Source organism: Coloeus monedula (genome assembly GCF_965178545.1).
Source record: "Coloeus monedula genome assembly, chromosome: 2".
NCBI lineage: Eukaryota > Metazoa > Chordata > Aves > Passeriformes > Corvidae > Coloeus > Coloeus monedula.
The window spans coordinates 39,071,196-39,214,471 of record NC_138782.1 but is presented as its reverse complement, the minus strand read 5'-3'; the positions used below and the strand labels follow the sequence as shown (position 1 = coordinate 39,214,471).

General features: G+C 40.2%; 4 protein-coding genes across 8 annotated transcripts; 2 read left to right on the top strand and 2 right to left on the bottom strand.

Annotated features, from left to right (window-relative positions):
* Positions 1-50,164: 50,164 nt before the first annotated feature.
* On the bottom strand, positions 50,165-53,402 carry NANP (N-acetylneuraminic acid phosphatase). The gene is made up of 2 exons (XM_082302636.1): positions 53,285-53,402; positions 50,165-53,102 (listed from the first exon to the last, which is right to left on the bottom strand). Exons 1-2 carry the CDS (start codon positions 53,372-53,374, stop codon positions 52,407-52,409), a joined length of 786 nt encoding a protein of 261 aa, XP_082158762.1. The 5' UTR covers positions 53,375-53,402; the 3' UTR covers positions 50,165-52,406.
* A 2,497-nt stretch (positions 53,403-55,899) lies between these two features.
* Positions 55,900-75,864, top strand: EIF2AK2 (eukaryotic translation initiation factor 2 alpha kinase 2). 3 transcript variants are annotated; one of them, XM_082302722.1, is made up of 16 exons: positions 55,900-56,021; positions 57,053-57,179; positions 61,035-61,149; positions 62,252-62,421; positions 63,956-64,058; positions 65,764-65,849; positions 66,669-66,750; positions 67,196-67,230; positions 67,395-67,529; positions 67,967-68,086; positions 69,158-69,265; positions 70,893-71,085; positions 71,842-71,967; positions 72,536-72,631; positions 75,579-75,641; positions 75,739-75,864. In XM_082302722.1, the coding sequence occupies exons 2-16, from the start codon at positions 57,076-57,078 to the stop codon at positions 75,856-75,858; spliced, it is 1,656 nt and encodes a 551-aa protein (XP_082158848.1). In that variant the 5' UTR covers positions 55,900-56,021; positions 57,053-57,075; the 3' UTR covers positions 75,859-75,864. The 3 variants fall into 3 exon arrangements, with proteins under 3 accessions (XP_082158848.1, XP_082158847.1, XP_082158849.1); XM_082302721.1 differs by lacking the exon at positions 55,900-56,021 and adding an exon at positions 56,491-56,526; XM_082302723.1 differs by lacking the exons at positions 55,900-56,021; positions 67,395-67,529; positions 67,967-68,086 and adding an exon at positions 56,491-56,526.
* A 55-nt stretch (positions 75,865-75,919) lies between these two features.
* On the bottom strand, positions 75,920-84,390 carry GPATCH11 (G-patch domain containing 11). Of its 3 annotated transcripts, none has more exons than XM_082302725.1 (9): positions 84,005-84,390; positions 83,680-83,906; positions 82,801-82,842; positions 82,601-82,721; positions 81,818-81,908; positions 80,558-80,662; positions 79,661-79,742; positions 79,017-79,102; positions 75,920-76,045 (listed from the first exon to the last, which is right to left on the bottom strand). In XM_082302725.1, the coding sequence occupies exons 1-8, from the start codon at positions 84,049-84,051 to the stop codon at positions 79,047-79,049; spliced, it is 771 nt and encodes a 256-aa protein (XP_082158851.1). In that variant the 5' UTR covers positions 84,052-84,390; the 3' UTR covers positions 75,920-76,045; positions 79,017-79,046. The 3 variants fall into 3 exon arrangements, with proteins under 3 accessions (XP_082158851.1, XP_082158852.1, XP_082158850.1); XM_082302726.1 differs by having other exon boundaries at positions 75,940-76,018; XM_082302724.1 differs by lacking the exon at positions 75,920-76,045 and having other exon boundaries at positions 78,769-79,102.
* A 98-nt stretch (positions 84,391-84,488) lies between these two features.
* On the top strand, positions 84,489-140,421 carry HEATR5B (HEAT repeat containing 5B). The gene is made up of 36 exons (XM_082299911.1): positions 84,489-84,728; positions 87,224-87,392; positions 87,828-88,039; positions 89,629-89,737; positions 90,679-90,828; positions 91,310-91,481; positions 91,862-92,019; positions 92,982-93,231; positions 94,782-94,937; positions 96,352-96,602; positions 97,049-97,160; positions 98,335-98,487; positions 98,781-98,880; positions 99,260-99,369; positions 100,260-100,423; positions 102,485-102,660; positions 103,914-104,019; positions 104,990-105,180; positions 106,726-106,885; positions 109,638-109,827; positions 111,143-111,312; positions 113,432-113,576; positions 114,365-114,604; positions 116,441-116,692; positions 118,677-118,858; positions 119,937-120,005; positions 122,167-122,346; positions 123,061-123,298; positions 123,940-124,200; positions 125,151-125,278; positions 125,466-125,610; positions 130,051-130,320; positions 132,379-132,603; positions 134,555-134,706; positions 137,664-137,877; positions 139,466-140,421. The coding sequence occupies exons 2-36, from the start codon at positions 87,267-87,269 to the stop codon at positions 139,768-139,770; spliced, it is 6,222 nt and encodes a 2,073-aa protein (XP_082156037.1). The 5' UTR covers positions 84,489-84,728; positions 87,224-87,266; the 3' UTR covers positions 139,771-140,421.
* The last annotated feature ends 2,855 nt before the right edge of the window (positions 140,422-143,276 follow it).

Below are 143,276 nucleotides of genomic sequence, written 5' to 3'. Positions count from 1 at the left end.
GCCATTGGCTTGGGTTTCCAAAGCAGGTGGTTTATCTGAAGTCTGTCACAGTCAGCCCAGTCTTTTTTCCTCATGGCCTCAGACTAGTCAATCCCAGCTCCTGTTTAGTACAGTTGATACAACTTGCTTCTTGCTGGAGGAGCAAGAAACTTGTAAGCAGCTATTAGGGAGAGATTTGCTGCCAGAACTCCTGCTCTCAGTCTTTTTGACCACTACATGTGACAAAGTCAGTAGGGATCCAGATCTAGACCCATTCAACTCATCTACATTTCTTTATGAGAAAACCATCTCCTTCTGCCCTTACTTTCTTATTACACCTTCAGAAGTATGTGAATTGTTTCTAGTTTCAGATGAAGCATTTGGTTTTTGCATTATAAAACAATGTAAGAGACCTCTCCAACTCACTGACATTGCTCAAAGGGATGGAGTGACTCTTGGAGGAAAGATAAAGTAGCCTGAGCTGTGGAGAATCCAAGTATTTCAGTTTTTGTAATTTGTGCCTCTCCAAAAATTATGTGCATTGCCTGAATGCGACATTTGGGTCCACTTTCCTGCAAAAGTTTTTGAGATGAGGATTCCCACTTACAGCAAGTTTTATACCATGTAGTATGACCCATTCATAGCAGTCTTCAGTTCTTCAGTCATTTCATATCTGTAATATGGGAAATAAGATTTTGCAGTGAAAAGTATGAAACAAACAATGACATTTGAAATCTGAGTCTCTGCTTTCACTAGAACAAAGCTTGTATTCTCCTTGGGCCAGTGTAATCACTATTTCTTTTAGGAAATACATTTCTTAGATGTATTTGAAATGGTAATGTTGAAACCTAACAATAACTAAAGAAATGTGTTTGAAAGATAATGATTTGCACAACTCTGCAACATTCGCCGTCAGCAATGCTTTAGAAGAGGAGTAAAATTTCTAACTTGAAAGGAAAGGAGGCAGCACTGGATTTAGAAGCATTTTAAGGTGACTAAATGAATTACTCCTGTTTCATCTATTGACATGTGAGGTGGAAGCTGCTTTTGTTAGTGACTGACAGCACAGAGACAGAGTCACCCAGGAAAGCACCTGATAGTCTAATTTACTTATTGCCTTCCTCAACCTGACAACCGAGAAGTCTATAAGCAAACAATTTTCTAAGGATGCCTCAGGCTGATACATAAAAAAAGCTGGCTTTGTCTGGAACATGCTTGGTCCAGCCATTTGATCTCCATGTCTTCAGATATTCCTCACCAGCTATGATGCATCAGTCCTGTTCTGACTGCAGAGGTAGGAAAGTTTCCCTAGTTTCCCCTTCTAGCACATGAAGAGTAGAAAGAGGCTGCTCTTGCCTTCTTCAATGAATCCAAGCTTCCATAGAGAATGAAAAGATTGACACTTTTTCATTTGGGATGGCATAGGCAAAAGGGAAAGTGTAAAATTGGACAACAGGGTAAAGTACTTAGAGCAGTTAGATGTGTTGCTTTTATTACCTTTCTCACAACGCATGAGCAAGGGAGATGAAATATGAGCAAATTCCAAACGGATTAAAGGAAATGCATTTTATGTAACATACAGCTGGAGCTTGAGACTCATTGCCAAGAAATAACAGCTAGACTCAGGAATGAGCAAGACTGGGAAGAGGACTGGGTACTTCTGTGAGTAGCGGGAATTTCAGAAGTACTTTGAAAGGGCTCAAAAACAGGTTTAGAAGGAATGTAAAACCCAAGATACTTGTGGAATTTGCACGAGTCAACCCCCTCAGCTTTAAACATACAAAGTCAATGTTCTTCATAGTTTGATCTTTTGAGCCTGTAGGTAAACATCCCTGTCAAACCTCATTGGTGTTAATTTTCCCATGTACTGAGAGTGTGCATAGCTGCTATCGGGTGCTGCAGTTACACAGACAACACTTGTCAATGTCTAGTCTGGGTTTTTCCAGTCTTTGGGTTTTCACTGTGATCTCCAAGGGATAATTCAGCCTCTCCTTTCTCTTCAAGATTTTAGACAAGTGGGAGAGCCTGTTTCCCTGTAGGAAATGTTTGCCTGGGGGATTTATTTGAGCAAGCCCTGAATGCTCATAACATCAAGTAAGTTTTGAACAGAACAAGATTCTTGTGTCTGGTCATGATTGGTACACTAGTTGTTCCCCTCCAGATCTAAGTGTTCCTTCTTCAAAAAGGAGGATTCTTTTACTTGCTGGATCAGAGAATCACAGAGTATTCTGAATTGGATGGGACCCATTAGGATCATTAGTCCAACCCCTGGCCCTGCACAGGACAACCCTAAGAATCACACCGTATCGCCTCTGATAATTGCAGAAGAGGAGATTTATCAATATGTTATTTTGTTCCCATAAAGACATCAGCCTGCAAGTGTCCTCTCCCTCTGGGTGATCGCGTGGTCACTGTTTGCACATTTCCAGCAATTTTTATCTCCTCAGGGCATGTCTCTTTTGAATGCAGGGTGGTGTCAAGAGGTTAAGAAGGAATCTACAGGTAAGGTAAAGTTCTTGTAGGAGACAAAGGACCTGGCTGTTGTCCCCATGTCCTTCTGGTAAGACAAGAGGGAAGAGTCGAGCAATGTAGACTCACGGTTTTATCATCTGTGTCACCCACATTGTGAAAACCAGATCCACGAGCAAGGAAAGAAGAGGAAACCTTGCTTTGTCATGTGGGAAAAAAATGCTTAGCAAACCACAGTGAGGCATTTCAGACTATCTTCTTATTTATTCTTAAAACAGTTTTATTTCTTTTTAACATTAGCCATCAAACAAAATGTTTGAAGTTTTTAAGGAGCACAGTTACTTTTTGCTTTGTAAATAAGAGGCTAACTTATTCAACTGTAGCTGTCTTTGTGATCTGTTTTTTGATTCAATGGAAAAGTGATGACAGGTGTTGTCATGCAGTAATTAATTCTTTCAGCATAACTATCCAGGCTCTTGAATGATTTATTTCGTGTAAAGTATTTGGCAAAAATGGAATCAACTTAATCTGTTTAAACAACAAGAGAAAATTATTAAACTAAACCTTCCAGGCTGCCTGCCTGGATACTGTGGGTTGGAAGACAGCACCTCACCACTACAGTGAGAGGTGCAGAACCAATTAAACTGATACTGGAAAAGGTCTCATAATGAGCAATTTTCTCAGTGAGAAGAATGACAGCCCTTCTTTTAGGTCCACACCAAAACCGTAGAATCATGGAATTATAGAATAGTTTAGGTTGGAAAAGATCTCTAAAATTTTCAAGTTCAACCTTTAACCCAGCATTGCCAAGTTCACCACTAAACCATGTCTGTAAGTGCCACGCCTACACATCTTTTAAATACCTCCAGGGATGGTGACTCAACCACTTCCCTGGACAGCTCATTCCAGTGATTGACAGCCCTTTCTGAGAAGAAATTCTTCTCATATCCAATCTAAATCTCCCCTGGAGCAACTTGAGGCCATTTCCTCTTGTCCTATCTCTTGTTACTTGGGAGAAGAGATGAAGCCCCATCTCACTACTGCCTCCTTTCAGGCAGTTCTGGAGAGTGATAGGGTCTCCCATGAGCCTCCTTTTCTTCAGGCTAAGCACCCCCAGCTCCCTCAGCCACTCCTCACAGGACTTTTGCTCCAGACCCTTCCCCAGCTCAATTGCCCTTCTCTGGACACACTCCAGCACCTCAATGTCCTTCTTGTAGTGAGGGGTCCAGAGCTGGACGCAGCACTCAGGGTGTGGCCTCACCAGTGCCACGTACAGAGGGACAATCCCTGCTGTGGTCCTGCTGGCCACACTATTGCTGATACCGGCCAGGATGCCACTGGCCTTCTTGGCCACCTGAGCACATGCTGGGTTATGGTCAGTGGCTGTTGACCAGCACCCCCAGGTCCTTCTCCTCCAGGCAGCCCGGCACTTGGCCTAAGTGAACCTCTTACCATTGGTGTCACCCAATAGATCCAGCCTGTCCCAATCCCTCTGCAGAGCCTTCCTGACATCCGGCAGATCAACACTCCTGTCCAGCTTGGTGTTGACTGCAAACTGACTGAGGGTGCACTCCATCCTCTCGTCCAGGTTGTTGATAAGGATATTAAACAGGACTGGCTGCAGCACTGAGCCCTGGGGAGCACCACTTGTGACCAGCTTCCAGCTGGATGTGACTCCGTTCCCCACCACTCTCTGGGCCAGGGCATTCAGCCAGTTTTTTACCCAGCAAACAGTGTATTTGTCCAATTCAAGAGCAGATGCTTTCTCCAGGAGAGTGCTGCAGGAAATGGTATCTAATTCTTTACCACAGTCTAGGTAGACAACATCCTGTCCTGGTTTTGGCTGAGACAGAGTTAATTTTCTTCCTGATAGCTGGTACAGTGATGTGGTTTGGATTTGGGATGAGAATTATCTCGGTAACACACTGATGGTTTAGTTGTTACTATGGAGTGCTTACTCTAACTCAAGGAATTCTCAGTTTCCCATGCTCTGCAAATGAGGAGGTGCACAGGAAGCTGGGAGGGAGCATGGCCAGGACAGCTGACCTGACCTGTCAAAAGGGATATTCCATGCCAGAGAATGCCATGCCCCATATATAAACTGGGGGTGTTACCTGGAATTGGGTTGGTGGCTGGTTGGGGAATGGCTGAGCATCAGTCAGAAGCTGGTGAGCAATTGTATTGTGCATTGCTTGGTTTTTGAGTCTTACTCCTTTCTCTCTGTATGTTATCTCCCTTTTCATTACTGTTATTACTAGCATTAGGGTATTTTATTGTATTTCAATTATTAAACTGTTCTTAGCCTGTGAAGTTCTACTTTTGTTTCCTGATTCTGCTGCCCACCCCACTGGGGTGGGGAAAGTGAGCCAGTGTCTGTGTGCTACTTAGTTGCCAGCTGGGGTTAAACCATGACACATCCACAAGGTTTGTGGATCCATCATTGTTCTCGTTCTTATTGTTGGTTTTCACTGCATTAGAACAGACTGCAGCATTAAAAACAAAGGTCTTCATTCCCCATATCCATTACTTTGTTCTCATGAGAAGAAACCCGTGTCTGCCTGTTACAATAAACTGATGCACCACATTATGGTGAAGTTAATAGGAACTGACAGTATAATAGGAGCAACTGCAGCTTAAGTTGCAATAAATTTGTTTGTTTGTAGATGGGATTTTGCAACAAAGAAAGTGTTTTATAAATCAAAGAGATCTCCCACCAAATTTACCGTACTGAGGAGTAAAGCAACATCTAGTAACTAGAAAACAGAATTGTTCTGAGAAAGCCATTTATCTAATTTCTTTTTAAATAGCTGATAGATAGGCATTTTGTTTACTTGAGCCAATGCAGCACTGACAGTCTTTAATTCAGTCCCACAGGACCATATTTTTTCTACATCCTGATGACAGGTGAATGCCAGTTTTTTCACTTCCCTTTTGCTTTTAGCAAATTTCAGTATTTTTCTGGTTTCAGAAAATACCTGATACCCGGACTATCAAACCGGGAGTCAAATACACTTTTTAAATTCTATTGTGTATTTTAAAATATCAGAAAACTCAAATAATTTTTATGACTCAGGTCTGACTCATGTTTTTTCATTCTTGGGTTGACAGTTTTGTTATTGTTTATCAGTCCTGACAAGATAAATCCCATCAGGATGGGATCCATGCTGTCCTCTCTACATATGTCCCAGTCTTGATCTCTAATTTGAAACTTGATCATAGGAATCATACAGTAATTATTATCTTTTGGTCCCTGTTACTGGGCTAACCACCTTTGCATTCTTCTTAGCAAGGCTTTCGGGACATGAACAGTTTTGAATATACACTTAGAAAGCACTACCAGGAATTTTCTAATCAGTTTATTTGCTATTCCCAGAAAACGCATCTTTTTCTTTTTGATGGATGGACTATGAGTACAGGCTTCACACATAACTGTGTTTTACCCTGCTCTAAATCTACTGGTATTGGTTAATGAATGTTTTAAATTATTTTATCAACAAGAATTTCAAAATGTGTGCAGCAGAAAGCAATGCTTTTCTACCTGATTAAGACATATGGAGCTATATTGATGCAACATTAATGCAGAATGCTACAGCATTCTCCTTTCAGTGTAATAGACTATAGATCAGTAATATGCAGCTTGACCATGAGAAAGTTGCCATCTCTTGCCCGCTGCTTAGATTAAGTTGTTTGCTTTCACTGCTGCTACAGACGAGGCCGCCCCAGGGCATTCCCCTTCTGATAGTCAGCTTGGCTGGATCTTCTCCTGCCATGGCACTTGCCCCTGGATATGAAATCGCATCAATATAATAGCTCAGTTTTACTTTTGTCAGGATAGATTCCTTCAGTTTTCTCTTGCATCAGGGGTTCGCATTCTCTTACCATCTTTGTGGTCCTTCCCTACCTGTCCCAGATGAAATCCATCTTTCCTGAACACAAGAGCTTCGTACACCATTGTAGCTGAGATTTTACCTGTCTGACATTAGCAATAACTATTGTTGTTGGAAACTCCCTTACTTTTTCCCCGCAGGTAATACTGAGCAGTACCTCACATCCCATTCAGCATAATGCAGTGTAGCTGGCAGGATCCAGCATCATGTGTACCTATTTTACAGGTACAGTGTCATCGCCACAGAGAATCACTAGCAATAGCCCACCTAGTGTTTTTAAGGAATTTTAATTTGATGGATAAGATTTGTAATTAAGGACTGGATAAGCACTGTGACAACAGGCTCGGTAGCTGCCAGGCCAGATAGGTTGGGATAAGGAATGGACTGTGCCTCTCTGAAAATCAACAGCAGGTTTTCCTCAGAAGCTCACTCTCAGGCTTACCTCAGGTTAGCCCATTACATTTTTATTGCTGTGGTGTTTTGTGCTTTTTAAAAATCTCCATTGGAGGGAGCCTGTTAAAGCCTGCCAGCAGCTCTTTCTCTTTGGCAGCTTCTGAGCCTGGGGTGCTCTCGACTGGCTCCTCTGTACCTTCAGAGTGTATGCAACCTCTCCTGGCTTTGCTGTAAACCTGCCAGGAAATGGACACTTTCAAAAATACTTTAAAATATAATTTGAATTCTAAATACCTGCATGAAAAGCAAGGTTTTGTATAAAGAGCCTGCTGGCAGCAAAGTTTTATGGTCTTCAGGAACAAGACTTACTGTTGTGAAGTATCCCCAGATGTGGCTTGTGGCCCATCTGCACCAGGGAGTGCTGGCTGCAGCTTCCACCTCCTGCAAAATGTCCCTCTTTCCTCCTTCGAGGACTGTCTCAGTTAAAATTACTTAGTTTTGCTGTCACTAGTTGAGCTCATTGGGACTGAAAGGGACAGGAAGGCGCTCACAAGCCGGGAGGTGGCAGCCCAGACAAGGGAGGGAGGAGACATCTTGTTCCCACCAGCTACATCACTCCGGCATGTCTGTCTGCAGGCGAAAGTTGCCGCATGCCAACGCTGTTGGGAGTCTCTTATCTGCATTCATTCAGGGCCTGCCCTCTCTTCCTTGAAACCGTGAGGTTTGAAATTAAACATCATGTTCTCTATAAATAATCTTAATTGGCAGCAAGCTCACTGAATGTGGTCTTTCGCATACAAATTAAAACCTATTGTAGTGAATTTGAGGCTGTCCTGAAACAGTTTCACTGCTGCAAGGGGACTTCAATTTTGTGCCACTTCACATGAATTAGTTTAAAACTGGTCTACCAGGGCACTGCCTTTCTTCAGGGCAAGCCCCTCTCATGCTCTCTGTAAGGGTAGCTGTTCACAGCCAACACTGAATCTGTATTCTCTGCTCTACAGGGTAGTTGGCTGGAGCTCTTATAAGAATCATTTAACTGTTCCTGCAGCAAGAAACTCTGAAGAGCATGTCCTTTCATTAGCTGCCTCCAGGGTTTGTCCATGCTCTTACCTCCCCAGTTATGACAAAAGTATTATGTCTGTTGGCTGTGGAAGCTTAGTTATGTACCTTGCTGTAAGCACTTGCTTATATCCTTTGAGTGGGGTTTCATCCCATTCACTTCAGTGAGATCACTTCTGTGTGTCCATCCATCTGTACAGAAATATTTGCAAAAGTCTAATCCATACTTGGCTTCCCCTTTGGCTATTTTTCCTGTGTTATTTTCAGCAAACTGTACAGCAAGATCACCACCACAATTTCAACCACAGCAGAAATGGAATCACCTTAATAAAATCAGTGCAGTAGATGCTGGAACAAATGTTTTAAAGTGGGATATCTGCTGCATGGGAGTGAAGAGGACTGGGGGATTTGAACAATTAAGAAAGATAATGAAAGCTACAGTTCAATTTATTTTACAAATGTTTTAATCTTTTGAAAAAAACTTTATTCAATTTTATTTAATGTAGCAGAGAGATACCAATTTATCATTTGAACCTGTAGAAATGTGGGTTAATGCTAGAAGCAGTTGGCAACCCTTGAAGTTTCTCCAAATGGGACTTTAACTTAAATCTGGAAAGAGAGAGTATTCACACAAGACAATGAAGATCTTGCACAGCCCTCATAAATTCCTTATGTTGCCATTCCTCTTTCACCTCAGCGCCAAACCTGTTTGCAAGTGGCAGTGACTGCTCCAGCCTGGGTAGAGTGAGCACCCACATGCAATTTTTGAGTCTCTTATTTTGGTTTATTTTAAATATGGACTAAATGTAGATGTTAACTAAAGGTAAATGGAGGATACCAACTGGAAGAGTGAATCTTACATGGCTCCCTTTCTGCAGAGTTTTTTTTGCCCTACTATCTCTCTTTATGGCTAATTCCTTTATAAATACAGAGCAGGAAAAAACCTGCATCTACTGGCTAAGCATGAAGCACCTTTCCAGCTTAGAAAGCACAGAGTTATTGCAGTACAAGCTTAGTCAGATACAGAGAAAAAAGTAAATACTTGGGAAAAGAGGGGATCTAATTTTAAAACTTCTCGCTATATCAGTTGATTTCCAAAACAAAACCTTAAAAAGATCCAGTTGAAAACAACGTGAAAGAAAGTGCAAGAAATGTTATTAATGAGATTGTATCTGCTAAAATTGGCTGAGTACTTACACAGATTGCTGAAAGAAATTTGATGCTTGATTCTTTCAGGCTATTTGGATGTTGCCAGAGGTGGTGTTCCACCTGCCCACAGGACAGTATCTTCAACTTCACATCTTAAAAAAAAAGTTTTAAAATTTATATTAATCATCTCAATTATAAGCTACTGGTGCTATACATGTTGCTGCAGATTAAATGACTCATTGGCCGGGTTTCAAATAGTAGAAAACAAGGCTCTGCTCCCACATCTCCCCTTTCTGTCATGCTGATTAGACTGCTATTTGCATTATTTTTATCCCATCTGGAGCCCTCAGCAGAAGGGACTGTTTAACTCTGGAAGATTAAAATTGGTCTGATGACAATCCGAGGGAAATTGATCTTGTTTTCATGCTGGCATTTTAGAATGCACTAGGTTTCCATTAGGGCTGTGTGGGCACCCACATCACTGGGGTAGTTCAGCTAGCTGGAAAGGATGCGTCATGGCCAGTCTCTGATCCGCTGCTGAATTGCGCAGGCTTGCTGGGAGGGTTAAGTCCTTTGCATTTCCTATGGTACTACAGGGTAAGACCATTTGACCACTGAGTAGTTCTACTTCAGCCTGGCTCTGGTATCTCCTTCCTTTGATGACCTCCTAAGGGAGGAAAGAAGCTTCTGGAGTAAAGAAACTGAAGAGGTGTGTCCAGGAGCGAGACAGGTTCTCCATCACTTCATGTACTGTGTGCAGCTCCATGTTTGCAAATTGGGACATTCCCAGGGCAGAGGGGTTGGTATGTGAGCAGGGTCCCTTCTCACCCTTGGGGCAGAGTTTACAGTGACCAAATTGTTTCAGGCATCCTCTCCTGTCTCCTGTTGCTTACTGAAAAATCTAGACTACCACCTGCTGAAGGAATTGTCTCTTCATATTGTGATGACTTTCATTGCCTGATTATGAGCTGGCCTCTGGGCCAGGGGGGTATTGTTCTGCAGAATCTCTGCCTGTTAGGTGCTCTAGGAATTTGCTAATCCATTCTTGAATCATTAATTTCTCATACATGTTGGTTTGAGAAAGCTGTGCAAGACACACAAAATTACATAGAATCTACATGAAACATGTAAACTTCTGGGTGGCACCTGGGAGAAAAGAGATCCAGAACATGGTTTAGATGCCTCCAAACATCCATGTTTAAGCCACTGCATTGAGATCTAGGCTGTCTGCCCCACAAAAACACCCTATAATAGAGTAATTAATCTATGAAGGGCACAGGAGGGCTAATAATTACCCATAAATGCTGCTTTTGTTTATCTTACAGAGAATAAATCAGGTTTCTGACAGCAGTTGTTGTTCTTCCTGATAATCTTACTTGCTTTACATTTTTTTTGCATTTGTGTAAGTCTTTGTATCACTAAGCACATATCTGCAGCTTGAGGTCAGTGCTTTGTAGGGCTAGAACCAGGCAGTGTTTGTGTGCCTTTGCAGATGGAGATGGCAGCGTGCGAGGCTATGCCAGGCTCCTTGAAGCAAAGCTGCCTTTATTGCATCTCCATCTGGGACCTTCCAGGAAACACAGAGAAAGGGCATCTTACAGATTAGTTTCTTCCCAAATAATCAGGATGAGTGAACAGGTTACTGACGACCTGTCATTAAACTGTTGCTGAAAGCACTAAATTTTTAAGCTTGTGCTGCAGGACACTTACCATGATGCTGTGAATTATCAGTCTGAGATGTATCAGTTTAAATAACCAAAAGAAATATTGGAATCTTAGTTGCCTAAAGCATTACCGTCTGCTTTTATTGCAAGTCTTATGAAGGGGCTACCTGTGAAGACTTTTTAAGAGAGGAGACCAAGACCTGATTAGAACATTTAGGTTAAATTTTCTCTCCTTCTAGATATCTGCACTGATGTCAGTTTGAAAATACCCTGTACCACAAATTATAGGAAAGGTGACATCTTCTGAGGACATCCACAGTAAAAGCTTTGTGTTTCATGAGTGGTTTTTGTGTGCTACTTCAGGATCATAAAACACACACAAATCTTCAATCTCCTATGCAAATACCGTTTTTATATATATATATATATATATATATATATATATATATATATATCTTTGCAGAAGTCTTTTGAAAAGCATTGGCTACTATTTGCATTTGTTGCTCATTGCCCAGGACTGGCTATTTAACCTCTGTTCCTCACCTCACTTTTTCTGTGGTCCAACAATGCATTTTACTTGTCTGTTCTGAATTATATCAGGTTTGCATCAGGAAAAATATTGTGTTTAACCCACAGAAACACTCTTCTCTGAGACAGGAAAAGGATTTTACTGTGGTTGAAATTTCCTTTTTAAATGTGAGCTATTCTATTTTATGGAACAATGAAAGGAAAACCACTGACTCCATACAAGCATACAAGTAGTAAAAATAAAAACTGACAGGAAAACACAAATAAGTAGCACTAAGCATGTGATGATTGTTGAGTTTAAAGGTAATCTTTTATAAGATTTGTTAGGGAGTACAAGAAGAGTAAAGGGAGAAACCTAGAAGTCAGCCTGCCTGGGAGAGCAGATCATTAATGCTGTTCCAGACAAACCTCTATGTGAAAGGGTGGTTATGAGAAGTACCAGCAGAAAAGATACTGCTTTTTTACTGTTTACTGTGTTTACTGCAAACTGTAAATAGCCAAGGCAGAATAAAAATAGCATGTTAGATAGATGTAAAGAAGGAAATGAGAGGAATTGTTATCAAACCCACAGATCCCATTACATCCAAACTCAAGGCTCTTCCTGGTTATGGAATATGATCTGAGTGATGCTTCTTAACAGTCTTTTCCCAGGTTTTGTTAATTTTGGTTGGGATCTATGGGAAGTTAGGGGAACCTGTTTAGGCAGTAGGTAGCTGTGAAAATCTGGGATGGAGACTTTTCCTCTCCTTACTCAAGTCATTTGATGCCTTATAAATGTTTTCTATTTCCTTTGAAAAGGAAGTTGTGCACATAAAGCGAGCCAACACACAGTGCTGGAGGAGGAAGGTTAATAGAGGGGTGAATAACCCTTACGTTCTCTATACAGCAGATGAAAATGAAGACAGCTGGAATACAAAATGTGATCAGAATACAGCTTTGTACCTCCAAGAGTGAAATCAGTCTCTCTCATCCTACTCTGTCCTTCCTAACCTTCACCATTGCCCTGCTCACCCTTGGGATGTTCAGATGATGGTAATCTTTGAGGATTTACTCCCCATTTGCACTGCTCCCATTCAGGCATTTTTCTGTAATCTCATCCCTATTTTTCTGCTGCTTTGGCGTTCCCACCAAAACTTTAGTCTGGATGTTGACTACACCACTCCTGAAATACTGCAATATCTTCTGCTTAGCCTCCATTTTCCACTTTCTTCCCCAAATCATATTTGTCCATTTGTCCTGCCTTGGGCAGACACCCCTCCAACCATGCACATGAACAAACCTTTTGGCTCACTCCTTGGGCCTCCCTTGCTTTTTCCATCCTAGTCAAAAGTTTTGGTTTTACCTTTTATGGTCCTGCAAACATTCTGTGGCATCTCTTCTTACTTCTTCATACTGCATCCATCTGCTATCAGTGTTTCACCAGTTCTCCTTTTCCACCCATGTCCTTCATGCAAAACTCAGAACACAACAGCAGCCAAAGAAAGATCTGAATAAGGGCTGTGGATATTACCCTCTTGTACCTTAAGTAGCAGAATGGTTCAGTCCAACAAATTCTGAATACAGACATGGGAGTTCTTAGAAAAGAAAACAGCATTACAACATCCCCTTTAAAGGGGTACTCATTAGTGCAATAAAGACCTAACATGTGGGCAAGTGCTGATGAACCTGCTTTATCCCTTTCAAGTGCATAAAACTGTAAGAAATTGTAATAAATACCCATTTACTCATTCAGGCCTAGCAGACTTGAAAAATTGTAAATCTCATTTCCGTGCAAGGCCATGCATAGCGTGTTTTATCTGAAGCAATAGACTATGCTATACCTCCTGTGTTAATTGAAGGTACAAAACCAGAGAGCTGATAAGGATTCCTATGATCCTGCAGCTCCACTAGTCACTATTATTTTTCAGGCATAGTTTCTGTTACACATTCCATCACTCATATAATAAAAAATAAAGCATTTATTCTTGGAAAATGCCCGTCAGTGTTGTAAATGACTGTGATCAACAGCTTGGATATCCTAATTGCAGCCTATTAGAAATAATGAGATCTGCATGGTAGAACCCAGAGAATTACATGGATAAAGGAAAAAATTCACAACATAAAGGTTAATATAAACATATACTGCCTGCAAGTGCAAACGACACATAAATTGGTGGCTCATTACTGCAGAATGACCCATGGGTAAGAATGTCACCCAGCTCAGAGGCTTTCCCAGGAAGTTGGGCTGCAAAAGTTACAAAAGATAAGGACATGCTTGTGGAATCCGCTAAACTAATGAGAGCTGAAAGTTGTTTGAAATATCCCAATGACCTCACAGATGGGATGCTTGTTAAGGTATCTGCATCAGTCTCTTTTTTGTCTAACAGATTGTTGTAAAGCTTTGCTGAGGCGTAGCCAACAGTCCGTGAAGGTGTCTCCATGCTTTCTGACATACTAAGGGCTGGGGTTTTTTTTTGGTTAAGGTTTTTTTTTTTTCCTGAATGAACTTAAAATGAAAACCAACATGCAGATGCAATTTTTGTTTGCGGGCATATTTGTGGAATAGCACATGCGAGGCAGTCAGTTGTGATTACTTCATCAACACGGGGTCTGCCCGCTACCTACGTGCCTATCTGCTCGAGTGCGCTGGTCAGGAGCCAACTGCAAATTTAGGTCTTGAAAGTCTGAAGAAAAGCGCTTTATGTGCGAGGGTCCCATGAAGGCTTCATAATGCAATTAAGCCCCATTTTAACAAAAGGCTTGCCATTTTGCTGAGGCATGACATGAGTAATTAAAATATCATTTTAAAAAAGACAAATGACTGTTCTTTTCTACTCTCTGATATTGTTTGAGATAGATGGGGGGAAAATATCATGATTTTTGTTTTTTCCAGGGTCCTTTAAGTGGAAATCACAGGCAATGCAGTAAACCTGCAGCAAAACATATCTATGCGAGCCCCTAATGGGATCCTATAAATGAAACAGTAGCAAAACCTATTTCCTTCTCTTCTGAAAAGAAATAAGTTTTCAAAGTACTTTTTTTTTAGTTTGTTGTAGATGAGTGTGTAGGTATAGAAGTGTTTTAGAAAAATCTAGGCATGAAGGAAAAGGAAATACAGAGTACAAATTGGTACATAGATTTTGCTTGTAGTGAAATGGTGCTGGAACGGCATGAGACTATGGTGGGCCAACCGAAAGAGTGAGAAATGACCCTAGGTTAAAAGAGGGGAGCTGCAGTTCTAGTGATTCCTAAAGATGAGAAGAGAAACATAAATTTGGGAGGAGAAATATTATGCAAGGTGTGTTGAAAGAAGCATATTTCAGTGACTTTATTTCAGCAGCTCTTTTGTTTGATTGTTTTTGCTAAATCACGGTGACATGTAACTGTTGCAGCGCTTTTGGCCAAATCGTGATGGATATCTCCAGTGAGGCAGAGGCGTGGTGGATATTCCATTCAGCTCCTTTCCCTGAATTGGGATGGAGTTCACTGTTGCTATGAAATCCATTGTGTTAAGAATATATTGTCATGTTGCAGTGAGATGCTCGCTACAACAAGGAATTCCATGATAGCACAAGTGTTGCCAAATCCTATTGCAATGTTTGATAACCTTACATTCAGACTTAAAAGCCTAATTTGTTGTTCTCAGATGGAAAAGACACAGAGAGAGAGAAATGGAAAATCTTGTTAGGAAAATAGCAAGTGAAAACAAATTAGAGACCCACTGAACACAGCACCAAGGTCTTTTTGAGGCCACACAAGTCAATAAATCTCTTCAGTACACATCCTCTGACCAGCTGGCAGTTTCCTTGGATCACTGTCAGAAAGGAGTGCAGCAGCAAGTCGCAGCAACAAACCCACCGTTTTGCTAAGTTGCTTCAGTGCCTCCCTTGGCCTTTCCCTACTGGTCTGTTCTTTTGCTGAAGTCCCACGGAAACCTCCATGGTTTCAGCTGCAGCGGGAGATACGAGTGACCCTAGTCCTCTCCCCACACCTTCTTCCTGCTGCAGGCTCTGTACTGAATTAAAACATCAAAGAAACTCGGGATCAGTGATAAAAGCAAAAATCAGGGAATATTCCTGTTATGGCTCTGCTTGCTCTGAACTGTGGAGGGTGGGTGAAGGAGCTGGTGAGCATCAGGCCTAGGGAGCACCATTTCCTACAAATATCTTTAGCAGTGTGAAAACCATTACAAAGCCTTACCCTGTCTGAGGTGGTGCTTTTGGGACAGTCTGTTTGTCAGCCAGTGATGGTGCATGAGTTTATGGGGGAGCTGGACCCTGTGCATTCTCCACAGCATTTCTCTCCTTCCCACTCTTCCAGCGTACCTGGTAGCGATTTTGGTTTAGGAGTGATGCTTCCATCCAAACATGGTGAGAACTTTGGGTTAAATGATGATTTTTCACGCCCTGAGGCATTAAAATCCAATTGGTTTTTACATACACTGAGAAGTACGTTCATTTTGTAGACCCTTTTATTCCTGAAAAAAACCTTTTAATATGTGCGCATGCATCATGCTATTGCCATGACATTTCCATTGTGCTAAAAAATAGGATTTAAAAGCATTTTAAAAATGGTGTTCTGTGTGGTTTGCAACTCCCATAATTATCAGAAAAAGAACAAGGTCATGGGTCTTCTGAGAAATTACTGAAGATAGCAAGGGAAGCACAGAAATACTCACACTTGAAAGTTGTCATTTTAAGCACCCCAGTAATTCTGCTGTAGGACACAAGACACTGTGTGTGTGTGTCAGGGGAGTAGTTGCTCCAAGGATTCGAGTCCAGCAATGGTTGTAATTCAGTTTTTATAACCCTGTGCTGGATCTGAACTTCTGAACTCAGTATTATCTTGGGTTTGTCCTCCTGCTGTTGTGCCCATGAGCAGCTGCGATACCATTACATTTCCATTTTCCCCAGTGTGCTGTCATGTGGTTGCACATTGAAATGAAATGGAAAATGATTTATTGTGTAGGATCAGGTTTTTGTCCTCCACAGTGTATTAATGTAAATCTAGGGCAATTTCCCATGCTCCTGGAACTAGGTTTCACTTGAAAAAATGTCTAGAATCAACAAATGGGAAAACCACTCCAGAACACTAGAAAAATAGGAGCATTTCTTTCTGCCTTCCTGTGTTGGTCCAACAGGGCTTTGCTGATGTTGCTAATGACTGTGAAATGTCTTACATGTAAATTCTCTAAACCCCTTCTCATAATTTCATTTCATAATTCTGTGGAACTGAATACCCAGATGATGTTAAAATAACAGTCATATGATACCTCTGAATCCTTAATGTGAAGCTATTGTGAGTTCAAGATAACTGCTACAAAGTGCTATTTTACAGAATAAAAGATTCCTGAGAAACAGGAATTAATAATGAAACATTACTCTATCAGTAGTACAGCAGAAAACCAGACAGTAGAGAAGATATCCAAGCACTGAAATAGATGGACTAGCCTGATGTTAATTGAGGCACAGATGAAGTATACATCATTTAAATTATTAAATGTATGGTAATAGACGTTGTTCTAAGCTCATTTTTTATTCTGTTACACTCAGGGGATGAATTTCTGTCAATCTTACCCACAGATCCAAGCAAATCTCTCTCCCACTGGGACTGTTTAATTTCATGATATGCGATATTCTTTGTCTGCAATAACATCAGAGTTGTTTGTCTTCTTATTTTAGACTGTAAACTTTCAGGATGTGTAGCCATATCTCATGTGTAGCCCGTATCATTCCAGGGCTTGTGTCTCCTCTGGGGCTTTCAGGACCTAGTGTAGCACAAATCATAGTAAAAAAATATTATTTCTTTCTCAGAAGAAAAGAAACATCAACAGCTGGATTTTCACTTTGTCTCACTCATCTAATGAGAACGTAGTCCATTCTTGACACAGGAAAGTTACTGAGAGGTGAGTGATGAAAAGAGTTTATCCTCAGTAGAGGATCACAGAAGATGTGGCCAGTGTACTAAGACTTGGATAGATTTTGTCTGTGATGTTGTAAGACACAATGCTCTTAAAGCCAAAAAGATATCCAAGGGCTCATGTGGGACTGATGAGGAAATAGGTTAAGTATATGGCATTTCTGGAGAGTTTCAAAAGCTTGGGAATGCATTGACTCCTACATATCCTGACCACAGATTTTTGCTTCCATAGTCTTTATTTCCAGTAAAAGCAGGAAAGGATGATAAGAGCTTTCTAAAATGTTACACTTTCCTTTCTGTTAGCCAAATAAATACTAAGAAATGGGACAAATGAAGGATGGTAATTTATTTGCTATTTTTCCAGCCAGTGCTATTTGTAAGTGTCCATCTGCACCAGTCACTCCAGGGGCTGATCAGGGGGTCTGGGAAAGGAGACGAGGACAGACTTTGCTCAAACAACCTGCTTCTTCCCACTTGGAACAAAAATGCAGTTTGATGGGTGAGACAGGATCCTGCAAAAAGGTGGGATGGCTGCATTGGCAGCAGTCAGTCTCCAGTCTGGCGGACAGCCGTGACTTTTGTATCTGAGCGTTGCACTCCTGTTGCTGTGGCTCCGAATGATTAATTTTGAGGATAATAACCTCCTTCGTGGTGCTGCAACCTGCAGCACAAGGGTGATGGGCACCCTTCAGACTGAATCACAGGACAATGGCTGAGCTGTTTTTTAATCTTAACGAGAGCTGTCATTAAAAGTTACTGAAGCCTGACTTTTCCTCACTCTTTGTCAGCCCCCCTCAGCCTGGGCTGCAGATCCCACGTCCTTTGAAGCAATCTGAGCTCTCTTTGTTTTTTTGGGTGCATAATGATGCATCTCTGCTGCTGAGGACGCGCAGCAAGACCCAGCGAAGCGTGACTGGCGGGAAGGCCAATACCAAAGTAAGCTGGGAAGCAATCCCCTACAGTATTTCTTGAGCTCTGCCTGCTGGGATTAAAGGTGCCTGTGAAAAACACAGTGCTTTTGCCATTCCTTTGCCAAGGGTAGAGTCCAGCTCTGTTTGGTGTCTTGCAGGGCACTGGATAAAGCAAGGGATTTAGGTCTTTATATTTAAGGTTATTGACATTATGTAGCTCAGTTAATGACACAATGCTTTCAGCTGTTGAAGGCAGTCTTGATCGCCAGGACATGTTGCATCAAAATCATAGAATATGTCATTTCTGAGGAGGCTGCCTGCTGTCAGAACCACTGCTTTCTTAGGTATTTACTTTCCCATTTTGCCACACTGCAAGTATTAATAGTTACTTCTATCACATATTATCAGAAAGAAGCTGACAACAGGATGAGTAATGAAGCCACTTCCTGTGAGCATTCAAATGGGCCTGTAATTGGTATTATACTCTAAACACTGCACATTGAGAATAATTTCTGTCTGTATAGAAAATGCCAGGGTCAAAGGGATTTTTATTGAAAATTTTAAAAAGTTAAAGAAATTTGGAGTGTGGGGCCACCTGTCACAGACCCTTCCCATGCAACATCTGCACTCTCCGTTTCTCTCTCTGCCAGCCCCCTGAAGGCTTTGCAGATCCACACTTGTTTGGAGGCTGGGATTGCCACTCATGGCTGTGCATTGTTACTGCTGGCTTTTCCTCTCACACAAGCAGGGCTGATGCCATTTGTTGAAGGGGAGAAAACAAATTAATTCTACAAATGACTAGTTCAAAGTTCATTCCTCTCAAGAGCCTTTGTATTTTGTAAAATCGGGGTACAGCAGAGATGGCCACATAGAGCAACCTCTCCCTGTAACTGTGAGCAGGAAAACAGCTGCCTAAGGTCAGTCCCTAAGGGCCTTTGGCAGGAAAACAGTCTCTAAGGCCTTTGGCAGTTTCACTTGTATTTTATGACCCATGCTGATGTGGAATCCTTACTTTCTGTGCTTCTAATATGCTTCCTACACTGGCCACCAGCTGGAAGAAAACAGGACTCAATAGGTTTTATCCAACACACTCAGTTCCCTATATCTTTTAAGTATTTGTGGCGTACAAATAATTCTGTGCTCCTCCCAACTTCTGCTCTTCCCTCCTCTGGACATCCCTCAAAAGGGTCAAGCTCTACAAACAATAATGACTCCAAGGTGCTCCTGCTGACACAATTTGAATTAAATTAAGCCAATAATTTACAAATTGGAAAAATCTCATGTTTTTAGTGGATGAAAGTATTGGCTATAAATTCCTGAGCCTTTCTGTTCTGTGCCCAATTAAATGTGGTAAGTAAAATCTTGTTCTTTTCCCAAATTTACAATTGCGCATGAAAATATTCAGAGTACATCTGTCTACAGATTTATTATCCAGTAAATTTCATCTGCATGGTTTGATGGTAATTAAAATAATAAACGCCATGGAGTCACCAGTTCACCGAATAATTTCTGAGAGACAAGGTGAACAGTCCAAAGTCTATCCAAGAAAAACAAGTACAGCCACGGAAGTCCCTCTTGCTGTTTCTTTAACTCCTTCTCATTTCTCTGCTTCAATTCTGCATCCAAGGCTCAGATTTCTTACTAGTCATGTCACTGGAATCATTCATTGTAAAAAGCTTTTCAACCTTACAAAGAACAAGTGCAGACACAGGGGGTGGATGAGGAAAGCAGTGTCTTTGCTCCTCAGCTCTCATCTGCACTGTCGGCAGGAGACCATGAAGTGATCGTCTCTTACCCATCCAGCCACAATCAATGACTTCAAGTATTACCCCTGGAAATTGTTAAGAGGACAAATATCATCATAATTAGTGTATTTGAATGAATTTGTTTGCAAAACTGTACTTGTATGACAAATTGCCAGACTAAGTCCATAGCTGCAGCATCAGGCATCAGTGAGGCTTTTCTAGTTAAGATGGACCAGCTGAGACTACTCATCTTGTGTAAGGTGTTACCAGGTTAAAAAAAGTTGCCATTACAGGAACAGGGTTGACAATCACCTGGTTGAGGCATAATAAGGTGTATATCCAGGAACCTACCACATTTAAACAGACTAAGTAGGACTATAAACTTGTAATCACTGCAGAATTTAACTGTTGCTGCCTTTCTGCCCAGGCTACAGCCCATGCTGTTAGCTCAGCAAAGCACAGGAATATCCATCTTCTGCTCCATTATGAGGTTCCCCCCACTGTGGCAGCTTGATTTGCAATTTCATATTCAACTTGCACCTCTACACCAGTCCTCATTTTTCACATCTCTTCCAGCATCACATATTCCCAGATTTCTTCCTTTCATGAACCATGTATATGAACAGAATTTTCCCAAAAGAAAGCCAATATTTTTCTTAGTAATGTCAATTAGGCATTAATCCCACAAATGTAAATATTTAAATTTGCATAGCAGAGTAAGCCTATTGATTTACTTTCTTCCCATTGCTTATCTCTGCTGCCATTGTACTGTTCCTCAGTTCTCACAGATGATTAGTACAGGTGTTAAAATTGCTTTCCAGTATCTTTCATGAAGATTGTAAGTTTAAAAAGAAGAAAGCATGTGATCGAATACTTGGTCCACTATGAGAAACACAATCAGATGATCTTGTGGATACATCTCTGACATTGCAGGCTGTTCAAAAGACAACACCTTTTTTGCTCCAATCATCTGTCAGGATATGAATATCATTTTGCCATACAGTTATGTATACTGGACCAAAACACTCACCTTCACAGTTGTATTACCCAGAAGCTGAAGAATGTGTGCTCTGGGTGAGAGGGGCAGAGATTTATGAAAGAGGTTTTATGGGTTTGAAAATGAAGAGGGGTGGTGCTTCAGGTCAGGAATTAAGATGGCAAGGAAGAGTTGTCTAATAAACTCTCCCAAATACGGCCATGAGCAACATGCCGGAAACAGGACTGGCTTGACTGGTCACCAGGAGGTGGTAAAATCATGTAGAGGCACTTCAGTCCAGAAATGCTGCTCTTTGCAAGACCTAGGGCAACTTGCAGTGCCTGTGAGGATTGACTTGGACTGCTGGAGCAACACTGCATCCAAAAGGTATAAGGACAGGTCAAAGCCATCTCTGTTCATCTTTTCCTCTTTTTGGGTACCTTATTTGGGGCTGTAGGACATATAGCAGATTTCCACAGTATGAGTATCTTAAAATATGTTCCATTCAAAGGCAGAACATCCTAAAACATTTAAACTATTTCAGACATTTTCAAGAGAAAAAAATGGCACAAAAATAACTCACAAAGACACTCATGCCAAGTCCTGAATGAACCCAGCAATAAAATAGTATTACTCGTTCATAACACACAGCTCTGTAGATGTTTAATGGACAAGAATGTATTTGCACAACTGCTGAACTGGCTGATAGCTTGTGTGTTGGAGGCTGCACGATGAAACTGAAATTCAAACACAGTTCCTCTCCTCTGGAAAGTGGCTGCAGACAAGAGGGCATGAGACCATCAGGTTTTTAGCTTCCCGCCTGATCTCTTTAGCCAAAAATTGACAAAATAAAGCAGGACTGCTCAAAATGTGATTGTCTGGGTTTTCATGACAACCCTTGCTGCTTGGACGGTTCTCTCAGGTTCACACTCACTAATGTTGCTCTAGTTTACAGGCTGGGATAAATACAAAATCTCCAAATGGCAAGTATAGCCAAAATGAGGCAGAAGATTTTATACCACAAAAAACCATTGAGTTTCAGATCTGTTCCACTTAAACTCATAAATTTCACCTCTGAACACATCTGCATGAAAAATAGCTATGTTTCCACAGCAGTCAGCTGAAAATTGCTGTTGCTGTCTCCTATAGCACATTAAATCAAAGAGGTGTTAGGCCAGGCCTGACTGACATGATCAACACTACACTTTGGTGGAAGATTTCTGCTCTAGGACAATCAGGCAAGCAATGAAAGAAATGAATTTACCATACATTACTGATCGTTTACGCATTATTATCTCTCTAGTTTTGTGCCCTTCTTGTGTTTTTGCATCCTCTAATTCTAGAATGCATGTCAGTTTTTATCTGAAAGATACTTTAAATAGTTTTCCTTCAATCTTAGGTTTTTTCTTCCTTCTATTACTGTATGCTCATGTAAGAGCAGCACTTTATTCTCTGGATGCCACCTCCTAACTGTGGCCAGTGCTTAGGGTCTGTAAATGAGGTGATGTTCCATTTTTTATGAGATCTGACACAGGACAAGCAGAGATACTACAGGTAATACCTCTGTGCCTGTTCTACAAAGCCTGGCCTGTGAAGAAAACCAGAAAGTCTGTGTTGAGTGAATAAATACTGATGGTGGTAGTTGACACACAGCCTGTGTACAGATGGTCATTAGGAAAGGTAAATGGTCTAAAAACCTAAGAAGCTTTCTTTTATACTGTAAGGTTATATTTTCACTAAATGAGAACTTCACATTTACTTCTGGGGAAAAAAACTGACCTGACTTTGACAAAATATACTGTGGCAATCCAATCAGTAACAAAAGCAGTATTGCTTAAAACAGAAAATTAAAAATTGAAGAACAGATTAACATGAGGAAAGAGAAAAAGTTAGCATGTAATGACTGAGATTAGAATTTATCTTTTCACTTAGAAGACATCTGTTTCCTATTTGTATTCGGCATATTCGGCATCTATAAAGATGCCACACAGTATATCAACAGGTTTCTTACAAGTTTTTACAAAATATTGAGCAAAACTTCACACCTATGAATTAATTTTTGTCAGATTATTGTTTCCCCTCAGTAGTTAAAAAAAAAAAATATTTACATCTTAGAGATATGTTCTTGGCAACCAAGATGGGATTTTATAGGGGTGCATGGAGCTGTAAATGTACTGAACGCCTCGTAACCGTGATTCACACGGGCTGTACTCATTCAGTGGATTTTCAGTTATAGCCTGTAGGCAGTATTACAGCATGGACAACAGGTACTGTGGAATCATCACCTTTCATACTTGTTTCCTCATTTACTGCTGGATGGTAGAAAAATTATTGGTGAAGCCTATAAGGTCAGCACGTTCTTTGGCTGAGCTGAGAACAGCAGATATCATAACAGTCATACACAAATCAGTGAAGCATGCAACATGTAGGCCAGCTAGTACTGGATATAAAGTTGACTAATTCTCAGTGTGAATAAAACCTGGTGAATTTATATATATGTAACTTCAAAGATTCACTACCTAAAAATGAAACTGTAGACTAAGAAGATGGTGTTTGGAAGAGCTCTTAGAGAAGATCTATGTAAAGTCCTTTCATCGAGAAAGGAGGAACTGCATTTAGGCATTGCCTAAAACGGTTTGTCCAGTGGGTTTCTGCAAACTTTCAACATGCCTAATGAGGCTATTCTGCTATTTCAGGGCTCCGGTCAAAAAGGTTGGGTTTTTCCAAATGTATAAATTAAATCTTCTTTGCTGCAAATTGATATAATTTCCTTTTATTTTCTCTGAGTAACTGTGAAGACAAGTTTATCACAGTCCTCTCTCAAATAACCTTTAGAGCAATCCATCAGAAGATTGCTATCTAATCACCCTCCCCAAACCTGCCTGTGCCTGGGGTAAGCGAGGACAATCTTCTCTCATAGTCAATGCTTCAACATCTCGTAATCCAGACACTCTCTCTTCAGTTTCTCCACGTCTTTTGTAACCAAACACAATGTGGCATTTGAGGTAGTTTCTGGGAAAGAGAAGAAAGCTGTCATTATCTCCTGTGAGATATGTATGATGCTGCCATTAGTACAGCTGAGATGAGTTAAATTATTACTTCATATTCTGCTTAGAATCAGCCTCAAACCCCAGCCTTCCTTTTTAACTAAGCACTTATTTGCATGCTTGATTTTTCTTTCTCAAGTATTGCACCATGCACTGTCATTTCTGAATGTCATTCTTGTTTGGTTTTTGATCTTTTTGATTCCTCATAGTTAGTTTGAATTCTAGTCCTTGATGGTTCACAAACCTTCCAGCATGGTGTCTCACATTTCAGCCCACTCTTCTCTGCCCTCTCAGCTGTTCACTAAAATGTTGATTACAACTTTGTTCAGGAAAGGCCCTTGCAGGAGCACATATAAAAATAGACACCAAATTCCTGAGGTGTGATCCTTCAAACTGTATTTCCAACCAGATGGGTGCATTATGTTTATACCAATGTCCATTAACTTGCTTTTGTGAGTATCATGTGGTGCTACTAAAAACCTTACTGAAGTCAAGAAATATCTGGATCTAATGCTTCCGACTTATCCACCAAGTCAGAGACTGCTCTTCAGATCACCATGCTGATTATTTTCAGTCTTGCTGAAGTCTTCTAAGTAATTACAAACTGATTTTATAGTTGCTTGTTCGAGAACTCTTGCTGATATTGAGTGTAGGATCACTGGTTTACTGTTCGCCAAGTCCTTGCCAAACACAGGCACCATATCTCATCTTCTGTCAACAGAATGGGCATTCTTGCTGCCTCCCTTCTTCAGTGGTGCCAGTGTTTCCCTCTTAAAGGGAAAATATCTACAGTACTAAATTCTCAAGTTATGAACAGAACCTTGTTTTTCAAAAGGAAAAATAAAGGAAAAAAAATTGTGGCTGACTGATCCCAATTTTCAAGGTGAGGGGAGGAAGGTGTGAGTGTACTTTTGGTGCGGGAGAAAAGACAGTCAGAAGACACATATCTTTACATTCACCACATTATTTCCACTGTTAATCCTTAACTTCTAACAGTCTTTTTCCACCTGAAAAGTCTCTTTTTCTCTCATTTTCTAGATCAGTTTAATTTCTTTAAGAGTCTCCTGTGAGTGACCCGCTTCAAACGCTCTCTACAAACCCAGCTATAGAATGACATCTGATTTGTTTGCACATTTGTTACCTTCAGATGAGTCTAGGAAGTTTGTGACATATGACTTCACTTTGCAGAAACCCTACAACTTTTCATTAATGTACTGTATTTATCCATATGCTTACTAGATGTGATCTTCAGAACGTTTCTGTTATTTTGTCTGGTATACATCATGTTTGCTTACCTGATTTTCCTATAAATTCTTCTTTTCTTTTTCCATCTGCAGTGAAACAACCGATTTTTGCATCTAACACCACCATTTAAATGGCACACCATTTATGCACTGGTTTTAGCCCAAGGAGGTGAAATTCATTGGTTTATAAGACTTTTACAGTAGATTCTATATATTTTCTAAAGTCCTCAAACACTGATTTAATGTTTTCACAGACATCATTCTGCAGAGTAAGGCCAGATCCTGAAGTGGCAGAGATTATCATGGCTCCAGTGTTTTCAGCATTGTGTTAAAGTTTATACAATTAACCCAGGGGTTTACTAGTTCCTTGTCTATGCAATTAGCACGATGGCTTTTTAATTTGGGTGTTGCAGCCCATCCACAAGACATTATATTTGATGAATGCCTCCTGCTGGAAATTGCCCTAGCCTGTCCTAATAGCCCAAAGTTATTCTCATTTTCTCTCCTTTGCTCTCCTCCAGCCTAGTGTCCCACTAGAAACATGCCAGTGCAGTGTCTTTTCACCAACACAGAGACCTCTGGTAATCTGCCTCCAGGATGCCTGGCTGAATGTGGTATCTGACCTCTTAATGTGTTTGTCAGTGCTTAAAAAGAGATGTGCAAGTGTTGTATTCATGGTGCAATGGTTCAGGTCTTAGAAAACACCTGCAGTAGAGAACGGGCAAATAAGAGAAAGGGAGTTGCAGTATGCAGTAAGTATTTTCCTCCATTTAACACCTTTCATTCACCAGGAGGGGATTATGGGAAGGAACGTAACTTCCTAGCTCAGGGATTTACCTTGCTTCTGAAGCAGCTCCTGAAAGCCAGCAGAGATGATTTGTTGAGGACCAACACTCCAGTATTTCCCATCATGTTATTGCATTATGGTAAAACCAGAGCCAGCATAGCGTGACTGACTCGCTAATCCCAAGGTGTAGCGTGCCAGGACAGTTGCCAAGTTTTTAGACTACGTCTTTGTTGTCTTTCAGGCTGCAGATTGCCAAGATATGTGGTTTTGGCTGAGTGGAAGCACTTTTTGTTTCAGTATGTCAACACAGCAGGCTGGTAGATCAAAACATTCTATTACTGAGTTCCAACATGCATGGGATACTGGCAAAGAAAGTGCTTTCTTTATCTCTTCAACAACCAGGCATTACAGGATGTGTTCCTGTCTGTGATGTTTGCTTTTGATTCATTATAGGTTTAGGAACACTGAAATGGTGGCAACTTGTATCTCAAATGTGAGGTCATGGCCAGAGGAGAAAGTTGTTCATTGAGGAAATGAGGATATAGACTGTAGGTCTTCAGGCCAGAAACCTGCGGAAATGTGATGTTTACATATTCATTCACCATTCACTGTCCACTTGCTCCCAAGACTGAGTGGCCTCTGTGTGCTGCAGAGAATTTCCGGTTTGGTTTTGCCTTCCTTTTTCTCCCTGTTATGGCACTGTCCACAAATACTCTCATGTTTGCTTTGTATTAACGCTTTATACTCTGCATCCTCTGTGCCCATGCTGTAGTACAACTGTGTGGTTAGCAAGCCTTCAGCAGAAGCAAAGGGAGCCTTCACCATCTGCCAATTCTGAAATTGCATGATGTTCCGCTCTATCTCCCAGGGAAGCTCCAGTTCACTTTCTTCTCTGGACCCCTAAAAGGTGTAGAGTGACTACATTGGCTAGAAAGTCAGTGCTCACCTTGGTCCTGTGAGTGAGTCTGGAAGATATCCAGTCCCCTGGCATAAGTTGAAACTGCAATTCTTCAGTGTTCACCACTGAATATACAGGATAATAAGAAGATTTAATGAACCCTAGTAATTTCTAGTCTGTCCCTTCCTTTAAGCAGCAAAAGCAATATAATCCATAAATATAAACATTTTCTTTTTGATTACTCTTTCTGATACTTTTGATTTGTTTTGTTCAACCCAGACTTCATTATGAGTTTCACTGCTTTTTTACTATGGCTGAGGCTTGTGTCTGACCATGAAAACAAAAAAAATGTGAACTTCACTAAAATAAGAAGCAAAACCATAGAACTGATCATATGAAGACTTGGTACAGTTTCTGGATATAAGAATATATCTATTTTCTATAGAAAATGGAATAAAGACTGCCTGCAAAGGCTGCTGTGGCTTCACTCTAAAGCACCACCCTGTTGGAGCCACCCCCAGGCTACCCAAAATTTCTTTGTAGAACGCACAGCAAGGACATCCATGAAGATGGTTCACCCAAGTACAGTGGAAACTTGCTGACCCCATGCACTCACATCTACACCATCTTCTGCTGAAGAACATTTCCTAGAAAAGACTGGATTCCAAGATTCAATCTCTGATTAAAAGGGGAAAAAATATTTTTGGGTAAAGAAAGAATGCTCTTAACCCCTGGGGGATTGACTCTGTTCCTGTTGCAGTCGCTGCCTAAAAGACAGTGGTCAAGAAGTCATCTGCTGATTCAAATGAAGGCCTGAAGGAATCAAAAAGTGTTAATGGGGAATTACCAATCCATGGGAGATTTTGGTAAAATATGTTTCATGGGGAATGAGTCACATGAAAAGCCTGTCTGGAATTCACCAGTGATTTGGAAGAAACAGAGGATTATGGCTGACTGAGGACACAATTGCAGATGGTACAAAAATCAGAGGAATAGGAATTAACAGCTAAGGGGCGCCAGAGGGAAAATAGCACACTCTGGCACCTTTGTTGTGATAGGAGCAATCAAGTAGTGAGAAAGCCTGGATCAAGGAGCCTGTATCACTTCTGTGGGTGCTCAGGAGGCTTGTACCAAAGGGCATCCATGTCAAAGGTGCCTTGCCCAAGGGGACATATTTAGGGGCCACAGAAAGCTGAGCACCAGGAGTGTGGGATGGGAGAGGAGGGCAGAGCCATGACAAATCCCCTTGCCATCTGTGCCTGCCGCTGGGCTGGGGCCAACTGCAAAGAGCTGGGAGAGAGCAGTGATTTGGGGAAGGGGAGGCTGATGGGCACAGTACATTTAACTAATTGCAGAGAAAGGGAAGAGGGAATCCAGAGTCTGAGTGCTTATGTGAAGGGGAGGGGAGGATACATGAAACTGTGGGCTTCTTTCATCTGACAGATAAAGGCGGGACAAGATATCGTTTCTCACATGTGAAGCTGGCCGGGTTTAGCACTGGGCACAATTAGCTGCTGAAATGGGAGGAGTTGAGAAAGTCTCCAGCACCAGGAGTCCCCAGGCCAAAGCTGGATGCTTCTGCCAGGGACAGACGATTACTGAAGCACAGATGGGAATCAAAGATCTCAGCTGCTGAACAAGAGTCCACAGCTCGTGTTGTTCCAGAAAGCCAGCTGTATCATGACCTAGTCTCTGCAGCTCTTCTGTCTGGATTTGTGATGGGCATTTGAAACCAGGATCAACTCTGTTGGCCAGTACTCCTTGGGACACTGTTTGCAGTCACAGCTGAAAGTTATTATCATCATGACAATCATCATCATTGTCCCTATGCCTGCTGTCACTGTTATTTGTACTACTGTAGATCAGGGTCACTTGGTACTGAGGGCAGTGGGGACACTGTGTAGCAACTAAAGCAACAGTGTTTCCTGACCCAAAGAAAAGTTCTGTGCCTGTTAATTAACAAATGCATAATAGAAATTGCCTATCAATCTTCCCTGCCCCCTCCCCTCTTCTCTGTTTTCATTAAATTCTTATGGATCTTATGGATTACAATAGTTTACTATCAAAAAAACCCCAAACCTATGTCAGAAAAGTAATTACTTTATTTGTCTGTTGTACTGAATAGTGGGAAACCTAATCTCTACTGCCCAACTGGGTGTGTTTGGCTGTTCCTCAAACTAAAACAAGACTCGGAAGATTAAAGTGCAGCTTGGCTCAAGATCAGGTGAATCAGCACATTTATAATGCCACAAAATAGCCTGCAGGATGGCCTTCTCATCTGTAATTACACAGGGATTTTATGCTGTACAGGCAAAGGAAGTAATTTGATTTATCTGTTCTAATTAAATATATGATGAGAGGAAACAGTGGTATGTCTGTTTAAAACATGCTTTGGGTTCTTTTGGTGAGAAAGTGAATGTGACTGTAAGTACTGTGCTTTAATGTGACTGTAACTTTCCCATTAGTGCTCACACTCTTAAATGTCATTTATGTAGCAAACTGTAATGGCAGGTTTGGACTGGCATTTGGGATGAAATTTCATGTGAAGAACAGTACTCAGAATGCATGAATTTCCAACTTTTTATACTACATGAGCTTATTTTCCAATCTCTTGCAAGTCACTTGGGGTAATTCCTCATATCCATGGAAATAAAATGAAATCCAGTTATTGCAGAACCAGGGCCAATGAAGATATTTGGGAAAATTAATTCCCACCAACTGTAGTGGAAGCCAGGTATGACCCACGTGTGGCCATGGGCTCTTTTAACTGGGAAACAGCAATGTTTCCTTAGGAGGAGTATTTGAACACTGACATTCAGTATTTTTTTCTTGTCTATTGGTGAATGCCTGATCACAAGAGTCCTGCCTTTGGTTTCAAAAGCCAAGGTCAGCCCTGAGTTTTTACAAGACAGTGTTAATAGGAAGAAGTAGAGAAGGGAAGGATTGTGATGAGTGAAAGGAAAGGATTTTAAAAGTCAATTTGTCCAATACCGATTAAAAATGTAACAAGAAAGTGAATCTAGTTCTCCCACTGTAACCGTCTTATCTAAGGCCAAGACAAGTTGAAGAACTGTTTGGGGACAGTCATTAAAAAAATAGTGTCAGTGTTTTAAGACCACTAAGAATGGGCCATCTTACCAAAACACTATGTGTTTTGCAGGTCCTTTCACATATTTCTGTGTTTGACTTTTTAAAAAGGACAGGGATCTTTAAACCTGCCCAATCAGTGAAGAGGGCAAATACTCTATGGGCCTGTTTGCTGGAACTGTTATTTAATTATGTGTCACTGGTTTGTAATGGTGTGAGTTTTGCAGAAGGACTTGATGTTCCAGCTGTTTAGGGAGGAGAAAATATGCTGTAAATTGGACAACAGCTTTTTTTTTTTTTTCCTGAGGATTAGAGGTTTGAGGGAGGGAATAGAATCTGAGCAAGTTTCGGTCCTGCTGACTAGTGTCATGCCCAGGGAGACATACCTGGCTAACAGCTTGTCCTGGGAACTTGAACATAAAAGAGAAAGGGTATTACCTGTACCATCCAGGAAGGCTTTGGCAACCTTAGCCTGGAAAACTACCAAGGGAAAATGATATTTCTGGAAGAAACTAATGACTTACTCAACTCCTAAAGTTGGTGGTGCTAATGACTCAGAGAGCAGGGCATCTTGTTTATGTAGTTGAAAGCTTTCTGCTGACTGTGAGTAATGGATTTGCCAGGGCAGAGCCCATCCAAAACTTGCCAGCAAGCCAGGAAAAGGGGGAGGCAAGTACATCTGCTTCTGACTTTCAGGAAAGCAGTGCACAAGCTGCCAGGGTGAAATACCCCTGTAGGTGTCTGCTGGTTGTAGGTTTGCTCCCCAGTGCTGTTCGAGAGGAGCCCCAACTCCTCCCAGTGCCCCCTGTACCTCTGCTTCCCCAGGATAAAAGGAAAGGCTCCCATCTTCAGCTTCACCCTGTACGCTGGGGTGGCTGACATACAGTTCATCCTCCACTGCCAAAAAACCTGTTGTTCTCTGGAAAGCGACTGCTGCTGCCCTAGATTCCCTTGTCCAGGTTGTTGATAAAGGTATTAAACTGGACTGGGCCCAACACAGAGCCCTGGGGAACACCACTTGTGACCGGCCACCAGCTGGATGGGACTCCATTCCCCATCACTCTCTGGGCGCAGCCTCAGCCTCTTTTACCCAGAGAAGAATGCACCCATCCAAGCATGAGCAGCCAGTTTCTCCAGGAGAATGTTGTGGGAGGCAGTGTCAAACACTTTACTAAAGTCCAGGTAAATACATCCACAGCCTTTCCCTCACCCGCTAAGTGGGTCACCCTGTAATAAAAGGAGATCAGGTTGGTCAGGCAGGACTTGCCTTCCATAAATCCATACTGGCTGAGCCTGATCTCCTGGTTGTCCTGTACATGCACTCAAGTTGTTCTGCTCCATAACGCCCCCAGGCACTGAGGTCAGACTGACAAACAGACGTGTCCTTATGACCCTTCTTGTCGATGGGCATCACATTTGCTAACTTCCAGTCAACTGTGACTTCCCTGGTAAGACAAGACTGCGGGTGAATGATGGAACGTGGCTTGGTGAGCAGTTCCGCCAGCTACCTAAGTACTCTTGTGTGGATCCCATCTGACCCCATAGACTTCTGCATTTCTGAGTGGTGTAACAGGTCACTGACCATTTCCCCTTGAATTATGGGGGCTTCATTCTGCTCCCCATCACTGTCTTCCAGTTCAAGGGGCTGGGTACCCTTTGGACAACGGGGTAGTCCTCACTATTAAAGACTGAGGCAAAGAAGTCATTAAGTACCTCAGCCCTTTTCTCATCCTTTTTCACTATGTTTCCCCCCCATCCAGTAAAGGATGGAGATTCTCCTTAGCCCTCCTTTTGTTGCTGATATATTTATAGAAATATGTTTTATTGTCTTTTATAGCAGTAGCCAGATTAAATTCTAGTTCAGCTTTGGTCCTTCTTATGCATAATCTTCCAATATCTTTGTAGTTCTCTGCAGTTGCCTGCCCCTTCTTCTACAGGGCATAAACTCTCTTTTTTCCCCTGAGTTCTAGCCAAATCTGGAGTCCTGTTCTGAGCGCTGATTTTAAACCCAACACCGTGCTTAACCCCTACATCGCTCTGCTCCCACATGAGAAACTTGCCCTTGTTTGCTTCAGACTTTGCTGCCTCACACAATGACATGCAAAAGGTGAGCTGTGTCCATCAGCAGGACACACACCTTGTAACTGGAGAGAGACAGAAGATGTAGTGTTAGGTAGCATGTTAGGACATAAAAGGTGTGTAAGAAGAAAGGCATCAGCTGCCATCAGAGAAGTAGGTGTTTTACATCCACTCTGAGATAATCCCTGAGGTGCTGCGGTGTGAGGTGCATGCCATGAAACACCTGCAAAAGAGCAGTGCCAAGGATTGCAGAGCTCCTCTGTGTATTGAGCAAAACCTGTTGGAAGCAGAGATTTTTCTCACATCTCCAATGCTAGTGATACAGAGACCTGGACACTGTCTTGTATGCCAGGTCTGAAATCCAAATGTGGAAAATTGCTTTCACATTCTCTCAACACAGGACACAGGGATTTCCCACACAGCCAAGAGAAAATCAGCTGTAATGGAAAGGCTGCAGGGAATTTTTAGTTCGGGGGGCTTCCTTGTTTCCTCCTCTCCCCAGTCTCAGCTGTGCTCACTGATACCAGAGAGGTCCTAGTCATTCCCTCTGCCCTGATAGCTGATCTGGATCAGTCACTTGCTTTCCTAGGCATCCTTGGCTCCCTCAGACACCGTGGTGTTCCCTTTACAGTGTCTGTGGCTGTGTGCACCCAAACAGGACACAGCTCAGTGGCACTCGTGCATGCTGCTGTGGGCAGTGCCTGCTCCTGGCTACTGGCTGCTTCCTCCTCTCTCTTCCAGCTTCTCTGGGCCTATCCTGCTAGGTCTGCAAAACATCCTGTTTAATCACTTTCAGCTAGTTTTAACCTACCTTGCCATATGTATGCTCAAACCTGCTCACCTACAGCTTTCAGTAAAACTCATGTGACATACCAAATACTCTCCTGAAATCCTTACTTGTTGTACAAAACCTGTTCACCCCACTCAGCTTAATTCTGTTCCCCAGATTATTCCTCCATTGCCCACCTCTGCTGACAGTGACAAAACATGGACTACTTCATTAGCTCCCTGTGTACACACAAGCAATTTGCTGGAGAGACTATGGCATTGCTGCTAGTACTGCAACCTCCTGCTTTAAATTACACTTTGCTAAATCCAAAACACTCCTTCCAACATTTATTCTCCTCTTTACTAATAGCACATCTGACAGAAGGCCTTCTCGTATCACCTCTAGGATGCAGCTTGGCCATAGCTGTGGTTTTATTTTTTCACTGTCCTGCAGTGCTTAATTTTTTTGCTTCCATCTTGTTGAGCAGAAGAGGCAGAAAATCTTAACATGTGGCAGACCAGGGTTTGTCATCCTCAGGAGCTTTGGTCAGTTCAGCTGGACCTCTGTTGTGGTCTTGGGAGCGCGAGCACAGTGTTTGAGCATGGCTGGGGGCAAGCTGATATTCACAAACCCGGAATTCTCATTGCCCCACAAGACCCATAGGGAACGATAGAGTGAGTAAAATTACAGGCACACATTTTATCCCAAAATGGTTTTGAACAATGACACTGTGAACTGCATGATCATTCATCAGTGATCAGAAACAAGCATGGCAGTAAATCAGGGAATGTAGTGCAGTGACTAAGGCTCATGACTCCTTGGAAGAGTTCTCCTACCCCTAATTTTAAGTTTCACCCAGTGGCATGGTCCCTTTGTGAAAAGAAGAAAAAGACCACTGTGAACACCCAGTGGTCTTGCAAAGACAAAGTGCTTTAAGAAAACCCAGCTTTGATGTAGGAAATCGTAAAAATAAGTTTTGTTTAACTATGGAATCTGACCGTATATATAGGTCATGTCTGTCTACAACACGTGTATATAGAGACAGATACATCTACGCCTTGCACAATTTACTGTTTCAGTTTTCCTGTTCAGCTAAGGTGCTGTTTCAGAAATTTTCCACCTCCTCCTTGACCTTCCTCCTTCATTATACTCTAATAAGCATTTCTTGCTGCCTGACGGCATCTAGTTCAAATAGCTAGCAAGATCAAACTCAGGAGAAAATAAATAGGAGCCACAAGGCCCTCTATAAAATAGCCTACACCTTTCATGGACTGAAATGGATGTTTGTCAGTAATGAGGCACTGTAATTAAATGAAATAAGCCTTGGCAGTACCTCTGCCGTATCTGCCTGTACAATGCTCCCTTAAGCAGCAACACTCCCATGGGAAATTAAATATACTGTCTGTGCATTAGCCAGCCTTATTGTTTGGGTGTTCCTGCAGCTAAGAAACCCTCACCGCTGTCTCCTAAACAAAGGCCTTGTGGAGGGAAGGTTTTGGGCTTCTCTGAAATTTGGGTGCAGCTCAGCAGCAGACACCACCTGGGTCAGTCTGACATGCCTGCCCTGGGGTGCAGGTGACCACGACAGGCAAGGAGATGAAGGAGAGACTTTGGCTCTTCTCTTTCATTGGCTCCCCTGCTGTGGGCTCTTACCCCTGCAGCACATCTAAGCATGGGTATAATGTGAATGAGACAATAGTAAATAATTGTAATCATCATCATCATGATAATGATGAAAACACTGAAAAATCATGCTGCTTTCCTGGGATGAAAAGGTTCAAACACAAGCTGTCCTTTTCTCAGGAGATTACCCAGTCTAAATCTTCCAGTGGCCATAGTGGTCTTTCATAATCCCTTGAGGTGGTAGTGAGCTTTCCTATTACTGGGAAAGTCATGAGAGCCTGAGGAGTGCAAAAAGCACTCTGGTGATAATGCTGACATGAAAACTCCTCTCTTTGTCAACACAGGTGTTTTGGGGGGAACTCAAGGATTCTTCTCAAGGATTTTTCTTCTTACTAAAGGGCCCTACAAAAATGCTGTGGGAGTGAAAGAGAGGAACTATTTCGTCAGCATGCTTTTATCTAAAAGCACTGTCTGGACACCACTTTCCATATCCTTCTGAATCGTCTGCAATCCATAGTGTAGGAATTACTAATTTGCTTGTTGTTGTCTTAATGTAGTTTTTCTCAAATTAAGTGCTTATTAGACTGGAGAAAAAAGACTAGAAATGTGTGAATTAATGCTTTCTAAATTCTTTCACTGGACAGGAAAAATGAAAGCACAGTTGCCTTCACAATGAATGCAAAGTGTTGGTTTGATGTCTCTTTAAAAATAATTTAGTCAAACTCAGCGTCAGAGTTTTCTTTGGAAAACAAATTTTCCAAACCGTTTCCCAGATATAATCAGCATTCCCCAATCTTTTCCAAACTGTTAGACTTGACATTGCATTTTTTTATGAACAAGAAGTTAAAAAAATTGCTGGTATCTAAAAGTGATGTAACACTTCAATAATTTCTAAGACCGAAACTATTAAACAGTTTTGTGCTATTAAATATGTACTCCGATGCAATTAAGTTCTTTCAATTTTCCCATGAAATTTAGCCACTTTAAAGTGTATTCTCAGAAAATACTAACTTGTTCAAGCCACATAAATTGCTCCAGAGTGTAACAGCCTCTGCATTACCCTCACTTTCATGTAATTTTTGGGGGATTTTTAAAAAATAGAACTAAAAAAAATCAAGCGAAAGAACTGGGATTAGGTAGTTCAATAAGGAGAATCTCAATTAGAGTATAAGATAAATGGGAAAAAAAGAAGAATTGTAGTAAGGGAATAAAGAGCCTTTCATAAGAAAGAAAAGTAGAGATGACAATATTGCTTAAGGTTTGAAGAGAAGGTGTATGCAAGGTGAAGTACTACAGATACATGCAGTCAAGTATGGCTTAGAGGTCAGTTTATCATCTTTATATAGTCAAGTATGGTTTAGAGATCAGTTCAGCATCTCTTCTTAGAAAATAAGGACATGAAGGTATTTTAAAATATTAATTTGATCATTACTTTCACAGTGCATATGTACAGGAAACACTAAAATGGATTTCAGTTTGGTAGAGAACTCTAAGAATAGAATTAACAGACAGAATTAGTAAAATCCAAAATCAAATCAGGTACTTACCTAATAAAAGTAAGGTTTCCAGAGAGCTGAAATAATCTATCTGTGTGTGAGGGGTCTGCATCCTCTCTCTTCGCTGTGTTCACAACTGAGCGCTCCTCAGCGTGGTGGGAACTGCTGAGCGTGCCTCCTTCCTTGCCCTCACCAACACCTGGTGTTGACAGCTGTCGGGAAAGGGGAGTGGACTTGGTACACTGTTCTTCTGATTTGCAGTGGCAATTCCTGCAGTGCCATCGCTGAAGTCAGAAAACACCCAAGTATCTGTTGTGTAGAGAGAAAGAAAGAGAGCAAGGAGGAAAGAAAGAGAGAAAAGAGGAAAGTGAGGAAACAAGGAAAAGAGAGATTAAAATAGAGAGAAGAAGAGAAAGAGAGAAATGGAGAAAGGGGGAGAAAGAGACAAAAAGAGAGAAAAGGAGGAAGAAAGAAAGAAGGAAAGAAAGAAAAGAAGGAAGGAAGGAAGGAAGAAAAAGAAATAAGGAATGAAGGAGAGACAAAAGGAAAAAGAGAGAAAAAGAACCTGAAGGTACATCCCTGCTACGGAAGCTTGGTCAGGTGCTCAGTTGATGTACACCAGCAGAGCTTCTTCCCTGTCTTATGTGGGCCTACTCCAGCTGACACCAACTCGGATCTTACCTATGATGTTTACACTTCCTAATCGAGTCAACGTTTAATGCTGCAGGGAAGGAGGAATGGTAAATGTGGCTTTCGGTTCCTTTGGAGGAACTGGGAGTCCTGTAAAGCTACATCTCACCTTGGGACATAACACTTGCGCCACCCTTGTCATGATGTGGGGTGAGACACAGGAGGAGGTGTGCTCCTTTCAGCCTGGTGAGAGCTGAGACTGAAGGATGCCTTTTAGGAGCTACCAATTAATATAGTTAGCTAACTAATATGCACTGTTGCTGGTTTTCAGAGAAAAAAGTTTGGGCTTTGTCACCAACGGAATGAGCTGGTTTTCCTAGTCTGAAGCCCAGCAGCAAATGAAAACATATGCAATGTGGGCACTTAGGTGACCAGAGCCCCAAAATAAAATAGGAGCTGCTTCACCTGTGACCTAGGCTATGGAGGGGTGATCCTGCTAGCCCCTGGCAGCTGTGCTGGTGAAGTCTCTGGACACAATAACTTTGCTAAATGAAACTCCTCAGCTACTTTCACTACAACTACCTGTATTCAACATTACTGTAGGATTTTTGTCCTATCTGCTGGATTCTTAAAATAATGAATAGTGTCTTGGTTTCAGTGCCAGTGGGTTATTTAAAGGAGTGTGCACCATAATTTGAGATTCATTTGTGGTTGAACTGGCAAGGGCAAAAATATTGTTCACCATATCAGATTACAATTTTCTTTAAAAACAGATTAGGTTTTCATGACCCAAGCATTAATTTTAATTAAAGTTCCTTATTAAAAAGATCTCTCTTTGGTTATGGGTGGATGTGTTCAGCTGATTTGAGGATACATTATCAACATGCTGTGAGAGAATAGGTAATTTAGTTAAAAATCTCAAAATATGATATTTGCTTGCATCTGAGATAAAGAAGTAATTTTTCTATTTTAGTAGAAGAATGTACCCATCAGAATAAGGTATCCTATCACCATTAGGGCAGTTCCTCACTTTGAACTATTCTTTTATGAATCATTGGAATTTTCCTTCTGCAATTAAGAAAGTTCATTTAGAACTCCTGCTCCTTTGGGTAGGAACTATATCTCCTTAGGGCCTGGTATAATTTAATGTGAACATGTCTTCCTTTTTTTTTTTCTGGTGTATAAAACAGAAATGCCTGTCAGCCTTTGAAAACAACAGTCTTTGCAGCTATGCTGTCATGGCACACTGGTTTCATTTAATATTTTATCCAGTCCTTTTTGTACACATTGCAGCTCCTTTATTTGTTACTCACTGAGGCTCATCGTGCTTATATTAACAGCACATTAAATTCCTGTCCAGCTGTGGTTTCAAAGAGCAAAGGGTGGCTCTCAGTGCAAACCTAGGCCCTGATGATCCCCAGCCCCAAGCAGGTGATCTGTGGAGTTCTTCTTTTGGTCTTTCCATGGGGATTCTGACTGCCCAAATCCTCTCCAAAAACAGGGGGTCCCTAACATAGGGAACACTTACCTTCAAAATTATGCTGTTTAATTTAAATTTAGTCAAATAATCTGAAGACCCTTTCTATTCATTTTTAAAAGTTATATACAGCAGTTGAAGGTGGTGATAAATTCAATTAACTAGGCTGCTATAAACCTTATTTAAATCAAATTAAGTGCATTTCTGCAGCAGTTAGCATCTATTTCATTAACTGTGATTAAAAACTGCTTGGGAGTTAAATTGGTGTGACTTTGAATATAGATAAAGCCAAGGGAAGACAGAACTGTCAGCTGAGCCTGAACCAGATTGGAAAGTCTGGAGTTCTTGTTTGTAACCAGAACACCAGAGCTTTGTTTCTTTTAATTAAAACTGGGATCCCGCAGAATGTAATGGATGTTGTTTAGAGAAGCTGCCCCCTTGTTTCTGATAATTGGATTTTTCTAGCCCAGATTAATATCCTACTATGCCATTTCACTGGGTCCAAGAGGAATCCTCCAAATAATTAAAAAACGAGTGCTGAAGACTATAACCACCTCATTAAGATAAACTTACAACAACATCTTGGGTTCAAATAAGGAGTTCCTTTCTTTTTTTCTGGAAAGAGGCCACAGTTTGTTTAGCTTGGCAGCAGCAAGAAACTGATTTTTATGTATGCAGAAAAGCTCTTTAAGCCATTACTGCTGAATCATTGTCTCTCAAGTAACATGAAATTGGACTAGTACACTTCTACAGGGGTCTGCAGAAACTAATTTTGAGATGGCTATGGCAAACAAGTAATGAAAAACAGAATATAAGTGAAAGTATTAATATTTTGAGAGAACTTCTGGCATGTAGTCTCACATCAAATAGACTGATAAACACACCTGCCAATACTTAATGCTAGAAATAATATCTACTCTGTTTATTCATCAAAATATGTTGTTTATGCTCAATATATTATGTAGCAATATATGTAGTAATGCTTATTAAGATGATGGCTTGCTATATCAGCTGATAATCTGATATTATAATGACAGATATAATTCACATGCCATTTTTTGTTAGTCTGCATTTTTTCCTAGAAAGAGATACAGAAAATTTTGGATATGGTTTAGCCCTAAAAAATATACAACCTAGGAAAGCTTGCTAGACAATCTAGGAAAAAGTTGTTGGAAAAACTTCAATAGAAAAGTACTTGCAGACACTGGAGGAGAATGGGAGGGGTAAAAAGGTCTGTGTGAATATTTAAAAAATAAATTTAAATTACAAGAGCTGTATCAATGAACACAGTCAGGGGGTCATCTGCATTTGGTGGCCAAGAAGGCCAGCGGTATTTCTGGGGTGCAGCAGGAAGAATATTGGCAGCAGCTCAAGGGAGGTGATCCTGCCCCTCTGCTCAGCCCCAGTGAGGCACATCTGGAGTGCTGTGTCCAGCTCTGGGCTCCTCAGGACAAGAGAGACCTGGAGCTCCTGGAGCAGCTCCAGTGGAGGGTAACAAAGATGGTTAAGGGACTGGAGCATCTCTCTTATGAGGAAAGGCTGAGGGAGCTGGGCCTGTTCAGCCTCAGGAAGAGACACTGAGAGGGGACCTCATCAATGTCTGTGAGTATCTGAAGGGAGGTGCCAGGAGGATGGAGCCAGGCTCTGCTCAGTGGTGCCCAGCAATAGGACAGGAGGCAATGGGCAGAAACTGATGCACAGAAGTTCCACCTGGACATGAGGAAGAACTTCTTTACTGTGCAGTTGACTGAGCACTGGAACAATTGACCAGACAGGTTGTGGAGTCTCCCTGACTGGAGATATTCCAGAACTGTCCAGATAAAATCCTGTGCCATGTGCTCTGGGGTGGCCCTGTTAGAGCAGGGAGGCTGGACCAGATGAGCCACTGAGGTCCCTTCTAACCCGACCCATTCTTAAAGCTGTGTGTGCTTGTGTTTATCACATAGGTGAATCACTGAGGCTCTGCTTGAAATGGGTACAAACCTAAGTTTAAATCTGAGAGCAGACTGAGAGTGCAAACCTGTTGAAATCTTAGTAGTCTCAGAGGGGCTTCCCTTGCTTTGTGAGAGCTGGTTTTCAACTGACACTTGTGCGGTGCATAGCTTTACTGAGAAATTGTTCCCAGTGAAAAGTTCACATCAAAAGTTGTTAAGTCCCATAATACCACATTTACAGAGGTGAGTTGTTAGTGTGTACTTATAGAAATATATTATTTTAAAGCAATATTTTAAAAAGTTCTTATTTCTAGCTCCAATCATCAGCAGTACCTTGTTTGCTACATATGTTGTCTGTCTAGACTACTGTAAGGTTTTGACGTGGTCATCCACGACATCCTTCTCTCTAAATTGGAGAGAGATGGGTTTGATGGGTGGGCTGGTTCGGTGGATGAGGAATTTATTGGATTGTTGCATTCCAGGGCAATGATCGATGGCTCAGTGTCCTGAAGGAGATTGGTGACAAAGTGGTGTTCTTCAGGGGTCCATACTGGGACCAGCATTGTTTAATATCTTCATCAATGACATAGACAATGGGATCAAGTGCACCCTCAGCAAGTTTGCAGATGACACCAGGCTGAGTGGTGTGGTTGACACTCCTGAAGAATGGGATGCCAGCCAGAGGAATATGGACAAGGTTGAAAAGTGACATAAGCTGTATCCAGACCATTCTGTTTGGCATATTCTTTGGATGTTCCCTTCACAAATTGGTTTATCCTTTCAGAAACCATTCATATTTTGGAAATCACAACCTGCTGTGGGAATTAATTCTTCATTTAACAGGTAAAATGTCCCTCTTCCTGATACTGATGTAATTCCCACCTGCCTTGAGCTCACCTGCAGAGATCCTGGGTCTCAGTGCTCAGGATTTCTCCACTTTCTTCCAAGCAGTGTTCAGGCTAAAGCACTCACTGTGCACCGTGCTCCTCTGCATGCCAGACTTCCACATGCTGACAAATACCTGCCAGCAGCTATGGGTTTTGTCCTGGGAAATTCCAGGTAAACATGATCCTTCAGCCTCTTGCAAGTAACAGCTGCTACTTTTGCTCAAAGGGAATTCCCACTGACTTTGATCTGCAGGGGAGGACATCACCCCTGGTTTGTTTCACTACAGTGAGGTAATACAGCTAAAATGTTTGTCAAGGACATGTGAGAGCAGTAACTTCACAAGTAGCAGGTCAGACTTTTCCACTGCTTACCTTGGTCATACACGCTTTACTCTTAACAAAGTTCTTCGCTATGGACTCCAGTGAGAGCACAACTGGAGTGTGAGCCAAAATACTACAAGTTAGGATAGGACAGATACCAGCTATTTCTCTGGTATGACCTGTGGAAATCTGCAAGAATGTTGGATTTTGGCCTTTCTACCTTCTAAATTTGCTGTCTTTAGTGTGAGGAAAAGCACTGAAGCTTTTAGGGGGTCTGCTTTTCATTGCACAATGAAGAAATAATACTTGTTAAAACAAAAGAATTATTAGCTGTGCTTACTTTAGGCATGGTACACTGGCCAACCTTCTGTGCTTATTTTAGGCACTAGAGAAATGTGTAGTAAGACTGGTCAACCAAGGGAGCTTAACAAACATATCCTGAAAAGTGGGTGAGATGAGAGGAGCTGGATGGGCAGGAAAAGCAAAAGGAGGATAACAAATACAGCATGAGGCCTGAAATTCCTAGTTAGTCATATGATACAGCTGCAGTGACCATTTATACTCCCTCTTCCAGACTTTAAGCATCAAAGTTTTGATATTTCATGTCATTCTGGCCTAAGTAAGGCATAAAGATCCATTAAGATCATTGTATTCCCCACAGCTAGTGTGTGTGTCCAACAGGCAGTCACTTAGACAAGGTGGCATCCTGCCTTCTGAGCACCAGGGAAAGATCCTGGGGATTGTGTAAGAGCATTTTCTCTGTGCAAACATCTGATAATATTACTTAACATTGAAAAATACCTCCTCTAATACTAGGTCTATTGAGAAAGCCCCAAAATATTCCAAGTGCTTTTAGGAGAAGACACACAGCCAGTGCAGAAAAAGTGGGCTTTCGAGTGTATACTCTAATTCACAAGTACTTGTCAGAGGTGCTTTCCTGTGGGAATACTTCTGTAGAGCCATGCTCTCAGGTGCGAGAAGAGCTGCTGAGTGCAAGTGAACATTTTGAGCTACTCCAATGCTGCACTGTTTATTCTCATTTTATGGATAGACCCTGCCATGCTGCTGTCCTTGGCCTTGGAGAGCTTCAGGGGAGGTTTTACCTCATATTCAATGGCCAAGGCCACTAACCAGGGCCAGACATATCTAGCTGTGAGCCGTGTCCCAGCCCCAAGCTTGCTGTGTGACTATTAGCCAGTCACTGTTTTGCTGAGTCTTGTTTCTGTCTCTGCTCAGATGGAGACAGCAGTATTTCTGTACCTTGCAGTGGGAACACCCTTTATTCTCTCAGCATGTTCTCTTTGTCATCTTAGAAATTCTGTCAGGACAAAACCTAGGGATTCTTATACATTTCACTGCTCTGGTTGACTGGAGCAGTAGCAGCAGGTCCAGGCATGCTGCTGGAAGTCTGGCAGCCCTGGAGCTGCAGATGGCTCACCAGCATGTTGGGCACCCTTCCTGTCTACACACTGCGCATCTATTGGGAGCCAATTCTGTGCTGTACAAGACCCACTACACCACGTGGCACAAATTTCTGAAATGCAGAAGCCCACTGCAGGTGTTGGCCAGTTTTTCTGTGCTCTTAGGGCCAGTGTGATGGCTGGGAAGGAGGCAGCCTGTGATGGGGCACTTGAGCTGGGCTGTTGCAGACCGTGGGCTGGATCTGCTGAGAAACTGGTCCCCAGCTGCCACCTGCTGAGCCTAGAGGAAAGACGCAGCAGAAATCCCGTCCTTATGCCAGGCTTCCTCAGGAGGGGACCTGACGCCATCACTGTGTGCCAAAATCCAAGACAGTAGCCGCAGGCAGATACTAAACACTGTGTCACTGGGCATGTGATGGAAAATCAGCCCTTCTTCAGGTCCCCGAATGGGAACAAGGGTGCTGACTGTAGAACCATGGCCTGAATTGCTGTGCTGGGGTTACAGTCAAGAAGTCCACAGAGTGAGAAAAATACAACACAGTAGAAGATAACAGCTTATAGTAATCCTGTACATGAAGTCATAGAAATAAAGTGCTACTCTGTTGTCTATTTATATGAAGAGGAGCTCATCAGGACCCTTTTGAAATCATAAAGATGCTACTGCAGCATTAGCTGCAGGAGAAAAACTTCCTTTTCCCTTAAATAAATCAAATACCTTCATGATTTAAATCAAATTCAGATCAAGCACAAGTGCACCACTTACTTCAGAAAGCTGGATTTTTTTTGGCATCATGATGTTATAATAAATTTGTTGCTCATCCTGACCGTGATGCTCATTTTCAACTGACAGTTGCGTAGTTTGCAAAATACACCACAGATCCTCACACTTAAAATAAAGATAATTAGCCACCTTTATCAAAACCTCTTCTAAGCAAGGCTATTTTGCCATGTATGTTTACAATGCCCAGCAAAACGGGATCTCATCATAATTTATGATGTCTGGAGAGTAGTGTGAATTGAAAAGAAGACTGCTCTGACCTAATTTATGCATACCAGGTATGTTTTGTTTTTAAAATAGTGCCTGAGGAAAAAAACCAAGGAAAATGGGAACAAACAACCAACCAACCAACCACCTCCCACAACGAAACAACTCTGCTTTTAGCTATATCTAACAAACCTCTAATGCCACCTGCTGGAGAAACACTGAAAATGAGAATGAAGTCTCCAGCAGACTACTAATAGCATTATCTTCGTTACTAATTTCTTCTAAAATTTATATTATATGATAAAAAAGCTGAAAAGATTTTAAGAAAGCTAGATGAGCAACTCTGAGCATAATCAGGGGGGTGTACTTTTAAATACCCAAATGATAGGACTTTCTTTTCAATTGTACTCCAGACACTGGCTGCTTGTAATCAAGAAATGGTCCTTTTCTCTTTCTTTATTCCTAAATTATCAATCAAAAAATTACCCTAAAGTACATTTGAATTTTTTTAAGTGCAAAGAATAGCTTATTAGCATTACTGACTCCTTAAGGACATCACTTTAGCACTCAGCAATACAGAAAAAAAAGCCATTTTTTTAAGCCAGCCCCATTATAGAACAAGTACATACAACCTCAAATGCAGCACTGGTCCTTCTTAAGAGAAAATAGGAATAGGAAACAGTGGGGCCTATTTTTGAATATCCTTAAAATGTTTTATGCCAGCATGAACCTGCTGATACCTGACAAGCTGTTCCTCATGTCCAGGTGGAACTTCTGTGCATCAGTTTCTGCCCATTGCCTCCTGTCCCATTGCTGGGCACCACTGAGCACAGCCTGGCTCCATCCTCTTGGCACCTCCCTTCAGATACTCACAGACATTGATGAGGTCCCCTCTCAGTGTCTCTTCCTGAGGCTGAACAGGCCCAGCTCCCTCAGCCTTTCCTCATAAGAGAGATGCTCCAGTCCCTTAACCATCTTTGTTACCCTCCACTGGAGCTGCTCCAGGAGCTCCAGGTCTCTCTTGTCCTGAGGAGCCCAGAGCTGGACACAGCACTCCAGATGTGCCTCACCGGGGCTGAGCAGAGGGGCAGGATCACCTCCCTTGACCTGCTGACAATGCTCTTCCTGCTGCACCCCAGGATTCCATTGGCCTTCTTGGCCACAGGGACTCACTGCTGGCTCATGGACAGCTTGTTGTCCACCAGAACCCCCAGGTCCCTCTCAGCAGAGCTGCTTTCCTGCTGGTCAGGCTCCAGCCTGTGCTGGTGCCTGGGGTTATTCCTCTCCCTGTGCAGAACCCTGCATTTCCTTTTGTGGAATTTCAGACAGTTCCTCCCTGTCCCTCTCTCCAGCCTGTTGAGGTCCTTCTGAAGGGCTGCACAGCCTCTGGGGCATTGGCCACTCCTCCCGGCTTTGTGTCATCAGTGAACTTGCTGAGGAGGCATCTGCTCCTTCATCCTGGTCATTGATGAACAAGTTAAACAATACTGGCCCCAGTATTGAACCTTGGGGGACACCACTGGTGACAGGCCTCCAACTAGACCCTGTGCCACCAATCACAACTGTTTGGGATCTGCCACTGAGCCAGTTCTCAATCCATTTCATCATCTACTCATCTAGTCCACACTTGCTGAGTTTGCCTATGAGTGTATTGTGAGAGAGAGTGTCAAATGGAGAATCCAGGCCAATTACAATTCTTCTTGGCAAAGTCTTAGAAAATCATTACACCATATTCAAAAGCATCTTGTTTGATCATCATTCACTGGTAACAGAACTTAAGCTGCAGAGAAGGCTGTTAAGTCAACCTAAAAACTGCCAAGGCTTGTAAAACATGGGAAATGCAAATCCTAAAGCCAAGGGGTTGTTTCTCTGTGTTTTGCCTACATCTCTTGCATGCTACTCACCCTACAAATCTGTACAAACACTGCTGCTCTACAGAAAAGAGAAAACCAACTGGAAAGTCATTTGTATGGACAGAGTACTGCTAAACAGGGACACAGTATTCAAAACAATACAAGCAGAAATTGTTAACTAGATAGATTCATCTCAGAGTAAAGTCTCTTTAAAGTAGGGGCTTGTTTTCATTTTGAGACACAGCCTAGAAATACAGTGTAAAACTATAATTATACAATAGTAAGATGCACCTCTGGCTGCAGCAGTAGCTTTTTTTAAACAGATGTATAATGTGTCACAAAATATCAGGACAAAAATAACAAATATATCAAAGTAACTTAGACATCAAGTTGTTACACACTTTTAAAGTACTTTCAGATGAGAGGGATGGAAGCAGGAAAGTATTTTTACCCAGTTACATTTACTGAAAGGAAAATAAACAAGCTGTTTGTGTCATTTATGCATTTTCTTCCTGAAAGGAAAAAAGAACTCAGAACATTCAGGACCCTTCTCATTTAAATGTCTGAAACAAAAAACAATGGAAGGCATCAACAGTTCAGAAAACAAAGGCTGACAGTCCATCCACTGCAGACTTCCTGATAAATCCTAGCCCCAGTGCAATTTAACAGGCCACATCATTAACAGCAAAGGCCACTCCAACAGCAGCACAAATTGAAACTGGTAAACCTGACTTTATCAAACACACAGACCTACAACACATCAGTGTACAGATGAAAACAGCACAGTAACTTTGAGGATACTCATTGGCCTAATTCATGAGAATAATAAAAGAGAAAAACTTACTGACATTCTTAATACTCACATAGCAGAAGAACTAATAAAACAGATATTTGAGTAGTTGATGTGTTTTGACATGTAATGGTTTCAGTTCCAGTTGGACCTTTCTGTTACACTGGTCACTGCCTCAGGAAACGGGTCTTTCCACATCTGCCTGAATGCAGCACCATTGAGCAGACTCAGCAACAATACAAGCAAATAAAAATTTGCTCATCTGATGCTCACTAGGATGGATTTTGACTGGAAACATAACAAATTGAATGCTTTCCACTTCATCTTCATGCCTTCCTTCTTCATTTCTGGGGGAAAAAGAGCACCATAAGTATTCTAAGTGACTCCCTAAAATCACTGAAAAGTAGAAAAAAACTTCTAAACTCCTTGATCTAAAGCATAGATCTTAGATCACCACAGTCGTATCAACTCAGATACAACTTTGTACCTCACTGATCCTGTACTTTATTGCATGAACTGGAGTCAATGTCCCTGGAGGTGTTTAAAGGAAAGGCTGGATGTGGCACTCGGTGCCAAGGTCTGGTTGACAGGGTGGTGTTCGGTCACAGGTTGAACCTGATGATCTCAGAGATCTTTTCCAACCTGAGTCTGCAGTTCTGTGATTTCTGCAATACTGATGGTGTAGCAACAGAAACATTTCCAGGGCAAAATATAAAACAGCATTTAACAAAAATGTGCACTCATGGATTAAACACTTTGAATAAAATGTGTGTTAAAATGAAGTTAACATTTCTGGTTTCTTCCATGTTGCCTAGTAATCTTATTCCCAAAATATAAATAAGTAGGATTTTCTCAGTGTGATGAAGTTGTTCGTGAATATATTTGACAGAAAAATTATGATGGCCAGTGACAGACTAAACAGACACTGGGAAACTGCTGAAATGATGAGTAGTGTTTTGTCTTCTTCCCAACACACATTTCTTAAGTCACATAACCATCAACACTGATTTTAAAACTTGAAAAAAAAGTATCTTAGATCTGGTATTTGAAACTTGTCTTATAAACCTTAATATCTGTAAGTGACCAACATATTTTGTTTGGAGGCTTTTTTTCTATTTTGTTTTTTCACCACGACATTTTTATTTTTTTTCTTTTTTTAATGAAATTTTGCCTAGTGTGTGTGATATGAATGTAAGTTTCTTTGGAGAAAAGACCATTTAAAACATGCACATGCTTGCAGCATACAGCTGCTGTGAGGTAGTTAAAATGACCTTGCAACAAAAGATGGTTTTCTTCCTGTGATTTTTATTGTGGTCCTCTGCCAACTTCATCCCAAATGCTAGATAGTGTGATTCAGAAAGACATGGAAATGCAGCTGACAAAACAGATGATGAAGATCAGTTAGCTAAGGGAGGAGAAGTGGGAAGGCAGAAGTCACTTGCAGATGATCTTACAGAAATGAGCATGCAAATTTTACTTAAACTTGTGAAGGTCCACTGATGTAAATGGCAACATTTTTCCTATATTATACCAAACCCTATGAGATATTATCATCTGGTCTTCGGTGAAGTATTGACTTGAGGAACATGGCTTTCTCTTTTGAAGAACTGCAATTTCATGTATTAGCACCATAGTTTAATTTTGTATTTTTTAAGTACATTTTTTTCCTGGCATTTGAGGGCTGTTCAGCAGAAGGCTCTCATGCAACCTTTTTTCCAGTAGATGAAATAAAAGGTCAAAATATGCTATATGGAGAAGGCAACATGATTCTCTGGTCTAGATCCCTTGCAACATAGGCAAAAAGTTGCAGTTTTAGCTTTAGGCACAGCTGACATCACCTCTGCATTGTTGTGTCTCTTGTATGTGCACAGTGTGATCTAGAAAGCAGGGTATAATGGAGACAATCCCGCTGCAAGGCTGATGGCAAAGCTGCGCACAAAAGAACAGTATATGCTACGTACAGCAGCGATACATTGCCTTTCTCTTTGTCGTACTTCTCAATGTGTTCAAACGATTTCCAGATGCTGAGTTTTGTTAGTGTAGAATTAAGGTAGGATTTTGAATTGTTTTCTAAAAGCCTCACAATAAATAATGTGGCACGTTTTAGAGCAGAAGTCGAAAAACAAATCACTACATTTGTGAAGAGGAGAAATTGCTGCAATGGGCCAGACTACTTCAGTTTAGTTCAAAGGCATAACACTGGTGTTGTCATGTAAGAGAAGCTTCAGAGGAAAACACAAACTGAACTGGTTGCGGTTAGCTGGGACTCAGCAAGTTGTCTGCTGTTTCTATTTCAGGAAATATGAAAACCTTAAGCTTCAGGGAGCAGGAAAACCTTAACCTTAATCCAAACATCCTACCTCTTTGCATTAATTTAGTACTCTAATGAAAGGTGCTTATTTCCTGTATAAAACACTCAAGTCACTTTCTAAGATCTCTAACTCTTTGCTGAAGATTTTCATGTGTGTAAGAAAACGCCCTCATTTCTGAGGCTGTCACTGTCCAGCTTAATGCCTTACATACACAAAGCTTTCACCACAAGAAGAAAAAGGCTGTGCTGTGCAGGTGTGTGAAGCTTCAGACAGCTTGCTGGCATGGCCAAGTGCCCACAATACAGGCTGAGCCCTCCTTTACTCAGTTTAATGTCCTACTCTCATCTGCAGTGACTTTAAGTACCTTTCTACCTCTTTCCATCTATCTCCACAGTCCAGAAGATGGACTATTTGTCCTATTACCCAACAGAAAACTGTAAGGGAGCAGCTTTTCTGCAGCCAAGAAAGACACAAGGTGAGCAACCTCCCACTCTCCCCTCTCCTAAGTCACATACAGGTCAATGTAGCAATGGCTCAGATATGGCTTAGTGCACTCATAACGTGCCAGAATGGGTTCCCTGGACTTCAGATTTCTGTTTTTACTAATCTTCTCTGCTTTGCAGTCTGTTCTTATGCTGTTGCAGCAGCCAATGACATGATGTCAGGACACGTAGGCTTATCTGAGCTGGCATTCATCTTGGCAAGTCAGGTTCAACTACCACTGAACTGCAGCTGGCAATTCAACATAGAGAGTCTGGCCTTGAATCTTCATAAATACATAATTATGTTCCAGCTTCTGTTTGAAATTACAGAAACGACACCAAGTCACCACATCTAAACATGAGGCCATGGATTCCAAATCCTAATTCTGTGCTGTTTTAAAAAACAAACAGAACTCTTGCCCTTTGTTATAAACCAGGTCTCAAATACATTTATCTACAGCAACAGAGTATTCAAACGTGTTTTATAAACAAAATACTTTTATTAGACTAGTACATGGGTTATTATAAATCAAGAATTAAAATACAGTTGGTATGAAACTACTGTTTCAGTTCATTTCACTAAAGTCGAAGTTACTGTAGATTAGCCTCAGGAGGTAATATTTATCCAGAAAAAAAAAGGTTTTTAAAAATATAGATGGAATTTCTTTTTCCACTTTTTATTTAGCATGTTTTGGCAATACAGCTTAAACTAGATAACTTAGCTAACAGAACATAACACTAAGCAAAACCAGAACTTAACGGGAGCTGTTAATAGACTGTTTTATTGATTTGTTCCTGCTTCTAAAGTGAAAATTATCCCATCACTACATTTATGTTTCCAATTTACAAGATGTAATTATTCTTCATTACTCTTTCTGCAAGAACTCCATCCAAGAAAAACATCTTGAGTATTTAGAGATACTCAAGATACCTCACCCATTTTATTGGGTAACTGCTTCTAAGAAGGGCCCTAGATAAAGAAAAGTCTTCTATCTTTTCTTCTTGTTTTATAGAAGCATCATATCAGTGTTTCCCTATCTGGACACCAGTAGCCACATCCAGCCTGGTAGAGTACTCAGAAAAGGAAAAATATACTTGGGTGTGGCCTCTACAGACCACACTGTCACCTGAGTGTGCAGTTACTGTGGTTTTTCATGGAGTCAGAGATGAAAAGAAATGGCTGGGGATGTGCAAAACAAAGAGCAGTCTCTTCTAAAACAAGAGACCCTTTCTACAATAAGCAGGCTCAGCATGCCACTTCAGAATGCTGCAGCAGCAAGAGAATATGAGCCTCAACTTAGATTAAAAAATGGTAACCTGGTCTAAAATATATATACATATATATATATATATATATGTATGTATGTATATATATCTCCTTCAAGCCCACAGAGAGACTTGCAAATTATTACTATTTGTTATTTTAAATATCAACTGTATCAGAAACCTCATTCTAACCTAATTTCTGCCACCCTGCTGCTGTGTAAACAAGGCAGAGTCAGTTACCCGGCAGCTCCTTTGGGATGCTGTTGTAAGCAAAGTTGTTGCTTTTGTATCAGATGGTATGGTTAGATTACTTCAGGGATCCCTCTAACCTCTGGAGGTTATTTCTATTTTACACAGTATCCCTGACAGGCTCAATGATCTTGATTATTCTCCTCTCAGTCATCAGTTACAAGAACTGTTACTAGCAATGCCTTGCTCATCAGCTAAACCAGTGACTGTTTTCATGCTCTTCAAATGCAAATCAAAATCTTACCTTAGGCCTCTTCCTTCAGAGGGTGTGACAAGTCAGCCCCACTGGCTCATGTTACTATACTACTGTAATTGGACTGTTTCCAGTACATACCCATTTCCTCAAAGGAATAGGTGGGATCTGTCTCTGTACTCTTCCTTGACCTGTACCTTGGCTAGGTAAGACAAGGAACGTGGACTGCTTTACCTTTTCTAATGGACAGTTGGGTGAAAGGGGTCCCAAATTTAATGACTATTTTTTTTCTTTCCCCCCCCCCTCAATGTAGGAGCAACATATTTTGATCCAACCTAAATTCCTTGTCAAATAATTTAACCCAGATGAGTAATAGCCTTCTCTAAACCAACTCTGTCATCCTATGCAAGACTTAACTGCATTAACTTAGGTTCCTTTGTTTAATTTGACATAAATGTTTCTCTGATGTAGAATTTCGTCTACACACCCTACATTTCATGGTAGGTTTCTGTACTTTTTATTGCTGCTCACATGCCAGACACTCTTCTGCCAGTAGTCTCATATCCCTGTTCTCAAAAGATCTGTCATGGAATTGTTCTAAAATATAAAATTTGATTTTTCATATATGGTCTGATACTCATCCCAGTGTATATATAGCAAATAGGGTTGAAAACCACAGACTTTCCAACAACTGTTTACATCTCCATTTAATATGAGAACACTTCCCCATTATATAGTAAGAATATGAGGCACAGGAAAAATAAATTAATATAATGACCTGGGAATGAGAAAACTTACTGTTTTAGAGAGTCATCTCCTACATGTAGTGGAAATATCACATATACCTTATAAAGTTGTATACCGTACTGTAATACATATGACATAATTTTCCAGTTTCCTGGAAGAGAGGCATGAAAGCCATTTACAGACAACTACCTTGTATTTTCTCCAAAATAAATCACATGAATTACACGTGGAAATTGGAGTAAGGAGGGATTATATAGAAGTGCCATTAAAAGTCAAAAAAGGCACTGATCCTACAGTTGAATCTGAGTAGTCATACACCTGAGCAAGACCAAGAACAGTTTCTCCAACGTCTCATCAAAATTCACTAATAAAATCAGACTGAACAATGATATTAGCTTCTGAAGAGCTTGACAGTACCATAACACCATTGAAAATATCCCTCTTTTATCCATTTCAACAAAAATCATAATCTGAATTACATGTATACTGCATATCTGCAGAAGCACCAAGATAATATAAAGTAAAACCTTATCCATCAACTCCCTCTGATAAATGGTCCCCGATAAAAAAAGGAAATTTTTGATGTACATATAAGTACTTCTGGCAAGAGATACATAAAAGAAAAGTCACTGCAAAGTCTGAAAAAAATTCTAAAACTTGTAAAAAAGATCAAAAGTGGAGCATTTCTAGTAGTCTGAGAAATAATGAAATTCACTCCAGTTCCTAAGATAATCTGCAGATGAATTGTGAAGATTTATCAGATTGTACCACACTCTCACCTTCTCTTACACACTGCACACAAGGTCAGAACGGAAGCTTCTGCTAAGCTTACAAGTCAGCAAAGCATGTGAAAGCTCAGAACATTCAAATTTTCTTTTCCACTATAAAAACAAGAGACTGGCAACTTAGATTAGAGACAGATAGACTTTTGCTACAGTCCATCAAAATAATTTCCAGAGAGGCAGTTGTTTTAAATTAACTGCACTTGCATCATTTAAATTAATACAATTCTCTATTTCTATCCTGTTTTCACTGACAGCTGTGCTCTTACTTATCCCTCTGCTGTTTAAAAGAGACCATAGATGAGTTCAAACTCCTAGGGCCAGATTTTTTAAAAGAGCGTGTGCCACCTAACAGCTCAGCAGGTCTCTGTATGCTGGAACCATCATCAGTGTGCTTCATTGCTACTAGCCATTTGGTCAGTTCCTAGCTTAGCATTAATGCTGTGCTCCATCTTCTGTAAAACTGCTGGAAGATCCAGCACAGAAGAAATAATATAATGAGGTATGGGGGCGGTATCTACTGGGACGGTCATTGCTTTGTTTAACCAGACCGTTGCTTTCAAGCCAGCATTCAGGCCTCCTTGAATATCTGTATCTAGAGAGTCACCGACCATCACACACTCTGCGGGCTGCACCCCCAGGAGATCGCAACAGTAATGAAATATGGATGGCGCCGGTTTCTCCTCTTTCTGCTCTCCCCCCACAACGACGGCATCGAAGTAGGGCTGGCAGGCGCACGCCTCGATCTTCTCCCTCTGCGTCTGCCTGTCGCCGTTGGTGAGGAGCAGCAGGCGGAGGCCTTTCCGCAGCTCGGTGAGCATGGCCCGCGTGTCCTCGGCCAGCGTCAGGTGCTGCAGCCGCGTCGTCTTCCACAGGTAATAGCACTCGGCCGCCAGCTCGCGGTTCGCCTCCCCCCCGATGGTCTCCTGGATCGCCTCCTCCCAGTGCGAAATCCGCAGGTCGGTGATGCACATCTTGGCGGGATCGTGGCACTCCTTGAGGAGCTTGGCCTGGACCTTATCGCAGATGGAGCAGGCCTCTTCCTCCCCGTAGTGGTGCTTGGACTGCAGGGCGCTTATCACCTGCATGGGACGCGGGGGCGCGCGTCAGGGCGCTGCGGGGCCGCGCGGCGCGCTCCCGGGAGCGGCCGCGTGTCAGCAGGGGAGGGAGCGGGAGGGAGCGGGACACGCGCGGAACCGCAGCCGCCGGGCCGGGAGGCGCGGTGGCCGCAGGGCCCTCGTCGGAAGGGGAAGAAGGGCAGTACCTCCTCGATGGCGCGCCGCCCGGCCGCCGCCGTGTCGATCAGCGTGTTGTCCAGGTCGAAAAACACCGCCTTGACGCCGTGCAGCCCCATGGCGCCGCCTCCCGCGAGAGCCGCCCCGCTCGAACGGCGGAGGGGAGCGCCCCTGACCGCCGGCAGAGCCACCCGTGCCGGGCACAGCGCGGCGGGGGTGCCCCGGCCCGCTCCGGACCCGCCCCTCCCGCCCGGCCCGCGGGGCGGGGCGTGGGCGGGGAAGGCGCTGCCCGGGGCGCGCTGGGCTGCGGGCGGAGGTCGGTACTCCCAGGTGCCCCCTCAGAAAAAGAGGGTTAAAATCGCGCTGCCCCCTGGAATGGGCTGTGAGGAGACTGTGCCCGAATTCCGAGTCCTCTTGCAGGGCTGGGGCAGGGAAGAAAGGCCGCGGGAGCTCCCTTGCCCCGGCTGCCGCTGGCAGCCGCGGTGCCCGGCGCACCCCTGACCGTGCCGGCCGTGGGCGGGGCGCGGAACGCGAGGGGAAAGGGAGCCGTGGCGGGGCGATGGCTGAGCCCGGGAGGAGGAGCGGCGGTACGGGAGCCCCGGGCGTGGCGTGGCTGGGGCCGCGCCGCGGGCTTGGGGTGTGTGTTTTGAGTTTTCGTGTTTTGCTTTGGTTTTTTTCTCCGTGTAGGAATGCTCTCTGGGTGAATCAACGGGACAGCTGGTTGGAAAATACCTGTTGAGATGTTGCCAGGGAACAGCTTTGCCGTGAAAGGATTCCCTTCGCAGCGCTTCCACCCGGAAAGGCCTGCCTGCTCCCGGGTGTTGTCAGCAGCTTGGCTGGCTGTGCCAGCCCCGGGGCCGCGGCTGCTGTCGCTGGGGAAGCCTGTCACCAGCCTTAGGGAACGGCACCAGCCAGGTCTCTGCACGGGGTCGCTGCGTGGCGCCCAAGGATGCCGAAGTCTGTAGGTTTGCGCTTCGAAGCATACCGTGCACAGGACCTGGTGAACAGGGACCTGCACGAGGGAGGAGGAGGAGGACACGCATGCAAAAGATTAGGTTCGGTTCGGCTTTCCCGGCTTCCCTGTTACCTTCTGGAGCGAGTCCTTTTGCAGTTACCTGCGGGCACAGCAGCCACAGCACGGGCATTGAATCATCCAACAGCAAGTGTTCCTAATAAAGCCAAAGTCAGTAACTCCACTATTTGGGGGAACCTGTACAGTGGATTATTTGAAACTCCAAAGGTCAATATTTTCTAGAGCAAGTGAATCACAAAGGCATTTGAATGAAGGCCTGAACAGCTTCATAGAACAAGATTTTCAGGTGTATATACCAAAGACTTTCAGAATTGGTCATTTTCCCCAAGGTGAAGTTTAACAGGCTCTTGTTCGTTGCTAACGTTTTGATAAACACAAGGTATTTTTTACCAGCCAGCAAGCAAATTTTGTTAACTTGATTAGTGTTTAATACTACTAATGTCGATTAGACATTAATAATTAACTGCAATTCACAAAGCTGGAGGATACTTTGTCTGTTACCAAAAAAACTGTAAGTTCACTCCAGGTCACTTTCTGTTCTAAAAACTGCAGTTTGACAGCAATCTTCTTGTCTGACAGAAGACATTGAGTCACATGTAAGGCCAAAGTAATTGTGCTCAAGAGCTTGGCATATGGCAAGTAAAACAACAGAAGATGAGCCTTGAAGGAGAGAGGGGGATTCTGAGAAGAAACAGAGATATCTCAGGGTCCTGTAGTTAAGGCAATAAGAGGAGTTTTAATAAAATTACCTGAGTAAGAGACAAGCTGAAACGTAAGATACACTGCACATTCTAGAAGTGATAATGTAAGAATGCCAGTTTGGTATCTTTAAATGAGGAATTGCTCTGGATATCTTTTAAAAAGGAAGAGCATCATAAACACTTTCAAAGAAAGCCTGTTGTCCATATATAAAGAAATAATAATTTGTGAATTATTTATATAGTTTCTCCTTTTTTTTTTTTTTTTTTTTTTTTTTTTTTTGCTACAAGATATGTTTAGGCGTTCAGCATTTAGAACTGTCATGGTTTTTTCCTGCATCCTTACTGGAGTCTCAATGGGTTCCTTTTTGGTTGTGTTAGCACTATGAGAGAGAGAGCAGGTGAGCTTCCTGGGTGCCCAAGCTGTTTCCTCATACTGAGGAAGACTTAAGGCTTGCTGCTGTTTTCCTTCTGTCTTCTACAGCTGTCTGGTTTCTGCTGGAGAGAGACCTTGCAGGGGTGGGAATCAAACCTGGGTGATCAGGAGTAGGTGGCCTGTGTGCACAGTGAAAGTCACCTGCTCCAACCTTTAGACCTAGCACCTGGAAACTAATCTTGGGAGATTTTTCTTTCCTGCTTCCACAGAATATATTATTAATTTGGTGGCTGATTTTTTTTCCTATATCCCAGTAAGAGAGGTATTAAGTGCATTCATGTTCAGTGATACCCATAACATATTTCAAGCTCAATGTGTTGAGGAATACTTATCATCCAGGTGGCTTGGCCTGCAATCTGCAGATTAAAATGCAGATGGGCTCCTCGTTGGAGCTCGAGACAAGAGGCCATAAAGTCCCAGCCTTTGGGATAACAAAGGACATGAAGACAGGTGACCGCAGCCAGCTGAATGGGCAACTGAGAGTTAGAGCAGGAGCCGGTGACTCCCGACCTTTTGTATAAGGTGACGCCAGTGCGCTGGATGAACACAGAGCGGGGAGGCAGGAGAAGACAAGAAGGAAGAGCGGGACTGACGCCCGGGTGAGACGATGCGGGTATAAAACCGCGGGGGTTCTCGGGCTTGGGGAGTTTGGATGTATTCGGGTGCGCACTGCTCTCCGCTGACCATGTTGCTGAGCTATAGAGTGTGGTCGCTGTAAGAGCAAAAGGCGTCAGCGAACCAGGGACAAAGCTGGGGGTCAGGTCTTTGCGAAGGTGCTCGCTTGCCTTGGAGCCCTCGTTCCCGTAAGCTCAGGAGCGCTGGGCAGAGCGGAGGCGGCGGAGGCGCCGCTCCGTGTGCCGGGCAGAGCGCGGCTGCCCGCGGCCTCGGTCCGGAGCCGCCCGGCTCCCTGCGCGGCTCTCCCGCCCGGCTCCCTGCGCGGCTCTCCCGCACTCGCCGCCGTTTCGCTTTCGTTTTCACGCAGGCCGCGCGGTGCTGCGGGAAACGAAACTGGGCGGAGTCCGCGCCGGGCCGGGCCGGGCCGGGCCGGGCTGGGCTGGCTGCTGGAGCGCCCGCGGGTCCCGGAGCGTCGGCAGCGGCTCGCAGGTAGCGGCGGGGCGGGGGCGCGGGAGGGAGGGAGGGCAGGGGTCCGCGGGCCCGCCGAGATGGGGTGCCCGCAGCCCGGCTGCAGCGGCCTGGCCCGCGGCGCTCGGTGACGGCAGCTGAGGTCATCTTTGGTCCGTGTGGCTACGCCTGAGGTCCCGGTCAAGTTCAGGTGTCGCCGGCTTTCCTCTATAGGAACAGATTCTAATTCTGGGGAAATGTTACTGATTATTTTCCTCCTACGGAATTCAGTGAATGATTCAGTCTTTTTCTGTCAAGAAATCTGCTGAGAAATCTTCTCTAATCACTAAATTCTCCATTCTGCTTTCAAAAACTGTTATTCCAAGCAATGACTTCAAAAACTTTTGCAGACTAATCATTTGAATTATAAATTCGAATTGGTTTCCCATTAACTTTGTTACTGGCACCAATTTTCTATTTTATATCATAGCAGTGATCTACCAGGATTAGGGGCTGTCTTTATTCTATGTCTAGAGCAACAGACAAATCTTTGAATGTTACTTTGCAGCATCTACTGAAGATTGTGTCAAAATGGATTTTGAGTGTATGACCAGGATCAACCGTTACTGTCAATTACATAAACTTACAGTGGTTTATGACACCATCAGTGTGACGGGCCCAGCTCATGATCCTGAGTAAGTTTACTCTGTGTGTCAATAACTAGCAGAGCTCTTCCTGCAATGAACAAACTGGGTAAAGCTTGCGGTCACAAATTTTAATCTGCTGAAAGCACATATGTAGTGGGAAAGCTGGTTGAAACCATGAATTGAATGGTAGGTGCATGGGGAGGACAGCATGGGATACAGTTCAAGGAGAAAACGTATTTCAAAGGTGATGGCTCTTTTCAGAAAGTACCAGCAATGCAGCTGTTACTTCCTAGTAACTCTATTTTATGTTATGCATCTCCTCTCAGGAGGTGGATTGGGTTACAGCAAGTATTTCAGTTTATGACTTAAGTGCTACAAATCAAAGTGTTTTCAAAGCATTGTGATTTCTAACCAGAAAGGTTGGGTGTATTAACTCATTGGATACTAACATGTTCAATGTGTAGTTTATTTTTTAACATCTCTTACAAGAAAAGAGTCTTTTCCTTAAGAAGTTTTGCTTTCCCTTTTAGAGACAATTACAGGTGATGGAATGTGTTTTACTTTTTAACATTGATATAGTGTATTTCTCCCTTGCCAAAGGATCTGTAATATGTCCTTGTGTGATATTTGAAAAATTTTTTGCTAGTTTGCATGAAGACAAGCCTTATGTTAATAATTAATATGTTTTTTGGATGTGTTGCATTTTTTCAGACAGCACTGTCTATGCAGACTTATTCTTAAATCTGACTACCATCCCAGAATAAATTAATAAATATTATCTGGATCTCAAATGTTAATCAGTTATCTTAATTTTTTCCCCATAAGGCTCATGTAATTAAAAAAAGTAACCCTTATTGCAGCAATGACTACAGCTCTGACATGCAGCAACATCTTAATGCTTCAAAGTGATGGCAAGGGTCTGACAGAACTTACATACATTCCAAATTATTTATCCCGTTTATTGTGCTTCTTTTTTGTTTTTCTGTGTGTTCTGCTACATTCACAAATGCAATTCAGCCCATTGTGTGACAGTGGTATCTAGGAAAATCCTGGGTAACTTGGGCTATTTCAAGGATACCGGGAAAAGTGTTTGGCTATAGTGATGTGTGCTATAAACCTCCTTCAGTGCCCTTGTGCTGCTCTTTCCCGATGTTCTGCCTGCTAACAGGATGCATTGACCACAATGTAAGAAGGTTGTGAGAGCCCAGGATGGCTCAGTCCTGAGCTTTCTTGGTCGGGGAACACAGTGAGTGGACAATTAGACCAGTCCTGCCTAAACCTGTCAAGTCTGGGAATTGCTTATTAACTTGGGGTTCATGGTGGATAAGTATGACTCTGCATTTGTGACCACCTCATGTAACACTCCTGCAGGTAACCCTCAACTTGGTCATGGAGACTCAGACTGCAGATTTCCTCAGAATGCTTAAATAAAATGGTGTCTTTGGATGCAATGTCATAGCTGAATGTGTGTAGTATTCAGTGCTTAGGTATGGGTTGACTGACAAACTCCATCGTGAAAAACAATCTTTCTTACAGGTTTTGCTTTTTCTTTCCTATGTGTAGAGTATATGGCCCACTATGGGTGTGCCTTGTTTGCCCCCTTGAGATTTCTTGTTAAGCCTTGCTTACACAATAAGAGGAACCACTGTTCTGCATCTTCATTGTTTTCCACCCAAACATTCTGTACTACTTTGAAAGCATACCAGTGGGAGATTCCAAGTCAGAACTACAATTTATCAGGAAAATTAAAATAAAGGCAATAGTACAGAAACACTGGCTTAAACTGAGAGAGTCAGAATATGACCTGATACCCTGCTGGTCAGGGCGGTGGTAGCAGTCTGATTAAATGGTGGCTGCAGTCCTACTGGAGTGATGGATGTGGTTCTGTCAAAGCTGTGATCCTCTAGAAAGATCAGGTCCTTCTCTGGAGGTCCAGTGGTGGTTATTTAGTTCTTGTTCTCTGGGAATCCAGTGGTAGTGCTCCCCTGGTGTTCTAGGCCTCAGATTATACACAGGAAAGAACGTTCAGTTCCTCCCCCTGCGCGGGGCATTTCACAATGGGCCGATGTAATTCTGTGAGTCATTCTGGGAGACCTTGATGACCTGTTAGCGTCTGAGATGGTCCCCTCAGGGTGGCAGCTCTTCCCCCAGAGGGACTTATCAGGGCTGAGTTATGGAGAATAAAAAGAACACTACCCCTTCTATCTTAACAGCCTACAGAGATGGTAATAGAATACATACTTTTGGTTACATCTTCCATTGTAACCCAAGACACATTTCGTTAAAGGGAAGTGGAGAAAGAAGTTGAAATAATGAAAAAAGTGAGTCCCTAAGGTCACTACACTATTTGAGACAAATTTTCCCACAGAGGAGCTCGTGGTGCTATACCTTGACTGTGTGAATCCATCTTGTTGGCTGTGAGCCTTTACATGCTCTGCCGAAATGTGAAGCACAGATGTGCCCTGAGGCTCTAATGGTCCCTTTAACATGGTGCAAGTGTGTGCTGCTGCCAAAGGCAGAAATCCAGTAGTTTTCTCCTCTGTTGCCTTTCATGCAAAGGCAGTATCAGAAACATTAGGGGATTTGGAGCTGCAGGACAAGCCAGATCTGTGTAAGGACTGATTTGTCTGAAAACCATTCATTATTAGGGCACAGTGGTAGGTTGATGCCAAGAGGCAGTGAAACCCCAAGCCAACTACTCACTTCCCCCGGTGGGACAGGAAGGGAATCACAAAGGTGAAAGGGAAAAAAACTTGTGGTTCAAGATAAAGATAGTTTAATAGGCAAAGCATAGCTGGATGTGTGACCAAAGCAAAATAAAGAAGTTGCTTACTCCTTCCCATCAGCAGGCAGATGTTTCCAGGAAAGTGAGGCTTCATGATACCGAATGTTTGCTTGGGAAGGTAAACACTATAGCCCTGGGTGTCTCCTCTTCCTTCTTCATCTCCCAGCTTTTATTGTTGAGAGTATGGCATGGAATATCCCTCTGACCACTTGCCTTGGTTGTGTCTCTTGCCAGCCTCTCACATATCCCCCCTCTGCTTGCTGGAAGGCCAGAGTGGGAAAAAGAAAAAAACTTTGGTGCTGTGCAAACACTGTTCAGCAATAGGTAAAACATCAACCCTGTGTAATCCCAAAGCCACAATTTAGCACCATTCTGTCTGCTCTGAAGAAAGTTAACCCCATCCCAGCCAGACCCAGTGCAGTCAGTCCTGAGCTGCATCAGATTCCCATTCTGGTTCATGGAGTTGCCATATGGGAAGCAGGACACGCACAATTGTGGAATGGAGGGACACAGAGGGAAGGGATCAGCAGTTGAGCACAGAAAGGCTCAACTGTGTTTGTTTGTTGGTAATTTTTTTTGGTTTTGGTGGGGCTTTTTGTGACTGCCTTTAAATTCATGTCTCACAACCACTGGATGAGGTCTTTGCACTTACTAAGCAGTGTATGTCACAGGGTATTAAAGGTGAGTGTAATGTCTCATCTAGTTTCATGAAATCAAGGTTAGCTCATCTTTCCTCTGTATAGTGTCAAACTGCTGAGATGTGTCCTGGTGTTAGGGCTTCACAACTTTGCTTGTAACAATGCTGACCTCATCCATTCTCTTGCTTTTAAAAATTAAATTGTTTTGATTTTAAGAAGCAGTTAAGCAGTTAAAAATACTATTGGAACTAATAAAGTACACGCATTTGTGACTAGAGAGGAAACTTAAAAAAATATTTATACTAAAGAATTACAATAATCATAGGTTTGATATAATAAAAACACATTAATGCTTCAGTACCTCCCGGTTATCCTATAGTGCTTTGTAGATAATAAACCCAAAGTTTAATCTGATAACATTATTAAAGTGTATATGTGGGAAAATGTAGCAATGTTTTAGACAAGTTTCCTTCATTGCAGGTTCACAGTTTTGGCCAAAATAAATGGTGAGGAATATGGTACGGGCACTGGTAAAAGTAAAAAAGAAGCAAAAGCAATGGCAGCAAAAAAAACGTGGGAAATGATTGAGAAACAGGTGAGTAACTAGGATTAAGTTTTGTGGGCTTTTTAGTAGTAAATGTTGAAGATGACTATCTAAAAGTAGACTTTCAATAAAATGTTGTTCACTTTGAAACAGTTTCTAATTACTTTTCTTCATTCTGTCTTACTCAGCACTTTTCTGCTTTTTGTCGCTGAATTGTTTTCCTTATTGTTCTCCTATAGGGTTGATATCTAATATTGTGAGTGTTTCCTCCTCTGCTGTTATAGGAGGATAAGGAAGTGTATTTGCCTTTTTTAAGCTGCCTTGGTGTATCCAGAGTGGACAGTGGTCCTTTTATATCTTCGTGACTGTTCAGTAATTCAATGTCTTCAAAACATTTGCAGGGCATTACTCAGTGTGTCTGTTGCCACTTTGCTAATGAAATGGCTTACTTTCGCTTGTTCTCCTTAATCTTTTTTTCCTTGTCATTATATTATTTACAGTATAGTTGGGTATATACTCTATCCTTCCTTGATTTAGTCTAGGTTTGTATTTTGCTCCTTAGCTTTCTGCCCAGTGTTCTGCCCTTCTTTGTTTGCCATTCTTTATTTTTCTTTTTGACTCTGAATGCTTCTTAGCACCTTCTGAGTGAAATCTTTCCTTACCTTTTTCTATATGGCTTTTATTGTGTCACTGTCATTACTTTAACACAATTGCTGTGTGTTTGCTGCTGTGTTACTACTGTTTACTAAACATGAGACAGCTGAAAAGTCCTGCTTTCCCCTCTTGTACACGCACAGGAGCATTTGCAGCCCTTGCCAAATGGCAGCATCAGCAGCATCCTGCTGCCATTCTTTCTTCACAGCTCATTCCCTATATTTTCCTAAAAGAGGTGGGATGAGGCATGGTGAGAGGTTGTTAGAGGCAGAAGTGTAGTACTTGGAAAGCTAGGTTTACATTTATTCAAAATGTAATAATTAGGCTTGGGATATCTGTCCTTTGCCACAAAGGACTCAGTAAATGGAAACTTGGGATTTCTCAAGAGTCTTTTGAAATGTGGACAAACCTTGCAGCTACATTAGTTCTTGTGCACTCTTTATCTTAATGTATTTTTTAAGCTTAGTTTTTCAGTTACCTGTTTTTGTTTGTTTTATAGTGTAAGAGTCCCTCTAATATGGCTGCTGCAGAGTTAACGACAACTCAAGCAACCTTATCACCTGCACTAGAGAAAGATTATGTCAGCCTATTAAATAATTTTTCACAAAGGACATTGCAAATAGTTGATTATCCTAACAGAACTCGTACTGGAGATGCCCATGCTCCCACGTAAGATATAATTTATCTTCCTACTTCCTTCTAATACTTTGTTGTGTTTACTAATGCTACCATTAGTTATCCTTGGTCATATTAGATGAATCTTTAGAAAGAGTCACACCATCTGCCTGAGTGCATTATCCAAAAGCTTCTGGAACTCTGTCAGGCTTGGTGCTGTGGCCACTTCCCTGGGGAGCCTGTTCCAGTACCCGACCACCCTCTGGGTGAAGAACCTGTTCCTGATATCTGACCTAAACTTATTCTGACTCAGCTTCATGCTGCCTCTTTGAGTCATGTCACTGGTCACCAGAGAGAAGAGATCAGTACCTGCCCCTCCTCTTCACCTCACAGGGAAGTTGTAGAGTGCAGTGAGGTCTCCCATCAGTCTCCTCCAGGCTGAACAGACCAAGTGCCTTCAGCTGCTCCTCATACGGCTTCCCCTCAAGGCCCTCCACCATTTTTGTTGCCATCCTTTGGACACTCCCCAATAGCTTAATGTCGTTTTTATATTATGGCACCCAAAACTGCCCCAGCACTCGAGGTGAGGCCACCCCAATACAGAGCAGAGTGGGACAATCCCCTCCCTTGCCTGGCTGGCAATGCTGTGCCTGATGCACCCCTGCTTGGCCCTCCTGGCTGCCAGGGCACTGCTGGCTCATGTTCAACTTGCCATCGACCAGGACCCCCAGGTCCCTTTCTGCGGTGCTGCTCTACAACCTCCTGTTCCCAAGTCTATACACGCAACCTGGGTTGTCCCATCCCAGCTGCAGAATTCAGCACTTGCCCTTGTTAAATTTTACATGGTTGGTGTTTGCCCATCTCTTAATTTTAGTGTGTTGTTCTCTCTGCAGGGCTTCCCTGCCCTTGAGGGAGGCAACAGCTCCTCCCAGTTTAGTCTTGTCAGCAAAATTACTTGGTATCCTTCAAGTCCTGTGTACAAGTTGTTAATGAAGAGCTTGGAGAGCACAGGGCCGAGGATGGAGCCCTCTGGAACCCCACTAGTGACAGGTCCCCAGTCTGATGTCACCCCATTCACTGTAACTGTTTGTGCCTGACCTGTGAGCCAGCTGCTCACCTGTCATGTAAGCATGGTTATCCAGCTGCGGGCTGGACATTTTGTCCAGAAGGACACTGTGAGAGATGGTACCAAAAGCTTTGCTGAAGTCCAGAAAGATTCATCATCTGGCTTCCCTTGATCAGCTAGGTGGGGTACCCTCTCAGAGAAGGAAATCAGGACTTCCCCTTCATGAAGCCATGCTGGCTGTGACCAATGACTGTGTTGTCCTGCAGGTGTTTATCAATACCTCCCAGAATAATCTTTTCCATGATTGTACTTTCAGGTGCTGAAAGTGGATTATCTTGAAAGCACAACCAATTAGTTACCTGTCATTACTAATTGGATTAAATATATATTGGAAACACTGTCTTGAAGATGCATACTTCAGATTTCCATTCTATAATGTCAGTTGATTGTAGTGTTTAAAAATCATTCAATTAACACTTGTCATATGGGATATAAGACCTGATTCCCTGTTGTGTTTTACAGGTATTCTGTTAGCTGTACAGTTAGTGGTATTTTGTATGGGAAGGGCACTGGATCTTCTCTAGCTGCTGCAAAACAAGCTGCTGCAAAAGAAGCATATGAGAAGGTAAATAAGAAAAGCTTTCTGACAGTATGTGCTATGTTTAGCTTTAACACTGAAGTTTAAATCTTTGAACCAATTTCCTCATTGTATTTAAAAGCATATTCCATGGATTCCATTAAAGAGGGAAAAAATCAGTATTTTAGTATGTTGGTTGGGCTACTGTTAGTAGAATTTATGTTGTGTTTCTATATTCAATTCTGGATTTAAAAAAAAAATCTTAACAGTTGATATCTCTGTGTTTCAGAATAGGTCTGATATGTTGTCATCCAAGGATGCACACATATTAAAAATTTCTAAACTCTGACTTGTATACCAATTGTCTTCTGTGTGAAGTGTTGTTGAGCTGGCAGGCTGTGAACGTACTTCTTTTACTGCCTTCTGTTGGATCAAAAATCTATTGTGTAATGTGAGAGGCAAAAGCAGGAGTCAGAATCAACTGGACTTGCCTTCTGTAGTGTTCCAAGGCAGAATCTGGTGAAACAATTACTGACACCATCCTCTGGAGAGCAGAGATGTTGTCTTCATGCTGGCAGCTGTTATTTCCACATGTGCAAAAAATTATCAGAATTCCAATAGTGATCTAAACCCACTTCAGAAATGCATAGAACTTATGAACTAGCTTAAATGGAGTGTAGTTTAAAGTAAAGGGTGGCAGTATGGGGGAAGGAAGAAACTTCTTTTACTTTTAAGTACTTTTAAAATTATTTGGCTGTTACTGTGAAATTTCAATGCTTTTTTAATCATCTTAAAGTCAACCATGTAATTGGCCTATTATGTCCAAATTAATGGCTCTAGGAGCCTTTCTTAATATTTTCCTATGTTGCAAACCCAGGGATCTTTTCATTTTCATCAAAATCTGCAGACTTGTTCAAGCAGAACTTGTATACCAATTAGTCTAAATTTAGGGTGGGTTGTTTTGGTTTGGTTTTAATTTTTATTCTCAGTGATGTCTGTGTAACAAACAAAATGTAACTGGCAAAAAGTAGCAAAGATCCAGTACTCCTGTATTTAAAAAAAAGGGGTTTATCTGTTGGCTCTCATTGAAACATAAACCCTGTGTTTTTGTTTCCATGATACCATGATGGAAAACCAGGAAACATTAAAAAATAAAGTTTGTTTACTTTTTATGAGGTGATGATCTATATCCATTGTAGGTGCTTTTAATGTTACTTTTATGCTCTTATGACATGGGTAGGAGGAGGAAGGGGAGGAACCTCTGCTGAGTATTTGGGATAAGGTTTTTTTATTCAACTCCAATTTAGTTATACAAGTTTTGCAGTGTTTTCATGCTGAAGACATTGAATGTCAATTTGTACTGACTTGGATTTTCAGTTCTGCAGGTTACATATATCAAAGCCTACGCAGATCTCATTTTCCACACAGCAATTGCACATGCAGCAAACAACGAAGATACTTGCTTTTTGTAACTCTTACTCTTATCCTGGTTTTGAATAGAATCCAGACTCTACTTTTGTGAATGTGTCTGTATAATATGCTCACTGTGACAGGCCCCTGCGTTTTTCCTTTCTCTGGGTGGAAATTGGGCAAATGCCTTTCTTCTGCAGGGCTTTGACTATGTAGTGCAGTTAACAACTTGCTCTTAGGACCCTGTAAATCTTCCCTCTCCCCTCTTTGGCTGGCATCCTTTGCATTAGGGATTTGTTTATGTGATTTTGTTAAACAGTCTTGGCTTTTGTTTTTTTTCCAGATTGAAACTGAAAGATCTAATGGCAACTTTACATCTAGCAAATACAATTCCTCTCAAGTGCCAAATGAGTCTGACTCAGACTCAGAGTAAGTTGGGTTCACTGCTAATGTGGTAACAGTATATTTACTAATCTTAGACGGTAATGTGCTCTAATTCTAAATAAAATTTATCATAGTTTGTTTTATTGCAGTATAAAAACCATTTAATTTTAACTTTTGTTCCTTAAACTTCTAAGCAAAGTTTGTTCTTCTTCTGCAGTTTTATGTGAGTCTGTATAGGATAGCTTATAGTAAGTATAGAGCTTTCTGGCTTATTCATATTTTGCCATAGGTAGTTCTTTCATAAGCATTTTTACTGTGATGTAAATGGATTAACTGCCTCATTCAATAGCATTATTTCATGCCATTTTAACACTCCTATTGTGACACTCTCATGAATTCAGTGTAATTCAATTTCAGTACTTTCCTGTGCTCTGTATTCTGCTTTCTTCTCTCCCCTTTTTCTTTATTTTTCGCCCTTTTTTCATTCTACATGAATCTTCATTTCCACCAAAGGGAAAAATATGCTTAGCAAAAGAAACTGAACATACATTAAGTTTGATATGTGATTTGAGAACCAGCAGTTTGACTATAGTGCCACTACCACTTTTACATTCTTCTGTCTTCTAGATACCACAGACTCATTTAATAATAGAAATAAAGGAGAATATTACAAAGTGTTGTTATTTTAGTAGCTTTCAAGCAGGACATTTTGTAGTTTAAATCAGTCATGATTGTTAATGCCTTTTCAGGTTTTGCTTTAAAAACTGTGTATTTTTTGGTACTGCTTCATTTCTTGTGACAATAATTTTATTTATTATTGTGTTACTTACCTAAAAATAGTCCATTATTTTTCAATAAAACCAGCATTCGCTTTGATGGTTCTGCTGCAAAGTTGGTAGAAAAAATGAAAGACATGGCAATATGTGAAATGCCTTCATCTTCTCAGGTATAGTATGAAAATGGTCTTCCTCATAATTACATTTTAGACACAGAATAGGGCATGCTTCTTGTCAGAGTGTAACATCAGTTTGTTCTTTTATCCACTAATCAATAGGAAATACATGCATTTTTCCTAAGAATATTCAGTACATTCTTACTGTTAACCATTAGTCATTTCCTTCTGTACTGTGGATCAAATTTATGCAGTGTTGAACAAATGGCAGTACTCCCAAGAAAACGGGTCAAACTAAGCTCATTTTTTGCAATGATAATGTTATGCATAGCATATGTGAAAAACACTGAGCTAAGATATGGCTTCATTCTTATTACATTGTTTACATAAGGTATGATTATAGGCAATTCCTAGATACATCATCAGACATATTTTAAACCAACTACCATGGAAATATTCAGGATACCTCAGTTAGGCTTTTTTTCTGTTTTCCATGTAGAGAAACGCACAAAGTTCTGCCCTGAAGCCCAAAAGGTATGTGGTTTTTTCTAGATTTCTGTTTCCTGTAACTATATTGCAAACCACTTTATTTTTTCCACCTCTAGTAAAGAAATGCTGCTACTGGGAAGTACATTTTTTTCCTCATCATGTGTTAGAAAAATGGCTCATTATAAACTTTGCTTTTATCCTTGTTAAAGAAAATTGGCAGCTAATTTTGCTAATGAAAGAAACAAAGAAGAAGAAGAAAAAAAGTCAGATTCAAATCAAGGTTTGCCAGATGTGGACACAAATACCGGAGAAGATAATGGAAGTCCACACACTGTAAATAAAACGTAAGAAGGATTTTTTAAAAAAATTAATATTTATAAGGCAATTACAGTATGTATGAATCTAGATTTGTTTCTTTATTTATGGTAGAAGGAGGGAAAATACTGCTGTAAAAAGAACTTTCAAAGAAAATTTGTATTAGATTTCTTTTCCTGGAAATTTCAAATATAGCATAGGAATAGGCATGCAGTGGTATTTAAAGCTCACAACCAAATGTTATTTATGTGAAGATGTGAGGGTAATTACCTGAAAGGCCTGCAAGGGTCAATTTCCCTTGTTTTAATCTCCAAGACTATGATTAAGACCTGTAGATTGTCAAGTGATCACTGTAGAATGATATTTCAGTAGATGTATTATATCTGTCAAGTTTATTTTAATATCCTTAAATTGAAAATAAAGTATAATTAAGTGTGGTTTTCTTTTTTTTTCTTGTTTTTTTAAGATTTCTTGAAAATTTTAAAGACATAGAGCCTATTGGTGAAGGTGGTTTTGGGAATGTTTTCAAGGCAACATCAAAGTGTGATAAGATAACCTATGCAATCAAACGAGTTGAATTCACAGAGTATGTACTGTATATTTACTTCTGCCTTCTAGGACAACCTTAATCAAGATTTTAGTACTTTGTTTTCTCTCTTCAGCAATTCTAGGAGTATTTAGGTGATTTTCATTATTAATTGTCTATCCTTTCTAGTAAACTTTTTTCTTTATTTCCAAGTGAAGCTGAAAATGGTGCTGAAACTTTGTTAATTTTTGCCTGTAATGGGTTAATTTCTGCTGGAGCTGTAAAAATGTAGGTGTGCTAAGTTCTCCTGAGCAGAGTAGTGCTCTGGTTGCTAATATTGCAAAATCTATTTGAAGAAAACTTGATGATTATTAAAACATTGAAAGCAGCCCTGTTACTTTTGACAAGCTACATGGAAAATTTCCATATAAGTAATCCATAATAAGTATAATTAGGGAAAGTAGAAAAAAATCCAAGTAATAAATTCTGTGGTTTGTAATTGAAAGATGCTTTATATATGACCCATGTAGTCATTACTCTCATGCTGTGTTACTTGTCTTTTGTAAATCTCAACAGAGAATGATGATCCTAATTTTTTTAAAAGTAATTTTCTGTAACCAGAAATACTGTGAAGTATTTTATCAGCAGTTGAAAAAACTAATTTCTTGTAGGTAATCTATTGAAAATGTTTTAAGTTGTTGGAGATATGTGTACATTACACAATCCCTTTGGATTCTTATGTTCTTTGCAAATACCTGTTATTTTCATTGGTATTGCAATCTTGAGAACTATACTAAAAACCTACTGATTCTTCAAGTAATGCTGCTTTGCTGATGGGTTTGCAGCTATCTGCTTTTTCAGCCTTTTTTGAGTGGGACTTTAATTTCTAGTATGGTTAAAACATTTGTTGCACTTTGAATAACTGAGCAGATGAAAGAAAACCCACCAAATTTGTAACTTCAGTTTTGACCTTTGAACTTATATGAAGGAGAATATTATGCTTGGTTTCTAAATTAATGTAAAACTATCTGTATCCTGCCACTTGATAGCATATCTTTCATTTAACTTTGTATTACACTGTAATAGGGAAATGCCTCTATTTTTTTTTTCCTCTTTACCCCCTCCTGATAGGAAAGTAGAGCGTGAAGCAGAAGGACTTGCAAGACTTACACATGAGAACATAGTGCGGTATCATAGCAGCTGGAAGGGGTATGACCATATAAAGTACTCAGACTCAAGGTAACTACAAAAGAGGAGTTTGCATTCACAAACATGTTTGCCATAGTGAACTTTATGCTGTGAAAAATAAAGGCTGATAATTGGTTATCAATTATTATACGAATATAAATGCACACATGTGCAAACATACTGCTAGGAGAAAAGGCACAGTACTTTCCAGCAGCAGGCTGTATGTAATAAGGTGTATTTATATCTTCTTTTCCTTGATTAATAAGATAAGTTATATAATTTTCTATTTCCCCTCTCTCTTAATATATGGACTTAGTGAATTTATACAGGAGAGTAAGAATGCAGAAAATCTGGGGCAAGAATTAACAACAGAAACTAAAAATTGGCTGACAATTTGCTATCAAATTCCTGACCAGAAGTTTCCTTTTTATAATAAGTACTGGTCAGCCAGTAGCTATCATAGATTTATTTATTTCCCTAAGTTAGTATTTTAACCATGATGCCCAAAACAGTTTTGATTGTTTAGAACAGAAAAACAAAATGAAATGCTCTTTAATTTAGAGGTAGCCTTTCAACACTAAGACTTCTGGGAAAACAGTGGTGAGAGTTTTACTTGTAAGTTAGACTATTAACTTTTCCAAGATTCTGTAGTAAGTTTTTTTCACTAGCTGTAAATCCATCCTATCTTCAGATAGGCTGCCATACTTACTTAGAGCCATAAAATATTAATGGATGCAAAATCATGGTTGGCATGATACCTCTCCATTACTGTGCTCATTAAATGAGGAGTAAAACGGGGGGGGGGAAAGTCTGTCAAAACGGAACCATTAATATGTTGGAGCCTCAATAACATGTATGTATTTTATGTTAAACAGTTATTAGGCCAAAGAGAGACAAAAAAGCCCTCAAAGCTGAGGACCCAGACTGGAATTTGTGTCCTGACCTCAAGGCTACAGAGAGTCCATTTAATGCTTGTTCTTTCAGTGCCTTGAGCAGCTTTATTCCAGGGCACTCATCACATGGTGTACATAGGAGAAAACAGTACATGCTTCTCTTTGTATTTTCCTTTCCCTCACCATCTCCAGCCTCAGCCTATCCTATGGGCTTCTCTGGAAAGTGGGAGGCTGCCAGGTAGATAAATATATTTTGTCTAGGTTTTCAGCTCTCAAAAGGGTTTCTGTGACTAGCAGACTGATGCCATAGATGGTCACTGCACTAACTTCTTGACAGGACAGAATTGGAAAGAACATGACCATTCTGGGCAGGATAGGAAGGCTGATGCTGTGTCTGTTGAGCAGAATAGAGAATACGTGCCAGGACTTGCAGCAGTTCCTGCAAGGCCAGATGGGACAGTGGTATTTCTTTCTGTACAGGACATGACTCTAGGTATGAGGGAAATGAAACCTGGGCACTCAGAAAATTTTCAGTGTGAAACTAGGAAGCAAGCAAAACCTTAGAAATATTCCAGGAGCATGTAGTAACTGAGCAGGGATTCTTTGGGTTGCAGTCCTATTTATTTAATTCAAATTGCTCTAGGATCTTTCTTAAAATTAAGGGACTTGCAGACTTTGTTTTGGGTAACTCAAAAAATAATTATTAGCAAAACTGGTTTTTGAAGATGACTTGGGAGGAATTGTATCTTGCCAATTTTAATATGGTATGTAATTTTCTTTTGAAGCCAGAATTCCGACAAAAAAATTTGCTGTCTTTTCATCCAAATGGAATTCTGTAAACAAGGGACATTGGAAAAGTGGATTGCAAAAAATAGAGAAGACCGAAAGTATTATGTAATGGCACGAAACAAATTTTTACAAATAGTGAAAGGAGTGGAATATATTCATTCTGAAAAGTTAATTCATCGAGACCTCAAGGTATGTAGGATAGGTAAATAAAAAAAAAGAAAAAGTTAAAGATAGTATACTTACTGGAATTTCAGAGACTGTTAAATTGTTATAGTCTTTGCTTACTCTGGTATGTCCCCTAGCAGTGTGCTTCTTTGGATATTGCTAGTGATTAATTTTCTTTCAGCAACTGGCTGAACCTCATCCTAAAATCAGAAGGTAAACAACTTGGAGGATGTCTGAATGCAATAGTTCAAAGAATCAGTAGTCATCAGCTAACAGGCATTTTCAGTGGGTCACAAGACTTATTCAAAGAAGAAAAGTTGAGTCTAGGAAGTTTGCTCTTGCCATATTGTAAAGGGATAGTTTATCTATCCTAATACATACTGTGTTTGATAACAACATGCTCTGGTTACTTTTGTCTCATGTTTTCATACAAATATTTGAATGCGACAGTTTTGGATAGAATTTCAGTCTCTAGATGTGTCCAGTCATCAGACAATTTTATTTCAATATAAAGATTATAAGGGACGATGCCTTCACAGCTTCAAGATGGAAGCTATAATGTGGCTTACACAGTTTTAAATTACTCACTTTGTGAAAAAAATCATTAATGTTGTGGCATTCCTAGGGTTAAGCTAACTTCCCTGCCTGACCACTCAGGAGCCACTCTGGCGGTCAAATTCCCACCACCATTTAATCTGCAAATCAGATTATGCTTGATGATAAACCTTGGTCATTTGGTGATTTTTTTTTTCTTCTTTTTATTTATATGTATGAAAATAGCCTCAGAATATATTCATATCACATGATGATAAAATAAAAATAGGTGACTTCGGTCTTGTGACTTCTGTGGCATTTGAGACTCTCACTGAGGACAGAGGAACAAAGTCATATATGGCACCAGAACAGGTAATTGTCCTGCTCTGTTAGCATCTCTGTAATTAGATTTGTGTTATAAACTCAGCATTGGATGTTCTCAACCCTAATGTCAATATTAAAGCATGTTGCCTAAAGTTCCCTGGTATGACTGCATGTGAGGATAACTATTTAGGAGAAAGCTTTACCACAAATGTAAAGATTTTTGCTCTTTGTGAACATACAGTCTGACACTGCGTGCTGTAAGGAATGCTCTTGCAAAACTAGGCTGCCAGATATATATTTAAATTTGAATTTAGGACCCCTGTTAATTGTGTAATTTGAGTTTCTCTATTTGTTTCATTATTTGTCACAGGGCAATATTGGCATGCTTTATCTATACAGGTCTGTAGAAGTCTTAACTTCAGGGTGTTCAATGAGACATAATAGTCACTATTTAACAAGTCTGAGGCAGAAAGGGTTAACAACAAAGACGAATATTGAGTAGGGCCAGTCCTGTAGCCTTGGGGTAGAAATTTCTGCTGACTTCAAATTTTGCTTTAAGAAGTGCTGCTCTCCAGATGGATTTGATGCCTGTATTGTTCTGTTCTAATCTTTCTAGTCTGGGGCCAGATATGGAAAGGAAGTAGATATTTATGCACTGGGATTAATTTGGTTTGAAATTCTTTCGACAATCACTCATCATGAGAAAACTAAGGTATGTAATCTTTAAATTCAAAAAAGAACTCCCACTGCTGTTTTCCTTTGCTGCTGGTATCACATGTTGATAGCACTCTAGAAGGAATCTGTTTATCTAGAGTACTATCTCTGTTTACATTTTTTTCCTTAATTAATTTCCATAAAGCCTGTAAGTCCTCACACCTCCGTTGAAATGTCATAACTGAAGAAATATTACAGTTTATTTCACTTATGTCCTACTACGTACACACTAAAGCCTGAGCATGCTAAAGGATAATGTCAAGCAAAAAAGGATGTCAAGTTTCTTATAAATCTTTTTCTTTGATCAGAAACTTAAAGGGAGTATTTTTCTAATTTTAGAAAATAAAAATTATGGATGGGTAAGTTTTGTCTGCCATACTCTTGTCTCCACTGCACAGTGGAGCAAGAAGAGTTTCCACCAAGTCAAAACCCTTGCAGTTTTCCAAGATGAAAACAAAAGTGATTTGGAACATGTTGCTTTAAGTGAAAAAGATATTATTTCAAAAAGAAACCCCATGTTGCTTAAGCTTTTTTAAAAAAGGTATCTTCTGTGTGTTCTGAGTTTTTATGTGCAAACCTACATATTGGTAGGACAGTGATGTAGCTGCTGGGTATCTTGTCTAAAGTAATTGTGGTTGGACTCAGACTTTGAACACTGTTAGCCAGATCCTTTTGCCAGTATGAGAAGATCATACCAGTGTGTCTGTTCAACTTGGCTCTGTCCAGCCACCTTTGTTCCTGCTCACAGCTGACTGCAAATGCATGCACAGTCCCGCGGTGTTTACAGTTGGAAAGATACCATTTCCTTAAACTATAAAAATCTTGTGCTCTGCAGGCAGGTGGTGAAGTTTTGTGGATGTAAAGTCCTAGGATGGTCTTCAGCTGCTCCAGCAGATCAGAAAGAATTTAACTTAATGGAACATGATAAACTCTAGTGCTGGCAAACTTTGCTGTAAGAACATAATGTAAAAGCAAAGTTAATTATTCTGTGCTGAGTAACTGGTCCAGCTGATGATCCCCAGCAGGTAGGGTCACAGGGCTAAAGCTACTGCTAAAGAGAAGGGAAAAAATTTCAAGTTCACAGGAGCTGTTGTTTTACTAGATAGTGGTTGCTATGCCAGGCTTACAGGGATCCGTAAGACTAGCTGATGATTCAGGATACACGGCTAAGAAACATGACTGTCATCTTCAGGCAGACATTACACTAGTTAACAGCAAGTGAATTAAGCAGACTGCTCTGTACACCCAGAAAGCCACTTGCAGAATCACAGAATGGGTGAAGATGGAAGGGGCCACTGGAGATAACATTTAGTCCAACCTACCTGCTCAGGCAGAGTTCCCTAGAGCACATTACTTGGGCTTGTGCCAGTATATCTCCAGTCAGGGAGACTCCACAACCTGTCTGGTCAATCTGTTCCAGTGCTCAGTCACCCACACAGTAAAGAAGTTCTTCCTCATGTTCAGGTGGAACTTCTGTGCATCAGTTTCTGCCCATTGCCTCCTGTCCCATTGCTGGGCACCACTGAGCACAGCCTGGCTCCATCCTCTTGGCACCTCCCTTCAGATACTCACAGACATTGATGAGGTCCACTCTCAGTGTCTCTTCCTGAGGCTGAACAGGCCCAGCTCCCTCAGCCTTTCCTCATAAGAGAGATGCTCCAGTCCCTTAACCATCTTTGTTACCCTCCACTGGAGCTGCTCCAGGAGCTCCAGGTCTCTCTTGTCCTGAGGAGCCCAGAGCTGGACACAGCACTCCAGATGTGCCTCACCGGGGCTGAGCAGAGGGGCAGGATCACCTCCCTTGACCTGCTGACAATGCTCTTCCTGCTGCACCCCAGGATTCCATTGGCCTTCTTGGCCACAAGGGCTCACTGCTGCCTCATGGACAGCTTGTTGTCCACCAGAACCCCCAGGTCCCTCTCAGCAGAGCTGCTTTCCTGCTGGTCAGGCTCCAGCCTGTGCTGGTGCCTGGGGTTATTCCTCTCCCTGTGCAGAGCCCTGCATTTCCCTTGGTTGGATTTCAGACAGTTCCTCCCTGTCCCTCTCTCCAGCCTGTCGAGGTCCTTCTGAAGGGCTGCACAGCCTCTGGGGCATTGGCCACTCCTCCCAGCTTTGTGTCATCAGTGAACTTGCTGAGGAGGCATCTGCTCCTTCATCCTGGTCATTGATGAACAAGTTAAACAATACTGGCCCCAGTATTGAACCTTGGGGAATACCACTGGTGACAGGCCTCCAACTAGACCCTGTGCCACTGAGTATGACCCTCTGGGACCTGCTGTTTAGCCAGTTCTCAATCCACCTTATCATTCATTTGTCCAGCTCACACTTCCTAAGCTTGCCTATGAGGATGTTGTGAGAAATGGTGTTATAAAGAAAAAAAAAAATTGTTACCCCAAAGCCTAAAGCATAGATAAACATTTCTCATTACATACCTAAAGCATGTAATGAGAAATGTTCTGTTAGTTGCTTTGAATTCCACGTAGCATTTTATGCAATGACATAGAAGTAAGTGTGTGGTACTGAATATGGTAAAAAGGAGGAAGCACACCTGATTGGCTTGCAAACAGAAATTCAGTTATCTTCCTTTTTTCTTTTCTTTTAATGTCATTAGACAATATAAATCCATTCATTTTAAATTCAGGAAAGAGAGATAATGGTTCTGAAATAGAGAGGCTACTGAAACAAACATGTCATTGTAGTGTGTGAAGCTTTTAAGCTCAGAAATGGATAATAGTTGATGAAAAGGCCATAAAATGAAACCAAAGCACAACTAAATGAAAAAACCCCAACCCTTTCAAACTGTTTACAGTTACTTTTTGAAGCCTTACATTTCCTGTAGATTTGTGTTTTCCTAGTTACTTCAGTTAACTCTGTGGGTCATAAGGTAGAGATGCAAAACATAACCAACAAAAGCATACCAAAACTATCTCTTTTATTCATTTCAGGTATGGCCTTCTGTTAGAAAAGGTGAGCTTCCAGAGCACTTCACCAACAAATTTCTGACAGAGGTATGGCATTTGAATACAGAGGTATGGGATTTGGTTACTGTATTTACTAAAAAAAAAAAAAAAAAAAAAATCTATTGACATTTAAATTTTTTTGCAGGCATCCATAATCCAAAAGATGCTTTCAACAGACCCTTCGGGAAGAATCTCTATATCTGACTTACTTGTTCTTCTTACGTCTGTTGATAAAGAGAAGTCATGCAAGAATTATTCTTGTTAAATGTCCTTCCAGACTGTGTTTAAATCCAGAGTTTGATGAATTTATTACAATTGATGAAATGACAACAGATGTCAGAAGCAACAGCAAGATTTGGGGTGTGTCTTTTCCTGGGCCACATTGCCATTCATATCCACCAGCTGCAGACCAGGACAGGGCACTTCTGCAAGAAATCACTTGAAATTTTTACCTGGAAACACAGGTTGTGGGTGAGCTGGGCTGTTTTGTACAAGAACCTAGTCCTTTTCCCCTAGATTATGTTGATGTGCTAAAAGTGCTAACTGGTTGTGGGAAATCCCTGAATGTGCTGCATCCATTATCCCTTAAGATTATCTATTGCTTTCCATTGAAGAAGTGCTTTGTGGTGGTGTGACTCAAACCTTTCTGATTTGCTCAGTGATACTGTTAATAATTACTGGAATGCTCCCATTAATACCAAGACTAGTTTTGGTAGAAAGGATACTAGGAATAGGTGCACGTTATTCTTCACTGAATTTCAGTACTTTAAGGGGAGCTTTTTTATCTCTTCACACCTGCTGGTGATCTAGCATCTTCAGTGCTATGGAATTTAAAAAGATAAACTTGTAAAATAAGGATTTCTTAAGAATTTAAATGTTAAACATTCTGCTTCTAGGAATTCTAATTTAGAACAAATCTCAATTTTTGAGAAACTTAGGTTTTGATGGTTGTCTTTTTTGGGAAGGAACACTTAAGGTGCTATTAATATAGTAAAATTCTCAGTTTTCTCAGTAGTAACCATTTGAAATCCTAGCCTGAGAGAGCACTTGAAACATTCTCATGCTTCTAGGTTTTAATCCCTCACTGTAATACTGAGGCAAGCCTAACCCTTAACAACTGTACTGAATACCTCTGGTGTGTCCACTGCCAGCCCCACAAAAGGGACCAGCAGGTTCTCTGCTACTCTTCTTTCATATCCTTCAGAGTTCAGCCTTGCCTGAACTCAAAGTACTGTGTGTGGTGTGGGGAGCAGGGTGAAAAGACAGGCACACTGGACCTTCAGGTGCTTGTCTTTGAGCTCTATCTTGTCAAACTGTTCATTGATGTGGGGCCAATGTAACTCCTTAAGGGCAAATGAGCAGAGATTTCTAAGTAAAAAAGAGGTAATATATATCCTCACAATACCGTATGCTTTTTCTGAAATGTTAAATGGGTTAAAAGTGGGTGAGAAGAAATAATACAGATGAATGTATTTATATTCTTAGGGAAATTATTGAGGTTCTGTGCAAATATTTGTTGCTAAATGGAAATATGATTGTACATCCTTTTGTCAGGCCTTATTACACGGTTCTCTTTTTTTTCTCTTTATCATGAATCACGTATATAGAATCATAGAATGGTTTGGGTTGGAAGCGACCTTAAAAATCATCCACTCTCAACGCCCCTGCCATGGGCAGGGACACCTTCCCATAGATGACATTACTCAAGGCCTTGTTCAACCTGGCTTTGAACACTTCCAGGGTTGGGATATCCACAGCTTCTCTGGGAAACCTCTTCCAGTGCTTCACCACCTTCACAGTAAAGAATTTCTTCCTAATACCCAATCTAAACCTTTCACTTTGAAGCCATTCCCCCTTGTCCTGTCACTACATGCCCCTGGAAAAAGTCCCCCTCCAGCTCTCTTGCCAGCCCCCTTTACGTACTGCAAGGCTGCTCTAAGTCTCCCTGGAGCCTGCTCTTCTTCAGGCTGAACAACCTCAACTCAAGGGGCTTAGCAACCTCATTTGCCAGTTCCCTCAGGACCAGTGGATGCGTATCATCAGGTCACATGGACTTGTGCACCTCTGGGTTCTATACGTTTTCTTGAATCTGATCTTCTTCTTGACATCCCTGGCCAGATTGAATTCTATCAGGGCTTTATGCTTTCCTAACCTTATCCTTGACTGGAGTACATAAAGTATTTCACTACTGTAGACTAATTAGTATTTCTTTCAGTGGTCAAGATCTATGAGAAATTATATACCCTCACAGACAAAATACTGCTATTTCTGCTTTCTCTTCTTTTTCATCCCTTGGGATAGAATTAGCATATAATTCAACTTGATGATCTTAAGGGTGTGTTCCAACCGAAACAATTCTATGAAACTATTCATAATATGAAAATTGGTATGTGACAATCTTTTGGCTGAATTTCCTTTACAGTTTTTGGACAGAGCACTGGTAGTATCATCACCTTCTTGCACTTAAGTAATACTGAGTTTGTCCTGGTAGTTTTTGATATATTTTCCCTGCATAGTATTTGTATACTTCAGCATTACCTTTTTATAAATGGCTAGTTACAAAAACAGCTGCTACTGCCTAAAAATAAAAGGTCTATTAAAATGTATTTTTATGTAAAAAAATGAAAACCCAACATCATGATCTAATTCTATTTAGTCATGCAAAATATGCACCTTTATATACAGAAGAATATTGGTTCAAATAATGTCACTATCATGTTTCATAAGCTTTTTTTTCCCCCACCAAGTTTAAGATAGTTGTGGGAACCGACAGGTAGTCCGAAGGCCTCGCAGACATTTCCCCTGATACAATGTTTGTACCCGTGAGAATTGCAGAAGCAAGAAGACAGACAACAGAAAGAAGTTGCAACAGCTTCAAAAGGGAGGATACTGGCTGATGTTTAGCAAAGAATGTGTGTACACTATAGACAACCAATAGTATTGTAACAAAACAACATGTATTGTAGCCAATGAACATATAGCTAAGAAACGGTATAAAAGAGGTTGTGTAAATAATAAATGTGCTTTTTGCCATTGCTCGGGGCAGAGAGTGTTTGTGTGTTGTGACCATCTCAACAGCAACAACAGTAAGCAAAATCAGTCTGATATTTAGGCATCTCTGTGAAGATGAAAAAATCCTGTTTAACACATTACACTATACAGTGACTAGCCAATATTTATTTTTTTACTCAGACTTGAATTTTATTATCATTTGGGCAGGGCATAAACAAAGATGTGAAAGACATAGCCTACCTCTCAATTACGTTAGTTCAATTACAAATACCAAGTTTTAAGTCCTGTTAAACTGTGCATCAGTACGAATTTAACCTGTCAACTTAAACTCTTCTTCTGCATATTTTGGTATGAATTCTTGAGTATGGCACAGCTCCAAGCCTTCTAAAAGATACTATGAATTATACATACTTATCTAAGGCTCCTTCTTTTAGACAGGCTTCAGTCATGATCTGCAGCACTGTCTCCAGGACAGTTTGAAGATAAATCTTCAGAGTCTACAGGATAAGCAGAGAAAAAGTGAGTAATTGCAGCTCAGGGGAGGAAAAAATGGTTGCTATAAGTATTTCTAGAATCTATGTAGAACAGATTAAGTAGAATTCAAAGTCTGCAAATTAGTAACTCTTAAATTTGTTTTAAAACAGTGTATACAAATTCTACTCTCTTTGCTACTGTGAAACTGGATGGTATTCTAATTGTTTCAGAAACACCTGCCACCTTTCGCAGCTTTTTATAGTATTGGTTTTAATATCTGAATTATATTTTCTCAAAACTAAATTAGTATTAATAGAAATTCAAATAAACGTCAGTATGGGTTGCTGTGTTTCGTTGTCTGTGGGCTTGTTTGGTTTTGGTTTTTCTGCATGTAAATGTAAAAACTGGCTAACAGTAACAGTATGTACAAAGCTTTGTGCAAAAACCAGCAGCCTGGAAGGTAAATTTGCCATGTAGATTAAGAAGACTCCAGTAAGAGAAACACAAAGGATCTACTCTACAGCTGGAGTCTAGCTGGATAAGCAAAGTAAAGCACCTACAAAAGCTTGGTTCACTCTCACCTTCATAGGTCGTCCCACACCAAATGCAATAGAAGTGCTCCTCTCTCAAATAGGCCGTCAGGATGTGTAGCTTTTCTGATACCTAGAGATATGTACAGGTATGCAATGATCTGGAGCTCACATGACATAAAACAATTTGAGCTACTGGTTTGCTAAAATAAAGTGTTTAACCTAATGCTATGGAAAAGCTACACAATACTGCAGGTCAGCAAGATGTGAAGTTTCCCACGTTTGTAGAATAGGGCACAGGAATTCATGATCTCTGGAAAATTAATGGCTGTTGTTTGCTCCTCCTTCTTTCCAGTTAAGAAACCTGCACTGAAGAGAGCTAGAAATATTACTTAGCTACCTGATTTCAAGTATATGATATCTTTTGTGGATTTTTTCACACCTAATCTCTGCCAAACAAACACATAAGGCTAACAACAGCTGTGTAATATAGTTCTTAAAAACGTGAATTTCTGATGTCCATCTTAGGATAATCTGTGAAACATTTTCAGAAATTTATTAGTGACTCTAAACTTCAACCTCAGACATGAGATGAGGCATCCAAAATTAAAACTCAAAAGCAAATAACTGTAATCTTGCATTATCTTGGCTAAGGCACAAAAATGTTTAGAATTTAATTTCTAGGCTACTTTTTTCAAAGATCAGCCTCAAAACAGATGAGCAATAAATCAGTGGTTTAATGTTTTATATTTTATCATGTAACTATATATTTACATTTTAATCATGTAAAAAATTCACTGTTCTAGGATTGCAAAGAGGCCTTTTACCACAGCATGGAAAACAACATGTATACATATATCCTTTATACATGTATGTATGGACACATACAGTTCCAAGGAGTATTAAATGAATTCTGAATCGAGCCATTAATTCAGTTGCAGAGCTTACACTTAAGTCTGAGCTTGTGCATTCATCTTCCTTGTCTTCCTCATCCTTTTTGTCTTCCTCTTCAGGTTCTATCCAAAACCAAGTCTCCTTGGGAACATCAATATCCTTAAATAATAAGGGATTTAAATGGAAGTTATCTGTCTTTGTAGGTTTTCTTCTAAGATGCTGGATAAAACCGATTTCTAGTAAGAGAGTTGTTAGGCTTTAAAACTTACATGTATAGCATAACCAAGAATTACTAAACCTGTAGGTAAGTATATTAGTCCACAAGAAGGATTATTCACTTTTTTCTTTTAAACAAGGGAATGCATGCTAATGCTAACACCTAGTTCTATTTCATCTGTTTGGTATGTGCACAGCTACATAGCAACATAATCTCAACCAAGCTTGTGAGCAGATACCCTTGTTTATCAGCATGTTTAATGTGCTGCCCCAAGATATTTTATCCAGAGATCACACGATGGTTCCTAATCCACCTCAGGTAAAGTTAAAAAAAGAAGAGTAAACAAAGATGATCTAAGCTTAATTCAGCTGACTTCATTTGAAGCAAACTAAGTGGTATTGAACAATATCAGCAGAACTTGTGAGGTGGTATAAACCTCTAACAGGTTAATAGAGGGAAAAAAAAAAAAACCCTTGAATTTTTCCAGTGGCAAAAATTTATAGTAGTTCACTGCTATTACCCATGTTATTCCTTGCACGTGGAAGGTACTTAGTTTTGTGGGGGGTTTTTTGTTTGATTGTTTAATGCTGGTTTGGTGAATCTGCTGATTCCCTCAATAATGATGCCATTCTTAAGAGATACTGAAGATCGGCCTGGTCCTAGACAAGCTCCTCAAGACTCTGCTTGAGGAGGAAGGCTGAATAAGATGACTTTCAGAGTCTATTCCCAATGTCAATCATTGTGTGATGATGTTGCTCCCTCACCTGAAGCAAACAGCACCATTATTTATGATGGCCTGACACTGGCTACTGTATGCAAACAGCGCAGAAGTAACCACAAGAATGCAGGAGCAAAAACACACGTCCTCATGTAAGTTACCATGAGGTTAGTGTGCACCTTCAACCATCTTAATGGTACAAACATATACTTTGAAATATTTTAAGAGGACTGAAGTGTTGCCAAACATCAAGACTTCAGGCTAGTTACCCCACAATGTCAAAGAACTTTCAGAAACTGAAACACTAGTTTGTTTGTGGCCTGCATCTCTAACCTCTAAGTCTTCCTTCCAACCCCCCAGAAAACCCCTCAGGTCTCACTTTTTGCATATCTAATTGCTGGCAGGCCCTCTGGCTTTTTCTCAGGTCCCCTTCCATCTTGCGTTCTTCTTGTTTGGTTTTGAATCTTATTCTGTTAAGAACAAGCAGAGATAAATAAGCAGGCAGACACGCAGTGACAGATGCATTCTAGTCCACAGCTTTTCAAAACCAGAAAATCTAAGACTCTATTCCTATTAATTTTCTCAGACCTGGACAAAATTGAAGGTAAGAAGTCATTCTGACATTATTTCTTGGCAGTTACACCTTCAAGATACCTTCTTTGACCGCACTACACTGTTTCTTCATCAGGTCTTCGTAAGACATAAAAAAGTGGTTTACAAAAAATCTGCAAAAGATACAGCCTTCCCTAAGCTTTCCTTCTCCATATATTACAAGCAAATCAGGAGAAACAGTAGAACCTTAAAAACTGTATCCTGATTTTTAAAACCATTGTACCAACACTTCTTGGGAATATCTGTGGATTTTATATTTTAAAAGATGATATGTTTCTCCAGTTTAAAAAGTTGCATATGACTTGAGAAAAGTTAGTATGTATATTGTTTTCATTATTAACAATTACAAAACTAAATGATGCAGCACATGCTTTTAGCATTACAATGTTCATCTACTTTTCCTTTAGAACTGAGAAACAATTACTCTGTAATGTAACCTTTCATTCAAAACATTCAAAAATAGTAGCACATTAAAAGAAAAACCAAACTTCAAGCATAAAAAAGAATTCTTGTTCAGATATTGCTTGGAATATCAGTTATATGACACTACCTGAACTGATCTGCAGCTTGTTCATTTGCTTGTTTTTTCATATGGAGTTTTTGTCTATAGTTTTCCAGTTTTTCTTCAGCTTTTCGCTTTTTTAATTCCTCGTGACCAAGCCCACTTCTGCCTATGGCAGTTCAAAAGATGAACGTAAGCAGTTGAGAAGCTCTGATATCCAACTAAATAAATCAGAAAGCACCACAAACCTGTTTTTATGTTCAGAGGAATAGGTTCAACAATGCCTTCTCCTGTGAGAGAAAAAATAAGTCAATTTAAGAAATCAAGTTTTTCTCAAAGAATGATTTGTTCAGTGTATTCAAGCAGCAAGCTGGTTTTGCCATTATTGTGATTTTTTTGCTTGGAAGTTGAAAATCCCCCAATCAATGTACATTTAGTGCACTACAAATGACACAGCTGTAGTGGAACTCCCTCTCTTTTTCCAGCTTGTCTGCTGGAATCCTATGTAATTTTTTCATGACAGGACCAAACTGAAAGAAAATGGTGTTGACATGACAGGTATTACATGCCTGTGATGAAGACTGTTACAGCCTTCTGGAATCTCACAACAATGATGAACAATAAAAAGAATCTGTCTGGGCCAGTTCATTTGTGATTGTCTGCTAGAGACGCTGAACTGGCACAGCAGTTATTGACTCCTTGTTTTACTGATTTTACTTCATCTATTAAGGCTTCATAAGGGTAGACCAGTGTGCACCATTTCTTTTTCAGAATCCAACTATAAATTTCAAGAGGGTTTGATGGTTTTGGAACACTATTAGCTTTGCAAAACCATCAAAACATCCTTAATGCAATTTCTGTAGACATGCATGTATGGAAGTGCATTTATTGAGCTGCAAGTGCTGCTCTTCCCTTGCACCCCTCAATAATCTGTACTATTTTTACTCCAGTTTTAGGAATTTGCTCTCATATTTTGTTCTGTTACAGCACCTTCACAGTTTCATAATGCTGTGGTTCTCTGAGAGGCACTTATTGACCTGTCAACAAATGAAGTGACAGCTGCAGTCTGTAAGATATTAAGGTATAGCTGAATATAGGCACATGCTTCCAGAGCTAGACAAACTTACCACTTTTGCCAAGGGCCTGGCCGCTCTTGTAGCCCATCTTCTGGAGCAAAGCAAAGCCTTTGTTCTCGTTGCCTAGTGCACTTTTCAGTACCAAGTCGCGTCTCTCTTTTTCTTCTTCTTTTATGCTTTTTTGTCTGTTTTTCTCATTGGCTTCTTTTTGCTTTTCTTCTTTCTGAAGAGCTTCCTTCACCCGCCTCACCATGGGCAAGCCTGGCCTTACATCCTGCCTGCGAGTTAATAATTCCAGCAAACATTAGCGCTTTTATTTCTGAACATGTTTACAATCACTTAAGAGGGGTGAAAAAAAAAAGAACTACATACTTACTTAATAAATAAATCAGACATATAGTCTTCCTCTTCATCTCCCTCCATGCTTAGCACGCCTCTTTGCCGACGCCTCGCCTATGGACACTATCCGTGCGTGTTACCGAGCATTTTATTTCTCTGCGCGGCCCCTGCGCGGCGGGGGACCAAGGGGCCGAGGGACGAAAACTCTTGAACCCGCCGGGCCGGGCCGCCCCCGCCAGCCCCGGGGCACCCGCGCCCGCCTCCGCGCCCACACTGCGTCTTTCCGGGCTCCGCTACCGGCGGCCGCGACGCCGCTCCGCGCCCGGGAGCCCGCGCCGAGCTGCAGCCAAGCGCCAGGAGCAGGCACAGCCCCGGGAACAGCGGCGGGAGCAGCCGCAGGAACCGCGCACCCACCGGGCCCGGCCCGGCCGCACCGCGGCGCCTGCGCGGGGCCGCCCCCGCCCGCCGGCGCCTGCGCCCCTGCCGCTTCCTGCTGCGCGGCCGCGGGTGCCTCCGCGCTGCCGGGCTGCGGCGGGGCCGGGCTTGGGGCAAAGCCGCTGGTGTCAGCTCTCCACGCCCGCCGGACCTGGGCACGGCGGGGGCTGAAGCGGCCGAACCCGCCGGTAATGGTGCCGCGGCCGGGGGCGAGCGAGGCGCAGCGCACCCACACCTGTCCGTGTCCGTGACCGGCCCCCGGGGCCGCGGTGTCGCGGCTGGTGCAGCCCGGAGCTGGCGGGACGCGACCGCCGCACGGGAGGAGCGTAAGTGACCGTAAGCGGCCCGGTGCGGCCCGGGGTCTGCGGCGGAGCGGGCCGCAGGGTCCGCGCTTCCCCTCGGCGTTGGCGGCGTGCGCGGGTCGGTGTGCGCCTGTGCGTGCGGGGCTGCGTGCTTGGAAGGCAGCGGGCACCGTGCGCTCGGTGTCGTCTCCTCAGCATCATTGCATGAACGTCGTGCCCTTACGGCTGGCGCTGCACCGCGGCATTACCTCCTGAGGGGTTTTCAGGACCAGGCATGATGCCCTGAGAGCTGCTACAGCGTATTAAAGTAGCCGATACAGGTAGGAGCACCCAGGCACGGAAACCTTTTCACCTGATGGAGTCCTTCCGAAGTGTGTCACTTCGCCTAAACTTGCCTGTTTCTCGGCTGTCACACTCCACTGAAGTGTACGCGTGATGAAGATGCAGATAGTTGATTTAGGCATGGGAAAACAGCTGGGGAATAGAAAGGAATTTTAGTTCATCTGAACGTTTTCTTATCTCTATAATGCTCCAACATACCTCACTGGCTGCTGGCTGACTTTGGTCCACTTTGGCTCTGCATCCTGTGGGCGATCACAGTGTATGCATTTCTTGTAAGATGCACAGCAAGACCCAGTCCTTACTTGCCAGAATCGGTAGAACTCGTTAGGCTTTTCACTGTTTTTTGGAGCAAACCTTTGGCCAGTGTAAGTGAGCTTTGGATTGTCTATGTAGGTAGCTCTGTGTTAGACTGAATCTTCAGTTAGCTGAAAATTTGTGTAATTGTTCTTGTGTCTGGTTCCTTGTGCTTCATCAGCACAGCTGAATGTATGTGCAGGTTTGGTTGCTTAGAGCTTGTGTTTCCCACATTTTAGATGAAGAGGTACGGGAGTGTGGGTAAAGTGCATAAGGTGTTCATGGCTCTTATGGCCAGGGGCAAATGCAACCTTTTATTTGGGGAGGGAAAGTAATGAGCTGTGCTGTCCAACAGTACTTATGGTACTTATGTGCTGCGTGGGTGTGACAAGCAGTGCAGATCTCTGGGATGATATCCAAAGAATCATAGTGCCATCATTCATTGAGTCTCTCTCTGCTCTCATGTAAAGGTGTTTTGAGGTGATGTGTCTGAGTTACTGAGAGGCAATGCCTTCTCAGCTCTTTATAAATGTGAAAAAAAAGAAAAAGACAGAAAATGCCTTTGGAGGAGTTAGGGAGGGCTGTGCTTCCATATGTGGCTCTTCCACCTTTGCTGATCTGTCACTGGACCAGTATGCAGTGAAAAATATGCAAAGTCCTGAAGTGCAGGCAACAACCTTAACATTAAAGACATTTTGATGTTTGAGTTTCATCAGCACCAAATCATTAAGGTGGATTTAGAACCATAATACAGTATTAATATGTCACTCTTACTAATGTCTCATTTGGGGACTGCTTAAAAAAATCAATTTAAGTCACTTCATTTGACTTTAAGAATTTGTTGATTTTGACCATGAATGAGGAAGCAGCTGTGAGCTCTTGAGAGCACAAGTGGAGCAGTGCAGCTGTCAAAAGATGATGTCTGTTGAAAGCTGATGTCTTACATAATGCTCCTTAGTTGTGTTGCTTTCTCTGTTTTGCCTGAGATCCTAGTTTCAGCATCACTGCATTCAGGTTTTGGGGTTGGGTTGTTTTTCTGCTTTTTGGGTTTCTTTTTGCTGAAGATGGTTGACTTACTGTTGTGATTTTAGGTAATTCTTGTGGATTTTTTTCTTCTGTCAGCTCTGCATTGAACAGCTACACTTTTTTCCAGGTGGTTTGCTAAGATGAAGTTGGCAGAGTGTTAGTTTATGCTGATGGTGTGCTTTTGGTAGTGCTTTGATGCCAGCCTGCACTGACTGTTTGAGCAGGATCTCCAGTGTTCCATCTGCAGGATTTTGCCTGCTGGGGAAACCTGCAGTCATTTGGCTGCTGCTTGTGTTCTAGGCTGTCACACCTAAGGCTTGCTGGATTTCAGAGGGCTTATTTGTCCAGCACTTAAAGCAAGACTAGTGACATCTGGGAAATCTTAGGTCAGTGATGCCAAATCCTATCACTGTTCCTGCGTCTCTCAAACTTGCGTGGGCTGGAAATTCCTACTTGTGGTAGGCTCATCTTCTCAGCTTGTCTTTTGAAGGGTGTTGAGCAGGGGGCCAGGTCCATACCCAGCTTTGGGAGTGTGCTCAAGGGTCTTGATTTGTGACGGCCTTTTTCTTGTAAGAGGAGACAGTGAGATGATGATTCCTTTACCTTCTTTGAACAGGGATTTCAGTATATGTTTCTTGGTGAAGAGTTTGTACCCTGAAATTGCCTGTAGGTGCTCTTTTTGCAATTAACAGCTTCCTGAAATACTAATAAATGTACTCAGTTTGTAAATATGAGTAGCTTTTATGTGGGATTACTTAGCTAAGACAAGACTAAGCAAGCTGAATATTTTAATTTGGTTTTCAAAGCTTTGTACTGATGTACAATACTTTATACTAATATTTACATTTTTATTTTAGAGTTTCTACACAAATTTGCAATAAAACTGGAATTTAACCCATTATGGAGCTGGCTCATAGTTTGTTACTGAACGAGGAAGCATTAGCTCAAATCACAGAAGCGAAGAGACCAGTCTTTATCTTTGAGTGGTTGAGATTTTTGGATAAAGTGCTGGTAGCTGCCAACAAGGTAATTTTATGGGGTTTTCCTCTCCCTCTTCCTTCTAAAGAAGCTTTCTTTAAAAAAGCATTTGTATTAATTTCATGCCAGAGAAAGTTGACAGGTAATGGCCAGATGGTAGCTGTATGGTTTCAGATTCAGCCTGAAGAGCCTCTGTGCTAATTTGTAGATTTTAGTGTTTAATTGTAGGCAGTTAGTAGGCAGCTAGTAAGTATTTTTAAAATGTAAAAATTAAATAGGATAGCAGCTAATTCTGAGAATTTAGCATCTGTCTCTGTTATTGTTCAATGTATCTCAGATCTCTCTGAGACAAGCAATTTGCTGAGTTACATACAATTGGGAGTGGTATAAGGTTTACTTCCATTTCTTGTAGATTCTTCTGAGTCTTAGAGGCAACACAGAGGATTAAACTACTTTTCTTATTTATTTTTGGTCTGTTAACAGACAGATGTCAAGGAAAAACAGAAGAAACTTGTAGAACAGCTAACAGGACTCATCAGCAGTTCCCCTGGGCCGCCCACACGGAAGCTACTTGCAAAAAATCTTGCTGCTCTCTACAGCATTGGAGATACATTTACTGTCTTCCAGACACTTGACAAGTGTAATGACATCATCAAGAGCAAAGATGACACTGCAGCCTACCTGCCCACAAAACTGTATGTTCAATATTATTGGGGAAAGGGGAATGATTTTTAAGCCAAGTGGTCCTGCATATTACAGAAGATTCTGCCTATATGTGTGCTTGCTATGTTTGCTTATATTTTGTGTACTTGTTTGGAGTTTGCATAATTCTTGATATAGACACCAGAGAAAAGCTCTCGACTGAGACTGTGCAGGCAGGACTCAAAGGTGACACATATGTGGCTATCTGAAAGTGAAGCGTTTTTCTCTGGGCCAGGCACTATGGTATGACTCTTCACATGCTTATGGCATGGAGAGGATAACAGTCAATGAAGACATTCCACCAGTGGAATTACTGCTGACTGTGCTCAGGTACCCATTTAAGGTGGAACCTGCAGATTGTCAAACCAGAGCATTATCTATGCCTAGAGAATTGTAACCAAATATTCAAGTTTTTTCCCCATTCAAACATTGCCTTTTCTATTCCTCTACCATGGTGAGCTGCACAGGTTTCTCAAGGAGAGTCTCTGTACATGAATATGTGTGTACATGTATGTATGATCCAGCCTGTCTTTAGTGATATTGGTAGGAGTTTGGTTAATGCTACAAACAACTTCCACTGAAACTGTTTTTGGTACTTTCCCATGGACTGCTTCATATGTTCATGGTGTCTAGTGAACCCTAATTTGGTTTTGCCTTCAGATATTATGACAACAATAGGATTTAACAGTAAAATCTGAAATAGTCACTGTTTGGGCAAATACTGTCCCATTTCTAGCTCTTGTTCACCTCTGTGAAGAGCTTTTATAAGTGAGAAGGGTTTTCTACTATAGTATGCTCTGAAATTTATGCTACCCAACTCATAGTCCAGAAGGTTTTTTAATGCACACATGCCCCTTAAGGGGGAGGCTGTAATGAGTTTGTGACATAACTTTACTAAAATGCTATTTAGCCAGCAATTCCCGATTTTAAAGAAGCCTCATTCCTTTGTGTTGAAAAAGTGCATGTTTTCAGGGACTGCTTTTGTGACTGTCCTGGAACAATTTCTGTATGTAACTGCAATATGGTGTAAATTAAATATTTCTGAGCTCAAATGGCAGGGCAAGAAAAACATGTAAATAACTGCTTATGGATCCAGACATTTTAAAGTGCCTGTAAATTTTCTTGTGTTATGCAATAATTTCTGCATTTTAAGTTCTTAGTCTTGAAAAAACCCCATAATTCGGTATCTACAAAAATGTGTCAGGATATATTGCAAGGTATGGTTTTTCTTGCAGGTGCTTGGAAAAGAGACAGCTTATTGAAACACTAAACCCAAATTTTGCTGAGATTTCAGCTCATCTTGTTTTCTCCAGAATTTTTCACTCTATGTGTAGATCCTGTAGTGATAAATACTCTTTCAAATACATTTGTATTCCTAAAAGCTGGTAACTTTTCTGTTACTTTTGTTTGGTAAACAAAAAAATTATTTAAATGCGCCGTGTTGAACAGCCAGTATAAGTAGTGGATAGCAGATAGAGTTTTATTCATCAATGTTGATTGAAACAGATATTTCTGTTTAACTATTTGTTTTCATTTAGATGATATAATAGTATGTGTACTCTTTATCTCTGTTTCCTCATAGGGCTGCTGTGGCATGTGTTGGAGCGTTTTATGAAAAAATGGGCAGAATGCTGGGTAGTTCTTTTCCAGAAACTGTGAATAATCTATTAAAGTCTCTGAAAAGTGCAGAGGTAAGTTTCAGTTTATTTATGTGGTCTTAATTCCATTTAAACTGAAACCTGTTTCCTGTTTGCCAAATATCCTGGATTGTTTTTCTTCTGCATTGAAGGCTGTAGATCACTTGCCTAGCTAGTTTCAAGTCTACTGCAGAGAGTTTAGACTTTATTGTATGAATATTGTAATAGTTGCTTCCTAGTGGCATCGTAATTAAAATTCAAAAATGACCGTATCTGTAATTTCTAACTACTGTGTTAGGATTTATGCCCATGTACTCTGAGTAAACATTCAGTTGTTAAAAAGTAATAATGAATACTTAAATTTTGCAGAGAAGTTGTTACTCTGCATGTGAGCAGAACACATTGTGGCCTGTAAAGAGAGAGAGTGTGTCATAATATCGAGAGAATGTATCCTGGGCTGTCAGTGGGTCTGGTTTTATGCAAATAGCTCTGTTGGGACAAGTTGGAAATCTGGTTGTGTGGATCTTGTGGTGGCAGCTGTTTTCTTCAGCTGTGTTGTTGTACCTGTGTGATTATTTATTTATTTGTTTGTGTGTGTGTGTGCTCTCAGATTGTAAGTACCTGCCTGTGTGCAGGTACAGCATGAAGCTGCTAACTTACTTGGGCTTCCCATTCTCTCCTATCAGCTGCTCTTTCTTTTTTCCTCTGAATTTGCAGTTGATAAATAGTGGGGCAGTGCAGGGGCATTTTACCTAAAGCCAGTTTGTTGGGTTGCCTGGGCTCAATTTATGTGACAACTGAGGGACTTCAGGTAAAGCTGTGTGTAGTGCTTACTTCTATTTAAAATCAACTACATATCCATTATATATGCCTTTGTTTTCAATGTTTGCAGAAACATTCCTGCATACAAGCAGGAAAATGCAAAAGTACACACCTGGTTCTTAAAGTAACTGCTGTGTCCAGATTTTTGCATAACTGTTTTTGTGTGTGTGCAGTCTCAGGGCCGCAGTGAAATTCTGATGAGTTTGCAGAAAGTCCTCAATGGACTTGGAGGAGCAGCAGCTTCTTGTCACCGTGATATTTATAAGAATGCCCGGTCTCTGCTGACAGACAGGTCTATGGCTGTACGGTGTGCGGTGGCTAAGGTGGGTGTCTTCTCACCAGTCATAGAAATTCTTGTGCTGTGACTGGGGAGTACCTGCAGTTGAGCTGGGACCTGTTGTTTGGGAAGGGAAATTGGATAATTAATTGTACAAGGTAAGCCCTTCCTAGTTTACACTGCAGGCTCAGATATTTGACTTATTTCACAGGTACTGTATTCCCTACTTAATAAACAAATATGAGATAGAATATATTATCTGTGAACCTCAGTGGGAGAGGTTTTTGGTAACATGGTTCTTGTGTTGAGCTTTCTTTTAATTTTTTAATTTATGTATTAGCCTGTTCCATGACTCTTCTGATTGTTTACTCTGCTAAGATAGTTGGCGTGTGGAGAGTGTGTGTAAATTAATTCTTAAAATTTTCATATTAAAATATTTGCTGAATAAACCTGATGATTGCATTCTGATATTTAGATAAGATGTAAGACTGGTCTCCTGGTGCTTAGTAAGTCTATTTTTCCTACAGTGTCTGCTGGAATTACAGAATGAAGCGGTGTTTATGTGGACAGCTGAACTAGAGAATGTTGCAACGCTGTGCTTTAAGGCTCTGGAAAACTCCAACTATGGTGTGCGAGTTGCAGTATCAAAGCTTTTGGGGACAGTCATGGCTACAGCACTGATACCAAAACAAGCAACAGGTACGAGCCCTTCTGGATTCCGTGTCTAAGTTGGCAGACTTGGTTGCACCTTCAGTACCATGTTACATGACAGTGTTGCATGGCACCCTGTTGTTCCAGGAGATGGAAGCTTGTAGATGGATTGTTTGTTTTTACAAACAATAAGCTAAAAGGAGTGCAGAATCTCTGTTGTAGTCATACAAAGAAAAGACAGAGCAAGCTATCAAAAATCAATTGGGAGAAGTGGCTTATTTTTTAAGCATGCAAGTAAATATTTTTCTGAAATATTGGGTAGATTTATTTTTGCATGACAGTTTTGAATTAATAAGTCTGATTTCAAGATCGTTGTTTGTGTTGGTTGGAACTTTGGGAACAAATTATTACGTTTCTTTTTGAAAAAGTGATGCGGCAAAATGTGAAGAGAGCCACACTTGAGGAGGTCTTGGAGCTCATGGCCACAGGATTTCTGCGAGGAGGATCTGGTTTCCTGAAGAGTGGTGGAGAGATGTTAAAAGTAGGAGGATCTGTCAATAGGGAAGTGCGAGTTGGTGTTACCCAGGTTTGTCATTTTTTTAATGAAGTAAAATTTATCATAATTGTAACCTTTTTTAGTAGGAAAAAGACACATTTCTGTTCTGTATTTCTGTACAAGTTGACTTACAGGTCTAATTTGACTCTTCTGTTTCATGAGATGTCCATGAGGTATCATTCACCTATCTACTTTTATTATTGATATGCAGTAACAATAGATTAAAATATGAGCCAAGGAAAACTTATTTGGTCAGAGTATATTAGGTGAGATTAACTTGCAAAAATATTTGAAAACTTAGTATGTTAAAGACTTCAGTTCCCTTTTTAAATTTAGTTTCTTTTTAGAGAGGATGTTCTGTTATGTTTTTGTGGCCCCCTTCTCAGCTGCAGCTCTGATTAGTTAAACTATGTTCCTTCTTTCCATATATCTCTCATGAATAGGTGAAATCTGATGAATGTGGAAGCTCCTCTTGTCTGAGAGAGAGAGGTGGTGGCAGCATCTCTTCAAATTCAGACATTCTCACTCTGATGTGTATTTTAATATGCTACAGTAACTTCCCAGAATTCAGATTCTTTGATCATAGGTTATTTTTTGAAACACTATTTTTTCTCAGCCTTTTTCAGGTGAACTTGGTGAATGTGCCAGGTTTTCATTGTGAACTGGAACACACTGGTGTTGCTGCTTTTATTTACATGGTATTCTTAAATTTTCAGAAAGAGGCACATTTAAAGCAATGAACTGGGTTTTTTTTTGCTGTCATCCGAAGAGTATTTTGTGCATCACAGGGGCTACTCTTGGTACTGAAAAAAGTTGAGTTCAGCAGCAAAGATCTGGATACTGAATTGATGCATGCTGAGTAACCTCATTGGGGTTGCTCATTGCTAACTGGTATTGATACTCTAGTGCATTATGCTTGAGTCTGGCTGCAGTCTCACACAGTCTTTTGTTTCTGTTTTAATCGGGTTGCTGTGTGACTTCTGAATTTGCAGGCCTACGTTGTCTTTGTTACAACATTAGGAGGGCAGTGGCTGGAGCGCAACTTTGCTACGTTTTTGTCCCATGTACTTGATCTGGTCTCCCATCCTCGTGCAACTCAGACTCATGTGGAGGCTGTTTACTCTCGAAGATGTGTGTCCTTTATCCTGAGAGCAACTGTGGGCAGCTTACTGGGGGAGAAAGCACAGATTGCAGCTGCCAAAGAAATATGTCAAGCCATTGGTAAACAAATGAAGGCAGTGGGTGAGAACCATTTTTCTTCATTCAAGACCAGTTGAAAGTTACTGTCATTTTACTGAGCCATTTTTCAGCTTTCTTCTACTGTGAGGAGTAATTTCGTTCTTATGGGAAATGATAGTTCATCTGCTTTCTTTTTCAAATGTTCAAAGGTTAAGTTCTGCTTGAAAAGTGATTGTATGACACTGGCTTGTTATCCCAGATAGCAAATGCAATGTCAAAAGCCTAGAATGGAAGTGGAGAAGAAAACTATGCATTTGCCATCTCTCTTGGGATAGGTTGTATTGAAAGTCATGCAGAGTTCTTTACTAACAGTGTAGGAAGTCCTGTAGGTTAAGATATTGTAGGTCCTTGTGTCTCCCCCGCTAATATCCCTACTAATATCCAATTGGATTTTGTGACAAAAATGATGTAATTGGAAGACTGGAATTAGAGAAGAAAAATATGACCCCTCTGCAAAACTTTGCAGAATATGTAATCACTAAGAGGCCTAACAAAACTCTCTTGGCATCTGTTTCTTATGAAAGGAATTAGCTCAAGCTGGAGATTTAAAGAGTAAATTGGAAATACACGTCTCTTTATTTGCCAAACATATCTTTATTTTCTACTACCATGTAATTTGAATTTAAAACAATGTTTAACATATGGAAATGAAATTGATTTAGAAACTTTTGCAGGTTCTTCTCATAGCTATTTTTTGATGGGGTAGGCATGGAACTTTAAAAGGTTTCTGATTACTATAAGTATTACTTCCAGGAAAACAAGTCTATTGAAAATGCTGTGTCTGAGAGGAAACAGTTGCAGAAATTACTCTTCCTTCCACCTTGTCAAAGTTGCAGGAAATTCAACTGTGTATTTGGACAGTTTGAAGAACTTTCATTATTTTGAGGATTTCTCATGAATTTGATGAAAAATGGGAAGGGTCTTTACTTGGTAGTAATTGCTTCCCTTTATGTACAGCAGACCTTTTTCTAAATTTGTTCTGCAGTAGACACACAAACATTAAGCTGATACTGAAGTCCCTTTTTGAAGAGACAGTTGCTGCTTCTGGGATATTGTGTAGGAGAACATACAGTGGGGTTAAGGAACTCAATTGGATAACTCTGATATGATTAGAGATTATGATTAATTTTTTACTAAAGGTCTCTTTTTTAGTTTCACTGAAAATATATGCATGCAAATTTTTATGCAAAACCTAGATATGTCAAGATTGTGTATTTCATTACTATGCATAGATACACAGATACAGCTTGTGTGTTTTGTGTAAGTGCTTTTACTGTGTTACATTGTTTATCCTACCTCTTAGTGCTCTGCTATCTGTAGTAACTGCTGGGCATCTGTTTTTTATGGTCTTTGGACAACTGGGTTTGGCTGATAGCTATAAAACTCCTTCCCTGCAGAGCATGTTTGCTTTGTGAGTTCTCACTATGACCAGACTTGTGCTTTTGTTTTAATGTAGGATTGATGTCAAAATGAAACTGTCAGTTTCACTCCTGTGAGTACTCAGGTGTGATTCAAATGGTAGTTAACCAAGACACTCTTTTCTTTTTTTGCAGAGGCAGTAGTGAATGATGCTAACAGTGAAAATAAATCAGGAGCTGCTGATGTAGCTGCAAGCCAGCACGTAATGGTGTGTGCCCTCCAGGAACTGGGTAGTCTGGTTCAGAGTCTGAATGCCACTGCATCTCCTCTTATTCAAGAACCCTCTATTGGTATGCAGATAAATTGAAAGAGGTTAATTGAGGCATTTGAGCAATGAATATGAAATATCATTAAATCTAGTTAAATAATAAATGAATAATATGTAAGAAATATATCTATGAAATTGGTACTTCCTGTAGTACTCCAGACAGCTACATTTGTCCAGGTCATTGTGTCTAGTACCCTAACTTTAGTTCTAGTTGGACAAAGTCTTAAAACAGCTGTTTTGATTGGAGTCTGTCTAAAGCTCTCTCTTAGGGTGAGTAAAGTGGTAATTTTTAGTATTGGTTTGTTTACAATAATGGTTTTATAGGAAATACATTGTTTTGCTATGTAAGGTCTGAAATATTTGCTCCTGAAAAACTGTTGCCTTTAAATACCAAATTTCTGTGGGGAGGCAAAAGTATTTTTTCAAGATGAAGCTGTTGGTAGGCCACCTTAAAAGAGGTAGTTCTTTGGCTGAAGTTGACTAGGGTTTGTGTGGGATTTTCTTCTTGTTCGTTTCAGTATCTGAATCCACATTTATTCTGTAGTGTTACAGCTTTGCATTTTTCGAGTTTGTGGATGCCTGTTTTTTCCACTGGAAGTGCAAGCTCCTTTAGACATTCCATCATAGAGATTGTTGTCTTGTTGCATGGGACATTCTTCCCATACTGATTTTATGCCAGCTTTGGAGTGGAGAAGACTGTGCTCATATTTATTCCTTCTGGCAGCTGTGTCCCATAAGAACAGAGGGGACTGTATCTCGGTATTATTTCTGCTAGCTGCTGTGAACTCAGCAGGTAGAAGTTGTTCAGTAGCTCCAGAGAAAACAAGCAGCAGTGGGGGCTTTGAAGTAGAAGTTTGCCAAGATCAGGACTAAAGAAAGTGTGGAGACAGATTGGACTGAAGGGTGCAGTTAGAAAGTGGGATTAGGTAGGCACAGAAGTTTGGAGAGTGTAGAAGGATGTAAACTTGCTGGAGGGGAGGCAGCACCATGTCAAAAGCAGAGTACAGCAGTCAGTGATATCTACAGCATGTGCTTGGCTACAATGTGAGACAAACCCAAAGATCAGTGTTATTGTTCCTCTGTTACTGGCAATCTGTAAAACATTTTGGGAATCATCTCATCCAGTGCCTGTTCTCTTACATAGCACTGCTGCCTCTTTTCAGTGGTCAAGTAGTAGGAGTCAGCGCTGTGGCTCTGACAGCTCCAGCTTTGCTGACAAAACCAGATGGGGAGCAGCATAATGCTAGTAACAACTATTGTCTTTCCTTAAAGGAAAAGGCAAAGTCAGCAAATACAAGTACTTTAATTCTGACTTTCTTAACTTCCACATTGGCTGTGTAGTATTGAATCAGTTTACTTGTCTATGTATATTAAAAAGCATACGTATATTAAGAAGTGCCTCATAAGTTAAAGACTGTGAACTCTTCTTTCTGCAGGTCTGTTGGAGACAGTAACTTCAGTTCTTCTTCATCCCAGCATGGCCGCTCGACTGGCTGCTGCCTGGTGCTTGCGGTGTGTAGCTGTGGCATTGCCCTTTCAGTTGACTCCATTTTTAGATAGATGTGCAGAAAGACTCAACAATCTGAAGACCTCCCCTGAAGCTGTTAGTGGCTACAGTTTTGCAATGGCAGCTTTGTTAGGTGGTGTGCATCAGTGTCCTCTAGGCATTCCTCATGCCAAAGGAAAGGTGAGATAATGAGTGTTTCATCTGTGAGTGTACTAAAAGATACCTTTTCATCTACAAGTAATAGCTTTGCAAAGTGGCTGGCATGCTAATGAGTTAAAGCATTATTGAAGTTGAGCTTGTGCCATGTGCGAGAGTAGTGGCCAGAGCACATGCTTTTAGTATCTCAGTTGCAATATTTAACAGCATTTTTCCTCTCTTTCTCTTTCAAATTTGCTGAAGAGAAATTGAAATATTGAAAAATTGCTGAAATAATTGCTGAAGAGAATATTACTGGCTGTGTTATCATATGAAAAACAGTACTTATCAGCATGAAATGTAATCTGCATTTATTCTTTATGGAAGGTCAATTTAAATGATTTGAGAACACCTTTAGTCTGTAAGAGTGAACAAGCAGAAGTGGCTCCATTTATGTTTTTAAAACCCCCTGTGTTTTGCCCTTGGTGCAGATGGTGGTCAGTATTGCTGAGGATCTGTTACGAACTGCGGCGCAGAACAGCAGGCTCTCCTTGCAGCGGACTCAAGCTGGATGGCTTTTACTTGGAGCACTTATGACTTTAGGTTTGTAAAAATGGTTTGCTTTTTCTTTTATTTTAAAGCTTGTCCAACACTTCTGATTATCCACTCTGCCAAATGGTCTTTACACACAATGAACTCATTATCTATCACAAGAGTGTTTATACAGGGGAAGCAGAGTGTTAGTGCACTTACTTCAGCCCCGTTGTGCTGGGGAGAAGTGATACATTAGTGCTTATCTAAGCTGAAATACGGTAGAAGGCGTCATACCTAAAAAAAATTTCTGTTCTGTTTTTAGAAACCCAGCCTTTAGTCATTCTCTGAAAGGGCAAAATTGCCCATACTCTTCCTTCCTTAATACTGTGGTGCAGAAGAAATGGACGGTAAATGAAACATAGTGAGCATTCCAACAAGTTGCATGTGTGTCTCTAGGTAGGCAGCAGCACTGATTAGAAGTGTAGTCAGTTTAAAAGCCCTTCAGTTGTCTTTGAAAAAAGCCAGCCTTGTGTTTGTATTTGCCACAACAGAAGTATCAGAAGCTGCATTTTGAGAGGTTGTAAGTATACTCCTGAATTTTGCAGCAATAGTGTTCTTTTCTGTTTTGTTTTTGAGTTTTTTCATACTGAAAAATGTGATAAAGTTCTGATTCATTTTGCAGTATTTTGATCTCTCATCAAATATTATTTTGTGTTTCATCTCATTTCTCTAAACTGTCTCTCTTTTACCAGTTTATCGCTGTGTTTTTCTAACAGTGTATTCCTATTTTGGTTGTCGGCCAATGTATTTTTAATGTAATTGCACTGGATCTTTTTCAGAGAAGCTTGACTGTAAACTAGCTTACACAATCAATAACTATCAGTTATTTTTCTACTTATTTTATGGACAGGCTAGAGTAGGCTAAAGAACCTGCTTTCAAAATTAATATAAAAAAATTAGAAGTCAGAATAAAAATAGAGTGAAAAGACAGTTGACCGTAGTTCTATATGACATGACAGTATGTAGGATAGCCTATTTCCTATTTTTAGTACTGATACCAACAAGCAGATATGATGCATACTAGGTATTTGCCACACTTTCAACCTAGGAGTAAGAAAGAATTTCATTTGGTTTTCATTGTTCCAAGTAGGGCAAAAAGTTTGAAGAGCAAAAGCCTTCCCAGCAGAATTTTCACACTTAAATACACATTTTTATTATACTGTCACTTTATTTTTTTGCATAGGTCCTTCTGTTGTTCGGTATCATCTGCCTAAGATGTTGCTGCTATGGCGAAACGTGTTTCCACGTTCTCTGAAGGAGCTGGAAGCAGAGAAGGCAAGAGGAGATTCTTTCACCTGGCAAGTAACACTGGAAGGCCGTGCTGGAGCTCTGTGTGGTAAGAAATTCAGACTTTGAGATTACACCTGCACAGTAAACCAAAATGTGATCCCAAGTATTGTACAGAGAACTCCTGTAACTTCCCATCTTCCTTCGAAAATGAGTAAAATGTGTCAGAATTTCATCAAAATGTCCTGGTTTTGACATACAGTTTTATGGACATATCACACACTCTTTGAGTAAACATTTTTAGTTGCTGCTCTTTTGATATTCTCTTAGAATTTGTGTCTTGTTTATGTTTTGTATTTGTTTGTTTCAGTGAAAATTTAATTTAAATTGTTTTGTTATTAGCTATGAGAAGCTTTGTTGCTCACTGCCCTGAGCTCCTTACTGAAGATGTGATCAGGAAACTGATGACACCCATAGAATGTGCCATGACAATGATGTCACAGTAAGTAGGCAGTTTTTGCTCTTTATTCACTTTTGTCTTTTCCTTGAAATCCTAGAACTAATTTGGAGTTGGGTTTTGTGGTTTGGTGTCTGCCCCTTCCCCCTGCCCCACTTGTAATTAAAATAGGACTTCTGAGGAGGTGCATGCCACGGATTTATGGCAGAGTATGTTGTGGGTTTGTTGGGTTTTTAATAAAAGTTTTCTCGGTACAATTACTTCTTAAAATGTATTGTTAATTGAATAATGTTATTCAGAGTAGTTCTCTGAACACTGTTTTCTTGACTTGCCTAGAGTTACATCTTGTGAAAAGAAATCTGAAAATACTCTTTTCAGTAACTGCAGCATTTCTGGTTTCTCTTTTTCATTTTTAATTCTATAGCATTCCATCAGTAATTAAAGCCCATGGAGCTCATCTCAAAGCTAGTGCAGCTATGGTTCGTTTAAGACTTTATGATATATTGGCTTTGTTGCCTCCGAAGACATATGAAGGTACATAAATTTTTAACAGTTTCTGTTAAAGTAAAAATTCTACTTAGTACTTGTGATGCTTATCTTTGAATCAGCTGTAAGAATCAAAACACAGTTCTAGGAATCTCCAAGAATTTTGTACTATATTCCTCATCTTCTGTATGTCGTCTTGACAGTATAACTACAGAGTAGGAGTATTGCAAAGCATTCATAGAGTAATAGAGTATAGAAGTTATAGTCCCGTTTATAGGATTGAGAGATACGGAGATCATGGTCTGAGATCAAATAGTGGTGTTTTAAGTCACTGTTACTTAAAAGATAGAGAGCTTTATTTCTTAGTGTACTGAAAAGATAGATGTGGCAATGAAGGCTTAGTTGTGGTTACAGTGGGGTTTTTTTGGTTGGTTGGTGTGGTTTTCTTTTTTAAACCTGATTTGATCTGTTACACAGATCTGCTATTAGTATTGCCAGGCACTGTCACGTGGTCTGACAGATTAACTTCTTGGGTTTGAGTTTTTTTGTTAAATCATTGTTTACATGATCATGTGGATGAGCAGGTTTTTTTCTAAATCTGGATTGTCATCCCATAAGGGGTGGCCCAATCTATTGTTTAAAACAGGACACAATTCTGAGTAATGTGCCCTAGTGAACGCTGCTTGAGCAGGAGGTGGGACTAGATGACCTCCAGCGGTTTTCAACGTTACCTGTTCTTTGAGTATTTGGGTATCCATGATTTGGGAATTGGGAGGCTACAGTTCATTTGTAGCCTTGCTCTCAACTCTAGTGTTGTCAGGTTTACTTCTCTTCTACCTGTAAAATTGAAGTAATGGTACATTTATGACTTCTGATCACTAACTGAAATGTTTTGGCTAAGAAGCAGTGATGATTCTTTCTAATGCCTGTCTTTTTAGGATCATTTAATGCGCTGCTTCGAGAGCTGGTAGCAGAATTTACTTTGACTGACAACTCTGCTAATACAACCACATCACTCCTAAGGTCTCTTTGTCATTATGATGATAGTGTTCTGCTTGGCTCTTGGCTGCAGGAAACAGATCATAAGTCAATTGAAGATCAGGTAATAAAAAAACTAGAAGAATGAATTATCTGCCCTGTCTGTGTGATCTGTGTGGGGAAGCCTTCTAAAAGTGAAGCTTCATAATTTGTTGTTAGTCTTATTTCAGAGCTTTGTTAGATGTAAGTCCTTCCATCCACAGGGAACTGTTTTGATTAAAAACCACCTACAACTGAGATATAAATTGCATGATGCTAGTCATAGAGTTGTGCTTAGGGAAGAAGCCTCATTTCTTTTTAAGAAAAACCCAACTCAACGTATCTTCCTGTCTGCCAATTTTCCTAGCCTAGCAGTTGTTCTCATACAGGTTTTTTTGAACTAGGAGAAATGTAGGTTCCATTTAACCTGTTTTGTAATGAAACTGCTGTCAAAATATCAGTATTGCAAATGGTGTTATAGCAAAACAAGATTTAACTGGTTTTATAGGTGTAATATGAAATCTTATGTTTCATTTGAAAGTGTTGACACAATGTTGTTGGCTGAAAACACCTCTTCTGCAAACAGCCATCTAGTAATGGGAAGGTTTCTCAGAAGGTTTGATGGAGCAGATCCAAAAGCCAAGACTGATACCAAGGGTGTGGGACGCTGTTTCTGAGCCAAGATCAGCATGTCAAAGCAAAAAAGAGTTTTACAAGCTTCCTTTGTTTATTGTGGAGGACATAGTAGACTTCCAGTGCAGTCTTCAATCTACAGAGCTTTTTCACCCCCTCCTGCCCTTTTTTTTTTTTTCACTTCCTGACTGTAAAACAGTGGTTCTCTTGGTAAGTGGAGATCTGTAGTCTGTCACAGGGTTCTGGCAGTGTGTGCTCAGTGCCCAGAAAGCCAATGGAGTCCTGGGCTGCATCAAAAGCAGCGTGGCCAGCAAGTTAAAGGTGGTGCCCCTCTGCACTGCTCTTTCATCCCCAATATAAGGACATGGAACTGTTGAAGCAAGTCCAGGTGAGGGTTACAAAGTTGGTAAGAGGACTGGAGCACCACCCTTACAAAGACGGACTGAGAGAGTCGGGGCTGTTCATCCTGGAGAAGACAAGGTTGCACCGACACCTCACAGCAACCTTCCAGTATCTGAAGGGGGCCTACAGGGAAGTCAGAGAGGGACTCCTCATGTGGAACTGTAGTGATGGGACAAGGAGTAACAGGTACAAATTGAAAGAGGGGGAATTTAAGTTAGATATTAGGAAGAAATTTTTCATTGTGAGGGTGGTGAGACACTGAAATGATTGCTGGGGAAGATTGTGGATACCTCAACTCTGGCAGTGTTCAAGGCCAGGTTGGATAAGGCCTTGAGCAGCCTGTTCTAGTGGAAGGTATCCCTGCCTACGACAGGGGAGCATTGGGACTAAGATGATCTTTAGGATCCATTCAAGCCCTAACTTTCAGTCATTCTATGATTCTCTTCTGCTTAGTCATGTTTCATTTTTTAGTGAGATAGAGGTCTCAACAGATGTTTGCTGTGTTTTCTGACCTTCTAAGAAGAATACAGACCTACTAGATTCTATAATTTTGCTTCACAATTAAATAATTCATAGGAGCACAGAACTTTCTTCAGAGAAATAGATGATTGTTTAATAGTGTTTCATGAAAGAATGATGGTTAGGAAGTGTTTTTCTGATGATAGGAGAGTTAATAATTTTAGTACTGTTTCTAAGTCTTTCTTTGTAGGGCATTATTATAGCCAAAACTGATCATTTAATACACTATATTGTAACTCTATGCTCAGAGAGTGAATTGATAACCTTTTTTTATAAAATGGCGCTTCATATTCAGTGATGCAGAAGCTACTGTTAGTACCAGAATTAATCTGCTTTTCTTTTAATTTTCATCTCTTGATACCAGGAGTGATAGTTTGTGTATTTATCCAGCTGTTAATGATTTTGACCCTTCAGAATTCAGCTGACCCTGTAAATACTAGTATGTGTGCATGGGGATACTGCAGTTGTATTCAGGTGTTTGTAAGCTTTTCTTTTGTTTTAACTACTGCGTATGTGTTTTGGTTATCTCTAGTTCCAAATTTTATGTGCAAAGGTATATTCAGAGGTATTCATGTTGTGTGGCATTTTGCAGCTTCAGCCAAACAGTGCGTCTGGAAGTGGTGCTCTGGAACATGATCCCTCTTCTATTTATTTGCGCATCCCCGCTGGTGAAGCTGTACCTGGTCCCCTTCCTTTAGGAGTATCTGTCATTGATGCATCTGTGGCTCTCTTTGGTGTGGTCTGTCCTCATGTCTCTTACAAGCATAGGTCAGTTGACATCGGTGTTCAATTTCAGAACCTAATGCTTTGTTTCTCTGGATACTGTTACCTTGGGGGGGTTTTATTTGTTTGCTTGTTTGGTTGGTTGTTTTTGTGAAATAAGCATTGACTATGGTACCAACAGTCTTTAAATTCAGAGTTAAGTATTTGGTGTTCATTGTGCCTCAGGATTCCAGAATATGTACTCACTTTAGAAATAAAGTGATTTCCTCAGTTTTATCACTTTTGAAGATTAGTGTTCAGAGATGGAAACTAGTTTCTTCTCTTTTCATACTGCATTAACAGAAGTAATATCTCTGCAACCAAAATTTCCTGCAAAAGTATCCACTGCAATTAACTTCAAATCAGCCTTGAAAACAGCAGGGGCCTCCATTGAATTTAATTTGGCTTCCACAAGTAAGACCATTTGATTTATAGTCAGCAAGGGATTGTACGCATGATGAAAAAGAGGAAATGGAATTCAACTTATTTTCCTTTGTGTTGCACATGACCTCAACAGAGTTATGAGTTGTCAGGACTAATTTCGTTATTCAGTTTAGGCAATTTGTTGCTGAGCAGAGTGAAAGCAGTTCTAAGATGCATTTCAAAGTAAAATGATCTTTCAGTGCAAACCTGATGGGAGCAGTTTTTTCATAGCAGTCAACCCCATTTTGAAGTAAGCGCAGGATAGACTTGAGGCCAGCTTGCAGTAATTCGATTTGGCCTATACTTGTTGTTAACTGCAAAAATATGTAGCTTGGGAACTGCTGAGTAGTTAAGAATGCAGATTATTAATTACACTCCTGTTTTTGGTATCTTCTAAGGAATGTTCCTCCTCCCAGTAATGTTTTCTGGGGAGGAGTGGGGGCAGGAATGGAGGTTAAATGGGAAAAACAGTAGGAATAAAACAAATATGAAGGGTAACACTCTTTTAAATGGTAGTGGAAAGACAGCATTTTTCCACTCTGGTCCTTATAGCTTTCTAGTTATACAGCCAAATGCACCTGAAGATTCACTTCTTCTTGGTAGTGGTTTCTTCAAAGGAAAAGTAAACATTTGTGGATGAACTAAAAGAACCAGCAAAGGGATGTTCAGAGTAACTGCCCGTACTACCTGTAGTGAATACCTTCTGCAGCCCCTGAAGCATAAGTTCTGTTACTGAACTTAAAAGGTCCTTTTATTGTGTGTGGTTTTTACCAGCTGTGCTTTAGTTTGTATTTTGAAAGGCTGTAACTTCAATTATGTTCTTTCCTTTGTTTTAGATTACAGATGTTGGATCATTTTGCTGAATGTGTCAAGCAGGCTAAAGGTGTTCGCCAGCAAGCTGTGCAGCTTAATATCTTTACTGCTGTTCTTAGTGCCTTGAAGGTAAGACTTGTAAACTTGTAATGGAAGCCAAAGTTTGTGTTCAGTACAAAGGGCTGTTAGGAGAGTGCTACTAAAGTTACTCAAAAATTCAAAAATTTGAAAGTTCCAGAATTGAATTTTTTTTCAGGTACTAGCTTGAGCTTTTGTCTGCATGTATCAGTACAGAGAACATATGAGGCTCATGTAATCAGCATTTTATAGTAGTCAGCATTCTATAATATTCAGACTGTCTTTTTTTTTCTTTCTTTCTTTCTTTCTTTCTTTCTTTCTTTCATCTTCAGTCCTGTGGTTTTATTTGCATTGGGCTCATGGATTTAAGTAGTTTGTCTATATACTCAGAAAACCCCTAGTGTCACAGAGTATCATTCAGATATGGCTTGTGTAATTGAATACACGAATAGGTTTGGGTTTACGTTTTGGTTGCATTATTGCACAGAATTCAAGGTGCTTATGCCCAGTCCCACTGACTGCAGCTACTGCTCTGTGCTCTCTTATCTACACTTGGAAATGCAACCTCATGCTATCATGTCAGGGAGTAAGACAGCAAGTCACAAATAATGGCTGCCCAGTTTAAGCTGTTACTGGAGCTCCATGTCTTTGGTTGATTGGCAAAATCAGCACCTCAGTTCTTTGCGTTGGTCTTAAAAATGTGATCTACATTGCTACAAGTTGAAATGTGGATTCTGAGGCAGATTTCTGGAAGCTCCCATGCCATACCAAGTGGCCAAAATATTATCGAAATTGAGCTGAAATGAGGACTTCAGATCAGAAAATTACAATCTGTGGTAGAGCCTTTGACTTCTTCCTCTATTGCACATGCAGTGGTTTTACTTTATATGTCTTTAATTATTTTTCCTTGGGTAAAAGTACCTACAGAAGCACTGTTTAGTGTTATTGTAGAGTGTTCATATAAGAGACTGTATTAATGTTTGTAAATGTGATTATTAAGAATTTTTTTTTTTTAATGTAGGGTTTAGCTGAGAATAAAAGCACATTAGGACCAGAAGAAGTCCGCAAATCTGCTCTGACGCTCGTAATGGGTGCCCTTGATAATCCTAACCCTATTTTGAGATGTGCAGCAGGTGAAGCTCTTGGCAGAATGGCTCAAGTGGTTGGAGAAGCCTCTTTCATTGCTAGAATGGCTCAATACAGTTTTGATAAGTAAGTTGATTTTAATTCAGAAAAGGAAATAAAATTATAATTTAATGTAGTTTGAAAGATTCCTCTTCTAAATACCGTATTGATTATTCTCTTCTTTCATGCTTGATCCCTATGGTTATGTAGATCTAACAAACCTTCAAACAGATTCTTCTCTTGGACTTATTTCATATGAGGAATAAAAGCTGAGTTGTTACACACTCAGAATGTGAAATGATATTGGTGAACAGCTTTTGATGAGTTACTTGAAGGGTGACTAAACTGTTTCAGATAGACAAGCACAGCTTACATTAAGTATGTCTGTAATATGAATTGTGTAATAGTAGTTCTGTTTCACTAAAGCATCCTCTTTATACATTGGTTTAATTTATTTACTGACCTGTACTTTTTTGTATCCTGTTGTTTATCTTGGGTCTTTAGAAAGATGTCTGGTAGAAGCAGCAAGACATGTTTCCCAATTCCATGCTTAAATTTAAGGCATCAGCATAGTTGTGAATCAGAATGCAACTGCCTCAGGGCTGCAGCCCATGTTTTTGGCTGGGCTGGGTGCCTGCACATAGCCTCAGTCCAGGTCTCTTACCTCTGGGTAATTAAACTTTTCTCACCCTTTCATCTTGTAGTAAAGTATCTCATCCTTGCTGTCTTTCCTTGAATTTCTGTTACTGGGACCTTCCTTGGTTTCTTATCTATGTTAACTTGCAAGTTGTTAATGGTTGTCATTCTGTTGACAGTCAAGTAATTTTTTATATTTGAGATGTGCATTTACCTTGTTGTTCACTGATGGCCAAGAGCATGCATGTCTCTCATATACAGTCAAACAGAGAAAAAGTATCTTTCTTTGTACTAATTAGGAAATCCCTCTTATCTCTCTTCCTCACCCACTGAAAAGGCTTCTAATTACCAAGTGGTGTACATGGCATGCATTCAGAAGCAGTATTGTAGAGAATACTCAATAAGTCAATGCATACAACTTCATACAACTAGATCATTTAAAATACTACTCATTCCAGTTTAGTTTCATTATAAAAGGCTTTCTACTTAAAAAAATAAAATGGCTCTATTGGAAAAGTCATAAAAATCAGCTGTGGAAGAAAACAGCTATATGAAAAACCAGATTTGCAGTGGAAGATGTAGCTGTGGATTTCTTTGTAGTTTCTCAGTGTGTGTTGTAATTTTTCTATTCTTGATTCCTTTTCACTGCAATGTTTTCGGAATGATTATTAAATTAGGCTGCTGTGAAACACTGCTAAACTCTTGATTCTTTTTCTATATCCTCCAAAACTCTTCTTCAAGAAGATCATGTTCTGACCAGAAAAAGAAGAAGATTTTAAAAATACCTTTTTTTCCTCTTGTTTTATATGTAATCTGGGTTAAATGCAATACAGAGTAAGTACATTGTTTTTTGCTGTTGTTGTTAAGGCTTCTTAAGATCTCATGGGGTGAGGCCTGCAAAATTTTGTTAGTCTTTTGCACTGTTGTGATACTTCAAGGATTCTGTGTAGCAAACTTTCTGAATGACATGATTTCTTTGTATTTAAACATCGACAGATTAAAATCTGCTCGAGACGTTGTATCAAGAACAGGCCATTCCTTGGCTCTGGGTTGTCTGCATCGGTATGTTGGTGGAATAGGTTCTGGACAGCATTTGAAAACTAGTGTCAGTATTCTCTTGGCTTTGGCACAAGATGGAACCTCTCCTGAAGTCCAGGTAAAAAGAGCAATCACCACAAAACTATTTAAAATGTTCAAGATGAAGATTAAAAATTAAACTACCTGCTCAGATATTCACATGACAATATACAGTCACATGTAAGACGTAGCATGTGCCAGGGAGCGTGAAGAAAGTGGATCTTTCCTTATAAACTCCCAGAGTGCAGAATCCTAAAGATGTGGTGTAATTAAGATGTAACCTCATAGTGATTTAGAGAGGCAGTTGCAAGTGGTCATGTTAATTCAGAAGGGCATCTGTCTGCTTGTCACATATTCCAGAGTGATGCACTGTGGGCATATTCCAAACTGACTTTAATTTTAAAGCAGAATGTGTTAGTTTTGCCTTGGCTGCCTAAACAGAAGCTTTTAATAACTGGCTAATGACTGACACGTAATCGGTTACTGGAGTCTCGGGCAATGAGCTGTAGTTTCCTTTGTCAAGTAATTCCTGTGTATGTGATACATATACAGTACATCATCTTTGCAGAGTCATGTTATGAAAACAGAAATCTGTTGCAAGCTAAGTTGCAGTTAGGGGACAGAAGAGGAATAAGTAGGAGCCAAGACTAAGACAGGGAGGGGTTTCTATCTACTATGGACTAGAGATGTGTGAAGTCTCACAAGAGGATGACTTGACTGCTAAAAGTTGCTGGTATAGCAGAATGGAGACTGAACGTGCTGGTGAAAGAGTAATGCTTTTGGAGTTGCTGAATATGGATAGACACTGTGAAGTTCAGAACACTTCTTAAGTTGAAAATACTGGAAAATCAGAAGAAAATGTTGTCTTTGCACTCTCAGGAGAAATACAAGGGGTCAGTGTCCTGGTCTGTCTTTACTTTCCTTTAAGTAAGAGCTTTCCTTTAAACCTCTGTTTGTGGCTGTTGTGAAAAGACGAGAGGGCTAGATGGGCTAGTACATGTGTCTTTATATTAAGTAGTTGAATGTTAGAGGGAAAAGTGCTGATTTGTTTTTTTCCTTCAGCAATGAAATCTATCAGAGCACTAAAAGAATTACTTGAAAAAAAAAAGAAACTTCTTTTGAGTAAAAGCAAGTGTCCTGTCTATAATTACTGTTCTTCAAAGATTGTGCTGTAATTGCATAATATAATAGATAACTTCTTGTCATGCTTTTCATGAATTACTGCAAGGAAATGAGTACCTGGAATGGTGACTATTGTGCTTTAGCAGCAGGAAATTGTGTGCCACCCATCAGTAGGGGCACTTTATACCCACAGACTGAGAAGCTGAAGCCCCCAGTAACTATAAAGAATCATACTTATACCTTGGTTTGCTGTTAACTTGATAGAACATGTACTTCAGTGCCTTCTTATTTCTTTTCCTCAGGGTAATAAAAAAAAACCAAAATTAGAAAGCTTATCACTTGGGAAATCAAGCCTAGGTTTTTTTGGGGGGGAGATAATGTTAAAAAAAAAATCTATAAATACAATTTTAAGTCTTTTGAATTTTCTTAGTTTATTTAAGGAAAGACAAAGTGCAATTTGCATATGTAACCAGCTTCATGTATGAGTGGGTAACTTGAGGCATATAATTGTGCGCCAGTAATTTCAAAAACAAATTGGAAAGGTTAACGTTTTATGAAAAAAAGAAAAGAAAAAGAAGTATAAAAGGGACGTCCAGGTAGAACTTGCATATCTACCTCACTTTTCATTGAGAACACAGCACCTGGCCACTGTGAAAAGCTAAGCTTTTAAACCTCGTCCCTCACTGGATCAGTGTGGTTACACAGAAACTGTATGGAAGTATAATGGAAATTTACGGGAATTAAAGGATAAGCTGTAATGTGCTACCACAGGATTAGGACTGTAGAGGTAGTTACATGATTGCTGGTGCTAATGGTTTTTGGGTTGCATCAGAGAGGATTAAAAAGGAGCAGTTTTGAAGGCAGGTATTCCAGCTTATTCCTAAGAGTCTAGCTTTGTAATAGTAATACTCTTTTATCTTAGTATTTTCATGTATTTAATATGAGAAAATTCTGAAATAAGATCATTTAATAGGATGTTAGGAAGAGATAGGTAATCCTTTCAGGTCTGTCAGTGGAATTTATTTCCTATGAAACATCAGTATCCAAAAGGACTGTCCTCTTGCCTGCTTCTTGCTTTGACAATTACAATAAATTATTTTTTTCTTTTGTTGTTTACTCACCTTGCAACTGAAATAGGTCTTTCACCATATTTTTTCCTCGTGCTGTAGTACGCTGACTGAACAGCACTGCTTTTTGCTCTTGTACCCTCTAATAAGAAAGTTAGAAAAATACATGTGAACCTTTCAGCTTGTCATGAAAATCAGTTCCTACGAGAATATAAAAGACCTTCTCTGCTAAGCCTTTGTAAGCTGCCCATTTCAGACTCTGCCTCCAGTTTTATAGTGGAATGATTCTCTCTTTCTCCTGTCCTGAGTCAGTTTTCTTTTTTTCTTTTTGTTTTAAGTGGATGTGATATTTGGGCTTGTATTTTTCTTCTTCAAAGTGCTTAAGCATATTTTTTTCTCAAATTCTTTGTCACCTTATTTCCATTATCTTCAAAATTGCTGATAACCAAAGAGTATTTTAGTTATATTTAAACTCTCAGGTGATTTGCTTGAGGTCCTGAGACTTCTGAAACACTTCTGGAGTCAGAATAGCGAACTAGACTTGTTTAAGAACAGAAGTACAGAGCTAGGCTCCATCTGCATAAAAAACTGTTTAATTTCCTAAATGCATTACTAAAAGATATTCCTTTGTGTTTTTGATAGACCTGGTCTCTCCATTCACTTGCCTTGATAGTGGATTCTAGTGGACCAATGTACCGTGGGTACGTGGAGCCAACGCTCTCTCTCGTTCTTACCCTGCTCTTAACTGTCCCGCCATCACATACAGAGGTGCATCAGTGCTTGGGCAGGTGCCTTGGAGCTATAATAACTACTGTTGGGCCTGAGCTGCAAGGTTAGTGGGAATTTGAAGAGAAAAAAAAAATCTACCTTGTATAAACATGATATTGTAATCTTAAATGGAAGAATGTAAGTTTTTGTTAGTTGCAGGTGGGGGGAGGAGATGTTGACTGTTTCAAGCAGCCTTGCTTTGATCCTCCTTATGACTGCTTGGGGCTTTTTTGACTTCAGTTTGAGATTTGTATAAAGAAGTTGCAGGATGTATGGTGTTTTGGCTAATGGTAAATTTGCATGGTAAGCCAGCCATGAAACCCTTGCTGCGGATTTTGCTGCATATGTTGTGTACAGGTGGGGCATGAGACAAGGTTTTTCCTCCATTTCTTTAACACGTGTTTATTTTAAGGTAATGACAAGAGCTTAAGTTTGACATAATTGATGATACTGTGAACTAGAACTCATTTTCATTCATTCTTGATATCCTTAGATCTCTGTACTTTACTGTGGTGACTTAAAATCTTGTCATGCCAAACACTGTGTCTGAAATTTTGTGCCTCAGGTGTTAAAAACATGGATTTTTAACTTTGTCTAACTGGGATTTTTAGGAATGTTTATAGGATGGTCTTTGATGCAGTGCCAGAGAGCCAACCACTAGTGAAATTCTATCTCTAAATAACTGGACTTAAGGTTTTAGTTATGAAATAGTTCTAGATGGTTTAATTGAACTTGTGTATATGTGTGTTAACCTTTTGACCTGGAATATGATTAACTTTTAGAATAACAACTTAAGTAGAATGTCTTCTGCAGGTTACATTTCTGTAATTCAAAATATTTTTATAAACCTGATGCAGGTTAATTCTTAAAATACAGAATGGGATTGTTCTTCAAATTAAATACTGTTCTTTTTAAATGCTTGTTCTAGTAGAGCAGTGCAATTCATCTATTGGAGCTAATTAAACTTGCCTGCATACATAGATACTAGCTTAAGAGTTACCTGATATTTTAGGAAATGGCTCAGTGTGTGAAATGTCACCTATACATATATAGAATGAAAGAGACTTTTCATGTTTAACTTCAGAGAATTAACTGGCTTCATGACCTGGGAAGATAGTCTCAAAATACTTCTGACTGGAGATTGTTGATCCAGAATTTCATTTGGATGGCATGTTGTTTAACTGAGCTAAAAAAAGAGATACTGAAACACTGTGTTGTGTTTCTAATTTGCATGGAAAATCAGAAAAGTTGCATGTTAATCTGTGAACTTTTTTTTGGTGATATTGAAGCTTTGATAATTCTTGCTTCTCAAAGGCTTAAAATCTGCAGTTGCTATAGAAAAGTTTTGCTGTGTTAAGGATATCCTATTACATCATTAGGTAACGGAGCTACGATTTCAACAATCCGTTCTTCCTGTTTGGTGGGATGTGCAATCACACAAGACCATTCAGACTCACTTGTTCAGGCAGCTGCTATATCCTGCCTTCAGCAGCTTCATATGTTTGCACCACGGCATGTCAACCTGTCCAGTCTGGTTCCCAGTCTTTGTGTGAGTATCAAAGGCGTCCCTTTTGCTCCTCATAGTTTTATGCATGTTCTTAGCAGAGGACAGGGGAAATATTTAGCAAGATGTCAGGGACGGCCATATGTAATAAGCAAGTTATATTTGCAAGAACCCTGGAGTCCCCAAGACATTTTACATATTTTCAGAATGCTGCCCAAACTGAAATCATAGGGGCTGATTCTCTTTCACCCTTGGTAGTGTAAGCAAGCATTTATAAATAACAAGCTTAAGCTTGGAAGTAAGGCAGAGGCTTGAACCCAAAACATACCAAATATGAATATAAGAGGAAAGGTGGCATGGGTGGGTGTGGTTTTGGTGTAGGTTGGGTTGGTTTTTTTTAATAATTACTATCGTAAAAATTATTTTTAGGGGTTTCAGTAGTCCAGTACTGAGAAATTTGAAAAGCTTCTCCATAATATCTGTTAGATGTTTTGCAGAGTTGTTTATGCCATTCTTTGCAGCACTGATGACTCAGTGTTACCTGAAGGAATGCAATCTTACTTATGTCAACATTGGACCTTTTTCTTAGTCTGCCATCCAGATTTTCCCTAGGGCATCCTGTCATGATTACATGCTTCTCTCCAGCCCTGTGCACACCCAAGCCCCACCCTGCCCCAAGCACTCCTAGGAGTGCAGTGTGTTTACAGAATCTGTCACTTGTCCCTTAACCAAATTTTGCATGAAAGGGGTGCAGCGTATCCAGAAGTAGGTAAGCTCTTTTGTATGAATACCATGTACAACATGACAGGAATTCCCTACAGCAATTTACTCTGTGACTACCAGTGGGCAGTCTAACAGACAGTGAAGTTCATACGTGACTAACTAGTGCTGTTTTGAAACCTTTTCCCATAGTTTTCCACTGTTTCTCTCCTGTTAGATTATGGTCTTCTGCTAAATGAAAGCTATTTTTGTTTCCCTTTCTCATATTCCTTACTTTCAAGTTGTGCTTAGTTTGATAGGGTTTCCTTGGAGTTGTCTTGGGCATTTCTTCATACTGCAAATGCACAGATATGTAGGCAAGGTCTGCCTTACCTGCACCATTAGCCAACTTTTCAGAATGGATTTAATGCCAGGTATCAAAATTAAACCACGCAGCACCACACTCTCATTTTAATTTCTTTTTCCTGCATTGGCTTCATAACTTGTAGTTATTTGTTTTGTAACTTGAAACAGGGAATACCCTTTGCATTAATTAAATCTCCCAAATGGTCTGTGTTTTAGTTCATTAAAACAACCTCAGTGTGGTATTTAGAGGTTCTTTAAAGACTGCTTGGTTTTTTAGGACTAAAATCTTGTATATTCATGTGTGGAATAAAGATCTCCTGTTAAAATGCTTTATAAACTGTACAACCCTTTCATTTAGGGAAGCATTTTCCATCCCCATAATAAGCTAATATGGAGAAAGCAAATTGATATTTGGTTTATAAAAACCAAATTATCCTGGAGTAAATAAGGAATTAGAGTTTATTAAAGGGCAGTCTTCACCTCTTCCGCTCTGGAAAAACATTCATTTTTCTGTGCAGCTATTTCCTCTCAGAAAAATAGAGACCATGCACAATTCTTCTGTAAGGAAAATATTTGCTTGTGCTTGAGGTGATTCAAAGGAATTAGAAGCCAGTGTTGGTTAGCAAAGAAATCTGATGCTCTCTTATTGAGAGGCACTTTTAAGAACTTAATGCTATAGATTTTATTACACATTTGGAATGCAAGTTTTATGATAGCTGTCATGTGTAGTGCACCTGATAATGGCTTTTTGTTTAAAAGAATGTGATTTACAGCTGTAGCAGAATATGAGGCAGAGTAGTACAGGAGTGCAACAAATTGGAAACTGTAATTAATCTAAATCACACTGGCACAGTAGTTCCAATATTTAAGCTTTTATCTCTTTAACCAGGTGACAGCTGCCAGCTCTATGTATGTTAGCTTTATTTTCATATTTGTATATTATGAAAAGTGCTTACTTCTGAACTTTCAGAACTTGGTACCCAGCAGCTCACACATGGGCTTATGACTGAAATGTAGAGTGCTTTTAGTCCTTGGCAGCATTGATTTATTGATGCTGGGGTGCAGCAGTTCACTCATCTGTAATGGTTTTGATTTTCAGGTTCATTTGTGCAGCTCTCACTTGCTGCTGCGCCGGGCTGCAGTTGCGTGTTTACGACAGCTTGCTCAGAGGGAAGCGTCAGAAGTGTGTGAATATGCCATGAGCTTAGCAAAAAATGCTGGAGACAAAGAAAACAGTGGCATCAGTAGGTATTTCTTTCATGTGGCCTTTTTGTAGCAGTTGAATGCACATGTATGCATACGTGTGCTTTGCCTTCAGAAAGAAGGGAAAAAAGCCCAAAGCCCCTTTATACCCCTAGTGAAAAAAGCCCTAAAACTGTCACTTCTGGCTTCAGTAACTTCTGGCCACACCCCTGCTTACCTCTGGAATTTCGTTTCTAATTTAACTATTTGCGAAATTCAGACTTAAACCTCTCTCTCTCATTAAGGCTGGCAATCAAATAGGGAACACAGCATATATACACTGGAAGCATTTTACAGTTTTTCTGGTATTATAGCTTTTGTTATTTGGAAAATTGACTTAAAGGTGTGCTGTTTGATTGAGATGCCTGGTTGTGTTATATTCTGTTAGCATCACATCTGCGATGCCTGTGGGCTTTGCTGGCTGGTCTAATTGTTGCATGTGTCATTTTATTTTGATAATAGGAGGTGCAACAGTGTTGAGCAGCACAGTCTTAATACAAGTGTAGAATTGTGAGCTTACTCAAATGATACCAGTTAAGTCTGTCTCTGGGAGGAGTCTTTAGAGTCCAATACTGTTAGTGTTTTTTTACAAATTCATGGGCTATGTACCTTGAAGAGATATTTTTTATTTTTTTAACTAATGCTTGGAGGCGTTATTTGCCTTGCAATAAAATTAATTGCTGTATTAGAATCTTTCTAGTGTTATTTCAGAAAAACATCAGTAACATCTTGGTGATCTTTGGCTGAACTGTACACACATGTACATAATGTTCTGGTTATCATTTTGCAGACATGAATCCTTTTGCACCAGGAGCTGGCTCTCGGCGAGATGCTCATTCCCGGCATCAGGGGGTTAACATAACAGAGACAGGCCTGGAAGGCGTCCTTTTTGGAATGTTGGATCGTGAGACTGATCGGAAATTGTGCTCAGATATCCATGATACTCTGGGACATATGCTTTCATCTCTCGCAGTAGAAAACCTTTCTCACTGGCTCATGCTTTGTAAGGATGTCCTTGCAGCTTCCAGTGGTAAGTGTTCTGTCGTGTTACATGAATGACAATGTGTCCTTAGCATTAGCACGTTCTGGCAGTATTGGTTTGCAGCTTGTCTTTTATCCTAGTTAAGATGTAGGTTATATTGTATACAGAATTTTGATTGTAATGCAGTTAAACTTCCACAGAAAGAAGGAATTATCGAAGTTAAGTTTCAGAATATGCTCATAAGAGTAAAAAGTTAGCTGCTTGAAGTAGGATTTCCAATGGAGAAGCAGTGTGTTTATAAGTCTGACATTTCAGTATCTTAGTGAAAGCAGACATCCTTTTTAGCCTGTATACATCAGGATTCTACAAAGACAAGACTCCTCTGCACATTCTGAGCTTTCTTTTACAAGGTTTTGTGAGTTATGTGAGTGATGTGATGATGGGTTACTGTGGGGATGAAATTTTTGTTTGTTGTTCAGCTTTGCAGATTTGTTTGCAGAGATTTTGTCCTCTGAGACCTTATTCCTGTTTTTCAGCTTGTAGGATGGTTATGACGCAGAATCTGCTCATTTCCCTTTCATTTATACTTGTTTATTGTCGTGTGTGAGTGCATCCTGAAGCTGTTTCTAAATGCTGCCAGCTTTACATTTACTGATGAGTAATGCTACCAATAACTTCTTTATGCAATGTAGTTACCACATATCTGCCCAGTGAGAAAGACCTCATTTCCTGAACTTTAAGTTGGCACGTCCTTTTGTTATTTCATGTGGGATAGGTCTTAGAGTTTTTAACATGGTTGTCCAATTTCTTATTTATTTATTAGGAGGTGACATATCTCAGAGAAAAAACATATTTAAATAATTTTCCCTCTGGTGTACTGTAAGCCAGCAACTTCACTTTGAACTCCTTTGATCCAACTAACTGGCATATGACCAAAATGTGGTTTGCTTTTTAAGCAGAGATTTACAAATCAGCCACATGGGGTCCTGCATGCCTTCTCAAAACACCTTTGTTATGAATTGGCATCATCCATGTTTGATTTGCCATAGCCTTTTTCTTTATTGAATATCTTGGCTCTTCAGTTGCATAAATTTAGACTTTCTAAGAAGCATGCCTTAGTTTCTAAGAAGCATGCATTGCAATAATTTCCTTTAATTGTCCTCTAATTATTGCTGGAATAATTTTTGTCAGTATTTTGGCATTTTTCTGATTTAGACCTTGTCATTGAGGCTTCATGTTTTCATTTCTGAATAACAAAAGTATATATGCATGTTTGGTGAGGGGTTTTTTGTCCCTGTTTGGCTTTTGGTTTTTTATGTGATCCCTGAAACAATTTTATTTTCTGAAATGAAGTCTCAAAGCTACACCTAGAGAAAAGAATTTTCTGAATGTTAATCATATTTTTGAATGCTGTCAGGGGCCTGCTTGGCTGCATAGTGTCCCATGGCACAGAGCTTTGTATTTTTGTTTCAGTTTAACTTGCTTTTTATCTTCCACTTGAAATGGGAGCTGAATAATTCAAAGCTAAACTGATTCTTTTATTCTGAGCCTTATCCTGTTTATTGGCAATTTAATGGGTTAATTTACAAAGCTGGGCAATTTAGATATGGGATTCAGCTACAGTTGGTAACTGTGGAGAATTAATGTTATAGGAATTTATATCGTGTAAGACAAATAAAGGGTAATTTAATCCAGAACAGAGGTGAAAATCCTTTATTTTACTGATATTTTCTTGCTCTTTGACATTTGTCAAATGTTTCTACAGAAGAATTAGTCTGTTCTGAATCTCAGTATAGGGAAAGACTTGAACTCATGTCCATAACTGTCTTCTATGGATTTTAACAGTGGCATGTTTTTCTTCCTTTTAATTGTTCTGTGTTGTAGACATGAGCACTGCTGCTCCCTTGGGAGGAGGCAAGGATGAGGAGTCAGAGAAGAAGGATGAGATGGATGATGATTCAATGTTTACCACCTTGGGTGAAGAGGACAAGTCCAAGCCTTCTGTAGCGCCTCGCTGGGCCACTCGTGTGTTTGCAGCAGACTGTCTGTGCCGGGTTATCATGCTGTGTGAGAATGCCAACAAGGCACACTTTGACCTGGCACTGGCTCGTTCAGCCAGACTTAAAAACCCAAAAAGTAATTGCATGCTTTGGTTTTGTTCTTAATTTTTTATTTTAATTTTGACTCCTCTTTACTGCTTAAGATTAGACAACCAAGAAAAAAAATAAAAGCACTTACTCTTTCATTCAAATGGTTAAAACCAAAGGAAATGCCCAGCAAAAGTCAATAAAATTGTACCTTTATAACCACCGTAGTTACAGTACCATGAGCCCAAATAATGAGGTTTTCTGGAACATACCAGCTGTGACAGACTGGTCTGCTTAGGGGAAAAAAAACCTTAGTGATGCAAAGCTTTTTTCAAGTCTGAAACAGAAGCAATAAACTTTAGCTAAGGGCAAGCTAGGAGTGTTTTCAGAGTTTAATGTAATGACAGCAGTGAATTAAGCTTGAGATTATTTTAGCATCTCCAATCTGAAGAAATGCTAGAAAAGAAAAAAAGAAGGGATAAAGCTACGTAATTATTGCTATGGCATTGGCTGCAGAGAGAGGGATGTGGGAGGGAGTTATAAAAAGACACGGACTTTATGAAGTTAATTCTTTTGGTATCCATGAGAGTGATAAGTCTTAATTTTCAAGCTCATTTTCCAAAGATAGTTTTATGAGTTAGAGGATCAAAAAAATTGAGAGGTCATAAATTGCGTAGCAGTTTTGTGATGAAATGTTTTTCAGATAGTGTGAGGTGTCTGTCCTTGAGCTGTCCATGTTGTTTGTGCTGTACTGTGATTATTTGGGTTCACCTGTGTAGTGCTCATGGGGACTTTGCGTATGTAGGATGAATATTGTGAGCATCCTAGAATGTGTGACATTAATGGACTTTGGTGTCTGTGTTGTTGAGGGTGTCTGTTTTGATATGGAGGGTTATTGGGTCTTTGTCTGTGTTGCTTGGTTCCTGCTTCCAGCACTGTGCATTGATTTTGTGAGAATCTGGTTTTTGACTTGATTTGAGGCCAAGACCATTGAAGACTAAGAACAGTTTCAGGGAAGTTTATTTTGTCATGGCATTGTATTACAGAGGAAATAATGAACTAACTGCTGCTTATAGGGTCCTGCAGAGAATTGCATATCCTAATCTGGGGAATTTTATTTCTATTTATTTAAAGTGAACTTTGATGTGTTTAGTACCATTGTAAAAAGGAAAACTCAGCAAACTTCTACCACCCCAAATTCAGCTTCTAAAATACTCAAATTTTACTGTTGTCTCTGATGGTCTGAAAAAGTAAGTGGCAGACTTTATCACATTGTAGTTTGTAAATTATTTTCATTCGTTCTTTACTGATATGCCTTGGAAAAGTTTCAGCCACAAGAGACGTTTTTCTTCTTTACCTTGAGACTTGAAAATAGCTTAGGCAATTTGTGGGTTTTGTTAGTTACAGCGGATGTTGTTAAATAATTTATTTTCATGTTGGTTGTACAACATGTGGTAATTTCAAATTGAGAGTAGGAAACGAAATAAAATGAATACATAGAGAAGAATAATCCTTTCAGAAATGAGCTATGTATTTTTCTTGTTTACACGCTGTCTGCTGCTTGCTTGCAGCCTTGGATGTGGTTTTCAGGAGAACTAGAGGCATACTCAGTTTTAGGTGTTTAAGCTTGACATCAGCAGGGGTCACTGTAAGCATAGGAGTCGAGCAGGAGCAGGAATTGCCTTGAAGATTTCCTGTATGTTTGGAGGTCATTCAAATTAGCTTTCCTGAATGTTTTAATATATTCTAAGATACTTAGCCACATTTACATATTCCATTCTACGCAATTTCTGCTCAGTTTTTAAGGTTGTCTTAGGAATAAAAGTCGTAGAATCACTTTGGGGGGGGAGGGGAAGTGGAAAACAAGAAAGAAAGCTAGGTTACATTGTTTCCTGCTTCTTCCATGTATTAAATGTGGACCTTTGAAAACAAATAGGTAGAATTCATGCATGTCAATGAGGAAAATGTTGCAAAGATTTGTCATGTTAGCTATCTTTTAAGTTGCTAAATAGTTTTTTCTGTTTTGTTCTAAGATGACTTCTTAGTGCTCCATCTCTCTGACCTTATCCGAATGGCATTCATGGCTGCCACTGACCACAGCAACCAGCTACGGATGGCGGGGCTGCAAGCTCTTGAAGACATTATCAAGAAATTTGCATCTGTTCCAGAGCCAGAATTTCCAGGCCATGTGATACTGGAGCAGTATCAGGCGAATGTGAGACGTCCTTTATAAGTTCAGGAAATTGTGTATTTATGCCAGTATGCCAGTAGTAGCTCTGAGCACGTTTTGTAATTTCAAAAAAAGCTGTGAGGAGATTTTTCTCTGTGTGAAAATGTGCTGGAGAGACACTCTTATTTACCTCTTCAGATTTTATTTTTGTATCTCTATTTATTGTAATTTAGTAGCTGTTAAAATTAAAATTCTGTAGCTTGAAAGCCAAATATTGTAAGTTACATTTAATTTTTTCCAGAAGTGGCTATTAGTTTGTAGAATTAGGAATTGGAAAATATCATTCACTCAGTTCTAGATTTAATCTAATAAATCTGTTTTCTTGGGAATTATTGAATGTACTTCTGTTTAAATGAAAAATACAAAAGTAGATCACTGGTAAGTGGGCAATTAAAGATTGTTTTTGGGATATTATTGTACTTTTTTTGTTGCATACCTTAACTCTTTCACCTCTTTTGTCTTCACTCTGTCTTCAAGATCTTTCCAAATACTTTTTAACGTCAGGCTTTCATCCTTTTCACTTCCTGTCTTTTTCTTCTTCCTTCTGTAATGCTGCAACCATTGCTTCTTTCTCTTGGACTTGGTCCTTTTGTTTCAGAAAAATACTGCCTTGTAGCAACTGCCTAAAAGGCGTTTTTCAGCCAGGATTTGCAAATCCAAACATAAACATTTGATTTCACATCACTGTTCCTTTGGACATCAAATTGTCATTGGCTTATTGATCCTTAGCAGAAGTTTCACCTGTAATGCTGTTATGATTAAAAGGATACTCATTAACAGAAGGAAGATAATATCACGTATTTCACAAAGGTAGTTGAGACTTAAAAAGGCAATGGGCAAGCAGGAAAAAAGGTAATTTAAGACTTTGTTGTTGTTGTTAAGAATGCTATTGCACTTTTGCTAGACAGCAAGGATAATTTTGGGGTATAACTACAATGCCAAATTTGGCAATCTTGTCTTTCTTGTTCTGTATTTGTCCTTGAGCCTTAAACAAGGTGAGATAAACAACACTGTGTCCCTGTAATTTTAGTTGGATTTTAAAAATTTTTCTTCCTATCAACAGGTTGGAGCTGCTCTGAGGCCGGCTTTTTCCCAAGATACACCATCTGATATAACTGCAAAGGCCTGTCAGGTACAGTGGAAAATGTTCACATACTATAAGCAAAACTAATTTTCCTTCTCTTTGGAATAAGGATGCACAAGAGAAGTAGCATCAAATGGCTGGAAGATGTTGTAAACTTAGGCTGTGATGTTCTTGCAACATCTTTTGAGTTTCCTAGTAGTAATATTTTGTTCCTCAGAAGTGCAGAAGTCCTTTAGACAGCTACATCAAAAAACGTACTAGAAGTATGTCTTCATGTCAATCCTGCAAGAAAAAAAGAGAAAAAAGAAAAAACCTCTTTGCTTAATGAGACCAATAGTAGTTTATTTGTTTTCTTTCAGTCTGATCAAACATTTGGATTACTGATAATTTACCTTTAAACACTAAATTTCCATTCAGTTTAATGCTCTACTTTAGAATTTAGAAGATCTGAGCATTCTCATTACAGTCATAGTAACAACCTGTCAGTGAAAGTTTGCTAAAAGATTTTTTTTTGCATGTGTGTGGCATTGTTTTCTTGTGTGTGATCTTGTGTACTGCAATTTAAATCAACTATCAGCAACATAGCTGTAGTAGTATGTGGTTTTCACAGCTAAAGAAACTACTGTGGTTTAAAGCAGCAGTTTTGTTAGCTATGCAAACATAAGTTTTAAAATGATAACTCTTGTGTTTCTGAGTTTTGTTTAATAAATTTGGGTCATCAGGAGCATGATTTTGTGTTGTTCTTTTACTTAATTTTCAGCAAAACTTGCAAGGATAGATCATGTACAGCATAGCTTGGTATCTACATGTAGGAAAAAGTATGTTCAGCCTGATTTACAGAATGTTTCTGCACATTTAAAACTAAACTAAGAGGCAGTTTGTGTGAAACCATTTAATATTCCTTATAACTTGTCAAAATCTTCTCTATTCAACCAATTTTAAAGTAGATGTGTGCACTTACAGGATCAAGTGGTGGGAGATTAGGTTTGGCTATTTAACTCTCTCTAGAAGTTACATGGACAGAGATGAGCTTCCCTGAAGGAGCTGGATGTTATAGTTTTATGTCATTACGGAAACAGTTGTTGACTTGCTCAGCAGCAGAATTGAAGCTGGTCTTATTCCTACTGTGAATGAATAACAGTTCTTTGGGAAGTTTTCAACAGCTTTGTCCTGTACGTGTTTGGGATGCTTTTTAGTGTTTGCATTTATGTTATTTTAAATATGTCCATCATTCCAGATCATGAGAGAGTTCCTTCCCCAAAGGATTAAATGGAACTGGTTCTCTAAAAGCAAAATAAATAAATTGGAGATAGGCCTTGAAAAAAAGAGTTTGTAAAACCTGAACTACTTGAGTTTCATGAGGTTTTTTTGCTTCTGATCCTCATCCTTGTAGAATCATCTCCAGAAGAAGAGCAGCTCTTCTGAAAGAATTTGTCCCTTTTTCCCTTCATAGAATAGCAGCTGCGCCAGAATTCTTCTATTGCCTGCATTATGTCTGGGCATGAATGTGTTTCAGAGGATGAGTGCCAATGTACAGCATTAGTCAGGAGCAGACAATCTGTGTGATGTTTGTTATTTTAAGTACCTGTTTTGATCCATTTAATTCAAATGAAAAGTTGAGAGACAGCCAACTGTCTGTCCACCATTGTGAATAGATTGTTCTAGGTGTAAAACTCTGGGTTCCAAACCATAGCTCGATGTTTAAAATAATTTCTAAGTGTTTTCTTGACATTAATAATTTGAAAGCATCCCACTAGTATGGAGCCTTATATATTGATTTGAGATGTGAGGGGTTTTAAAGATATGATTTTTTTGGTTGCTGTCCAGTATATTCTTCACAGAGAGTGCAGTGACTCATTACCTGAATGATTGACCAGACACTTGGGATGAGAATAAAAAAATTGTTATAACCTATTTATGAAGGATTAAAAAATTTTTTACATATTTTCCATATATCTATTGAGTTCCCTTGTAATATGCATTGCAAATACAGCCTTTATAACCACCCACCTGAGCAATTCTGTTGTCATGGATAGAAAGAAAAAAAGGGAAAACCTGGTTTATTTGTCTTAAGCAGGAAGAATGCCTAAGTTTTTCCTGGTGGTTGTTTAGGGTTTGGTTTTCTAACTGATTTAATTTTTTTTTTTTCATGTATAACATTGTTGGGTTTTTTTGCTAGTTTAGAATGATTCTTAACTTTGTTGTCTAGGTATGTAGCGCTTGGATAGGAAGTGGGGTTGTAAGTGACCTGAATGATCTTCGCCGAGTTCACAACCTTCTTGTCTCTTCCCTGGATAAAGTGCAAGCAGGAAAAGGATCTTCTAGCCAGCTTTACCGAGAGAGTGCAACTACTATGGAAAAACTTGCGGTTCTGAAAGCCTGGGCTGAGGTAAACATTCACCATTAAATCTTTAAAAGTTTGAGAACACTTTACAGTGTAACAGCAGCCTCACACCTCATGCTGGCTGCATACCTTCCTCCTAACCTGTTGCAGTTCTACTCCTGGGATGTTTTAACCTCAGTATCTTCCTCTGCCATTCTGTTGATCCATTATTTACAGTGAGGCATGATTGTTGTTTTGCTACACTTTTCTGTATAAAAATATGCACTCATACCCTATCAGATTTTGAATTTCTTCCCATCTTACTGCTCTTAAACTTGAAAAAAACCCCCACAAACAAGAAAACAAAATCTCCTTGCCCCAAAAAACACTAAAAATCAAACAACCATAAAATAGATTGTGGGAAAATATTGCAGTTAGTTGACTATTTAACTAACTAGTTAGTTAACAGTGTCAAGTGTTTATAATTGGCACATTTTTAGGAAGAAAGTGTGTGGCCTAATTGTTTTAGGAAAGTCCCATTTATGAACCTAAGCGTTATATATATATATATATATATATATATATATATATATATATATATATATATATACACTGGTAGAAATAAAAGAAAGGATGTAAATAAAATGTGGTTGTATTAAAGACCTTTTTTTTCAGTAATTTTCTGGTGAATTGTATCTGTGTGGAATCTGTGGGAAAGGCTGCTGTTTTGCTTTCGTTTTAGAATCTCACAGCACATACTTTGACATGTTTTACTTCTAGGTGTATGTTGTTGCCATGAAAATTAAGAAAGAAGCAGAAACCAAACCAAAGCGTGTTTTAAAGAGCACAGAGGAGGATGAGGATGATTTTGGTACCGTGGATGAGTTGCCACCAGACAGTTTGATAACACTTGTACAACCTGAACTGCCTGCACTGAGCCGTCTCTGGTTGGCTGCGCTGAAGGATTACGCTCTTTTAACTTTACCAGCTGAATTTGCTACCCAGCTTCCACCAGATGGTATGCACTGAATTTTCTTTTTGTGTTCTGCAAAACAGAAAAAAACCTCTGTAGCTGGACATTCAGAATTATTCTATAAATTATTTCACATGCATGTTTTTTTATGCAAGTGATAAATTTCTGCCTGGGCATGTAATAGCAGTGTTTTTGAACTTGAAGCTTTTTTCCTTCAATTTGCAATGAATATACTCTTTGTTTGAATCACTGAGATCATTAAAACTACATCTTTGTAGAATTAAGAACACTTCTGCACCTCTAATACTTTGGTATCAAATCCAAATGATCTTGTCTATACGAAAAACTTCACCCCTGAGATTAGAGCAGATACCGTTTTACAGTATTTTGCTGAATTAAGAGTGAATGCTCTATACTAAAAATGCTGCAGGACCTGATGACTGTGCCTGCCTTTCTTGCTCTCTGCTTACTGCTTTATCGAGGCCACTGCACTTGTTCATGAGAGATATTATTACTGCTACTGCACAAGGAGAATTGGAATGTACTGCCGTAACAAGTATTACACCTGAATATGTTTGTAATCAAGCACATCCAGAATAAATAGACTAATAAATTCAGAGTACATGCTTTTTATCTGTCACTTGTAGAGGATTTCAGAATTTACCTTTGCTCTGTTAATTTAACAGGAGGAGCATTTTACACTCCAGAAACTATTGATACAGCTAGACTGCATTACCGAAACTCCTGGGCTCCCATACTACATGCAGTGGCACTTTGGCTAAACAGTACAGGATTTCATGTGTCAGAGTCAACAGAAGAGACTGCTGCAGCAATGCCTAATTCTCAGAAACGTGCTACATCCATTATGTTAAACCAGACACCTGGAACTCCACCTACCACTAAATCTTTGCCAGAGATCAACAAAGACCGAATGCACTTAATTTTGGGTAAGAGTTACAAGTTTAGAATTCAGTAGCAGCATGTTATGGTATGAACCCCTAAGAAAATGAGAAAAGATACTTTGTTTGAAGTCTGTGAAGTTTAAAATTCATTGCATGTCTGGACAGTAAAGTTTTGAAAATCTGTGTCTCATCCTCTCTCTTATCTCTCTGCCTTCTGCGTTCTTTGTAGCTTTGACAGAATATTTGTCAGTGTGATTATTGTGATTTATTTAATTGAATAGAATGAGTAGGAACTGTTCTACACAGTAGTATAATGCAGATGATACTAAATGTTATGCTTCAAAGATGCAAAAGCTGTGAGGTTAATTAAAATACACACCCCTATAGAAACACTGTTTAGTACAGACTGATATTTGGCAAGTCACATGGAGTAGCTTTTGCATCAGCTTTTCATCTGTGAGTAGCATTGACTGTTTCCCTTTGTTGTTACCTAACAGCTTTAAGAGGTGGATGTAATCTCTTACTCTGAGGAATGCCAACAGTTGTCTGAGATAAGACATATTTAAATCTGGAATTAAGTGCCATATGTATAAGATGAATATTGCATGATTTTTGGGGCTTAGCTTTGTTTCATTTGTCTTTACATTTAAAGGAATTCAAGAAAATAAAACTCAGTTTACAACTGAAGGATTCATATGTCTGACATACAGATAGATCTTTTGAACAAAATATGGATTTCCATTCAGTAATCTTAAATTGCTTGTTGTTGCTGTGCATTATTTATCCTGCCAAATTTTGGGGAAGATGTGATGCAGAAGAGGAAGTGAATACAATTCTTCTGCATAGACTCTCTTTTAATTAAAAGGAAGAAGAATTGAGAAAAACATCTAGCTTTCTAAACTTGTTAAGAACCTGCTATACTTATAAAAAAATTTTAAAAGAAAACTTGATTTTATTATGATATGAACATTCTTTTTAATTATTGCTCTTTTCAGGTGTTAGTATACAGTTTCTGTGCTCCCCGAGACCTGAAGAGCCTGTAGAGCATGTTACATCTTGCTTACAAGCACTTCATACTTTATTGGATTCCCCTTGTGCCAGGATCCATATTGCAGAGGATCAGGTAATGTATGAGCGTGTTGAAACAATCAGCTTTTTCTATGTCTTCGTCTTTCATCTATGAAGATTACAAAAGCTGTAATTATTTTTTTGTGTGAGAAAAGTATATATTCATCATAAGCAAGTGACATAACAATTAGGAATTGCTTAGTCCTAATTAATGTTTTTCTATGTATTTTGTTTCACTGCAGCTCCTTGGTGTTGAACTCTTGAGTGTGCTTCACCGACTCCTCCTGACCTGGGATCCTCCTTCAGTCCAGCTACTGGTTACGGGAGTTGTCCAGCAGATAGTAAGAGCAGCTCAAGATCATTTGCAGGAAAAAAGGAACACACTAAGTAAGATTCTGAAAACACGGCTTGCTTTGCAGAGTAAATTAGCAACAGGTTTTCATATTGGGAAAGGAACTCAGTTGCATTAGAGTATTGTTACACTGAGGAGGAAAATGCTGTGTATTCCACAGATAATTTTGATTGTGTTCATAATTACCTGCTGATTTCTTAACTCCTGTAAGATACATTTTTTCTTCCTCTGATCATTCTCATTTCACATCATGGTTTTCATTCATTTTTCTGGAGTATGAGTGATGCAAGTTATACCCAGCACCCCCCTTATTATTACCTTGCTCAGTTTCCTTAATGTTTCTCTACTGACTGCCTCCTTAGTATGTCATTTACCTTTTTTCTAAAGTGTGATGGTTTAGCCACTAGTACCAGGGTATTGTGGTGTGTCCCTGGCACAACTGACATTCATGAGGTGAGTGAACTGGTCCTGGAACCAGTATGAAAAGTTGCCTGCCCAGGAGATCTTGCCAGGATGTGGAGCAGACTTGCACCTGGGCTCTTACTTCACTGACATTCAGGGCACTCAGGGCGTGTCAGCAACCAGGAGCTCTGGGAACAGGGTGTGCAACAGGAGCAAGGCAGTTGGCATGGAAGGGCATGCTCATGCTGCCCAGAAGTGCTGCTCAAGACTGTACAGGACTGCTAGAGTCAGCATAACAATGGCAGTGACATACAACAACACGGTCTGCTGACTGAGGGACAATCATCTCTGGTGCATCAGAGGTCTAATGACCAGGTTTCAAATTCAGATGAAAGTGCTGATGTGCCTGTGCTCCAGAGGCTTGTCTGTGCAGCCAGGGCTGGAAGTGACATTGGTCTCACCTGTGAGACATGAAGGAAATGCTTGTGAAGGTGAGCAGACTCTATGGTGTCAGGAAAGGTAAATGGAGGAATGAAATGTTCTCCACAGAGGTCCTGCATGTGCAGGAGTTGAAGTCCTATGTTTCTCAGAAGGAGAGACAGCCATAGGCTATGTGGGAATATGGCCCTGGAGGATGACACTTGCATTAAGGTGGCAGCTGCAATGCTGTGACTTCCAGCAACAAAAGACTCTCTCGCCAGATATCCAGTTGGAGAACGCTGTAGAGATCTGTCAAGAGAAGAGGAGCCAGCTGTCCTACTTTGAGAGATCAGAACTGATACCACTGAAAGGAAGTGAAGGGTCATACCAGTCAGGAGCCACAGGCTGCCTAATCAAGAAGGGGAGGCAAATGAAGCCATATTAAACCAACCCAAAGAAGCATTCCAGTCAAGCTGTGGGAGCTTCATGAGAGGCATTTACCATCCAGTCATATGGTGGAAGGGTCACACTGCAGGAGGCTAGCACTCAGAAGTGTGCGAGGCACAGACTTTTTCAGTCCAAATGCTGGACAGTCCGAATAAGAGTGGGGCTCAGTGGATTTGCTCTGCACTAATACAGAAGAAATGGTTATGAAGGTTAATGGTAGTTGTGGCTGTACCATCTATATGGTAGTGGAGGTCATAATTTCAAGGGAAAGGCAGAAAATGAGTAGCAGAGCAAAAGCTTTGGCCTTACTTGGCAAACTTTGGCTTGTGCAGGAGGCTTGTAGATGAGATCTTGTAGTAAGCTTTCCTGAAGGGCAAAGGAAAGAGGGATTGTTAATCTTTGGTGACAAAATAAAGCTCATTCAAAATGATCATGGCAGGAGGCTGACTTGGCTGAATAGGAATTTCTGACTGAGCTCAGATGTGACAAGGAAGTGTGTGGATGTTGGAAATGGGGGCAAGCTGCCAAGGAAGACTACTGAAGACTTCCTGGGTATGGAGGAGTGGAACTAGGAAAGGCACAATTTAGCTGGAGCTGAGACTGATGATGAATGTCCAGTGTGACAGGAACACCATTTATGTTGTCAGCAGAAGAAATTTAGACCTGCTGCTGAATGAATTGGATGATCTAATGACAAAACACACTAGAGGAAAAACTAAGGCACTATTATCTTGTTTGCTTACTTCTCCTGTGTCTAGTGAGCAAGCTTAGGGGAGAGCAATGCTAGCTGCAGCAGATGAGCATCCAGTTAGGAGCTGCTTACAAAAAAGCTGGCCATACCCTGGAACCAGATGGGACACATCTGAGGGAGCTGGCTGATGACATGCTAAGTTTGTTGCAGTCATCTTTGAAAAGCTGTGGTGCTCAAGAAAGCTTTCCAATGAATGGCAAAAAATGAGATGCTGTGACTAACTTTGAGTAAGACGTGAGGTGGGGTTTGAGTGAACTTGCCAGTAAGCCTGCTGTGCTTGTTGAAAGGTTTTGGAGTAAATTTATTCTGAAAGCACTTCTTAGTACATGAAGTAGATAATGCCTCATCACCCTCTGTGATGAAATAACTGGCTTTGGAGGTGGGGTGGTAGATACTGTTTACTTAGACTTTTGCAGGGCTTTTGACCCAGTACTCCACAATATCATTGTCAAATTGGAGTGATGTGGACTGAGAAGTAGGAGAATAATTTGTTGGACTGCTGTGCTTGAATGGAGTTCAGTGTTTCAAGTCTGACTGGCAGCTGGTTGCAACTGGTGTTTTTAGAGATCAGTATTGGGCCTGCTACTGTTAAGCACATAGGACAGATAGGAAAGAAGGTACCCTCAGCAAACTTGTAGGTGATACCAAACTGTGCAAATGGTGGGTGTGCTGGAGGGTAGTGCCGCCTTTTAGAGGAATTCTGAACTGCAGGTCTGAGAACCTGCTGAAGTTCAGTAAAAACAAATGCAAAATTCTGCATTTGGAATGGAATGTGCATTGGTATAGGCTGGTGGGCTAACAGACTGGATAGCAGATTTGCCAGATGAGGAGTTGTGTATGTGAATCTCTTGTGTGAAACCTATGCAATGCTGAAGACTCTGTTACTGGCCTGTGTTAGAAAAGCATGACCAGTGGATTAAGGATATGGTTATGAAGATGCATCTGGAGCAGTGTCTAGTTTTCTTTGCCCTTCCTCCTCATTCTGAGTAAGACAGATGTTGACTAACATGAAGGAAGTTCAGTGGAGGTCCTATAAGCTGCTTAGGGAGGTGTAGTGTGTGACCCATGAGGAGAGGCTAAGAGAGCTGAACTTGTTTAGTCTGCAGAAGAGAGGGTTAATATGGGATAGAATAGCAATCCCCTTTCTTAAAGGAGATTTAAAGACAAGGCCAATCCAGAGTCTTCTGAAAGGCAAGTGGTGGCAGGACAAGAGGCAATGGACACAAATTGAGGCAATGGAAATCCGGATGGGATACAAGGAAAAAATTAGTCACTGTGGGAACGGTGAAGCAGTAGAACAGGTGCCCAGGGATGTGGCATCTCCATGCTTGGAGATACCCAAAACTTGACCAGCAGTCTGAAAGCTACTTACTGAGGTACTTTTAGTGGCCTCTTCCTTTTAAGAGAGAATCTCCATGTTCGATTATCCCTTTACCATTTCTTTAAAAATCTCACATTAGATGTACTGTTTCCGTCTTTGCTAGGTGAATTAGTTTCCAAGTGGCAACCTGGCAAATAGTTCATTGATACCTGGTTAAGTTGGGTACGTCTGCCAGATTTTCTATTACCTGAAAGAAGTGAAGTAAAACCCAAGGAATATTCTCTTACTAAGGAAAATTACTATCTTAATCTGGTATGATGTACTGTTGATAAAAAAATCCCAACTGATAGCTTTTGCCTGTTTTCCACATAAAAACAGGGAGAAGATTTTGCTGGAACTTGATGAACCAGCACAACAGAAAATGCAGGCTCTGTTTCTTCATATGAATTAATGGAATTGTTTACTGTCAGCCCAGTAAGCTGCATTTTTCAGATTGATGAATGTGATAACAGTAGCAATCATTTAAATTCATAGGAGCTCTATAGGGGTAGTTCAGGCCAGCTTTGACTTACTGAATCTCTGTTGCTGTTTAATGGGAGAAGGAAAGACTGCAGCTGGCCAAGCTGCCATCAAAAGAGAGACTTCTTGAACTGAATACACTCAAATCATGAACTTACTCGTAGAATCCTACAATGCTTTTCTGTTCTCTTATTTCATAATCAGTTTAGGCTAGAATAAGATTTTGTCAGGGTGGAACATTTAATTAATAGCTGTGAAATTTTTTAAAAAAATGTCCTGGCTGTTTATTTGGCATTCACTGCTGTTAATTTTATAATCAGTTTTAAAAGAAGCAAAATCATTAACTGTAGTTTTATTTTGTGCAAGACTACTTTTTTTTCTAGTTCTGGATGGATTTTTAGTAAGTATTATTGCAATCACAATACTTCTAAGGCATTGTAAACCCCTTTAAGTCATTCTAACTAAAACATTTATTCTGACATGAGCCATGTTTGGCCTATCTTACTGTACAGCAACTTTTTCTCCTTGATTTTTAACTTCTTTGGGAAGAGTGTGTCATGTAGTCTTTGGTATGGGATTTTAACTGTCTCCTCAGACATTTCTTTCCTTTTTCAGATGAAGATGATAATGAGGAAAAAGAAAATCCTCTTGCTTTAGGAGAGGGAGGTGAGAGTGGTGGTCTTGTGCCCGGGAAATCTCTAGTCTTTGCAGCCATGGAATTGCTCATGTTTATCCTAGTACGACACATGCCCCATCTGAGTTCAAAAGTGTCGGATTCTCCAAGTCACGTTGCTGCCAAATCCCACCTCTCTGAGGAGAGTGCTCGTCTCGTGGCTGCCAGCGTTAATATTCTGTCTGACCTGCCTTCCCTGTGTTCTCCAGCAGGTAAGGCATCATAGCAAAATATGTGCGAGTGATAGTTCTAGCGGCAGCACAGTGCGGATATGATGCTGAAAACAAACTGTAAATATATTGCTATGGATGCTTTAAGGGCCATCTGTTGATAAGTATATTTAGGTGATTAACTAAATAAGAAATCAGGCTTTTCCAGTGAGCAGCGTAAAGGAAATTTGATTTTAAATTTGCATGTGTGCTGCCAATTTGCTGAGGAAATTAGCTTTGTACCCCAAGACACAATCTGATTTTATTGTTGGGTTTTTTTCCCTTTTTTCATGCTTTTGAAACCTTTTGGACAATTTAAATCATATTGTAAAAGAACACAGACATTTTGAAGATAATTAAATTCCTGAAAAGTTCATGAAAAGCAGCAGCTGTATGAAAACATAATCCTACTGAGGGAAAAGCAGCACAATTCATCTGTGGTACACTTGGGTTTGCAGCCGTTGGCTGTCAGTCGTTCCAAATGTGATTATAAACTAAATGGAGCTTTCTTCTGCCCAGGAAGACTGTCACAAAGGATATGTGTAAGCTGGGATAATTGCACTGAGTTAAGTTCAGGGGTAGAGGACACAATTACATGGGAGGCTGTGCTCTTTGACTTTTGTTTTTTGGAGAGCAAATCGCTTAAGTTTTGTCTCAAGAATCTTTGGGAAGTTTTACCCACTCATATAGATAAGATGTTTTAGAGTTGGTCCCCTAATGATATGCACTGTAAGTAAGATATTTGGACAAAGTTATGCTCAAAAGACAATATGGCCTGTCTTCCATCAGAAATTTGTGAATTTGTGTCTTGCAATTCTTTAAGGAACAATAGATTTTGAGTTGGAGTCGTGCCCTGTTTCCCTGTTTTTATTTGATTCCTAATTTTTTATTTTTTTTTTTTTTAAGAGGGTGATGGGAAAGAGGGTGGGCAAAAGAGGAACAGTATTACTTCTGTGTAGTCTGGAGTGAGGGTGTTACTCCCAGTATTTGGCAAGTGGCCACTGAAAGTAGCTCAGAAACTACTGTAAGTTTATAGAGATTAGTCTGATAGGGATTTGTTTTTTTCCCCTCATTCAGAAGATGTAGCCAGCTCATAGCTGTAGGGAGGCAGGGATAGCACATACACAAATATTTGTGTTAATTGAGCCTTTGGATATAAGGGAAACTGAACAAAAAGAATTCATCACTTCCTGTGATTGGGTGGTTTTTTAAATTTCTTTCTTTCTTTAAAATACAAGCATCTTGCAGTCTCCATGGGATAAGATACTGGGCAATCTGGCCTTGAAGAACGGCTGCTTTGAAAAAGGCGGTTGAACTAGATGACCTCCAGCAGCCCCTTCCTGTCATAATTGTTCTAATTAATGTATTAATCCTCATAGCATTCCCAGAAGTAGGAAAATGGCAGGATTTGTATTTCCACAGATGTGGGAAAATGAAGCATGGAAGAGATGTGGAAAGAGACCTGACTGTCTGAAGTGATCCATAGATTGATTTTGCATGCCTAAACCCAACAGCCCTCTTCTTTCAGTCCTGTAGGGGCTTAAAGTCTACATGTGATATTGAAACTCTGACAGCCTTTGTCCAGGATTTGAGACACCCAAACAGCTTCCTTACTTTGCTTCTGGGGCTTGTACCACACACCACCTTACTTGGAACATGCAATAACTTAGTTTGGTTACTTGTTTCCAGACCTCCTTTTTTTGCTGTTTATAGGTCCCTAGTGATAGGCAGATCCTGTTTTAAGATACTTAGCAACCTGGATGACATACCATATATCACATGCCATGTAGGACAAAGCTTTAATAGCTAGATCATCATTCCTGAATGTGACAGCAGCATTTCAATTGTTGGCTTGTATGACTTGGGTTATGATACACTTCAGTAGTACTGATGAATGAATTTGGTGATAAAATGTTGAAGGACACATATCACTTGTTACCTGAATTGCAGTTTATCTCATCTCCTTTGTCTCCAACCAAATGCATCCATATTGGGAAAGACAGAGAGGTTATCTACCACACTTTAGAAATTCTATTTTATCTTTTTTTTTTCTTTTTTTAGGATGTATGACAATCTTACCCACTATCCTATTTCTGATAACAAGAGTATTGAAAGAAACAGCAGTAAAGTCAGCAGATAATCAGGTCCCACCTCCAGTCACTGCAGCTCTTCAAGGGATAAAAACTATTGTTACTCTTCCAACAGTCAAGACTGATGAAACTCAGAAACAATGGACAGGTCTTATCCGCAGCACTCTGGCATCTATCTTGGAAGACTCTCAGCCTGGTAAGTGGTTTCCAAGTGCAGGAGAGTTAAAATTCAAGAAAAATGGATTTTGCTGTAATGAAAATGTAGGTATGGTATCTGCCTGTAACTTCATATAAGACCTGAGTGAGCAAAACTCCTCAGTTGCTTAGTAGATTTTATTGAAGAAAAGCACAACATTGACTTTTACAAAGTAGTTACATCTCAGGAGTTCCCACCAAGTTTTGTCCCTGTTTGGTCTGTTTTCTTGATAGTGTTGATCATAACCTCCAGTTAGAAGTTTTCCCTTTTGCTGTGCATCTGGCAGCCACTGCCTCTCAGGTTTTACTCTGGCACAAGTCATTTAGTCTTAGTGACAGTCAGTGTTAAAGTGAATGAGTGGGAAGACAGCCACAGATAATTGTGGCAAGGTTCATACTGGAGTAGGATACTCACAATACTGTTAAAAGCTTTCTGGGGTGAGAAAGAAATCCTCTCCCTGGTCAAAAAAATCCCTGTTACTCATCAGCACAATGGTTACTGTGTCTCTTCAGAGAACTGCAGACCACCTCTTACAGTTCTCATGCGTGCTTTGCCTTGCCCTTCAAAAAGTGAAAAAGATGTACAGTCTCAGCTGCATAGTTAGCAAAAGAGAGACACAAAGATTTGCCATTTGCATAGTTGTAGTCAGCGAGGAAAACATCCCATTACATTGCCAAGGAGCCATTTGTGGAGAGAGAAGAGAGGCTTGAATGGAGTTACTCATGTGAGAGATGGGGAATGAGTAGGTAATTGCAAATGATTCTGAAATGTCCGAAGGGGGAGGATCACTAGGTTTGTGTTAACTAAGCCAAACTTCTAATTTGATTTGTCACATCAGCTCTCGTTTTCCAGCCTTTAGTTACTGTAGAGATTTCTCAGGCCCTCTTTCCAGAAACATCACTGGCTGTAGGCTTTTTTGGAGACTTCAGAAATTTTTCTTGGTTCCTTGCAAGAGTGTATGTTTTCCTTTCCAATCTTCTGTGAAGTGTGATAGTCACACAAAAATCTAAGCAAGGTCCACTGCATTCAATTTCAAACCTCATCATTCAATAAAATTTAAACAATGTAAATATAAAATAATTTAAATAATGTAAGAAAAATTGTCACTTTAAATGCTTGCAGTAGTTTTTTGAAGTGAGGTCTCACATTATGGCTAAGCCAGTTGAGTGACTAGCTGACATTTGTGAAGGGCAGTCATGTTGTTTTTCTTTTTTGCTGACTTTATATATGCTGTTTCTTTGTGCCTCTCAGGGGAGAGCAGAACCAATGTGGCCAACCAGACCAGCAGAACAGTGCTTTTTATATATATTATAATAGTTTATATATAAATATACATATTTTTGTTCCAATAATTGTGAATTATTGAATGAGATCTGTGAAGACAGAGCTTATACAAGGAAAAAAAATATGACAATGGCAAATACAGGCTATTTGAAAAGCAGGAAAGGTTAAAGTAGGACTGTTCCTAGTGGTGACAGCTGGCTGTCAGATCAACTAGTTGTTCTGTGAAACCTCATGTTAAGTAAAAGTTGTTGCCATGCTGGACATCTATTTCTTACTCTGCTGTATCAGCTGAAGATAATTTTAAAAAGTGAAGTAGATCTTTAACGGGGAAAGGATCTAAAAATATTTTTTCCCCTCTTGTTTACACACTGAAAACAAAAATATGACTTGGTCTGAGAAAGTGTGGATGATGATGTTTGCCTTGATACTTAAGTTTCAGAAAGATTGACTTACTGTATTAAAACAACTGTTAGAATAGAGTTGCTCAGATTTTTGTCAGTCACAGTCAATAATGATACTGTAATAAGTAAATGCATGCGCAGTTGCAAATAATATCAAGTGTATATATTTCCTCTTTGTAAGTTTATCTGTGTTCACTGACTTTTACTAAATAAATGCTAAAGCCTTTTTGGAATAAGCTAGCAGCATATTTGGTTTTGTTTTTCAGAAGCCTCTAAACCTATTCTTGATGAAGTAAGCATACTTACAGCTATTACTCTCTTCCTCTGGTCAGCAAGCACTGAAATAATTGGAGTGCAGTCTTTACAAAATGGATGTATGAACAGATTTAGAAGTGCATTGAATTCTTCTGATCCTTGGGTAAGATCATGTTATAGGAACGTGGATGATATATGGCTGGCAAAACCTAATTGTGATATATTTAACACATTTCCTGAATGATTTGTGGTGCCTTTACTTCAGGGACAGATACTGCTGTCAAAATAACTAGAATTTTCAACAGTGCATTATTGAAACTCATGAGCAAAATAACCCAAACTAATTGCTTCTAGATAAAGTGTGTTTGTGGCCTTATGCCAGGTTCTTGAGTTCAGCTTTTTAAAAGGCAAAACCAGTCTTTGGTATATGAAGTTTTATTAGATGAAAAGGTTGGTTACCATAGAGTGGAGACATTTCTACATTAGCATTGATCTTTTATAATACAAACTAAACCATTTTTTCTGTAGATAAAATTACAGCCCACATTTCTGATCAATTTTACATTGGTGCAAAACCTGTGCTTATTTTACACATTCATACAAAACTCAGTTTGTGAGCAAAAATACAATTTTGTGGTCACCATCGGAACACCTACAGATCTAATTCATTTGTCTCATGATTTCACTTCTGCCCTTTGGCTTGTCTTTGTGAAATACCTTCTGAATTATTTTCTCATAAAGAAGAAGGTTAAAAAGTTGTAGACTGGCTTGGTTCAGGCAGGCTAATGCACTGTTAAGCTTAACTTTTCCAGCCATGCTTGTATCAGTTTGAATGGGTATACAAATCTGCAGGTGGGAGCTAAGGAGAGAAATCTATAATGTTTCCACAAGCAAACACAGCCGAGATTCCTGAGAAGAAAAACACGCAAAAAATGCGGATGTGTTTTGGGTCACAGTGGGGCATTTAAAATCCTGTTTAGACTGATAATTCTCTGTAGCAGGGCAGGTGTTTTCCAGCATGAACATAAAATTCAGTTGATTCTGAAGCCTGACTCTGGATGGAAAGCTACTTAGAATTATATTGTGTGAATGGAAATGTCAGTTGTATTAAGCGAAACTTTAATGTCATACTCTCTCTCAGCTCTATATAAACACATGAGCAGGGAGAGAGAAGTACATTGTCGCCCACTACCCTGCTGGAAAGCTGCCCGTCAGCTGGAACTTACCACTATTTTTGTAATGCACAGAGCAAGCTTGGACAGCAGCCAGATGGTGTCCACTCTCTTCTCACTGATGTGCAGAGCATATACTCTGTAATACTTGTGTTTTCATTCTAGCTTTTTAAATGTAAAATACTCCTTGTGGCAGCCAGTAACGAGACACCTGTTTGTAATAAAAGCATGATAGTGATTGTTCTAAGTGCATTGAACTGATTAAGGAGAAAACTCTTCCAAAGAACTACTGATGTCTTAAAAGAAATACAGGAGTATTTTTGAAACTATTACCACATGAAAAGGTTAAATATCATATATAGTAATAATCAGAAGTCTGGTGAGCTCAATTCCCTTTTGTTCCAACAAGATAACTCAGTTGAGAGACCCAAGTGTTTCAATGCTGTTGGGCAAGTTTTACATGAGAGTGTGCCCCTTTTGCTTTGAAGAAGCCCTGATTTTACCTGACAGAAGTTTTTGTAGACTTCTGTGAATGCACAATAGTGCAAAGTTTTATATTACACAGATCAAAGGAAAAAAGCTTGGATGAAATTCTGCTGTCAGATGCAGTAATAAAACTCTTTCGAAATATGTCTTCATTTAAGAAAAGAGACTTTTACTCCTTATTTCAAAGACTAATCTAATAATCTTTAACAGCTAATAAGGAATTAAGTTTAAAGAAAGGCAGAAAAGGAAGAGAATTATTTGTAATGGTATGGAGAGAGAGAGGTAAAATTTGTTGAAAAGGTCGAAGATGATGGGGAGTAAGGCATTAAGGAAAAATGTTCTTCTGTGGAGCTCTGTTATAAAGCATACAAATGGTCTGAGAAGTGTTATTACTTCAGACCTTATAAATTGAATTGTATAGAAAACCTGCAGCTGTATCCCATTGAATTAACAGTAACATGAGCTGCAAAACTTGTATTTTCTTACCAGTAGTTTTTATGATCTGCGATTTTTATTTCATATTTTTATTTATGTATCTATGTTTCCAGTAATCCCTGGATCTCCACACAGATCGTTTTGTTCAGTAGTACTTCCTCTAGAACATTTCTGTTCAGCATGTGCTCAATAACTCATCCTGTTTGGACTTGAGTGCAGTTAGAAAACATGTACAATGTTCTATCATCATATTTGTTGTGAGGCTTCACCTTTTCAAAAAGTCTGGGTTATTTGTGTGAGGTTTTTGGAGGAAGATCTTCATATGCCCCAAAAAAATGCATTCATAAATTCATCTGAACAAGATCATCAGTGAGTCATTTTCCCAAATCTTGGCTTTAATAATCTCTGCTTTCCACAGAGAGGGAGGAGGGTAAAAAACAAAATAGAAGGGAGACAAGGAGAGCATTCTGTGATCAGCTCACAGTATGGCTACACATTTACTCCTATGCTATTACCAGCACTAGATGGAGAATGAGAAGGAGGGGGGGACAGGCCTGACACTTTTGGCTACAGCCCTGGCTCGTGTTAGAGCAGTAAGATCACTTTGTTCCAAGTCATTTTTATGGGCTGTGTTGCCTTTCTGGGATTGGAATAGCATATCATGATTTTGAAGATTAATCTACTATTAGAGCTGGTAGTTCTGAGACTTGAAAGATGTAGTTCACTGTGAACTGGTGTGACTGACTTGTATGACATTAACTATGCCTTTATTTTCTCTGAGTTTTTATTGTTACTCCTACTTAGTACCAGCATGTTCTTTCTAATTTGCCTTCCTTTTATTGAATGCTGGGCTAATACTGTTTTACTAGATGGACTGTGTTGCTACTTCCCTCTTACTTAGTATGTTTCTTTCCCATTTTGTAGTCTTTTTTTTTTTTAATTTTAAATCAGAGATAACTGAGTTTATGAGAATTCCCTGAGTTAACAAATAACCTTGAGGGCAATGTATTTATCTTGATTTGATTAGGTTCAAGCCAAGTGTTACCAGCTTCTGCTTTCTGTGTTCCAACACACCAATCGTGCCCTGTCAACTCCATATATTCATTCCTTGGCCCCTATCATGGTTGAGAAGTTGAAAGCTGTGGAAAGGAGCCGCCCGAACAACAATCTGGAACTTTTAGCAGTCCAGGAAGGAATTAAAGTCCTTGAAACATTGGTTGCCCTTGGTGAGGAGCAGAATAGTAAGTATTTAGGTTTTCTAGAGAAATGAGTAATGCTAAAATAGAATATTGAACATTAGAAATCTTGCAGTTAGGAACTTGATGGCATAGTCACAAATGGACCATGTGTGCAACATGCTTTTGTAATTCCAGTGCTAGAACTTTTGTATACATGAACTTGCATAGCATACACAACATGATACACTGTAGCCTTTGCATTTGTGGTGATGGCAGGAAAAATATGTAAACATGAACTGCACTAGAGGGATATTTTTTTCTGTTTGGAAATTTGTAATTCATGCTGTTTAAATTTACTTTTTCTCATTGTTAACTTTTATTATTTTAGTAGACTTTTATCAATTTTTTGCATCTACCAGCTCAACAAGTTTTATCTAAAGGGCCCAAGAAATTGAGAAGATACTCTTGTCAAGAGTATCTTGATTGTAGATGAAGCAAGATTCACTAGATAGAATACATGACTTGTAGTTTATCTTAAAGTTAGTTATTCTCCCACCGAAACAATGTGCATTCTGAAGACCTCCTGTGCAGACATTTGACTTCAAATGCTGAAAAAGTTCGTTGTAAAAATACTACTATTGGTTTTATGTAGAGTTTTTTTGAGGTTTTTTTGGTTGGTTTTTGTGTTTTTTTTTTTTCCCCCAACATACTCCTTGTTGGAGTTTCTCTTTGTTGATAAGATACTAAATTTCTTGACCCTCACTCTGCTTCTGGCACCATTGTTTGAAACATGTGAAATGAAAGTGAGAGAGTAACTGAAACGAATGAGGAAACAGAAGATCTGATTTTTTGCTGGCTGGAGACAATCACCCCATGAGTATGAATTAGTCAAAACCTTTAAGGAAAATAATACTCTGGTAATCTAAAAAGTTTGGATAAATGAGTTACCATGAATTTTTAAGTTCTTTGAGCTTAAAATGTACAATTAACAGGTTACACATTTCAAAGGTGTACTTATATCCTTTCTAGATACAAAAATTTGCCTTGTTGCTTAAGTTCAGCTGCTTTTTTTGTTCTCAAGGTCAACCCTTTTGATCCCTTTGCCATTTTGGGCTGTGGCCTTATTAGATCATGCTAGTTGAAGTATAGCTGCCATGCTAGTTTTTGGATCTCCCAGACCAATATAAATAACAGCAGGTAACTATCCCTGACTTTTGTGAACGCTTGCATACTAGTATCAGTTCACTTATGCTTGCTGGGGAGGCTGATACTCAGATTCAACTGAATAACATTTCTGTCTGCCTGAAAAGTGTTTTGAAATCCTTTAATATGATAGGCACTCTACATCTTACAATCTTTCATCAATGATCTGCAATCAGATGGTGCAAAAGCATCTCAAAATAAGCGTCAGGATCAACATAGCTGTAATGAAAAATAATAGAAATCTGAAACCCAGTCCTGGTAAGAAAGATTTGAGTGATCAAAGCACAGGAAGCCATCTACATTTCAGTTGTTTTAATTTGATAATTTTTGATTACAGTTTCTAATGTCAGTTCTGAAAACAGTATTACCCTTATAAGTCTAGTAAGTGATAAATTTTATTTTGTTTCATTCTCTGATATGGTAATTACGTTTTTTCTTTCATTTTTAGGAGTGCAGTTGCTTGCCCTTCTCGTTCCCACTCTGATCTCCTATTTACTGAATGAAAATGCCTTTGCTTCTGCATCTACAGCATCTAAGGATCTTCACGAATTTGCACTTCAGAATCTAATGCACATTGGTCCACTTTACCCCCATGCTTTCAAGACAGTAATGGGAGCTGCTCCTGAATTGAAAACACGTCTAGAAACTGCAGTCCGAGCAAGTCAGGCCAGCAAAGCAAAAGCAGCTGCTAGGCAACCACCACCCACAGTACATTCCACCCCAACAATTAAACTGAAAACTAGCTTTTTTTGAATTAGTTTTATTATTTTTGGACCATTAAGTAGTCAGAAGCATTACATTATCCCTGCATACATGTCTAATTTTGTGTAATTTGTATGTGAAAGGCTGTCTAATGGAGCTTTGTGTAATTACTTGAAATCCATGCATTACAAGGGAAGTGGTGTTACTTGTATTTGTATAGATTTTTAGGAAATTGTGATCATATTTATGAATTTCTGTTATAAATTATCCAGCAAAAAATTATTCTGTATCTAAATAGTTTTATTTATTTTTAAAAGCTATCCCAAACCCTCCAGTGGTTTTTGAAATCTGGTGATTGTTATCCTGCCATTGTGCCAACACGCTAACACAGTGGGGATGGAGAGAAGAGGAAAAAATGTTATGAAGTACTTACCCTGTACCATGGGGAATTTCAAGTGTAGAAGTATGAATTTTTTCCTTTTAAAAAAAAAGTAGGGAAGGGGATTGTCAGACTTTGTAGACCATTTCAGCTTGCATGAAAAAAAAAAAACCAAAACCCCATAACAAAAGAATAGGAAATTTTCAGCCTTTCTTAAGGTTAATGATCAAGCATGCTGTCTTAATGAGTTGTCCTTATTTATGTGGTGTATATCTCTTTCAAATCCGTTTCCATGCTTGAAAATGAATAAAGGATGCAAAGAATCTAATCCCCTATCTCTTCTAAGATAAATTTGAAAGAATGCACTGGAAACTGAGTTTATAAAGAGAGCTGCCTGCTATCTGCATTTCTGTAGGTGTAGATTTTGGCCCTTGTAAGGTGCTCTGTGTTTGCAGTCTTCCTGTTCTGCCAGCAACTGGTTGAATATGTGATGAGTCAATGCTCTGCCCTTTGTCCAGACTCACAGGTATTTAACCTTCCTGCTAGATTTTAGTCTCTGGATACATCATACCTGTAGTCCTTGATCAAGTTTACAAGCAGAGGTACTGGAGCACTTTGCACTGTACTGACTCAGGGGGCAGAACACAATTGAGAGTCAGGCTCCTCCAGTTTTTCCTTCCCCTACTAGGCTTTTTTCAAAAGCATTTTGGTCCCCTCACATCTGAGTGTCTGATGTGCAGATTTTGGAGCTTAGAGCTCAGGTGCTGTGCTAACCTTGCAGCGCACAGCCAGGGACTCCCAGTGTCTGTCTGCTGCCAGGCCTCACCCTTGCTATTGGCAGAAGTGTGGAACCATGTATTTTCTTGTGTACACAAGACTGACTTACATGAATTTTTTGACATAGCTGTTGAATTTATGGGCTTTTATAGGGATCTTTCTATACATTTTGCTTTATAGAGAGAAGTCACATAACCAGAGATCTTGACTAAGCCTGCTGAGTTTCATCTCTGATTTTTCTCTGTATACTCTGTAAAAACTGCGTATTTCAGATGCTTCAACTTCAAATATAACAAAGGGATAGTAAATAGAATTGAATATGACTAATATCTGCTTAAAATATTTGTAGATCACTATTTTTGCATAGATACTTGCCTCTAGGCTTTCTATTTTCCTGTAAGACCTTATCTAATATCCCTTTGAGTACCTATGCAAAATGGTCAAGACAATGCTCTTTCACCCTATGGTAGTTGCTGTGTGCAAAATATTTAACATAAACTCAAAAATGCTTTTTTTCACAGTGAATGTTTTAGTACTAAAGTGAGGACACAGCAAGTGGTGCATACTCTAATCTCAATTTTTTTTCCATAAAGATGTTAATTAAGTCTTGTTCCATTGTTCTACAGGAGTAAAGATATGTGCGGAAGTAAAAACAGTGTGCTGTACATGAGAAGGAAAGTAACTTCACTAGTTTTTTCATCTTAGTAGGGGTAGTGGGAATTAAATTGATTGAAATATATCCCTTTCTAATAAGTCTTTCCAGCATTACAAATCTGTATTGCTTAGAAGAAGTTCTGAACCAATTTAACATTTGAAAGTATTAAGGGAACTCTTCCACTTCAAAATTCAACACAAACATTTTGCAAGTAAAACAGAAAACAAGTTTATAACCTGTTTTGGATTCCCACCCCTCCACCAGGTAGTCTAGGACTGAATGACTTCTTGGAAAGATTTTGTCTATAATTATCTTTTGTTTGCCTTAAGTTTTTTCTCAGCACTTTTAAGTTTTGGTTAGACTCTAGTTGACAAAATGTCTGAAAACTCAGAAGGGGGGAGGGAAGTGTAGCAATCAAGCATAACTAAAAATTCAGTAGAACAACAGAAGAAAGTTAGCAGAAGAGAAAATGGCACTAGATAGATGTAGAGGGATAGAGAAGGGAGAGGTTTTTCTTTGTATTTTGTGTGGCTGTCTACAACATGCACAACTCTCGTTTGTATACATCCTTCCCCAGTTTAGTCCTCGTTTGCTTCTGTGCTTGCTCCTGATACTAAAGGTATAATCATGTGGTTTTGCACAATGTTTTGGCATCAAATTCCATTTGATTAAAAAAACTGAAGTAACTTGAAATTGCCGTAGTGCTTATTGTTGTTTGTCACTGTCTTTTTCATCTTTTTCTTTGTCAGTGGCGTTTTAAATGTGCTTTTAATGAAACTGTTTGCTCCGCTTCCCCTTCGCATCTTTCATCTCTCTCTCTGCTGTTTCCTTCCTTTCTGGGTGAGCCTTGTTCTACACTGGTTCCTTGCCGAGGTCCCTCAGATCACGCTCCCTGTCCCGTGTTTTGGCTCCTGTTTCCTCGCTGCTCTCTGTAAGCTTCCTTAGTGGTCTTTCCCAGAGAGATCGTTCAGCAGCCACAGCTCAAACTCCGCGGGCAAGGTTACGAAGCAGGCGACTGTGGTTTCGGAACAGCCACAGGGAAACAGGAAACGCTGCTTGAGAAGGCAGCGAGGCACTCCTGGTGCGCACGGCGAAGGGCGCAAGTGGCACAAGCGGGGCCCGTTCCCAGCGCCCGCGGGAGCCCCATGGCCCCGCCTTGGTGGCACACACCCCCTTCCCACAGTGCTGGCACCCGGCCCTCGGCACAGCCTGATGGAGCGGCTGTCCTCAGCAAGGCGCTGCTGCTGGTGCGCACATGGCTTCGTCCCTTGATGCCATGGGGAGAGGGCAGTTCTGCCGACAGCAGTCCCCCAGGATCCTGTTTTCCCTTTCCTCGCTGAACAGGCAGCGTGGCAATTACTGAAAAATGTTGTGTCGCTCTCCTTCCCAGCATTGCGAGCGATGCTCAAGAAATCCTCTGTAGCCTTGAGCGGGGTTTACAGCTTTTGGCAGTGTGAGGCCGAGCGCTGCTCAGAACAGGGACGAAGCAGAAAGGCCGGGGCTGCCAGGGCAGGGCCCGACCGGAGCATGCGGAACTGCTGCGACGCACCTGCCCTGCCCGTGTCCCTAGGGCGGGCTGCGGGAGAGCCCAAGCCGTTTAAATCCCCTTCGGAGGTGGAGGTGACCATTAACCTGTGCTTCCGCTACAGCACGGGACTGCCCTTGCCCTGCTCCTCCCGCCGGCGCCCGCCCAGCCGACCGGACCGCACGTCCCGGGACTGAGGCTGAGCCGCCGGAACGCCATCC

Excerpts from the sequence above, each read along its gene's own strand:
- NANP (XM_082302636.1), bottom strand. The coding sequence starts at position 53,374 with ATGGGGCTGCACGGCGTCAAGGCGGTGTTTTTCGACCTGGACAACACG. Across the intron at positions 53,103-53,284 it reads GGCGGCGCGCCATCGAGGAG|GTGATAAGCGCCCTGCAGTC; the intron begins GTACTGCCCTTC and ends CGTCCCATGCAG.
- EIF2AK2 (XM_082302722.1), top strand. The coding sequence starts at position 57,076 with ATGGATTTTGAGTGTATGACCAGGATCAACCGTTACTGTCAATTACAT. Across the intron at positions 64,059-65,763 it reads CAAAAGAAGCATATGAGAAG|ATTGAAACTGAAAGATCTAA; the intron begins GTAAATAAGAAA and ends TTTTTTTTCCAG. Across the intron at positions 69,266-70,892 it reads ATAAAGTACTCAGACTCAAG|CCAGAATTCCGACAAAAAAA; the intron begins GTAACTACAAAA and ends TTTCTTTTGAAG.
- GPATCH11 (XM_082302725.1), bottom strand. The coding sequence starts at position 84,051 with ATGGAGGGAGATGAAGAGGAAGACTATATGTCTGATTTATTTATTAA. Across the intron at positions 82,722-82,800 it reads TCCTCTGAACATAAAAACAG|GCAGAAGTGGGCTTGGTCAC; the intron begins GTTTGTGGTGCT and ends GAACTGCCATAG. Across the intron at positions 81,909-82,600 it reads CAAGCTGCAGATCAGTTCAG|AATAAGATTCAAAACCAAAC; the intron begins GTAGTGTCATAT and ends TGTTCTTAACAG.
- HEATR5B (XM_082299911.1), top strand. The coding sequence starts at position 87,267 with ATGGAGCTGGCTCATAGTTTGTTACTGAACGAGGAAGCATTAGCTCAA. Across the intron at positions 96,603-97,048 it reads TTCCTCATGCCAAAGGAAAG|ATGGTGGTCAGTATTGCTGA; the intron begins GTGAGATAATGA and ends CCCTTGGTGCAG. Across the intron at positions 106,886-109,637 it reads GAACCTCTCCTGAAGTCCAG|ACCTGGTCTCTCCATTCACT; the intron begins GTAAAAAGAGCA and ends TGTTTTTGATAG.